This window comes from Echiichthys vipera (genome assembly GCF_963691815.1).
Source record: "Echiichthys vipera genome assembly, chromosome: 2".
Taxonomy (NCBI): Eukaryota; Metazoa; Chordata; class Actinopteri; order Perciformes; family Trachinidae; genus Echiichthys; species Echiichthys vipera.
In genome coordinates this window covers 5,392,835-5,537,013 of record NC_139827.1, presented here as the reverse complement: position 1 = coordinate 5,537,013, position 144,179 = coordinate 5,392,835, and the positions used below count along the sequence as shown (strand labels likewise).

At 43.2% G+C, this 144,179-nt stretch overlaps 6 protein-coding genes across 6 annotated transcripts; 5 read left to right on the top strand and 1 right to left on the bottom strand.

Annotated features, from left to right (window-relative positions):
• Nucleotides 1–9,205: 9,205 nt before the first annotated feature.
• Nucleotides 9,206–15,409, top strand: LOC310962682 (dynein axonemal light chain 4). Its single transcript, XM_083935200.1, has 4 exons — nt 9,206–9,266; nt 11,616–11,695; nt 12,748–12,831; nt 14,388–15,409. The coding sequence occupies exons 2-4, from the start codon at nt 11,624–11,626 to the stop codon at nt 14,550–14,552; spliced, it is 321 nt and encodes a 106-aa protein (XP_083791326.1). The 5' UTR covers nt 9,206–9,266; nt 11,616–11,623; the 3' UTR covers nt 14,553–15,409.
• A 12,870-nt stretch (nt 15,410–28,279) lies between these two features.
• On the top strand, nt 28,280–62,997 carry LOC310963621 (extracellular serine/threonine protein kinase FAM20C-like; the record flags this gene model as incomplete). The annotated part of the gene is made up of 10 exons (XM_083936508.1): nt 28,280–28,794; nt 30,714–30,889; nt 34,390–34,468; nt 34,842–34,934; nt 35,057–35,172; nt 35,329–35,509; nt 36,021–36,130; nt 62,091–62,172; nt 62,416–62,475; nt 62,724–62,997. The coding sequence occupies 10 exons, from the start codon at nt 28,280–28,282 to the stop codon at nt 62,995–62,997; spliced, it is 1,686 nt and encodes a 561-aa protein (XP_083792634.1).
• On the top strand, nt 39,476–61,549 carry dnhd1 (dynein heavy chain domain 1; the record flags this gene model as incomplete). Its single annotated transcript, XM_083935905.1, has 43 exons — nt 39,476–39,849; nt 40,189–40,383; nt 40,526–40,729; nt 40,806–40,916; nt 41,267–41,423; nt 41,615–41,839; nt 42,153–42,296; nt 42,668–42,779; nt 42,927–43,159; nt 43,237–43,480; nt 43,692–43,849; nt 44,737–44,862; nt 45,009–45,285; nt 45,471–45,598; nt 45,816–46,014; nt 46,101–46,192; nt 46,350–46,578; nt 46,729–46,854; nt 46,950–47,047; nt 47,182–50,332; nt 50,422–50,539; nt 50,681–50,840; nt 50,941–51,226; nt 51,335–52,796; nt 53,090–53,195; nt 53,308–53,422; nt 53,537–53,723; nt 54,071–54,173; nt 54,534–54,662; nt 54,908–55,099; nt 55,221–55,640; nt 55,751–56,162; nt 56,325–56,423; nt 56,505–56,681; nt 56,986–57,164; nt 57,574–58,608; nt 58,696–58,870; nt 58,984–59,058; nt 59,436–59,661; nt 59,836–59,927; nt 60,004–60,153; nt 60,411–61,036; nt 61,130–61,549. The coding sequence occupies 43 exons, from the start codon at nt 39,476–39,478 to the stop codon at nt 61,547–61,549; spliced, it is 13,527 nt and encodes a 4,508-aa protein (XP_083792031.1).
• Nucleotides 62,998–64,945: 1,948 nt separating the features above from the next.
• Nucleotides 64,946–73,654, top strand: baiap2l2b (BAR/IMD domain containing adaptor protein 2 like 2b; the record flags this gene model as incomplete). Its single annotated transcript, XM_083924734.1, has 14 exons — nt 64,946–64,999; nt 65,381–65,456; nt 65,768–65,854; nt 67,300–67,361; nt 68,542–68,613; nt 69,066–69,155; nt 69,337–69,468; nt 69,665–69,769; nt 70,221–70,323; nt 70,702–70,909; nt 71,670–71,735; nt 72,087–72,432; nt 72,525–72,568; nt 73,579–73,654. 14 exons carry the CDS (start codon nt 64,946–64,948, stop codon nt 73,652–73,654), a joined length of 1,521 nt encoding a protein of 506 aa, XP_083780860.1.
• A 1,361-nt stretch (nt 73,655–75,015) lies between these two features.
• Nucleotides 75,016–111,081, bottom strand: pvalb7 (parvalbumin 7). The gene is made up of 5 exons (XM_083930658.1): nt 111,036–111,081; nt 76,239–76,307; nt 75,890–76,019; nt 75,675–75,784; nt 75,016–75,069 (listed from the first exon to the last, which is right to left on the bottom strand). The coding sequence occupies exons 2-5, from the start codon at nt 76,297–76,299 to the stop codon at nt 75,044–75,046; spliced, it is 327 nt and encodes a 108-aa protein (XP_083786784.1). The 5' UTR covers nt 76,300–76,307; nt 111,036–111,081; the 3' UTR covers nt 75,016–75,043.
• On the top strand, nt 85,772–121,470 carry ncf4 (neutrophil cytosolic factor 4). The gene is made up of 10 exons (XM_083930623.1): nt 85,772–85,867; nt 86,695–86,779; nt 86,893–87,052; nt 97,781–97,851; nt 98,579–98,706; nt 101,875–101,923; nt 111,195–111,293; nt 115,274–115,425; nt 116,458–116,523; nt 121,128–121,470. The coding sequence occupies exons 1-10, from the start codon at nt 85,836–85,838 to the stop codon at nt 121,327–121,329; spliced, it is 1,044 nt and encodes a 347-aa protein (XP_083786749.1). The 5' UTR covers nt 85,772–85,835; the 3' UTR covers nt 121,330–121,470.
• Nucleotides 121,471–144,179: the final 22,709 nt, after the last annotated feature.

Below are 144,179 nucleotides of genomic sequence, written 5' to 3'. Positions count from 1 at the left end.
AACACACCACCCTCAGTTTTATGGTCTGTTGGGCCAGCTAACCATAATTGGTTGTTCTGGCACAGGGCTTTGATGGGTTTGAGTGCAGCCATGGAATAAACCTTTGGTGATGCCATATCTATTTCCTCATTTTACAACAAAGCGACAAAAAGTGCTCATCTTTCGTCCAGTTTGTTGTGTTTAATGCTCAAACTGAATTCTGAGATGCTATCGTGGCTAGTTTTATTTCAACGAGTTCTGTTCATTTTAAACTGTGTATGATCCTGTTGAGTAACGTCTGTGTATTGTTACGTTTTCTACATTGCATACCATGATCTGGTAAAACCGTGGTCTTATAAAAGTATATTGTGTAATGTATCTCTGCTAATGTTGCTCTGTGCCAGTCTGATCTTTGCTAACGTTGCTCTGTGCCCGTCTGTCCCCCCCTGCCGTAGCCTCTCACACACCTCACAGCCCTGCAAAGTTAAGTTGCAGCATTTTTTTCGTTTGTGCGACTTCGACCTCTGAAAGAAACACTTGATCTCTACTCGAGCACCGATAAGACAATGAAACTGTGACAAAACCTAAGTGAGTTTGGTTAAACTGTGTTGTACCCTTGAATGTAAACCAGAGTGTATTTGCATGAGCAAAGTCACATTTCCTGTCACCAACGAAACTAACTTAAAATGTGTAAATTACAGCGTCGGTGTCCCCAAACCTCTCCCACACTCTGAAGCACACAGGTGTCTCTTAAATAAATAAGTAAATCATATCCTTGCAGAATGACAGGGAGGAATAAGATAAGATACAATAAGATAACCCTTTATTAGTCCCACAGTGAGAAGATACTCATATACAGTATGTTGTCTAGATATTTAATCTGTGGTGGCCATTTTGTACTTAGACTCTGTGTAGAGCAGGGGTGCCCAATCCTGCTCCTGCAGAGCCACTGTCCTGCATGTTTCAGGTTTCTCTCTGCTCCAACACACCTGACTCTAATGATTTGCTCGTTATCAAGCAGCTGAAGCTCGTCACAGGTTTGGAAATCGTTAGACTCAAGTGTGTTAGAGCAGGAGAAACCTAAAACATGCAGGACAGTGGCCCTCCAGGAGCAGGATTGGGCAGCCCTGGTGTAGAGTATGAAAAAGTATGAAAAACTAAAAAACAAAAAACAAGATAGCATGAGCATTTATTCGTCTTTGTCATGATATTTCCTGTTTTAAACATATACGTGGCCACAACTGCCAATTATACCTTTTTAAGCCTTTTCTTTAAAATACCTAAAGCTATGTTGACGTCAAGTGATACAGAAGATACTAAAGGAATATAATTCCACTTGCAAGCTTGTTTATCAAATGAAGTGTAATTGTGCACTCTGGACGAAAGTAGAATTGGTAATACGATGGTAGAATAGCGAGTATGATCAGATAGCATAACATTACTGGCAGTTACCTTGAAAGGTAAACGTCCTCTGATGTGAGTCATCCTTGTTACCTTGAGTTAAAGTCAGTTACATTGGACCTTTGAAATAATATCTAGTCATAGCCACCACTTGTCTGTAAATGTAAACTGTGCACCTCAAAGCAGCAGGTGCTAGCTAGGAAAAACATTACAAAGTGAGACAGCTCATAAACACAAGACGTCCATTGAAAGTAATTAAAAAAGATGTCTGGCTGCCTGATGAAGGCCGACTGCACGACAGTCAAATCTATGGCTGTGGCGGTTTTTATTTATAAAGCACATTTAATTACAGGTAAACTCAAAGCTCTTGACATTGAAAGTCAAAGCCAACGATCACAGCGAGACGTTTAACCACGCGCCAGCATACAAGTTGGCTACTGCATAATAAAATACATTAAACTGAGCTGTTGTGCAGGAATCTGAGATCAGGTTCTTTGGTCTTCAGCCTGAAAATGTTGAATTATATTTTTACTGATCAAGAAAGTTTGAATGTGCTTAATCTATTGCCAGTTCAAAATGGACTTCATAGGAATAATGCTAAGAGAAGGCGGAGGGACGAGGGTTTGATTCCCACGTTACACTTTACATGTATCCAGTCAACACTGTGCAGTCAAATTCACTTATTACCTCAAGACATCTGCCCCACATGCAACTGTGTCACCCAGCTGTAAAGTGCCTGCCTGGGCTGTCATGCCCCAAATAATAGTGAAATGTTTTCATGTTTTCTTCTTCTTCATGTCTCTCTCTCTCTCTCCCTCTCTCTCTCTCTCTCTCTCTCTTTCTCTCTCTCTCCCTCTCTCTCTCTCTCTCTCTGTGTCTTGCTTTTGGTTGTTGAAGGCTGTAACAGTGTTGCGCTTGTCCTTATTTGCTTCTTCATGGATCTTCTACGATATTGTGAAATAGGTGGATAGAAAAAATAAAAATTAAATGGTTATGACAACACGACTCGACTCATAGCTCCGAAAATGACACTGTGTCAGCTCATCTGGATCATACCTCAACTAACTAAGCCACTGCATGAGTACTGTAAACCTAACACACACACATTCTCGCACATCTGACTTTATGAGGACACTAATCGACATGATGCATTCCCTAGCCCCTTACCATCAAAACTCAGGGCGCACTCACACTGTCCGTCCGTACCGTGCCCCGGGCTTTAGGGTACTTGCCCCCCCCCCACCCCCCACCCCACCCTCTCGCCCCGCGGCCCAGGCCCGTTTGTGCTCACACTACCTGGGCCTCTGCGAATGCTTCTTGCCTGTCCATACGTCATCACGCCGTAACACGTCACACGCATTGATTGACGTCATCGCAAGCGTGGCTTTGTTTACAAATCTTTCCATAGACCTCAGAGTTTTTGTGCGTCTTGTCGACTGTTTTTGAATCTTTTCATCGACCAAATCTGCAGTAAACACTCCACATCCGCATCACACCAACGTGAACCTTTCACCGCCATTGTTTTAAATGTCCGCGCATGGTCCCTCCTTCTTTTTTTCTATGTCCATACAGGTTCACATAAAATGACGTCAGAACTGCTGTAGGCCTCGTGCTCGTGCTCGTGCTCGTACACGTGCGCACGCTCGTGCTCTTACATGTGCAAACGTGGTTTACAAAAGCCCACCTCTCCCAAACGGTCCGTGGCCGGCAACCGTACCGTTCTGCTCTCACACTGGTCAAACGAACTAGACTTTAGCCATGAAACCTGTTTGGGCACGGTACGGATGGACAGTGTGAGTGCGCCCTAAATGTCTAACCCCGACCCTTATACTAACCCTAACCTTAACCTAAACCTAATATGGACCTGAACCTTAAAGCCGATCCCTACAATGTCCTTACTTTCCAAAAATGTCGTTTCTATTGGTCCTTGTAAAGATATCTCCACAAATACACACACACACACACACACACACACACACAGTTGTAGTCAGATTCAATTAGCTGCATCTTGTCTGTCAGATGAATTTGTCTTTGACGTGTGTGTTCACAGCTCATGGAGAGGCGAGTGTTCAGAAGCGGCAGAACGTCTGATCTGTGATGTAGACATATCAGATTACTCAGTTTTAACTAAGACTGTGCTGAGTCGTGTCTGCCGATCTGCCCACACACATGCTTGTTCCTTGGCTTTCGGCTCAGCTGAACTGTGATCCGATGTGTAACTTCCCACTGCCAACATTTCATAATATTAGTTCTCTCACTTGTGCTCGATCTCCTGTCTTTTCATAAGGACACATAACCTTTTTTTTTACAACCAAAATATGATTAAGGTTCTAGTATTTGTATCACTACAGCTCCTCGTAAAGATCATTACTAATGCTGTGGCTAATAAATAATACTCAAAGCAGTGCCATGGGAGTAAGTCCAATATTTATTCTGCTCGTAAAAATGCAATTTAATCCTGCATTCATTGATCCAAAAGGAAAATGAAAATGAATCATTAATTAGGGCGGCACGTCGGTGTGGTGGTTAGCACCACAGCAAGAGGGTCCGGGCTGGGGCCCTTCTGTGTGGAGTTTGCACGTTCTCCCCGGTTCTGCATGGGTCTCTCCGGCTTCCTCCCACAGTCCAAAGACATGCAGGTGTTAGGTTAATTGATGACTCTAAAATTGCCCGTAGGTGTGAATGGTTGTCTGTCCCTGTTTGTCTCTATGTGTCCTGTGATAGACTGGCGTCCTGTCCAGGGTGGACCCCGCCTCACGCCCGATGTCAGCTGGGATTGGATCCACCCCAGTGACCCCGATAGGGACAAGCGGTTGAAGATGGATGGATCATTAATTAACCTTTATTTTTATTATTATTATTTTATTATTGGATATGGATATTATTAGCTTTAGTAAATTAATAAAAAGCCGCCTCATTTCTCATTTCTCCTTGTGTCATTTGCTTCACTCCTGGTCAGAAACAGATCTTCATCATGGTGGGATGATGTTCCCACCTGTGCATCAGATCACGTTCTTTACTCACGGAGTGTAAGGGCATGGACGGGGTGATTCTGACCATGAGATAACTTAGATTTTAAGTTATATTGTAGAGCCTGCGTTTGCATCTTTAGTTAAACTCTTGGATCCTGCATTATGGCCTGATTTACCTGGATGCCACTGGCCTGTGGCACTAAAAAGTTTCCCATGTGCCCCAGCTGTCCTTTGTGTTTAGCATGGTCAAATTCTTAACTAAGACGGAGAGTATGGGGCGACTGTGGCTCAGAGGAAGAGTCTGTGGTCCTCCATCTGAGATATCGGCCTTTCAATCCCCACCTCCCCTGGTCCACATGTCGAAGTGTCCATCGGCAAGACACTGAACCCTGAATTGCCCCTCGTGCTGCACATGGGTGTGTGAATGTGGTGTGGATTAGATTAGATGGTCTGTAGATGTCCACTGCCATCAGTGTGAACGTCTGTGTGAGTGGGTGAATGTGACAAACACTGTGAAAGCGCCTTGAGTAGTCAGAAGACTAGAAAGGCGCCGTACAAGTCCATTTACCATATACCATAGCATCACCATGTTATAATTGTCACTGTGAGGATGTAGTCTTGGTAATCACTGGTGAAGCTCCCCAGGACTCCGCAAACATCTTTTACTTATGTGTTTGTTTGACAATGGCTTCTTTAAAAAAAACAAAAAAACTCATTAATAGCTATCATGAAAACATAAATCGTGATGCAATAAAATCGGCAAATGCGTAAAAAACTTCATGGAAGGTGATAAATTCACCACGCACAATTCCAACATCATTCGCCTTTAGCCATTGATCAGTCACAAAATCAATGAACCCATACGTTGGTGAATGAGTTAGTGAGTCAGTGAGTGCGGGAGTCATCAACCACTCAGTCAATTAGATAATCAGCCCGTCGGTGAGTCAGCCAGTCAGCGAGTCACCCAGGCAGTGAATCCATCTCTAAGCGGTTATTTCTCGATTCTCTCTGTTGATCTGTGTCACAGCTTGTTAGCGGAGTCACATGGGGTCTCCCTCCCTCCCCGACTCCGTCTGCTGTTGAATTATAGATACACCCTAATTACCTCTCTCTGATGCAGGCAGATGTTTTGGAAATCCTTATGTGACCCGGCACCACATTCTCCGTCACACACACACAGACGTGAAAACACACCGACTCAAATATTCATTTTCACAGCAAATTTTCATTCCTTTCATAATCTTTCTCATCTTTTTTTTTCTCATCCCCACCGCTGCAACGTGTCAGCTTCCCTCGTGACACAGACACAGATTTTTTTTTTTTAATTTTCAAAGCAGCATCGCTTCGTGGTTGCAAGAAGAATTACTTTATTTAAATTGAATTTTTCAGTCTTAGTATATACACACACACACACACACACACACACGTTAGAGCGAGGGGGCTGCCAGTGGCCGGCGCCCCGAGCAGTTGGGGGTTCGGTGCCTTGTTCAACAGCACCTCAGCAGTGCCCAGGAGATGAACTGGCACCTCTCCAGCCACCAGTTCACGCTCCATACAGGGAATTGAACCAGCGACCCTACAGTTCCCAGCCAAGTCACCTATTGACTGAGCTACTGCCGCAAACTCTCCAGTCAAGCAGTTCTCACAAAGCCTTTATATCTACATGCTGCGATTCCACTGTCGATCGGCCCTTTTACCAGAAACTCCTTCACTCTCCAAACTTGCTGTCCAACCTTGATTTTCTTCATCACTTTTTTCGCCCATGACCCCGGGACACCTCATATTTTTCCACAGGATTGATTCCCCTCACGCTGAATTACTCTCCTCAAGGTCTCGCCACCTCCCGCTCTCTTTTATCCACCTCTCGTCACCAGTTTGCTTTTCACTGCACTTTTCTTATCAAGAGCAGCTCGCTCTCCTTCCCTCCAACCCTCCGCTTTGTTTTGACGTGCTTATTTCAGCTCATGCCTTCGAGCCCTCTGGCGCTTTTCTTTGGGAGTCTCTCACCTGGGTATTCAACGCTTCCGCTCTCTCTCTGAGTATTTTCAGACGTTTACACTTGATCTAAGATGAGAGCGCACACCCACATGCATAAGTTGTTAGAATCATTGTCATTTACCTTGTTTAATCTATATTAACAAAACAAAACCAGAAGCTCAAATAGATGAAGACACTTGTTGAGAATAGGGACATATTTACAGTACATGTGCCATTATGAATCCCTGTTATACTTTAAAAATAATGTTCTTTTTATTATGATTTGTGCCTGAAAAACAACATTCTTTGCACAAACATCTAAAGTAATAAAAAGTGTTCATGTATATTTGATTTGATTTGATTTTTATTAAGAATTTAAAAGCACAACAGCTCGGATGAGTAGCCTATTATGACACAATCATTTCAGAGAATAGCACTTTAAAGCATTACCAAAAAACACTTATTTCTAAAGTGGTCCTCAATGGGAATAAACAAAATACGTGGAAACGAACAAAGAAATCAGAATGAATTACAGAATAAAGTCCCCCTTTGCAATTGCATGCACAGGGTTCAAACTCCTTCTTTAAGGTGAAATAACCATCAATGACGCTTTGCTACAAGCAGAATCTGCTAGAGTTACTTACAAATGTCCCAAGCTCCTCCTCTTGCAGGAAATCCTTGGTGGCAGGATGGTCTGAGCGGTGCCGAGTACCAGCTGGGAGCCATCCTTCCTTGATGTTTCGCTCCTTTAATTCCAGAACACCTCCGGATGGCGGGGCCCGCGGTCAGGGACGTCTCCCTGACGCTCCCTGCAGCTGGACTCGGGACTATGCATGGCAGGGGCGTCACCCCCTGAGCCAGGTCTTGACCTGGAGTCATACCCTCTGCATCTTCTCTGGGAGCCACCAGTGGAGTCAAGATTCGCCTGCTCCAGGGCTCCAACTGCGGGCTCTTGTCAGCCATATCATATTAAAAGTGAACCATCAGCTCTCCCCACGGAGACGGTTGTTTGGGGCAGATTGTTCCAGAGAGAGATCCCAGTTTTGGAAAAAGAGCTCTTCTCTCTTAGAGCTATTTTACCTCTAACACCAGGGTGTTGCACGACATAATGCTTGCTCTTGTGTTGTAATCATGTGGCTTCCAACCATGCCAATGTGACATTTTACATATTCAGGGGCCCTTTTTTGAAGTATATCAAACATACAGTTAAGTTTGAGATGTTTAACTCGATCTTTAATGAATTAATAATAATAATAATCTTGCTTCGTTTCTACAGGTCTGTGTCCTAATAGGATCATTTTGTGTGACCTACATAGTGTTTTTAAGCTTTTGGGAAGATCCATGCAACACACTGCACATGCATGGTTAAAGCGTCACTGTAATGTAAATGTAAAGAGGCAACAAACAGTTTCTTAAACCTTTATTTTTTTAAAATGAATGTTACTAAAATAAAACATAAAAATGCAGTTTTCGATAAGTTTTGTAGCTGCATATTTTCCCCAGAGACAGGCTGTTTTAGAGAGGCTTAAATGTGTTTGACAGACAGGTTTTGGAGTCAATATTTTCGTATATTTTTTTTGTATTTAGTGCCAAATAAAAATATTTCTGGAAGAGGACAGAAGAGATGGGAGAGAGAGAGACGGAGAGAAAGATTATTATGTGATCTGTTTGTCTGCGTTCCCATGATTGAGACTGTAACCCACAGGAGAGTCATTGTTTCAGAAACCAAATGAATCCGTGTGTTATGTCAGCAGGCGTGCGAGGCCAAATGCACAACTCAGGTTATCAGACGCAACTCTCACACAGAGAATCACTTTCAGAGCTTTGTGGATTATTGTGTGTGTATGTGGGTGTGTGTGTGTGTGTGTGTGTGTGTGTGTGTGTGTGTGTGTGTGTGTGTACCTGGGGATTCCACCCAGATGTTTCCAGCTGAATGTGGGTCAGATGCAGTAAGAGGGCTGATTACAAAGAACAGTAAAAGGTTTTACTCACAGAGCTCGATGGACTGTGGTGTAACTGTAGAGCAGACAGACAGAGGGGGGAAGTGACTGAGTGCATTCAAAATATTGTACAATCATGAGGTATTTTCAGGTTAGATAGATAGATAGATAGATAGATAGATAGATAGATAGATAGATAGATAGATAGATAGATAGATAGATAGATAGATAGATAGATAGATAGATAGATGGATAGATAGATAGATAGATAGATAGATAGATAGATAGATAGATAGATAGACAGATAGATAGATTGATAGATAGATAGATAGATAGATAGATAGATAGATAGATAGATAGACAGATAGATAGATAGATAGATAAATAGATAGATAGATAGATAGATAGATAGATAGATAGATAGATAGATAGATAGATAGATAGATAGATGGATAGATAGACAGATAGATAGATAGATAGATAGATAGATAGATAGATAGATAGATAGATAGATAGATAGATATAGATAGAAAGAAAGATAGATAGATAGATAGATAGATAGACAGATAGATAGATAGATAGATAGATAGACAGATAGATAGATGGATAGATAGATAGATAGATAGATAGATAGAAAGATAGATAGATAGATAGATAGATAGATAGATAGATAGATAGATAGATAGAAAGATAGATAGATAGATAGATAGATAGATAGATAGATAGATAGATAGATAGATAGATAGATAGATAGATAGATATAAAGAAAGAAAGGAAGAAAGGAAGAAAGAAAGAAAGATAGAAAGACAGAAAGAAAGAAAGTTAGTGAGTGACAGTGTTGAGTCCTTCAGTTGAATGACAGACTCTGAACCAATAGGAACGAAGCTACGCTGTGGTGGGCGGGGCTTCCTCTGTACGGACATCCGGTGTTTAAAATGTCTCCTTAACAACCGAACTGGGAGTCAAACAGCAGAAGTTTTCGGTGGAGAAACGCCTCGTAAGTAACTAACATCTCCTTCGGTGTTAACGTCTGTATTTATTGAGTACCGACAACACACCCTAAGTCGTAACATCACAACGGTTGGTTTTTAAAAAAGTCGTTTTTGAGGGTAGAAAACATCTACCGGTAGCTGTTTGCTATCAAACAAGCTAAGCTAATTAGCTAGCTGGTAAAACCTACTTCGTTGGTAACGGTTGCTAAGTAGAGTGGGCATCGTCATGTTCGCAAACAAACCGTTATCTGCAGATGTCGTCCCGAGGATAAATCATCTACTCCGGAGTAAAATACGATGACATACTTGTTGTAGCTAGCTAGCGATGGTCCCACAGCTGGGTCATGTTACAGTGTTGTTAGCTACAGATGTGAGTTTGCTCTTATGGCATTTAATAGATAAACATTTACTGGAATCACGCTCCTATCTGTGTTCATTTTAGATATCAATAACATTATTTCCCCGGGTGAAAGTTCAATTCTCACTATAGCCACAAGGATAATTTCAGATACACACAGTTGTCCCTATCTACAATTTTCATTTCAGGTATCCACAGTACAGGTGTTGTGTCGTATTCAGCACCCCTGCCGTGAAATGCACCCCCTCGCATTATAGGTGATATTTATAGGTGATATTCTGGATCAAAAGGCTGTTGTTTCCACCTATAGGAGTAGTTTATATACAGGTATATATATACATTTATACAGCTAACCCACAACGGTCACAACATTGGTTACTTACAGTCTTTAAACTATTTTAAAGAGTTTAAAATCACAAACTCTGATAATAGCGAACACAAAACAATACATTTTTGTATGTACTGTGGAAATAAACTGCAGCCATAATTACAAAATGAGTTAAATGGATCTTTTGAACAAGTTGAATGTATTTGACTCAGTGTTTCCTGAATATAATCCCAGCTTTTCTTGCAATTCATAGGTTCAAAAGTGTGTGCTGTTAATGTGGTTACCTGTATATAAACTACTCCTATAGGTGGAAACAACAGCCTTCTCATGCAGACTATCACCTATAATGTGAGGGGGTGCATTTCACGACAGGGGTGCTGAATACGGCACAACACTGGTGCTTGCAAATGTTTGAATTTTAATGTTTTGATTTCAAGGTTTGAAAAGGGGCTTGAGTTTTGGATACAGCGCTTGAAAATGCTTGAAGTTGTAGCCGCATTTGTTTAACAACAACTGGTGTTACAAAACAAAATGTTAGTTGTCTAGAATGTAATTCTGTGTCTTGTAATGTGATTTTTTTTTTTTTTTTAAATATATGTATTTATAGAAATATGTAATTGACCACACCTGTTAGGTGCTTGAAAGGCTTGAAAATGGACCAGGAAAGTGCTTGAATTTGACCTTTGAAAAGTTATAGGAATCCTGACAACGTTATTCTAGTACAATGACACCACTATCTAGATATTCACCATTGAATTTAATATTATGCATATGTGTAACGCAGTACTTACTAGTAAAATTGCAGCTTTGTGTATCCGTAATGACCCTATTACTAGTCTACGACTAGATTTTGGATACTCAAAATTACTTTATGGATATCTGAAATGTTTTTTTTTATAAATTTCTCTTTATTGATCCCTTTGGGATGACGCCTGCAAGGAAATTGAATTTTAAGAAGGTATAAAAGAAATACAGTTTAAGACAATAAACTCTTAGCTAAATAAATATAGAAAGTAAAACAATAGACAGTAAACAATAAACTCTTAGCTAAATAAATATAGAAAGTAAAACAATAGACAGTAAACAATAAACTCAATAAAACTCAATAAAGTTAAATATATAAAGTAGAGATAAAAAACAAGTAAAATGAAATCAGAGAAATGTATAAGATAAAATATATATGTCTGTATATGACAGAAATGAGCAGTAAGATTACATTACTGCACTTAAGTGGTGAATAAAGTTATTGCACGAAGAAAAGAAGACAAGTGTCCAGGTATGTGAGAGTAGATTATTAATTGCACATTGAGTGGCTCCCACTCCTTCCTTTCTGTCCTCTTTATTTCCTCCTCCCCCCGAGTGAGGACGTCATCCTCTACAACACAGTGTGATGTCCTGAGAGACAAAGGAGTTCTTGAGCCTGTTGGTCCTACACTTGGGCAGGAGCAGCCTTCCACTGAACAGGCTCCTCTGGGTGCTGATGACGGTGTGCAGGGGGTGGCTGGCATTGTCCATAATGTCCAGTGCCCTCCTCTCTGCCACCGTCACCAGTGAGCCCAGTTTCATGCCGACTACAGAGCCGGCCCGCCTGATCACTTATCCAGTCTGGAGGTGTGCTTCTTTTCTTTTTTCTAACATGTAGAAAATGTCCTTTTTTGTCTTCTGCAGGAGTCGGAATGGCTGGGACTGGCGAGGGAAAGAAAGAGGAGGCCGACTACAAGAGGCTGCACAGCTTCCCTCTGATCAGGGTAGGGGAGAAACAGGACAGTGCCTCTGGGTACAGGACGAGAACATCCTACTTGGTCGGGAGCAGTCCATTCTGCAATGACAACATGAGAACTACATTTTGATTGTATACTTTTTGCTTTGTCGGCTGGGGTTTAGTTGGTCATAGTCGTGGTGTATCAGCAGGTTGCGGATGAACTGTTTGTGTATTGTGCTCGTGTAAGTGTCATTAAGTAACTGTCGGGCTTTTGGAGCTGTAAGAAAATGTCAATTCACAAGCAAATGCAACCCTGAGTGATCTGCAGCTATAATTCATGAGAGCATGTTTACTCCACAGACTCATAGTTAACACAAACCAGAGCTGTTGGTCACAGACAGACACACTCTTCCTCTTCCTACTGTTAGGAAACAAGAGGACACATACTGAATTTCACAAGATTTAGTGTGGAATTTACACCTGTGTCTCCTATACATACAACAGATAACACACAGCACGCAAACAGAGAGAAGTGGAGGAAAGTATCTGGCTCAAATGGATCTAACATTAGGCGACGTTGCTGAAATGTGTGACTACACGAGAGTCGCGTTACTCTCTGACAGACCTAGTTCGAAAGCGTTTATAGTTGTTCCAAAGAAGGTGGTTTACCATCATAGAGAGTAAATGAGATGCAGTATCGTCTAAATGTGGGGATGACGGTGCACATTTTCTGACAGTCTCCCCTGGAAAGCATTCATGGTGTTACACCCAGTTGTGTGATAGTTGTGCCAAGAATGAGAAGAGAGCTGGCCAGACATGGAGGCTACTGTATCCTGTCAGTAGGATGGGTTCAGCGTGTACTCCAGGTATCAGGTTCTGCACCATGGCTCGTGTGTGTGTTACACTGTACACTCGCTTTGCTTTTACTCTGTTCTTTTAGAAAAACAAATCCTAGTCTATAATTCATTAACGTTTTTAAGTATAAGTCAGACTGTTTCTTTCTTGTTTGTTTGTGGTTCACCCACATACTCGTTTGTAATAGCGCGGACAGACTCTGAGAGGAAAGTGTCAGCCCTTACCATTTGTGTTCGTCCTCAGCATACGGACATGCCGGAGGAAATGAGGGTCGAGACCATGGAGCTTTGTGTGACAGCCTGTGAAAAGTTTGCCACCAACAATGAGGTAAGTGTGCATTGTGTCGTCTGTCTTTGATGTTTCTGTCGGTGGCTTGAGAGAAATGTGTTTTGACCGTGCTGTTTCTGTAGTTCATGGCGTTTGAAAGGTAATTAAACCACAATCTTAACAGTGTAGTGTCAGTATTTGTTTAGTTAAGTGGAAGGTAGGGCCGTACTGAATAGTAAAAAATGTGTTTCTATCCAAAAAAAATTCTGCTTTAGTCCATTTGAATAAATTCCAAGCTTCATTCAAAAGCCTCAATAGAAGCTTTGAATGTCAAAAAATGACATTTGGTACAGCAAGAGTGTAAAATGTAGTTCCCTGTAATAAAGAAACCATTTGCCCTTAAAATGATCAGTTGCTCACCCCGTGTTATGTTGAATTCTTGCAGTAAAATGTGTGAATCAGTGAATAGAGTATTGAGAGTCATAGTTATATAACTTCATGTCATTTTGGATTCTTTGTTTGCTGTGGAGGCATGCAGGTAACACGCTTTTGTCTTCAATAATTCAAGGTAACATAAGGGTACAGTTGTCAAATGATAAATTCTACATTACCGTGTGTTTCAAAACAATACGATATCATTACGATACATTTGAGAGTATCGAAAGTATTAAAGCTCTAAAAAGCACGTCCACAGTCAGATTTTGGCAGGGGAGAAAATCAACTGTGTCCTTTTCTGTAACAGCACTGTGTGCAGCAGGTTATTATTAGGGCGCACTCACACCGTCCTTCCGCACCGGGCCAAAACAGGTTTTACGGGTCAAGCCTAGTTCGTTTGACCAGTGTGAGTGCAACCGCTCCGCGCCTAGCTGCGGCCAGCTTGCCGTCCACGGGCCGTTTGAGAGAGGTGGGCTTTTGTAAAGCACGTTTGCACATGCACGAGCGTGCGTATGTGTACGAGCACAAGTGTGCGCACGTGCACGAGCACGAGGCCTACGGCGGCTCAGGCGTCATTTTATGTGCGCCTGTTGGGACATAGAAAATAGAAGGACGGACCATGCGCGGACATTTAACAACAACAACAATGGCGGTGAAAGGTTCACGTTGGTGTGATGCGGAGGTGGAGTGTTTACTGCAGATTTGGTCGATGAAAATATTCAAAAACTCCGAGGTCTATGGAAAGATTTGTAAACAAAGTGACGCATCGCGATGACGTCATCAATGCGTGTGACGTGTTACGGCGTGATGACGTATGGACAGCAAGAAGCATTCGCCGAGGCCCAGGTAGTGTGAGTACAAACGGGCCTGGGGCGCGGGGGGAGAGGGAGGGGGACACAAGTACCCTAAAGCCCGGGGCGCGGTGAGGACGGACAGTGTGAGTGCGCCCTTAAAAAAAAGAAAGAAAATATCCTATTTTGTGTGCCAAGGATTTTAAGTATGGGGTTTTTTTTTTTTTAAATGAGTGTTGTATCAGAGTTTAAAATGCTGGTATCGTGACAACCTTTACGCCGGGTTACTCATTAATATACGAATAATCCTGTTTAGCACAAGGTAATCTTTTAAATTCATGTTCTTCATTGGTTGATGTTCATTCTTCTGTCTTCTATCGTCTTTCCCAGAGTGCAGCGAAGATGATCAAAGAGTCCATGGACAAGAAATTCGGCAGCTCGTGGCACGTTGTGATCGGCGAAGGCTTCGGCTTCGAGGTCACGCACGAGGTGAAGAACCTGCTCTACATGTTCTTTGGAGGGAGTCTGGCGGTGTGCGTGTGGAAGTGCTCGTAGCATCTCCCCGCCTCCCCTCTGACGCGGTCACTGGGCTGGGAATGAACGCCAGCCACCCGCCGGACGCTGGTTACAGTTGTGTTGCGGCAGGTTAGTTCGTCCACGTCACCAGCCGCTGTGGCAGATAATAAAGCAACAGTTGGAGATGTTGTCCAGTTTAAAAATGTAGTTGGAAGGGAAAATAGTTGAAAGGGAATTTTGAGTGCGGCAGACACTTTAAAACGGAAGGCGCGGAAACAGCTCTCGGCCTCGTCCGCCACTTTTCTCTTTGTTTTCAACCCTCCGTCCGTCTCTGAAGCTGTATCCATGGTTCTAAACATTCGCGAGGGTGCTTGTGCAAGTAAGTTCAACTTCAACAAACAATTCAGCGAGCCGGGGTCCCCAGACTCCTTTTATCCTCATTCCTCTTCAGGGAGCGCGTGCGTGCGAGTGTGTCAGAGAGTTTATATGTTCGTGTGTGCTGGACACACACACTGTTTTTTGTAACATTTCATCGTCACCTTCCTCAGCAGTTTGTACAACAGTAAACCGTCCACACCAAACCCTTCTTTTTCTCTATCTCTTCCTCTCCGACCGCACTAGTCTTTCAATAAGATTTGTAATATTTTTTATGTGTACATATTTTGATGCGACTTGAAGGACTTGTTTTTAAAGAGCAGCGTCATCTTCTTACAAATGAAGGCTCCGAATCTTCCGAGCCAAACAACAACCAAACCCCGATCCACCTTTTCTCACTTCGAAGGTGTGTTTGTAATAATCCCTAATGACATCGCCCCGCGGGGTGATACTAACAATGTGATTGTTTTCATGTTGACGCCAGTTTGAATGATCCAGCGCAATGGACCATTTTGTGTGAATTGACCTGATTGTACAATAAACTCTGAAATGTGGTGAAACACAAACTTAAAATGTCGCCTTTGTTCTTCATAACATTTGCTAATGGCTGAAGGAAATGGCTGCAGAGCCAGAGAGAAGCAACTTTGGGTAGACGGAGAGCGATTTGTCTTTTCGGGAGAACAGTTAACGCAGTTATAGGAACATGAATGACTGCAGCAGCACCGGAGACGCTCAAAATGACACGTTTGTCTCATGCATCAATAGATTTTGAATTTGAACGCCTGGTTTTGAAATATGACGAGTGAAACGTTGGGAAATAAAGACAAATATACGCTTCACACAGAGGAATAACACGCCAGCAGCTGCTTTTTAAAGGCTTTTCATAAATAAGGTGTAAACACAGGAGGAGAACAACAGAGATACTTCCAATAACACCTGACAAGGGTGTATCTTCTCAAGGAAGGAGAGAAAAGGTGAACAGTGGAGTGTGGACGACTTGTCAGTGAATGATAAAGAACGTTTTCCCCAAGAAACTGGAGGAAGTTGAGTTAAAAAGATGCTTTACAATCTCAATGTTATTTCTCTTTTTAAAGGACGTTTTGTGGAAAAGTTTCTCAAACTCGCATTTTTTCTTTTTCTTAAACGTCTTTGTAGAGTTCCTTATTGAAACCAACGGGTACGATTGCACTCTGTGGTTTCAGTGAGGGCTGCTCCAGTTCCTGCAGTCTATTTTTACTGCTGTACTGATGCATTTCAAACACTTTTCTGCAGAGAGGAGAACAAATGATGAGCCAAAGCTACAAATTACCTCCGGCACACTTTCTCAGTCGTTCCATGATGTTTCAAATCAAAGATTAGCGTCATGTACGGCAGAGATCAGAATGAATAAAGGGAACATACAGTAAGTAAGTGACTCATCAGTTACTGCACAGTGACGTAGGAGTTTTCAAGGGAATATTCAGCAGGTTGGGTAAATGTGTTCATGTGAGACTCGAATGGATAAAACACTAAATTACCAAGTGAACTGACTCATTTCTAATTGATTTGTTCAAACTGTAACAAAAAGACAAGTATATCATTACAACTCGACTATTTGTTACATTTATACATTTTCATTCATTCATCTTCAACCTCTTGTCCCTGTCGAGGTCGCGGGGGGCTGGAGCTGATCCCAGCTGACATCAGGCGTGAGGCGGGGTACACCCTGGACAGAACACCAGTTTATCACAGGACACATAGAGACAAACAGACAGACAACCATTCACACCTACGGGTGATTTAGAGTCATCAATGAACCGAACACCAGCACGTCTTTGGACTGTGGGAGGAAACCGGAGAACCCGGAGAAAACCCACGCAGACACGGGGAGAACATGCACACTCTACACAGAAGCATTCGAACAGGAACCCTCTTGTTGTGAGGCGACAGTGCTGACTACCACGCCACCATGTCCAGTAGATATATATATATATATATGTACTTTGTGTACGTGTCCCTAACCCTGACATTAATCCTATTAATGTCAGGGTTAGGGACACATATGCAAACAAACCGTATTTCTAATGTAAAACTCCTCTTTAGACCTTTTCAGTGGAATTCCATTGCTAGGCAACAGCCTTGGCCCTTGTTAACTTCCTGTCAGTTGATGTCATTCACATGAACTGCAACAGGAAGGAAACTAGGGCACATTCAGGAGGTTTATGTTTACTTTGAAAAGGTTTATCAGTTAATTTAAACACTTGTTAAGTCTCTGGCCAAATGTGTGACCGATGTATCAGATGTTTAGAACATGGGATCCAATTTCACCAGAGTTACAATTGAAGACTTCTCCCAGTTCCTCAGTAAAAGTTGGTCTCAGCAGCTCTCTGAACAGGTTTTAGAAGACTTAATTAAGAACATTTAGTGCATTTTAGGAGCCCTCCTAGTAGTTAGATGAAATATTTTGGGACTTCGGGCCCAGATGAATAGAAAATATGCACTCCATTTTAAGCACGTGTGCAGAAACAGTAGTTGTCCACAGTCCACAGCTCAGTTCTGCATATTAGTGATGCAGACAATGCAGAAAGATGTGAGTCTTGTGATGTAATGAAGTGTCCCTGTTGCACCGGGACAGTGCAGAGGGCATTGTGACCCAGCAGTGAAGGGAGGGAGGTCGTCATAAGTGACACATTAGCTGAATCTGGCAGCTTCTACCTCAGCACTCGTGTAAACAAACACCGTGACCCTGAATCAGGTCGCACTGTGACACAAAATCAGACGACTCTCTCCAACCCTCCTCCAAAGCATTTACCTTCTGTTTCACGCTCTTGTCTCACCTCGCACCTCTAATTTGGCACAAAACCCTCCTCTTGTGCAGAAATGAGGTAAAATAAGATCACCCTTTACGAGTCCCACAGTGGGGACATTTGCAGACACCGACCCTCACCCATGCTGCATGTCAGGAATTTACATTTAAAGTCATTGCTGTGAGAGAAACCTGGTTGAAGGACATGCAAGTCGGCAGCGTACAGACAAACGGCTACAACACGTTTTATGTTAACAGGGCGTGGTGGTTAGCACTGTCACCTCACAGCAAGAAGGTTCCAGGTTTGAATCCCGGCTGGGGCCCTTCTGTGTGGAGTTTGCATGTTCTCCCCGTGTCTGCGTGGGTTTTCTCCGGGTTCTCCGGTTTCCTCCCACAGTCCAAAGACGTGCAGGTGTTCGGTTCATTGATGACTCTAAATCACCCGTAGGTGTGAATGGTTGTCTGTCTCTGTTCGTCTCTATGTGTCCTGTGATAGACTGGCGTCCTGTCCAGGGTGGACCCCGCCTCACGCCCGATGTCAGCTGGGATCGGCTCCAGCCCCCCGCGACCCCGACAGGGATAAGAGGTTGAAGATGAGTGAGTGAGGATGGGGAAAGGTGGAGGGGGCGTTGCCCTCTGTGCCTGACTTGATGGAAGCATCAACTATAGAAATCATTGATGATATGGGAAAAAATATGTTAGAGAGAAAGTAGTTACACATTAGGAGGAACTGAAGTCTTCCTGAAACCAGAGTTCAGAATCAGACCAAAGGAAAGATGCATCTCAACTCTTTAAGGACAGACACTTTAAGAAGAGCAACAGCACTTTATTGGAGATTTGCACACTACATTTTAACACATTGCTTTTTGTACATATGTATTGAATGTTTGTCGCCATGTTTGTTGTCCTTTGCTGGGTCTTGGGGTTTGCTGTGTGGGCCGCACAGCTCAACCTGGAGCAGAGGGACATGGGGTTAAATGTGCAGATGACATGTGTTAGTTACTTATTTGAGAAGCTAAGAATGGGTATTGTGTTGCTCCATAAGTGTGTGGGGAATAAATCAAGAGTGTTGTGTACTCACCAGTTGTGTTCAGGGTGTGCAGGCAAAAGGCTTCCCCAGGAAACGGACGCCGCCTATATAGATCCGGGAGGAGCCAAGTGTAAGTTGGTGTGGGGACGGTAAATGTGTGCATTGTATTTTAATGGAGGTAATATGAAGTGTATTGGTGTATTTTCTGTTAGTGGACGGAGCGTAGGATGTATATAGGTTACAGATAATGTGGTGTGTGTATATACAGAAATAAAAACAATGGTGGCTTAAACATGTTTTAGGCAGGGGATCCCGGGGAATGGATTCTTCCAAAGGTAATTGGTTGACACCCTATAAATAGGCGCCATGTTGGCAACCTGAGGTTCTTCTTTGTTGGTGCCACTGATGTGCATTTACTGTTTGCCAAGAGCGATGACTAAAAGAACCGCCTTGGTGACCCACCTCGAACCTTGCCTGTGGATTATTTTTTTACTGTATCATCCAGCTGCAATTGTGGTCATTCTCACAGGTTCTTTGGCATTTCTCCATCCCATAAACATTTATCTTCAGTGATTACATTGGATTTGACAGGGATACATCTGGATTTCTGTGGTCACAATAATCCACTGTTCACTTTCACCTGGAGTCTCCTGGTCGGTCTATTTTGCGTGGAGGAACCTGCACATTCTGCCGTTATTTCAACAACCCTCAGATTAATCCAGTGGGTCTTGTGTCAGTAAACACGACTCCACCCTGTGATGCATCGCATTCATTATTCAGCTCAGACACTCTTTATATATCTCCTCCCTCTCTCTGTGTCTCCTCGACTTGGTTAAATATTCATACAAAGAGCCACGCAGTCACACTAAAGGCTCTTGCTCGGTTTCAACACTAAAATGCTCTCCCCGGGGCGCGACAGGAAGCTCATTTTCAAGAGGCTTTGCACAAACTTTCAGTAAAGTTAGAGACGAGGAAAATAATGCATGTCATGAACACATCTCCCTAATCTCACACGGGCAACCTGCATGTGACTGGATTTGATGTTAAGAGATTATTGGGAGCTACTTCTACAAGCAACCCCTAAACATAAGCCCCTTTCACACACTTTCACACTGCCTGTGTAAAATCATAACGAAGAATTCACACGTAAATTTCATTCATTTTCAAACGCTTATCCCTGTCAAGGTCGCGGGGGGCTGGAGCCAATCCCAGCTGGCATCGGGCGTGAGGCAGGGTCCACCCTGGACAGGACGCCAGTCTATCACAGGGTACACATAGAGACAAACAGAGACAGACAACCATTCACACCTACGGGCAATTAAGAGTCATCAATGAACCTAACACGGGCATGTCTTTGGGAGGAAACTGGAGAACCCGTAGGACACCCACGCAGACACGGGGAGAACATGCAAACTCCCCAAAGAAAGGCCCTACCTGGGACCTTCTCGTTGTGAGGCGACAGTGCTAACCACTACACCACCGTGTAGCCCACACGTGAATTTATAACAACTAATTTCATTGGTTCTTATAAAAGCTTGAAAGAAATATTTGGATGAACCTCGAGTCCAGCAGGTTTCCACCTGCGGAAATATATGTTTAACCAATCAATCAAGCAATCAACCAACAAATAAATAGGAGGTGTTCCAGGCACGTCCAGCTGGGAGGAGGCCTCGGGGAAGACCCAGGACCAGGTGGAGAGATTAGATCTCCACACTGGCCTGGGAACACCTCAGGATCCCCCAGTTAAAGCTGGTTAATGTGGCCCAGGAAAGGGAAGTTTGGGGTCCCCTAGAGCTGCCGCCCCTGTATAAGCGGTTGAAGATGAGTGAGTGAGTGTGATCAGGTACAAAAGGCAGATTACCTAGAGTGGGCAGCTCTAGACACCAGGCTGGAGAGTGGAGAGTGAAGAGAAAACAGAAGCAAATAGACTAGTGGTTGCTGTTCAGAGACTAATAATTAATCAGTTACAATCGTGTGCATGCGTCTGGGAGAGCTAACCACACATGCCCATGTTTACTGTCACTAAAGCTCAGTCAAGCTTTGAAGGGAGAGAAGTCATCTGCGTCTGTGCTTCACAGACTGGAGCGCAGTGTGAAATCAGAATCAGCCAGGCAGGACTTTTTCTTTTTCTTTTTTTATAAAGTCCTTTATTCTAGCCTCACTAACAACATAAATGATTGTTCTACAGTGTGGAGCTGAGCTGGCTGAACCCGTTTCAGGTTACCAAACAGTTATATTGATTTTGAGCAATGAGACTGCAGCTCAGCCGTGGATACAGCCAGGGAACACTGCCTGAAGGCGAGGGTGTCTTGGATGCGGATGACCTCAGTAGACCCTCACTTTATTTTTCCTGTGTGAAGAAAATGGAACAGGGCAACGTGCACCTGGCCCGGTGTGCGTAGTTAAAGTCTGCATGAGAATGTTACACATTTTCTGCATTGCATTTTTGCATTAACGCATTTATGCATTTACACCACCTTTTCCTGTGACTGCCCCAAAAAACGGCATCTTCCATTGCGGCGTTTTTTGCGGAACCTCCGTGTGAAAAGCGTAAACATTGATTACTGCAGCTTTAAGTTATTCTTCACCACTAATTCTGTTTAGGGCATATAACGCTGCTGCTAGGGGCATAGCCTCAGCTGCTATTTAAAGCCCAAAAGTCATGTCCTCTATTACTTTCTGTGAATTTTGGGACCTGAAGTGCCGTTTACATTTTAGGATTTACGTACAGTTGGTTTGAAGTTATAGTACACATGATGAATTCCCAAGGGCAGAACCGATTTTTTTCCAGACCCAGTTGCCATTAAAACTGATTTTTTTGACACTCCCCAAAATGAAGAAATACATAACAAATAACTGAAATCATTTCCCTATATTCCTAAACCAAAATGCAATTGCTGGCAGTGTGGCGACGTAGGGAAATGTTTGAGACATATAAACGGTGGTGTAGCCTAGTGGAGGGTATAGAAGAAGAAGAATTACTTTATTTATCCCGCAACAGGGAAATTTAATTTTTTTCACTCATATTATTAATCATGTTACACACACAGGCCTGAAATACACACACATGCACAGACAGGACCTATATACATGCAATTAAGGAGAGATGTTAGAGCGAGGACCCCGGCTGTTGGGGGTTCGGTGCCTTGCTCAACTGCACCTCTCCAGCCACCAGTCAACACTCCATACGTGGTCCACACAGGAACCAGCAACCCTACGGTTCCCAGCCAAGTCACCTATGGACTGAGCTACTGCCGCCCCTATACCTCTCAGCCAAAAAGCATTTGCCTATATAGGAGCGTATACCCACCTAGTACACTTACCTCGTTAGCTACCACGACACCACTGCATACAACTGTTTTCAAATGAGAGGAAATACAAAAAAAATATAAAAGGACAGTGGAATAATTAATAAATCTACTGTTAGGACAGCATTTGTCAGAGCTTTCACATCGTGTGTGACAGCAGCAGAAGGTAAGTAGAAAAATAGACGTTTATTGATGTGGAAAAACCATTGATTAGTACTTTAACATTTAATGTTGAACTTCAAACAGTGTTGCCCCGTCACACTGTGCCTTTATCCGAAGAATGTCTGTGTTGGAAAAGCTCAGTGCTGTATCTTAGCAACCTCTCTACCACCTGCAATGATGGATGGGAGGTTAAAGCCTTTGTGTGTGTGTGTGTGTGTGTGTGTGTGTACGTGTGCGTGTGCGTGTGCGCGCATGCGTGTGTGTGTGTGTGTGTGTCTTTAGGGCATCTTTAGGGGGTAGAATACGTCGTGACTGACAGCTCACAGAATTCAGTAGCTGGTACTGAAAAAAAAAGAGAGTTTCTGCAGAGAAAGTGTGTTTTTGAGGGTTAAGAGATTTAAATTTCTCCGATTTCAACAGTTGTTCAAGGACACAGAGAGCTAGAGGAGCAGAGTGGGAGAAGAGTGTGTTTGGCAGCCAGCTGTTAGAGACGGAGGGTGACGGAGCAAAAGAGGAACGGATGCATTTTTCATCTGCACATCTCTTGTGGGCTTTTTTTTTTTCATTGAGAAATGAGAAACAATCCAATATTAATATGAGTGTGTTTGTGCGTCTTTCTGCAAGTGTGTGTGTGTGTGTGTGTGTGTGTGTGTGTGTGTGTGTGTGTGTGTGTGTGTGTGTGTGTGTGTGTGTGTGTGTGTGTGCATGGCAGCTCCCATTTCGACCATCATCAGTAGCTGTGTTTCATTAGCTCACATTTAGACTGAGATAAAAGGCAGCCTGAGCTTGGGGGAGATGGAGGAGATGGAGGAGATGGAGGAGGGAGGTGAAATGAAGTGAGAGTAAAGAGGCAGAGGGGATAAAAGAGTAGCGTATGATGTTTGGATCAAGCTTGAGACAGCTTGTTTATAATAAATCAGTGAGAGACAGAGACAGAAAGAGGGCATTAGACAAAAAGAGAGACAGTTAGAGAAAAACCCAGAGGCCCAGAGAGCCGGTTGGTGAGCTGAGGTAAGAAAAACAAGTCAAAACATGTATGTGGAGACGTGGAGGTGATGGTTTCCCTCATCGATTCGCCAAAGGCTGAAGATGTCATTGAGAACTTTTTGCTTCACCTGTAAAATTGGTTGTTTTAAAAAAGAATAAAACACTAATTGCACCTAAAAACAAACAAAAAAATGCTCAGAGGGTCACAGAAGTGTGTGCCCTTTAATTATAAATGGTGCAGACAACCTTGAAAATCCTATAAAATATAAATTATGTTTGCAAGTCACTTTTTTCTGACCACAGTTAAATCAGCAGGGGTGCCGCCGAGTTCAAGCACACACTCATTTTAAAGTCTTCCACGCTCAGCATAATGCAAACTTAGCCCCAATAATCATAGTGACAAAGCTTTTCTGCACCAAGAGAATATAATTGGATGTACCTTTTGTTTTCTTTATTTATTCACAGTGTCCTTGGATTGTTGTGAAAGGCACCTCAAATTGGATTTTCATTATTGCAGATTTGTGGTTTGTTGTCACTGGAAGCTCCGACCCTGAAGGCGGACAAAAGGCGCCGAGTTACAGGAACGAAATGCAAAAATAACTGTGAAACATAATGAATCCAGATTCCCTCCAGCCCACAAGGACTCACTGAATAGTTAACAAGTATGAGAGTTATGTGAATTATACAAAATAAACAACAAATATGTTGATGTTGATGAGCCCTTCTGCCGAATGGGGCCATTTGCTGCAACTGTTCAAAATGAAACTTTTATAATGATTTTTTAATGACAAACATTTCAGCTGAACAACAGGAATAAAAGTGAAGAGGGTTTTTCTTAACAGAGAATTAACGAATGCATCAATGATGCATAGTAATAACAATTATGATCCATAATGAAAAATAATCGCATTTAAGCACCTTCTAGTAGTTTACTTAAACTAACTTTTAAAATAAAACACATCTTCATTCATCTTCAACCACTTGTCCCTGTCGGGGTCGTGTAGGGGCTGGAGCCGATCCCAGCAGACATCGGGCGTGAGGCGGGGTCCACCCTGGACAGGACGCCAGTCTATCACAGGACACATAGAGACAAACAGAGACAGACAACCATTCACACCTACGGGTGATTTAGAGTCATCAATGAACCGAACACCTGCACGTCTTTGGACTGTGGGAGGAAACCGGAGAACCCGGAGAACCAGGAACCTTCTTGCAGTGAGGCAACAGTGCTAACCACTACCCCACCGTGTCGCCTGATTTAATGAGATATAACAGAAGTGCTAAGGAGCAGGATATCACTGCAGCTTTCACTACTGTGGCTGCTCAGGGCAGCCATGTTGGATTAGATGTCGGGTTTCTCCCAATTTTGCAAGACGGATGCCTGACTTCAAGGGCGCACAATGACTATATTATGCTAACGTCAATCAAGCTGCTGCATCAGGAGTTCAGCCACTCTAGCCGTTAGCGCGGCTGTAGACTTTGTCTTGTTTGTTTCACGTCACCAGTGTGTAATTCACATTACATGGCTATAGCCCAGTTGTTAATCCCCCTCCCTACCTACTGACCAACATCATGGGGCCCCTATATTAAAGTAGTGTTCATTTAAAACGCACTTTATCTTCTCAGTGACTGACATCCACTGAGATTTATCCTAATCATCATCCGGGCAGCTACAAGTAACCAGAACCCACATAGCCTACTGTATCTTTGCTCTGAGATTTTTGTAAAGTGATAATCATTAATAGAGACTCATGCTTTTGGATAATAACACCGCACACATACAGAATATCATCTTCCTCCTGTAGCTTTTAGGGCCACTGTGGTTTTCGCTGGCTTCATTTGCATGTTGCTCATGCTGTAATCCGAAACATGCATGTTTGATGAGCTGATGAATAATAAATCGACATGACCACCTGCGTGAGTATAGGAACAAGCCTCGCACTAAATCTGTTCAATGCACTCTCTTAACTTCATAGTGATGAGTCAGCCTGACATTTGTAAGGTAGGTGATCTTTTGATCTGCACAGGTAGTGTGGGTCGTACAGACTGTCACAGGGGTGTGATACATGCATTTTGATTAAACTCTCAGATCTTTCACACAGATTGCGTCGCGTGTCTTAACACTCGTAAACAACATGTAGAGACACGAACACATGCAGACTTTAAAGAGACATACTTCACAAACTGTGTTTGCGGGACTCTCCATGAGGTCTGAGGTGCCTGAAGTCAAACACACACACACACACACACACACACACACACACACACACACACACACACACACACACACACACACACACACACACACACACACACACACACACACACACACACACACACACACACACACACACACACAGAATATAAAACATCTGTCTCACCCACTAGTTGTGAAGTCTTACTTTGTCGAAGCCTCTACAGACTGCAGATAAATGGCTGTTTATGTACATGAAGTACATTTTCACATACATCTTCCGATAACACACTGACTTATGCTTCGTCTCTGTTGTTCTTGCTGTAGTGTTATCTACAGCTGATTTTGTTCTGCATAATGATGCTGCTATAGTCTGAGTCTGCCGGGGGATAATACTTTTCCTGACACTCTGAGCTTCTCTCCTCTCTGTCTGTATCACTCATGTTTCGTCAACGCATGTTAATAATTCAACTTCATCCCCGGAGTTGTTTGTGCGTTGTCGTCTCGCAGGTCTCTGCTGATCATGGTGGTGCCTGCTGCCGTGGTCCTGCATGACGCTTCCTGCTGCTCTTATAATCTATCACCTTAGCTGTGCTTGTTTATACTATTCTGCTGTATTAACCACCATAACATATAAGTCATATTCACATTACTATAGATGTTATTATAGTTACTGGAAGTGTGTCTGTCTCTGTCTTTGTCTCTCTCTCTGTCCATCTGTCCTTTTCTCTCTCTCTCTCTCCTTCTCTTCCTCCCCAACCAGTGCAGACAGATGTGCGTCCTCCACAGAGCTGGGTCTGTCTGACGTTCCTGTCTGTTATAGTGAAGGTTTTCGTTGCCACCGTACTCTACAGGGGAATTGTTGGGTCTATGTAAATCATAAATAAGTCATAGAGTGTGGTCTATACCTAGTTTATTTTATTTTTTAGTGTCCTGGGATAACCTTTGTTAGGATTTAGCACTATGAATAAAATTGAATTGAATTACAGGAAACGCTGTCACAGCTTACATGGGTTAGAGCATTTACCTGACAAAACCAGAACTTTGAATCAGCCTGTTTGAGGAAATCAGTCGTCCTGACATTTGAGGTTTTTTTTCTAAGCAATTCAAATGAATATGCTAAAACAAAATGGCAATTCAATCTGATTATGAGGCTTTGAGCAAATACAATTAACTCTACATTTGAATGAAAAAGGATAATGGGACTTTGTTCCCAACAACTAATAGTTTGTTTGCCGATAAAGGTCAGAGGTTACTTGTAGCCTCTGTCTTGTGAATTGTTGCGTTAATTCAGATATGACAGGCGGTTATAGTGTGAGTTAGTGTGTGTCTGGGATAAACCTACTGATTCTCCATCTTTGTCTGCTGTCAGAAGTGCAGCAGAAGGGAAAGGTATCTAACCTGACCCCTCCAGATGGATTGATTCTCATTTGCTCTGCATATCCATCTGGGAACTCTCGTTTGGAGATCTTTTGGGAAGGGGCAAAAATACTGGTTGCTGATTGGATAAAACATCTGTTTGACACAAATTTACGGATAAAAGGCACAATTTCAGGTCGCCGGTCCATATTCCAACAGAAGAATCCAAGAGAAATAAGCGTTAGCGAGTGGCTAACAGAATTAGATCTACGGCTATCTGAAAATGTCATGCAAATCATTTCTGATCTGCATGTGTTGCGTCACACTCAAACCCGCCTGTGTGTGTATGTGTGTGTGTGTGTGTGTGTGTGTGTGTGTGTGTGCGCGTGTGTGTGTGTGTGTGTGTGTTTGACTAGCCACAGCACGCAGGGTGTGAGGGTTAGACTTTATAAAAAAAAATATCGACAAGGTGCCACATTGTTAGCATGCATTCAAGAGGAAGCTACATAGATGGCAGACACTGTGCCGAAATGCAAATATAGTGATGCAAAATACAAAACAGAGAAAGTTCATTCCAAAACAAAAAAAATTGGGAGTTGGCTTCACCTGCTGGCGTGCGCCCAAACCCTGGTTGAGTTAGGGCGGAGGGCCAACTTTGAAATGCTGTGTTTTTAAACCACAACGAATCCTTTAATACAGAAGTCATTGAATATAACAACAGAAGTAATCATTTCCACATCAAAGAAGTGCTGTCTTGATTTGCCCTTCATGGTCCCTTTACAATCATGTTTAAAATGTCTAACATCAGCGTAGTAGACAGTGCAAATCATCCTGCAATGTTCAGGTTGTGTGTGATGTGTGTGTACTAAAGTAGCTCCTTACTGCTCTGATCGACACACATCCTGGCTGTCTTTTGAAATAATCAGGCAGATTACCATCCCAATCTTCTTAGTCTTTTTTTTCTGAAGTGACCTCCAGGGATCAGACATACTGTACAAATTAAGTTGCACCCTAAAGCAGAATGTTGACAGGTCAAATACAGGGACAAAGGGACACACTTTGAAAGAGAGAGTAAACACATTGATCCGTGTCCAGATCGCTTTAACCTGGCACCCTCCCTACCTGAGCCTGGTAACAGCGAAACGTACAAACAACCGGGTAAAGGCTGACTGGATACGAGATAGAGTCCTGCCTTAGTCCACTGAGAAACAACAACAACAGCAGCAGCGGGGCGACAGAAAACACATTTAAAGGAAGCAAGCTGTATGTAAGTTGTATTTTTCTTCTCTCACATGACAGAGGATTTTTTGCAGTGACTTCAGTGAGGTCATATGATAATGGTAGCTGATTGCAGTACACTGACATTCACTTTTTTAATTACAGTGTTTAAAAGCTTCCTTAATGGCTTTATCAAAGCTGTGTTCTTCATTAAGTCTGTTTTGATGCTTGCTTGATGCTACTTTAATATGTTTTAAATGCTCTACACCATATGGCTTTTGTCAGTCTCCTTTTACGCCACATTTTCTTTCTCCCTTCTTCCCCTCATATCTTCCTTCTCTCAAGAGGATGATGTCGCGTATGCGTTGCCGCTCCAGGACAATCTGTCTGTCCTTGGCCTTCATCAGCATTTTCCTCCACCTCCTCCTGGCGCTTGTGTCGCTTCCCATTTACCACCAGCCCTGTGACCCCCCATTGCCACCGAGGACACACATCGTGAGAGACCTGGCACACACCGACTACACCTCTTTGGGGATCGGTGGTCCAGCTGAGTCACCGACCCGTAATGCACGGAGAGATTCTTCAGATAAACACGCTAATAAGGATGCAAAAGTTCATATGCAAACACATTCTGATGTGGGCTTATCAGTGAAAGAAGGTAAATATGCCAAAGTGGACATGCCAGTCAAAGCGGGTCGCTTTGACATCAACCAGGCTGAACTTGTGGAGTCCAGTCTGTCAAAGCTGGAGGCGCTGTTTGACCACCCTCTTTACAATATGCCCACTCTTCCAATCTCTGAGGATGACTGGCTGTTGAAAGTGAAGCCAAAGGTCAAGGCTAGTGAGAAGAGCTCTCAGATGTGGTGAGTGATTTCATTCTCACATTCAAGGAATACAGTCCCAAAACCATTTCACTTAACCACACATACTTGTATTCACAACTTATTTCAGCGTCTTTTCACGCAATTCAATACAAACAACACTGTATAGGCAACTCTGGGTGGTAATAACTGGTAATATGACACTTGATTTCTTTGCGTTTTTATCTAAAAATACATGCAAATGCAAGATTTTCACCAGATGGGTCAGACTGCAGGGAGCAGACATGATCTCCTGTTGTCAAGGCTGCTTTGTACTCTTCACAGTGCTGCTGCTATAGGTTTCTGGGGTGTCTCTGCAGGAATGCATGGGCTTCTGTATACTGTCGGTTAATGTATGTCTTCAAAAGCAAGAATGATAAACAAAACGAATCAAATCGGGGGGACAGACTTTGCAGACACAACAAGAGCTATGAGCGATCTCCTTGGAACACTTTGTATTTTTTCGTGGCATTTTTCCAGCAGCAATTTCTCCTCAACATGATACTTGCTGCAGTCTCTACAGTTTCTACTACAGCTGCAGCTAACAATTACTTTGTCAATGAATCAGCAATGAATTTATCGAAACAATTAACAAATGTTTCAATTAATTTATTATTGTTTCATTTGTAAAACAAATTAAGTACAGGTTCAAAACATATTAAATTTTAAAAAATGCGCAGCTTTCTGGAGAACTGCTCATCCAAACAACTGAAGATAATGCTCTACTAATAAATATCTCCCATACAGTAGATCTTAAGAGCTCACACTTGACATTCCACTTCCTCTGGACCTTGGGACGTCAGCAGTACACCTGCCAAGTGAGAAGTCAATCGGATGAATGATTGTCGAGAAAAATCGAAGGTCAAACAGACAGAGACACCATCTATTCTAGTTAGATATCAGAAAAAAAGTAAAACATTCCCATCACAAGTGTCAAGAACCTAAGATGTCAACTCCACAACAGTCCAGAACCCAAAGAGATCCAGTTTTTAATGATATAAAAAGCAAAACCCGTCATTGGAAACATACCTGGCAGGTGATTCGATGAACCAACTGTCTATTAAACTCTCGCCGAAGTAAGTCAGGAGGAGAGAAAACTTTTCAATCGAAAAAGCCTTCAGTGCCATTTTCTTCTCTCCATTTCTAATAAAACTGATGCTTTTGCAGCATCTTAACTAACCTCTTAAGGAGCTGCCATTGTTCTTTTGAACGACCCTCTTGTGTCGTCACTCCCTGCTCCCGCCTTCCCCCCTCCTCCCTCAACTGCCGGTAGATCCTTACAGGATGCTGATTGGTCGGATGACTTCTGTTAGGCACACAAAGACATTACTTTGAACCTAACAAGATTTTTGTGTGACACTGACCCGCCCTTCTCACGTAATCTCGTGATATCGTTCAGCTGCTGTGCAATTTGTTAGTTGGCTAAGTTCATTCATTCATCTTCAACCGCTTATCCCTGTCTGGCGTGAGGCAGGGTCCACCCTGGACAGGACGCCAGTCTGTCGCAGGGCACATAGAGACGAACAGAGACAGACAACCATTCACACCTACGGGCAATTTTAGAGTCATCAATGAACCGAACACGTGCACGTCTTTGGACTGTGGGAGGAAACCGGAGAACCCTGAGAAAACCCACGCAGACACGGGGAGAACATGCAAACTCCACACAGAAGGGCCCCAGCCAGGATTCGAATCAGAAACCCTCTTGCTGTGAGGTGATAGTTCTAACCACCACTCCACCGTGTCGCCCTCTAGTTGGCCAAGTGCTTGTTTTATTTATGTTTTTTTAATACTGTTGGACCGTTCAGTTCTTTGTCTAGCAAAGGCCATTTCAAGTGCAGGTCTCTGAGAGGGAAACTAAGCTGACCCACTTTTCTTTGCCTCCCACATCATCGCTCTCTCATCCCTTGCTCTCTCTCCAGGGTGAGTGCTAGCCAGGAAGGCTACGAGGACATCCACTGGAACAGCAGCAGTGACAGCCATCCTCCTTGGCTGCGCTTCCACCTGGGCATCTCCCGCTGGCAGCTGTACTCCCATCGTGACCCCAACATAGAGCCGCTGACCCAGCAGCTCGCCACGCACCGCATCGTCAGCGCAGGTGTGACACAAGACTTCTGAGCTGTGTTTTAAGCTGGATGGTATATGTCTGTGCATTTTTTGGGAGGGGGCTCAATTGTCTTCTTGATTAGATAATTGTGGGACTTTTGTAGGACTGCAGCACAAGAACAGCATGGTGTCCTAAAAAGAAGTAGATCTATCATTATTACATGAACTAACTTTACCCCCACACCCAAACGTGTTGTGTGTGAGCGTCAGGGAGGGAGAGTGAAAATAAAGGGGAGGGTTGTTGTGGTTGTGGGTCACCTGAGGTTTAGGGTTAGACTTTCAAATGGAGATTGTCTTTGAAGCTCCCCAGAAATGAAAGCTACAGTGAAGCTTTGAAGAGCCTTGGAAGCTCAGCAGAGTTGGATTGGGGATATATGAGCCACAGGCCGTGAAGCAAACACCTCAGTGTCAATTAATCATGCATGGTTCTCCACTTTCTCACCTTTTCACGCTGAGTGGGGTGTCTTGTTTAGTTAAACTTGTGAGCACCGACCTCTGAGAGTCCAGTCTGGTTATAAGGCAGTTTTGGTTTGGGAACACCACAGAATGCAGTGAATGGACATCAAACTGTTTGCCGGGCTCATTTGACTAAAGGCCTTTCTCCACCGCCTACGAATATCCGTACCTGTGACGTGCTCAGCCTGCCAGCTCGGCTCAATAGTTATACAGTCTATGGCTTTTATTCGCCTGTGAATATTCTCATTTGTCCAGGTCATCGTATCCCTAAAGAAATTTCAGTCAAAAGCAACTGGACTTGGTTGTTTGTCTAGGACAGGGGTGGGCAATTCCTGTCCTGGAGATCCACTGTCCTGCATGTTTTAGGTTTCTCTCTGCTCTAACACACTTGATTCTAATGATTTGCTCGTTATCAAGCAGCCGATGCTTGTCACAGTTTGATTGTTGTTCGACTCAGGTGTGTTGGGGTAGGGAGAAACCTAAAACACGCAGGACAGTGGCTCTCCAGGACCGGACTTGCCTACCCCTGGTCTAGGAAGACGTTTCACCTCTCATCCAAGAGGCTTCATCAGTTCATGTACACATCTGACCAGGCTGGGACTGGTCCAACTAACTGGTGTGGAGATCCAGGTATTTAACCTGAAACCAACTAACGAAGTCGAAACCAACTTCCCACCAATGACGGTGGTTGGCACTTGGGACACAAAGGGTTCCAGTTACATCATCGGCCTTTTGAACGCCCTCACTAGAGGTTAAATACCTGGATCGCCACACCAGACATTTGGACCAGTCCCAGCCTGGTCCTGGTCCTGGTCCTGGTCCAGTCCCAGCCTGGTCCTGTTGCGTACATGAACTGATGAAGCCTCTTGGATGAGAGGTGAAACGCCTTCCTAGACAAATAACCAAGTCCAGTTGCTTTTGACTTAAATTTCTTTGGGGATATGGCTTTTATTGTGAAAGGTAAGAAAGGAACGAGTGGATCTAGGAATGAGATGCTTGTGTCAAGATTGAAAGAAGTAAAGTTTGCCATCTTGAACGGGACTTCCAACTTCAGTTGTTGTATAATCCTCATGCTTGTATTTTGGAGTACGAAATCTCCGAAATCCATCTTATTTCGGGGGAAAAAATGTTGCTTTATTGCCACGTAATATTCACGTACTGTGTGAAAGTACATGAGAAAAAGAACAGTTCAAAGTGCATGAAAAATGACGATTGTTGTAAGTTGTTATGGTAACAACACCAGTGGGGCTGTAAAATGTGTCACAGTAGTTTGAGAAATCCATTTTGAACTTGATGACTTACCAAAGAAATATGAAGCAACTAAATTCATTGATCCTCTCTAGCAGCAAGGCAACATATGATGCACAAAAGACGCCTCTCCATGCCTTGCAGTACTGAACTCCTTATGTGTTGCGAAACCTCAGTGAGTCCTCGACTTGCCGCAAGTCCCCTTGTACAGAAATGTATCCTGAAGTTAGCACAATACAATGGTCATAGTTCTTTATAATGGCAACAGCAGAGACAAAAATGGCTGCCGTGTTGAATGCTATTTGAATGGGAATGTCGGTTCTCCTGGAACTCATGATAGGCGTTAAAGGTTTACTTCTTTCAGTGAAACTATGCAACTTTTTTCTGAATAACAGCCACTGTGGCCACAAGTTACTTCATAATAAATCATGTTAAAGCAGAGTGAGAGTACCACGCAGATAATAATAGTCACAGAGGCAGAGAACTGACTTAATAATGCCAGTTTGACAGCATATCTGTCCTTTAGCCTTTGTTGCAATAGAACAATTATAAATTGAAAACCCTGAGTCAATTAAACCGAGCGTGTTTTCTTGTTTGTAAACTAAATTTTGAATTATCAGGGGGAGGAAGAATGTGTGATTTCATCTTTTAAAAGACACACGGCCTTGCTTTAATAAGCACAAATATGCGTAGGGATGGCAGGTTTTTTGTTAGCTTATGTTGAGTGGCATGTGGTTGAACCTCCGCGCAACTTTGACCAACTGTAATTTGAAAGCACAAGACCTGTGGAAATGATTTGCATATTCCAATTTCACATCCAAAACAGTGGAATTGTAAAGATCTACTGAAGTTTTTTTTTTTTTTAAACCATATTTGTGCCTTTGAAAATTTGGTGCCCAGTGCGTCGGGGACTATACAGTCAAAAGAGTTCAAAGTTACCATGTGCACATAAACGTAGCGCTTGTTAAGACATTAAAGATCGAGCTAAATATGTTTCTTGACTCCTCATCGCATCTCATCTCATCTTCAGCCTCTTATTCGGGGTCGGGTCTCGGGGGCAGCAGCTTTAGCAGGGGACCCCAAACTTCCCTTTCCCGGGCCACATTAACCAGCTCTAACTGGGGGATCCTGAGGCGTTCCCAGGCCAGTGTGGAGATCTAATCTCTCCACCTGGTCCTGGGTCTTCCCCGAGGCCTCCTCCCAGCTGGACGTGCCTGGATCACCTCCCTAGGGAGGCGCCCAGGGTTCATCCTTACTAGATGCCCGAACCACCTCAACTGGCTCCTTTCAACGCTAAGGAGCAGCGGCTCTACTCCGAGTTCCTCACGGATGCTGAACTTCTGCGATATAAAAATATAGGAATTCCAAATAAAGAAGGTAAAACACTGAAGTTATGTGATGAAAATGACATAAATGCGTATCATATTATATCGTGAAGGCTGTGTAGCACTCACGGGAACAAATGCCAGTTACACATGTCCCACTAAATATAGCAAAACCCATGTGTGTGTATACGTGTGTCAGAGCGATGACACATGGTTCGCAAACTGATTAAACCTTCTTATATCTTGGTGATGACGCATGTTTTCCCTGTTACACTGTGAGTGTGTGGCCCCATTAATGGTCAATGTGTTTGGTCGAAGCATGGTGTGTTGTGTTTCCGGTGTGTGTGTGTGTGTGTGTGTGTGTGTGTGTGTGTGTGTGTGTGTGTGTGTGTGTGTGTGTCGTGTGTGTGTGTTCACTGTGTGCTTTCGTTGCCATGGAAACATTCTCTGTATTGTCTTTCAGTGCAGAAGTCTGGGGGGACGCAACTGAAGCTGGTGATGTCATTTCCCAACTATGGGCAAGCCATGGTGAAGCCCATGAAGTGAGTCCAACGCATCGCTCATATTACAGAGTGTGTATAAAATCTAAATAATGAAAAAAAAAGATTCAATCCTTCCAGTTGTCTTGAGATGAATCCAATAAATCATGAAGGGAAACTGAAGACAATGCAAAGAGAGGAATTTCCAAGCCTTCAGACAGCTGATAAATGTACTGTTTTAGTGTATATTAGAAAGGATGATGTGTAATGTTTGATAAATGTTGAATACTCAAGAGTTGTTGATAGATTTTATAGTGAACAGAAACTTCTACAGCCCGTGTGCGCTTGTTCAAAGCGAGAGAGCCAATTAAAATGGGCTTTATTTGTACTATGTATGTATTACTTGCTGTAGTTTGACTTTGCCTCTCCCTGGCAGGCAGGAGAGAGATGACGAAACCAATTACAACCTCTATTACTTCTCAGACTTTGAGAGACACAATGCGGAAATTGCAGCTTTTCACCTGGACAGGTACCAAAGACTATACTGCGAAAATGTTCACAATGAGCGGAAAACAGTTCTTCTCTGATCCCTTGCTTCTTTGGTTTTCTTTTTTTGTCTTCATCTCATACTTTCTTCCACTGTCCCTGCAGGGTTCTGGGTTACAGGAGAGTCCCACCAGTGGTAGGGAGGCTGGTGGACGTGGTCAAGGAGATCAAAGACGTTACTACCGACCGCAAGCTGGCACGGACCTTTTTTACCTCCCCTGGTACGACTCAAACAGTCCTCCAATATTCATTTTAACTGCTCAAACTCCCCCCAATCAAGTCATTATAATGCTCTCTGGTCACCCAAAACCTCTTTTATCCCATTTTCTCGTCCCTCCCCTCTCCTGTCCTCTCTGTGCACCTCTGGCTCCCCCCAGTGGGTAGTACATGTTTCTATGGCCAGTGCTCCTACTACTGTTCAACAGAGCACGCTGTGTGCGGCCGCCCCAGGGACCTGGAGGCTTCCTTGGCCGTAATGCTGCCTGATCTCAAACTGGCGTCCCGCAGATCTTGGAGGTCCCCCTGGAGACGCTCCTACAGCCGCAGCAAACTGGCAAAGTTAGTGGGTCTTTAAGCAGGAGCCGGTGTGCTGGGTCTGGATATGAGATCATAATAACAAAGTCTCTTAAATGATTAATTTTTTTAAATGTAGCTTTTCACAGGTTATTATTTAAACACGTTTCCATTTAGGCCACAGCTACAGTTGTGTTGCATTTAAATATTAATTCATCATCATGAATTAGTATCACACCGCATGGGTTTTAAGATACTTGCAGAGTTGCTGTATGGAGACAACTTAGATCAATGTTGCAGCTGCTATCTGATATATGTGTGGATCAGATTTTGCAGAAACAAATGCTGCATGAATGGAAGGTAAAATGAAACAGAAGACACTTTGATTAAAGAGGCAAAGGTCTTTTTGTGTGCAAGAAACGAAGGGAAATACTGCAAGTGTACACTCTCAATTTGAGAAACAGTGACAGATACAGACTGATGCTCATATCAACCACAGGTGCTTTAGTTTGAGGTAATTGTGCCAAAGAGTGAATGATGTCTGTGTGTTTTTCAGGTGGGAGTCAGAACCAGATTACTGTTCGACGGTGACAAAGACAGAGCCATACGACAAAGGCACGCGCCTGGTGGACTTCATGGACATGGTCGTACTGGACTTCCTGATGAGTAGGTTTATACTGTGTAGGCTACATTGAATCTTAAGAGGTCAAAATTAAATTGAATAGGTCATGGAGGTGTTAATGACATTGTTGTTGGTGGTGGTGGTAACCTGGACACACAGCAGGAGAGTTTGGCACAGGTTTGCCTTTTTTACACAAACTTTTATGATGTTTTTAGTGGTAACAGATTCATGTGTCATAGCAGGAAAGGCACCAGGTGCAATTAATAACATTAATTATGGCTGCTTCAATGGAGGGTTTGCAACTCCAGGTGTAAGTTCAAGGTCAAAAAGTGAAAGTCAGCTTTATTGTCAATGTCTGCAATATGTGCCAGGCACACAGAGGAATCGAATAAATAAATAAGTTCCTCTCCGACCCACGGTGCAATGAGTACTGAAGTAATATATACAATAAATGCATTATAAACAGTGCAAAAGAAATAGAAAACAAAAAACAAAAAGTGCAAAAGAAATGGAAAACAACAGAGATTCAAATGTGCAACGTAAATGACTCAAAGTCCGATATGTGCAACAGATAGGAAACTAAATTAATACATTAAAAATGTACAATTAAAGGACATAACAGACTAAATTTAATTAATAAAGTCTGCTGTAAAAACGTCTATAAAGCTATAAATCAGATATAATTGAAAATGTAATTCAAGATTCAAGATGGTTTATTTGTCATGTGCACAATAATTACAGCAGCAGCCGTCGTCTCAGGCTTCAACAACGCAATATAAAGAGAAAATGAGAATAATAATAATAAAAAGGACCTCTTTTTTTTAAAATTCTATTTCTGACACTGTTAAATATATATCTTTGTTTCATTTTTACTTTCTTTGTGACCAGGGAGATGTGCAAAGTAAGGATTTCATTGTGCAGTATGACGTCCGTCCTAACTTTTGTCATAATTATTAACATTTTCATGTTCTGTCACCTTGGATGTGCGTGCTCCTGCTGTTCTGCTGTGTAGACCGCCATAACACGTGGGTCATGTTCACATTACTATAGATGTTGTTATAGTTACTGTTACTCGCTGGCTGCTTGCATCTCTGGAAGTGTGTCAGTCTCTCTGTCTTTTGTCTGTCTTTGTGTTCCTCTCTTTCTCTCTCCTTTTCTTCCTCTCCCCGGTGCAGACAGATGTGCGTCCTCCACAGAGCTGGGTCTGTCTGACGTTCCTGTCTGTTATAGTGAAGGTTTTCAACGCCACCGTACTCTACGGGGGAATTGTTGGGTCTCTGTAAATCATAAATAAGTCATAGAGTGTGGTCTTTACCTACTCTGTAAAGTGTCCTGAGATCACTTTTGTTATGATTTGGCACTATAAATAAAACTGAATTGAATTAACTGAACATATGACAATAAACATCTTGAATCTTGAATCTAATTAAACCCAGAGATAGGGCAAAGACACGGTGCAGTGAAGAGAAAGGTGTAACATGTGGATATAAAGTAAAATGTAGAATCAAATAAAATCTAAACAAAATAGAAAACTGCACTGGAAATTATTAAAATAAATTAAAAAATACAATAATAATTGTAAATTAAATAGAATACAGTAAATGGTATGTAAAAAATGTGAAATATTTGAATATTTATAGGCCTACAAAATATGTGCAGGCCTACCAAAGGTTTAGGTTAATTTAAACACACAAGGGCCTAAAACATAAACACATTTAAAGTTAAAAAATTATCAATTTCCTGTGTTGAAGCAGCTAAATCTCCACTTTTAATACTTATTTACACCTCTACTCTCTTGTAGACCTACACAGGCACAAGAGGAAGTGATTTTGAGGGATCTAATATCGGACTTTCTGCACTGAGTTGCTGTGATTTCTTATTAACTAGTGTTTTCTGTAGTCTTGACGAGCTTTATGGGATAAAAAACGCCATAAAGTCAAAGTTTATAGGAACACTTGACCTTCAGCAGCTCCGCACTCCTGGAGTTACATTGCGTTACCGTGGCAACGCGCCGTCACCGTGGCAACGAGCCGTCGCCGTGGTTGCGCTGACAACTTTTTCTCTGACTCAGCCAGGTAAGAAAGTTACTTTTGTCCCTATCGTTGTTAGCTAGCTAGTTTGTTTTAAAACATGTATTTAACGTGAGAAAGCGTCGTTATCTGTTCTTTAATTCCCCCGGTACCTGAACTTTAACAGGTGTTAACACTTTAACAAGCTCATGTAACGTCTTTGCTTTACTAAAGTTAGTTACGGAGTTTAATGTAACGTTAGCTGGTAAAAGTTAGCATAACTAGCTACTATGGCCGGCGGTTTCAACCTTTAATAGCTAGACTGGATGTGTATTGTAGATATCTGTAATTCACATCAAATGGGCCGGCAGTAGCTCAGTCCATAGGTTTCTTGGCTGGAGGGTCGCTGGTTCGAGTCCCTGTGTGGACAATGTATGGGGCGTGGACTGGTGGCTAGAGAGGTGCCAGTTCATCTCCTGGGCACTGCCGAGGTGCTGGTCACTGGCAGCCCCCTTACTCTAACATTTCTCCATTAATTGCATGTATATAGGTCCTGTGTGTGTGTGTGTGTGTGTGTGTGTGTGTGTGTGTGTGTGTGTGTGTGTGTGTGTGTGTGTAATGAAAAATAATAATAAAGTGAAAATTGAATTTCCCCATTGTGGGAAGAATAAAGGAATCCACAATGACAGTCTTACTAGTACAAATTATGTCAGTTTCGACATTATTGTGTTTTGGATATGTATGAATGAACATTAGGCATAACCGTAATGTCATTATTACGAGGAAGGACGGATATCTACGACCAGTGGCGGTTTACGGTGGTCAGGGGCCCCTAGGCTACTGTTTTGTTTGTGGCCCCCCACATTGTTATAATGATCACGCTTTATCAGAAAAAAAAAACGCTAGAACTGAAGAAGAGTCCGCAACCTTGAAAAATCCTGTCGTTTTTTATATTTATACGCAATATGTGCAGATGTTATAGCCTTCCAAAGGATTAGGTTCATCTAAACACATAAACGCCTAAAACATGGGCCTGTGAAACTTTTTTCAATAGGCTGTTTAAATGCCATTAAACTGATTCTGATTGAATACTCATGATTATGAGATCACTGTCTAAATGATTTATTGCTTATAGTAAGGAACATGATCTTACTAGAGATCTTGCTAATTTCATGTAAATCTCAATGTAAAAAGGATATTGTGTCAAGTATGTGGAAGAATGCAGGGTAGGTATAGCATGATATGTTGGTGAATTGTGCAATATGTAACCTTTTTGTTTTTATCTTCCAGAAATCCCAGAGTAACGTCCTAATGTAGATTGACAAGACTAAGTTTTTGGTACCTACACCTGCTGATGGTATTCACAGCGAGATCAGCAGCATGTTCGCTGCCAGTTCAGAGAAAAGATCCAACAATGGAGCATCTCAGACCTGCAGTAAAGACATTACTAAGCCTGGATCCAAGGTTAAGAAGAAGGCCCACTCTCCTGAGGTGACTTTACCCTCTCTGTGCCCGGAGCCACCTTCTCACTCCGCAGCCTTTGGGGCCAGGCCTCTGTTCGGTCGTACCTCAGTCCTCAGAAATGTCCCCTCTGAAAGACCTTTATCTGTGGCAGAACTCCCTCATCTTATAGCCCAAGTAGGACCCGTGAGAGCCATAGGAGACACAAAGTGGACAGAGGGACCTCGATTAATGGCCTCAGCATTAGGGACTCACATCCCTATCAGAACTGCTGATGAGTCGACACTCGACAGGTACATAAAATAATGACAGATATTTAATGACCCATTCGTTCTGATGTCATTTTAAAAGTTCGGGGTATGAGAGTCAGTCCAAATATGTGAAATGTGCTCATTTATGACGTGGACACAATATTTTCATCACACCACTTCAGAAAAAAATTAGCATGATGAAATATACGTTTAATGATGATAATATATAATAGGACTAGGTGTGTTTTTAGTAGGCCTTTGACACAATGTCGGCTGTAAATAAATATTTTCCAGACTGATAGTTTAATCTCAAGCATATTGTAGGAACTCTTTTTCCACTTACCTGACTGTTGTTTACACTTTTTCATTTTACTGTTTCAGTCTTACAGAGAAAGATGAATCCATAAAAGTCACAACATCTAAGGATAAAAAGATAACTGTGAAAAATGGGAAAGTGACCACGCCATATGAAGTTCCTCTCACTGGCACAGAGGTAGTTCACATCTTAGCCAGGAAAAGAGACCTCGGAGAATTGGAACTTTATTACCTGAAAGAAGTGGATGGGGACTTTTACAGGTATACTGTAATACGGTTATCTACCCCCCCCCCCCCCTTTAATTTCCGACTCTCATAGATGTTCCTATGTAGTCCTTTAATTCTCCTGGGATGAACACAATTAAACTATGAATGCACAGTGATATGTCATCTTTCTTTCTAGACCCTATGACCTGCAAGTGGTCCATTCCAGTGAAGCTGGTTCTGAGCACTACATCTTTTCCCCGAATACTGTACTGCATGTGACACAAAGGGGTTTTGGTGGACTTGTCAGTCTGGCGGAGTGGTACAGAGAGTCTGTGTCATGGAAAGCTTTGCAGGAAATTTCATTTTTCAGGGGGTTTAAACTGCAGAAATCTTTCACCTGGTGAGTGCATACAGGCTGTGCTTTTGTCTCCTTTTTTCAATCTTGGGCTCTGACTGATATGTGTTTTTTCTGCCAGGTGGCATAGAAATGTGCGCAAGAGATCTTTTCATCGCAGGCGTAAGGATCTTCAGGATATGCTGGTTATAGCTGTACCTCAGTTCAGAAATGCTCTTTTTCAGTTCACCAGGTGAGTCACATTATTGTGCAAATCATTAAATATCAGAGGAATATTATCTCATCTCATCTCATCTTCAGCCTCTTATCCGGGGTCGGGTCGCGGGGGCAGCAGCTTTAGCAGGGGACCCCAAACTTCCCTTTCCCGGGCCACATTAACCAGCTCTAACTGGGGGATCCCAATGCGTTCCCAGGCCAGTGTGGAGATCTAATCTCTTCACCTAGTCCTGGGTCTTCCCCGAGGCCCCCTCCCTAAATTATTTTAGGCGTAATTACTGAATTTTGGATCTGTTAGATGGGACAGATGTTAAACTTTAACATTGGTTGTTCAGATGACCTGGTAATGAACCATATCTTTTACAGAATCATTGAAGAGCTGAAAGGTGCACACCGGCTCCCCCAGGAGGAGTTTAAAACCTACACATTGCTGGAATTCAAGAATGTACTGATAAGCATGAATCAAGAGTTTCTGCAGATATTGGAGAAGTTGACACAGTACCGGGCTGTCATCCTGAACGCGGTATCTATATTTTTTCTTATGTAAAACAAAACAATAACCAACTCAAATATGTGTTGAGGTGTGAAGCATGCCTTTAATGATAGAGCCTTCTATAGCATTAGATATTATCATGCAGTTTAATCGAAAAAAGGAGCATTTCTATTCTATTCTAAATGTTTCCACTGTAGAACTTGATATTTTTTTATCCTCAGGTGAAAGAGGACAACTTCAAGATGCACCAGGATCTGCAGATGCACTTGGAATATGCTAAAAAGCCAAATCAGTGCTACGAACCCATTCACCTCAATCTGGCTCACCAGCAGAAGCTGAAGAAAGAGTTGGCCCGGTCTGAAAGAACCTTGCAGAAATTGGGCAACTTCGCAGCTCTCGTCGATCAGATGATTGTGCAGAGTCTCGTCACGATCGTCCGAGAAGATGTCAGTTCTTTTGTCAACAATGTTATGAAGGTGACGGGAGAGGTTTCCTTAACTTCACATATGCAGCAGTGTCCAACTACAAGCACACTAACCTTCCTGCTCGAAAAAAAATGTTGATTAAAACATTTTTTTAACAAACAGTGTATTCATGTAAAGTGCAGCTGTAACCTTGAGCTATAACTGGGCGAGAGATGCAGACACATTTTTGTTATTACTATGAAATCATGGAGGAAGCATCAGATCAAGTAAAGTGACGATTAATTAAATTAACATTCAATTGAACGAATGCAACTGATGTATTTCTGTTTGCTAGAGGAAGAAATCTCAGGAGTGCTGCCTCTTCACCACTGAGCTGTGTGTAAGTGCCAACAGTCAGCTGAATGTGGACCCACCATTAAACCTGTTCCAAGAAGCTGTGAGTGAATCACTCCTGACTATTGGCGACTCTATAATTCAGGTAATTTACACACTAGCATAGTTGGTAATACAGCTACTTCTACAGCACAGTATATTATTTAGTTGTGGGCCCTGTATATTATTAATTTTACTGTAAATGTGACTCGTGTGACAGTTGGTAAAAGAACATAATATTTCACTTGGATTACTAAAAGACACTGAAATATGATAGTATGATAGTAACGGTTACCTCGCACAGATGCAAAGCCTTGGATATACAAGTGCTAAATTATGTTGTCTTTACGGCATCAATAAGAACTTCATTGTCAATAAGACCAACACATTCAATATGTTATGTTGAAAACATCTGTTCATTTCAGTAGTCTTCCAGTAATTTTGAGCAAGTCCATTTACACCTTTCTTCTCTGGTAGATGTGTGACACTTGCGGGTTCTTCCTGGAGATCAGCAACAGTGTCTTCACTCCGGATTTTGCTCAGGATTTAAACTATGACCTCAGTTGTATTGAACATCCTACTATTACAGGTATGGCTATTTTGCATCGAAGTTGTTGCTGGTCTTTAGATTACACCGTTGAGCTTCTGCTGACCCAAACCTGCATTATTTGTTTTATAACACAGCTGCAATTTGCAAGACAGAGTATTTTTAGTGTGTATGTGTTGTTATTCTCAGGGGAGAATAAGAACAAAGATGAAATGGCTGATCACAGAAAGTTTTGCTGCTGGCGAATGCTCAGAGAAATGTCAGCTCGCTGGCTGGTGCCGCCTAAACAGACCTTGCTGATGGTGCAGGGTAAGAGGTTGCATGGCTGCTACTATCCCCTCTCCAAGGGGCAGCTGGAGTGGCAGATCAGCATCAATGATGTTACAAAACAAGCTGAGAAAGAGCAGACCAAGATCATGCAGGCAAGACTGTTACTTTCACATCACCTGCATCACACCTGCTCATGTGTTTATACTAATTCTAACTGTTCTCTGGATAGGAAGCTGAACTAGAAATCCAGCAGCTGTATGAGAGCTACTCGTGGTTGTTGGACATCCATTTGTTCATCAGCCACCAGAGTCGAGCCTTTTTGGAATCCATGAAGGGTCAGCCTGCTTTACTGTACGAGGAGCACATTAAGAAGTTACGCGGCTGGGCCGAAAGACTCTACGCTGTTCCCTCATCAATCTTTACCTCCAACCAGCTGTTCAACATCCAGTGCACCAGCATGAAGGAAAGTCTAGGTATGTCTTCTCCAAAGGGATTAAATCTCCCCTCCAATGTTATATGAAAACTCTAATATACAGATTTCTTTGCTAGAACCTTCTGAACATACAGAGCAGCCGTTCCCTGGCTTTGTAAAATAGCGAGCTGCGTAGTCAGTTAATGGGTTAAGAGATTACTTTCTTGACTTTATGCTGAATTTTCTAAAACTCTTTGCCTTTGTTTTTCAAGGGCAGCAGCTGAGGTGTAATGAGGAGAAAGTGCTGGAGCAGCTACTTGAACAGACAAAGCTGCATTCAGAAAGCCTCATATCAGACTTGGAGAGGGCTACTGCTGAACTCAAGACAGAGCCACAAGACTTACATGACCTCTCCAAATACGCTTTTATGGTAAAGAAACTCTTTAAAGATTAAATAAAAGTATAAAAGAAGAAAAACAATATAAAGAGACCTAGATCGCCTCGTAGGCAAACAAGATACAATCACCCAAAGGGTAAGAAAAATATCTCATAAAAAGACAATACCCTAGTTTTCACAGTTTTATCTTTACAAGGTTGGTAGATGAAAGATTCAGATTATGTGAGGCTCCTCTTTTGGCCGCGTTCATTTCACCTTAATTATTCATCCAAAGGGTTTTGTCTTGTCAGGGTGTTCTGAATTTAGATTCCATTATCTACGAATGATCAGGTTATGCAAAGTGCATTAAGGTCTTCAAAGCTGTTATTTGAAGGAACACTAGTGCATACTTCCATAACTTGCAGGAGTATTCAGTGAACTTTTGTGAAGTTGAGTTGTTAAAAAATGCATTTTCAAGTCAGAGCAAAATCCGGTTTGGTTGTATTCCACCTAACAATCACTAGTAGGCACACAACTTTTTTCTTTTAGAAATCAAATATTTGTCAATGAATGTTTAATACTCAAGACCTGCAGCAAAATATGATTTTACCCATTTGATATCAGATATTTTGATGATTTTTCTCTTTAAAACTTAAACATACTACTGTATATATCACTGAGGGCTGATAGACACTGTTTTTGCAAGAAGCACCTTTCAGTGAGAAAAGAAAAAGTTGTGTCTTTCACGTAACATTAATTAGGGTTCTAGGAGACCTGAAACCAGCACTGTAACTACTTTTCTTTTTCATCTTCAAATTGAAGTTAAAAACTACATGATCTTAGGGCCAGGAGATACATCATACGTCACAGATTTGACAAAGTGAAAGCCACGTTACACACACGCAATTCATAAAAATGCCAAGTCTGTTTTATGATTTCAGATGAGGGAATCTGTGAAAATGTTGGCTGGCACGCAGGAACGTTTGGAGTACATTCACTCCCTCCAGGACACTGTCTGCATGAACTATAGGAAGATGACTGAACAGGAGGTGACTTTGGAAGAAAAGGTCTGCAGGCATAATGATGCCATTGTGCAACTTCCAGTTCCATTCATTATTTTGGAACATTGCAGCTGTTTTGACTGATTTTCAGCCTTTTAAATGTTTTTTTTTTTTTATTTTAATTCTCACTTGTGTTTGTGTTCTATATTAAGATGCTGGCCACGTGGCGTTGCTTCATTCCCCTCTTAAAGCAAGCAGATAGCATTGTGTGCTACCATCTTCCTTCAATGGCTAACGCATTGGACACAATGTTCTCATTTTTGGCCTGTGACCTTAAAAATATGGTCTCCAAAGCTACATCTGGGCCCTTCGTTGACCCAGCCCAGAATGTAAAAGAGATGGTCTCCAAACTGAACCACATGTACTCACATGTGCAGAATCTCTATGCAAAGCTGGAGGAACTTAGTAGAAACAGTGAAAACCTAGAAGGTGAGATGGTATTAATGATGGATATAAATGATTTCAAAACCTTACAAGTATGTTTAACAAGAAGAAAAAAGGATAACAAAAGAACAGGTCTAATAACAACCATGGGAAAAAAATGTTGTCATGTTATGTATTTACAAAAATCCTTATCTTATGAAATTGTTGGTTGTTGTATTGTCTTCCATTAGAACATCCAATGGATTTGACCATTTTGACAGCAGATGTTCAGAAGGTCAAAGCCCGTAAAGAGTTGTGGGAGCTGATCGCTGTGTACACAACATGGATGGAAGAATGGAAACAGCAGCTTTTCAGTGAGGTAACATGTCAAATGAACCTTTTCTATGTGTCAAGTTGATAAAATATGTTTGGTAAGGATTTATATGCATTCATGGTGATAACAAATGTATATCCAATTTGTTCAAAATGTACTTGAACTCGAATTTGCTCTCTTTTTCATTTATTGCTTAATTTTTCTCTGGAGAAATGTGAATTAAACCAGCGACAACATCCTCCAAAATATTTTTTTCTGTCAGATTGTGCTATCACAAGCTCAAGGGAACATCGCCAAGTGGAAGGACCAGGCTCTGTCTCTAACAAGTGTCATACCTACCCATGATGCAGTGCTGCAGGAGACTTTAGGAGTCCTGGAAAGCTTAAGCCATCAGGTTACAGTCATGGCCAAGCTGCAGAGCCCCACACTCAAACATAGACACTTGGAAGCCATTTTTGAAGGTCAGTTACTTTGCCCATATTGTACCACACGCATGAATGCAACCACCAGCTTATCTAAAATGATCAAAATACATTCAATCTGACAGGAATGGGCCTACTGTATGTCCCAGAGAAGGAGGTGACTGTTGCTGAACTGATGTCTCAACAACTCGAAGCTGACCAGAAACTAATTACCAAAGTAAGCATGAGCGATGATACACATTTGGCTGTTATGGCAGTGCTACTCAGATCAGGAAGTGAAATAATATGTGCTGGTGAATGCATGATCAATAAACAACAAACTATCCTTATATGCCACAAACACGTTCATGTTGCTTATGGTATCTTTTACTCAGATATGCAGGGATGCACAAGCAGAGTGTGACTTGGAGCAGACCTTCCAAAAGCTTCAACAGGGATGGAAAGCTAGACTCTTCCAGCTGGAAAAATTCACTCTGCCTGTTTGGCAGCATAATGAGCCACAACATGGATTAAGAGAGACAGAGAAGCCCACAGAGAGCTTAGTTTCAAATCTCCAAACCGCCAGTCAACCCTCCTGTGATGATGCAAGGTTTACCGTAATCGGTGAGACTGAATGACAAGCTAGCAAATGATTAATACAGATGTAGTTGATGCAGATGAGTTACTTCTTTGGCTTTGTTGCTAGGGGGGGGTGTGTATAATCCATATTCTGCTTACACATTATTGGAATTTGCCATTTGTTTCCTCACTCAGGTCTGGAAATACACTTTGCTGAGATAGAGAATGATTTGATGGCTCTGTCCACTATGTTGAAGTCTGCACACAGTGTTGACTTCAGGCTGCAGATGGACAATTGGGTGAAATCATTACAAGATCTCGGTAAGGTTAATATTCAGAAAAAATCTAAAATTTGCCACCAAGGGTAAAAACAGTATAAACATGATATTGTCTTTTGCATTTACTTTCAACATTAGGAGAATTACTTGGTGTATTTGAAAGATACCAACATGTGTGGGCCTTCCTGACCAAGATGTTCCATGATACAACCTTTAGTGTCCAGAGAGTCAACCTGGTATGTTCCTTTGTCATCATAAGTAAATAAATCTATAAATCTTTTTGCAGTGCTATAAAAATGGTACATTATAGAGCTTTTTTTCAAGTTTACATGCCAGATAATATTTTTGTTTCTTTCTATTTGTTTCATAGCTGGAGCAATTCCAACCAGTTGATGAGACATTTAAGGAAATGATGCACTTGATCTCAAGTAACCCTCATGTGTTGAACTTTGTTCATTCCAAGAAGGAAAATGACAGATTCCACGGCAATAGCCTTTACAACATTCTCATTGATGGTCTTTCTACAATGGAGGCCATTTCCAACCAGATGGTGGATGTCCTGGAAACCCTTTGTAAACAGTTTCCAAGACTCTGGTTCTTGACGGATAGGGAAGTCATACAACTACTCTCCTTTCATCCAACGCCTTTCGCACTGCAGCCCTTTGTGCGCAAATTGTTTAAAGGGATACGTCGGCTTGAAGTGGATTGTGAAATACCATCTAATACAAGAGTTGTAACGAGCTGTGAGGCTACATCTCAAAGTCACCAACAGATGAATGTGCTGGGGTTTTTTGGCAGCATCCAGGAGCACATTACCTTTTTGTCACCTTTGGAACCAAATCCCAATGCTCTGGTTTGGCTTTGTTTCTTTGAGAAACAATTAAAGTTGACCATGGTTCAGCTCATGAAACAATGTGCCATTGTGCGAAACCAGCTTGAACCATCCAATCAAGATCTGGCATGTGATAAGGACGTTGGTGACATTGTGTTCCACATTGCTGAAAGGAGGAACATTGCAGTACCTGTGCTGGATCTACTGTCTGAATATCCTCTTCAGTGTTTGCTGGTGACTGAGGAGGCAATTTGGTGCCAGACTGTTCTACAAACTCTCAGAGAATCCAGCCCATTGAAGTTGAGCAACATAAAGGCATACAACTCTGCAAAACTGAAAAACCTTGGCCGTTTCATAAGGGATGGAGTCACAGGGGCTAAAAGTGAATCACTGGTTTCTAAGTACATGATGATGTGCCTGCGTGCTTTGGTGCAACTTACAATGAAGCATGCACAGCAGCTTTCTCGACTCATGGAGGTCCAATGTGTGGCGGAGTCATCTTTTGAGTGGCTAAGTTTGATGAAGTATCATATAAACTCAGACAATTGGAGTCTGAAAGGCAGTGATGATACAACATGTTACGTGGATGTGTTGGGCCATCGACTCCAATATGATTATGAGTATTTTGGTCCAGAAGATTTGGTGATGGTGCATACTCCATCCACAGATCGGGCGATACTGGGGATTCTCCTTGCTCTTACAAGCTACAGATGTGGGTTTGTGAGTGGACCTTGCATGTCTGGGAAGAAAACAACCGTGGTCCAGTTAGGAAAAGCACTGGGCCGACAGGTTGTCAATATACAGTGCTGTCCAAGCATGAGGCCTAGTGTTGTTCGGCGGATGCTGTTGGGTGCCCTCCAGACTGGCGCATGGCTTCTGCTGGACTCTGTGGACTTCCTAACACAAGGGGTCCTGTCAATGCTGGGGCAGCATCTAGTAGACATCCACCAATCCTTCTCTGAGTTAACAAGAAAGAAGAATCAATGCGTGAATGAGGAGCCAAAAGACATGACTGCTGAAGGGCTCACAGGCTGCAAAAACATTGTTGATTCAGAATGCCATATGGTACTGGCAGGGAAAAGCATTTCTGCCAGCCGAAGCTATGGATGTGTTCTCATCTCATCCAAGGGCTATACATCTGATGTTCCAGAGAGTCTGCGATGTGCAACCAGACCCATTGTGTTAACCCATCCAGATTACAGGATAATTGCTGAAATAATGCTGACTTCTATTGGTTTCTCAGAGGCCATGTCGTTAAGTCGACGTCTAGTGGCCCTCATCAGCCTGGCCAGGGATTCACTCTGTCTGCCTGATTTCATCACTGGCGACCAGAGCTGCTATCTTGTTGTCTTGCAAAAGATCATCTCTGCCTCTGAAATACACTTAAAACAAAGTGTAACACAGCGGGAAACCTCAGATCAGGCTAAAGGAGTGACTGCGGAACAAACTAATCTTGTGCCTTCACAAGATGTGACTGCCAAGGATAAAAAAGAAACTGAAAAGTCTTTGAGGCTGCGAAGTTCACATTTGTCAATTATACAGGGGTTAATGGAGGAGACAGCCATTGTCAGAGCTATTCTTTCTGTCCTGTTACCTGCTCTTTATGAGCAAAAGAAAGCCTCCCAGTTCTACATAATTTTCAAAGACACATTCCCCATAGCCTGCCAATTTCCTCTTTTACAAGAAAACATTGAGGAAAACGAAAAGAACCAACTAAAAGAAACACTCACAGAAGAATTACATTGGAAATGTTTTCACTCTAACACAGAGATTGTTAGCAGTGCTCTTACACTCTACCAAACCATGAAATGCTCTCAGGCAGTCATGCTTATAGGCCCCTCAGGTAGTGGAAAGACAACCTGTTACTCTGCTCTAGCTGGAGCACTCTGTCGTCTCGCTGCCAAAGCAGTGGGACATGTGTCTGAAAGTGACAATGTGACTGAAGGAGATGCCCAACAGGCACAGCCACAGTCCTCTGCTACAACCTGGAACTCTGTTAACACTGTGGTTATATTTCCTAATGCGATGTCCCATGAAGAGGTGTTTGGCTGCTTCTGTGAGAAGAGAGGATGGCGAGAAGGAGCTGTTATAAAGGTGCTGAGAGATTTAGAGCGATGTAAACCGACGAGTTCTAAAATCTGCAACAATAAGAAGAAAAGTGATCAGACACCAGAGAAATGGCTAGTAATGGATGGAAATCCTGTGGGGCAGCCTGGCTGGTTAGATTACTTAACTACACTGTGCAGTCCTGAGGACCCATATCTGTGCCTGTCATCAGGTGAAACAGTGCCATCCCAGTCACACCTTAAGCTACTAATGGAGGTCACTGACCTACGTGATGCAAGTCCCTCTGCAGTGACTTGTTGCAGCCTTGTTTATTTCACAGGTACTGATCTGTGGAAGGCCGTGTGGAACAGTGAAATGGACGCTCTTGCTTTTAAACACAAATTGGATCAAAGAACCTTGAAAATGTGGAATCGTCTGGCCGAAGACCTTTTTCCCAGCACTCTTAGTTGGCTTTGGAAAAACACTTTAACCTCTGCAGTGCATAATGAAGGAGAGTCTCCTAAAAGCGTCACGTATGGAGTGCAAGAAATCATGTCGTTCGTTCGAATCCTACGTGCCCTCCTGCAGCATTTTGGAAAGGATGCGGAAAAAGCTGAGGCAGAAACACAAATAGACCAAAGAGGTATAAACATTACCCATGAACACATAACCTTGTAAACATACAGACTACTTAAGATAGTGACTTTACTGTGTCACTTATTCTCCTGACAGATAATCCTCTACACAGCGCTGGTACAACAGGCTCAGACCCCCACAGACAAAATCTGCTGACCAGGAATCTTTTTCTTGTGGCTTATATTTGGGGATTTAGTGGAAATCTGCCTCCTCGGTGAGATAATCTTCATAGAACTTGTTTTGTAGTCACATTTATTTACGCAAATTATTTCGTATTTATGTTATTGCTAGAAACATATCTAAACACTTTTTTACATCACCAATTTTCTTCATATATTTCATGTTTATACTTCAGCCACTGGCCACAGTTTGACTTAATAGCCCATCAAGTGCTGTTTACTTGCCGGTACAAAATTGTGATTCCTGATGACGAAAGTGTTTTTGAACACTTTTTTAACATCGACGACAAGATGAGCCCCAAAAACACACTGCTGATGAATTCCATCCCTCCCCAGGTTTGTCCTGAATATTCTGTCCAGTGTAGTGAAAGTACATAAATGTAGTCGTCACTGTGTTTAAACCTTTTAACTAACTGTCTTAAACCTATTTATGTAGTACGGGAAATATGCCTATCTTGTGAACCTGATGTTGGAGGCAAACCAGCCAGTGTTGCTTGCAGGAGAGCCCGCTTCTGGAAAAACCACTCTGTGCAAAACTCTCTTGCTGAGTTATGACAAGCCACACATAAGCCTGCCAGCCAGTCCACTCCTGAGCTCCAGAGACCTGCGCACGATACTGAACAACATCAGCTACAAGAAGAACTGTAAAGAGACAACGGGCTCCATGAGAAAACAGCCAGGACTGCTTCTCTTTGTGGATGACTTGCATGAAGCCCCTTGTGGTGAGTTATAAAATTGACCTTAGGATTACTAATATGATTACAATTAATTTGAATCTGATTTTGCGCTATATGAAGATTAATACGGTTAACGTTTTTTCCTGTTGATAGATGTCTTTGGGAAGACGTCAACGGCTCTAGAGACACTACGACAGAGTATTTCAGTGGGACAGATTCTAACGTTTGATGCCTATGCCTTCAACTTATTGAGTGCTGGAACCGTCAGCTACATGGCTACCTGCTGTGTCTTTGGATTGGGCAATCACCACAGTAATGTGATATCCTCCAGGCTCTCACGCCTCTTCTCCATCTTTGTGCTCCCCAGCCTATCTATGGACGTTATATTGTCTATCCATTCTCCTCGGCTAAAGATCTGGCTCACAGAAATGCCACTTAAGCAGAGTGATGAGGAGATGGCGTGTTGTATCATCGCTGCAACTCAAAATCTGTATCATGCAGTATGTGGACAATTCCAGTCTACCGTGCAGAGGCCCCATTATATATTTTCCCAACGTGACCTTCAGAAGGTGTTTAGGGGGATGTATCTGTGGCAGCCTAACATCCCAAACACAGGGGCATTGCAGGAAAAGGAATATTCACTACCAGGCTTTCCTCCATTCCTGCCAGGGCCGACATCAGTCCTTAACATAGCACATCTCTGGATGCACGAGTGCATGCGTACATTCAGTGATAGGTTGTGCTCAGAGGATGAAAGCAAAGCTCTTGCATCTCTCATAGCTAGGACAGCAGCAACACACTATGGAAATAGACTGGTTGATGAAACCCAGCTTAGATTCAGTTTAGATGACCCACCCGGTGTCAGTCTAGACACACAAGCTGGTCAGTCAGATCTGAAGAAAGCCCACACATTGACTGAAACTTCCCTTTTGTCTGGAAACATTAGCTCAGACAAAACTCACCCTTTGCAACCTCACATTCTTCAGCATATGGAGGACATAATGGCTGAGCTTGCATATGGTCCTGAGCTCTCCGAGGCCCCGAAGCCAATGAATCAGCAGCACTACAATTTTAAATGTAGCTCTTCTTATCAGCAAAGAGACCTTGGTGTTCTACAGCAGGAGCTATGTGCACTCATCGACAGAAAAGAGCGAGACAAAGAACAGAAAATTGATAATGACTACAACATTGCAAACAGATACATTGTCCACAGACAGAGGGTGAGTCAGCTGTTACGTATCCTCAGGGCGTTGCTCATACCTGGAGGTCACGGAGTGCTGTTCGGCTCAGACAGCGGCACAGGACGTAAAACCACCGTGCGTTTAGCTGCCTGTGTAACTGGCTACCAGTTGATGGAGGTGCACCCTGGTAATGAGAAGGAGTTGCATGACATTCTAAGAGAAGCTGGGAATCAAACTAAAGTGGATGGTGTTAATGTCATCGTACTGGTCCATGAAGAAATTAGCCAGTCTGTCAGGGAGGAACTGTTGGTGGCGATGGCTCACAAAACCTACCCAATGCTCTACACTGATGAGGAGCTGAGGAATCTGGTTTCCAGAGTGACTGCTGGGAAAAACTCAAGACGATACCTTATGGACAGTTGGATGTTTGAGAAGTAAGAAGGAAATATCCAATTTATCTGTTTTTCTTCATGCCAGTTTACCACATAGTTAAGGCCTAACTTAGAGACAACTGGCAAATTGTGTATCTAAACATTAAGCCCAGAAAAATCTGAATGTGTGCAGTATGTAATGCTATCGTATCACTTCATTCATTTGACCATGGTGATGTAACATAATTTACAAGAATGGGCTTTAATGTATATTGTCTGACAACTTATAGTAAATATTTAAAAAAAAATGTATGAATACATATTAAACCACATTTGTTCTGTTTCTTTTTACAAAGGTACTTGAACCAAATCCACAGAAATGTACATGTGCTCCTGTTGCTTCCCTTCACCGTGTCAGACAACAGTGAGATACCTGCCAACAACAGAACCCATGGATGGAATGTAAATCAGTATTTTCTTTGAGTTACTATACCTAACTACTACGACTGCTACTACTACGTGTAATTTTAATTAGTATACCTAAATGGATGACCTTTTATCCTTTGTGATAAAGACACAACTGACCAGGGCCCTGAGCTTCAGTTGCTGTGTGGAGGTGTACCAGCCTTGGTCTAAACAGTCTTTAGTGGAAGTTGCTGCTCAGTGCCTCAAAAGTAGTTCCCACGAAGGTGAGTAACACCACCGAAGTTAGACTTTAATTTAATTTTTTACTTCTCTCTACTGGCAGTTTTATTTCTGGTCTGTACTAAGACATGTACTTTTTAATTTTTCTTTTTCTTTAGCGGTGGACGACGGCTCAGATGCCGGCCTGTCTGTGGCTATGGCAGAAATCCATCAATCTGCATGTCGCTATGCTTCTGTCCTTCTAAGAGCTCAGCCTTTCAGCCCTCAGACTTACATGGAGTTCATTGCCAACTTTGGTTATCTATGCAACCATCTGCACAAGCAACTGCAGAGCCAAGCCAACAGGTACTTGTTCTTGAACTGGTAGTTATGTAGAAATGTTTCCTCCTTTTTCTCCCTATGTCTCCTATATTTGACATGCCGCTGTGCATATACCAATACATTTATCATTATACTACAGCTTTATCCCTATACTGGGTCCAATGATACTGCAATCCATCACAGCCGCACCACAAACTACATCCACAACAATACCTCACACAGTTGCAGCAAAATTAAACATAGTAACCTTCACCAAGGGGAAAACTTTTTAATTGTATTGCAGTAGACTGTACACATCTAAATTATATTTTTGTAATTAGATAAAATAGAACTACACACGCTGGTGTCCAATAACTATTGTATTTTTTCAGAGTTGCTACTGTTCTGTCTCATTTGGATGTCATGAACAACACAGTTTTGCAGTACAAACAGCACGTAATAAGACTGCAGGAGAAGGTTGCTGAGACACGGCAGGTAATATAGAGCAATTCAGCATATGCAGTTCCAGTGGGATCAATATTCTGTTTAAGGTTTCAGCATTATTGACTGTACCACAAGAGGTTATTTTTCACCAAAGTCAAACACGATTTAAACAACCTTGTAAAGCAATACATTTAGCGCACGCACACGAAGGCTGAAGAACATACTGCACTGTTTATACTGTATCTTTGCATCTCACTATAAAGACTATGGATTATGTTAAAGTGCCCTACGTACCTCAATTAACATTATAATTTGAGTTTCCAGTAATAGTTACCTCATAACACAGCATCTTTTGTTAAAATGACAAATTTACATATCTGCGTCAATGATCCCTTCCTCTCCATCCTGCAGCGTGAGAAGGAGCTCCTCAGGGCTCTGGATTATCAGAGGAGCCTGCTCGAGGAAGCCCAGGATACATGTGTAGTAGAGGAGAACAAGCTGTATCACCTGGAAGAGCAGATTAATCAAGTTCAGAAACGGGTAAACGTATTTCCTGATTTATTAACATCTAGATCCTAATTTGTACAGTATATATTAAAAAGATGCCAAACAAGACGCCCAAGTTTGACAACAGATGACACTGTAAAAATCCCATAATTTGCTTTTTCATCATACCATCCTAGTTTGTTTATTTGTGTGTATTTGTCACATCCTTTAGAACAATTTAGATGATTTAGCAAAGGTTTCACAGAAAATGAATTAAATGTGTTAAATCTTTTATCCAGGTGGAACCTGTGTTCCTTGCAGGACTTAAGATTCTTAATTGTTTGAATCCATCTGACCTGGAGGAGGTGCGCCACTACAGAGATCCACCTGATGGAGTGGTGAAAATCATGGACGCCATTTGTTTGCTCTTTAATCGTCCACCAGGCTGGGAGAATGCTAAACAGCTGCTTGGACAATCCAACTTCTTCCAGGTGTGTGGTAAAGAAAATACTATTGGCAAATTCCTATTTAAATAAGCGGTGTGTTCTGCATACAGTGGCATAAGATGCTGTTTTGAGATTGCTCTCTTGCTAATGTATTGTATCTTCCTAGGAGTTGGAATTTTTTGACCGCTACAGTCTGACAAACGAACAGCTGCAGCAGCTCAGCGAGATCGTTCACTGTCCCCAGTTTGCGCCAGAGACTGTGCTTGAGGTGAGCAAAGCCTGTGAGTCCCTGTGTCGATGGGTCCAGGCTGTGTATGAGTGCTGCTGTATGCAACACCAACTGTTGATCAAGCAGCAATTGGAGGTGCTGGCCAAAGAGGCAAAAGGTCAACTTAACCTGGCCAAGCAGCACATGGAGGACGTTAACCATTGTCATGAGGATTTCAAGCGTCAGCTGCAGTTGTTACGAAAACAACTGGAGGAAGAACTGCTGGAGCTGCACACAGCTGAAAGCTCAGAACAAGAAGCCACTACGGCTGCAGGACAGCTGGAGACACATGTCAGAGACTGGAGGGCTGCTGCTCAGGTAACACAGTTTGCAAATATACCGTGCACGTTGCTTCATTTCCTACTTTGGTTTTATGTTTTATTAATTTTTTATGTAAATGATTATGATTTTCTCTATTTTCCCCTCAGGAGGCAGAGTTAAATAATCAAACCTTACAAGGAGATGGCCTAATCCTGGCTGCAATCATCTCTTATTTAGGGCCCTTTGGACCTGATATACGCACAGAACTGCTGAGCAAGTGGAGGGAGCTGTGTCAGACAGGAAGCATCAACGTAAACCCCAAGGATCCCAGAACCTCACTGTTCACACACTTTGACACCGCACCTTCTTACAACCTTCTCGGTTTCCCCATCCCTGTGTCTGAGAGACTGCAGCTGCCTCTGGGTCGGACGTTAGATATACCCCAGGACACTCCATCTGCCAGAATGGTTGTAAAGCTGCTGCTGTGGGGCTGCAGGAGTGCCTTGGTTCAACGCTGGCCTCTACTGGCAGACACCAAGCAACATGTAGATGTAAGCTCTCAAAGCTTGCACATCACAGGTGGGCCCTAAGAAACACAAAAATAAACTCCCCAGAGCAGAAATATTGTCAGAAATTAATTTTGTTTCTCTAAATGAAAATAATATATCACGTTTTTTTATGTATAGGAAATTGCTTCAAAGCCTCTGTGTGACTTGACACCAGTGCGTTTCTGTTCTGCAGGAGAGAATGCCAGGCTGGAGCAGGAGACAGAGTGTGGGATGGTGGTTTGTGCTGATGATCCGGAGCTGCTGGAAAAGTTGGACCAGGCTGCACAGAAAGGTGGATTAAGGGATGGAAAATAATATAATAGTTACAGTGTGCTTTTTGAGGGGTAACTCATTTAAACCTTTCATTTTACAGGTTTGAGAGTCCTGGTAACTGACATGGAACGTTCAGTTGCCAGTCCGCAGTTTCTGGCCAGATTGGCACGCCCTGCTGGATGTCGCCTTACAGGGTTAAAACAACATGTTAAGCCGACCCACCCTGAGTTCCGCCTCTTCCTTAGCAGCCATCTGCCCGTCCAACTACTTAACAGTGGTACAAACGATTCGTCAATACAAGTCTGTTAAAGTTGCTTACTTGGCATATTTCTTGCAACAGAAGTGCAGGACTTTCAGATACATTCATCATCCCTGTATAATAAATGTACAGGAGTTTCAGCTTAAGTTGCAATGGATACTAAGAACTTTTCACAGATCATAATGACACTCAGTGTACAGGCAGCACACTGCTCTATGTACTGTCATTTGTATTACTTTGCACATAGAGGCATTAAATGGACTTTCTTTTAACTCATCTGGAAAATAGTGGATCACTCTGTATTCTTGCTTTTGCTCTGTAGGGATCCATCCGTCCATTTTGGCTCGGGTATGCGTGGTTGACCTCTCTCTGAGCTCACAAGAGATCCAGGAGCTGATGCTGACACAGCTGCTGCAGTCTGAGTGTAAAAAACTGCTCACTCAGCACTTGCAGTTCCAGAATGACAAGCGGTTGCTGCAGACGAAACTGGTCTCAGAAGAGGTGATGAGACCACCATTTACTTTATTTAGCGTCATATGAATCATTGGAGTGGAATGAAATCAGTGTGGCACGTTTGGGGCTTATTATTTCTTTACCAAAACAGCAGGGTTTGAAAAGTGTTCAAGCCAAAGCTGCAACTGGCTTATGGACTAATTTCTGTGTCTGAGTTTGCATGTCTCAAAATGTTTGTTTACTTATTTTGGCATAGATAACATCAGTTAACATTTGCTTGAAATCTACATCATACACTGGCGCACTGGGCTTTGGAGAATGGTTTATGAATTTCTTAAGCAATGATATTTTCTACCTTTAAGGCAAACTAACGCAGAATGCAGTAATTTTGGTCGATAATGTAATTATCTGCTGTTGTTTGTACCACATGAGTTGACTGTAAACAATATTGTCTTAGGATGCCCTGATGGACTACATCCTGGATTCTCACACCTCACTGCTGGAGGACCCTGCTTTTCTCCCTCGCGTGGCTTCTTGTCAAGATACAATGAAGAAACTGCAGTCGGAGATCCAGTGGCTCAGTGAGGAGCTAGAGTACCACGAGTCCCTGCTGGCTGCGCCCCGACAATTAATAAGGCTGGCTGCTGCCCTTTACCAGGCTCTGCAGGAGGTGTCACGTCTTTCCCCCGCCTATTACTTTTCCCTACGCGGCTTCATCACAGTTATGCAAGAGGCCTTCACTGTGAAGGACAGGCCATTAGTGTCATGTACTATTAGGAAAGTGTCAGGAGGCATTATTCAAGAGGTCACAAACCGGATGGTAGCCCAGCTGCTGATTAAATACAGGCCTTGTCTCTTCAAGAGCCATGTCGCTGTTCTGGAGCTGCTACTGTCTGTGGCTCTGCTCCAACACAACCAGCTCTGCTCAGAGGCTGAGAGAGTAGCTTTCCTCAGGGGCCTTCAAGACATACCACATCCTGTCACTAAATTGAAACCCTGTTCCCTTCCTCCCATTGACTCACAGTCCACTAGTGCTCTGCCCAGCTGGGTACCCCCTCAGATTCACCCAGAGCTCCTCTGCTTGGAGAGAATCCCGGTCTTCAGAGGGTTGATAGCCTCTCTCTCCACTTGCCCCATTCAGTGGCAGGAGTACCTGCACTTCCCTTCCTCCACTGTAGCCGGGGCTGTTCCCTGTCGCTCTCACTCCCATCTATCCCTGCTACAGCGGGCGCTCCTCTGGAAGATCATGCTTCCGAACTGCCTGGAGGGGCTAGCTCAGGCTTTGGCCGCACACCACCTCTGCCTGCCTGGACCAACAGCCGGGACTGAGGTCCCTCACACTGGGAACCCAGAAGCCCTCTCACGGTATCTTGTCAAACATATTGGACCCATCATCCTTACGTTGCCAAGTCAAAGAGAAGATAAGTGGACCAGCATTCAACCTCTCCACTTAATATACACATTGGCCCACTGTGTAGCAGAAACAAAGGTGGTAACCGGCATTTTGTTTCAAGTTAATAGCTGTAACCAATGCACACCTATTCAGTGCTTGATGTTTTTCTTGATGAATATATTTTAGGTTAAGGTGAACGTCGTTTCTTTTGGGGCTCTGTGTGACAGAGAGGTCGTTCTCTCAATGCTGGACAAAGCTGTTAGCGAAGGCCACTGGTTGGTTTTTAACAACTGTCACCTGTTGGAACAATGGGATGATAAAGTAGTGATTCACCTCAGTCAGTTGATCTCCCCCTTCACGGGTAAGTTGTCCATCACGAATCAATTTAAATTGCGTTTGTATCAATTGTCTTTATTTACATATATATTCATAAACCTATCCGTCTTCTTGCCTGCCTACCTACCTAATGCGCAGAGGAGCGATGCCTGATTCACCCGTGTTTCCGACTGTGGTTCATAACTCAAGAAGATGCATCACACTCCATACCAGGTAGATCTATTATAATGCCATTACTGCTCTACCTGAGTCATCCTTTCAAGGTCAGTTACCGTAGCTTCAGACCAAGGGATGAATATTTTTCCACCACCACATGGTACTGACTTATAAATATTGTGCAATAAAGAGAGTCGATCTAATCATGATCTTCCACAAACAGAATACACTCAGTACTTTGGTGTGAATTTACAGCATAACATACAGTATATCCATTTGTATCACTTAAAGCTTTCTCTTTAGTTTTCTCTCTCAATAATTCAACTTAATGATTGTTCCTCTGTGATCTAATGCATTGCCTCCAGTAAAACAGCAACCTCTTTAAGTCTTTGTTTTCCTCTGGATGTAGAAATGATTTTTGTTTTGTTTAACAGCTGCAGTCAGAATGTTTGCCCTGCCTCTGGTCTGTGACTCTCCCTGGGATCTGAAGGAGGAGCTGAGCTGCTCCTTGCAACAGGTGGCATCCGTCATACAGTGCCAGTCGTTGTCAGGGATCACAGAAGACGACATGGAGCTCCTCCTGCACTGTGCCATCTTCCATTCCGTGTTACTGCAAAGACAGACCTATAAATACTTAGGCCAAGGGGGAATCTACAATTGGTGAGGCCTAATGGGCCAACATACTGTGTACTGTAGTTAATTTGCCTTAGATGTGTGCAAAACATTTGAATGTTTGCCAGTTGTATCACTTTAGAGTAAAACCAAATATGACCTGGATTTATGTGCTGGATCAAGAGTTCATGCTTGTGCCTATGGATTGTTTCTGTTTTGAAGGAGTCAGGAAGACCTCCAGGCTTTGATGGATGCACACATTTGCATTTCTAGTCTCTGCCATGACAAGGCTGAGGCTTTGCAGTATATAGCAGGTGAGGTGAGGTGATAAAACTGTCCCTCAAGTTCAGTAACTGTATTCTTTAACCTTGTTGTACTTTTCATTCATAGTCAATCTAGTGCATGGCGGCCATGTACTAGACTCTGCAGACTCAGAGGTGGTGGACAGCGTTGCAAAGACTTGCTTCAGCGGAGTGTCATCTCTGAGGGGCAGAGGACCACACATGCTCTCCAATATTACCAACAATCCTGGCAACTTTGGTAACCAAGCAACTTCTCATAGTGCTGCATTTTGCATTGTATACACCGTAAAAGCTCTTACATTTAAACTTTAGCTGGAGCCTTTATGTAGAGCAAGTTATAAGTTTACAGAATAAAAAAGAGGATACATGTCAAAATCAACATTACAAACGTATGGTGTAGCAAGTAGCAAGGGTGTACAAGCATTAGCCACAGTTGGTGTTTGTGTTGCTCTTAAAGTGAAATGTACTCAGTGTGGCTATGTTTCATGTCCTTAGATTTATCAGAACTACTGCAGAATTTGGAGCAGCAACTTCAGGATTCAGCAAACATCAAAGACTCCCTAATGCTTGGCTTCACTGGAGATTTGGCAGCGGAGATGACCAAGATCAATAGCCACAATTTAAACATACTACTGCAGGTCTCCCAGACTCCTCTGGGTGTTCCCAGGAGTTTCTGCACACAGCTAAACCACCCTATCACACTGACAGCCTACAGCCAGGCTAGAAAAAGACTTCAGGCTCTGAAGAGTTACCTCACACACAAGACTGACAGCACAGTTACAAACGCAGGAGTGGTTTCTCACAGCCACCTATGTGACTTCCTCCAGGCGGAGTGGAACGATCTCGTTGATTTGGTGTCCTCGCTCCTCTCACAGCTCCAGCAGCCTGTTCGATACAGCGCACCAACCTTTGCTTCCCTCTTTAAACTCCCTGACTTGTCTCACTTGGAGAGGAGGGCAGAGTTACTCAGTTCTTATCTCTGGCAACACAACACCTCAGATCCTCCTGGGGCATACAGATTGTCAGCTTTCAAAAATGCCAGAGGCCTTTTGGTGGCAGTGATGAGGGAGGCTGCTCAAGTAAATCGCAAATATATCAGTGATATAGACTTGCATTTTCAGGTAAAGCATACAAATCATGAAATCATACTAAAATGATGTTTATTGCTCTTAGTTTTTGCAGGTTGAACACTCATGTTGTTCTCTTCCCTCCAGGTTCTTAGTGATAGTGCTTACCCAGCCTCACTTCCCCTGGATGCTGTGTATTTATGTGGCCTGGAGCTGAGAGGTGCATCCTGGGACACACAGCTAGGAGCCCTACAGGACACAGTCTCTCTGCAGCCGTGCTCAATGCCTCTTGTTTGTGTCAAGGCTCAAGTCAGAAGCACAAATACTGCCCGGGATACCTTCCCTTGTGAAAGTTCACATTTAAACGACGCCAGCGACGTCCAGGCGGCACATGATGCTGCCCCACAGTTACCACTCTACCACTGCCCGCTCTATCTCGACGCAGAGTTGGAGATTGAAAACCGGGGACTGGCGGATGTTAATATTATCACTAAGTTCCCCCTTCATGCCAAGCTAAATCCTGTGTTGTGTAGTTTGAGACGGGTGAGGCTAGTGAGTATGCTCTGACTAAAACAACCTGCTTTTACCTGCTATGATGCACCAGACTGACGCTCAGATCCAGTCAGACAGACTTAGTCCTTACTCATACATGAGAGATCTTATGAATGTATTGTCATTAACACTGCTGTTCACAATAATCCATGTGGCTTTCTCTTACTGTATAACGCTTCTGCATACACTACTCTTTGTAATGTTTTTAATGCTTTTGTAAGGGCTTTTATTAAAGATTTTACACAATATCATAATGTCGATTTATAGCATTTTGTATGATACGGCTGATCCACCCGACATTACTTACAGAGGTGAAGGTCTGTGCCTCTGTAACCACATTCAACAGTGATCAGCTGGTTTTCAGTTCTCTGGAAAACTGTTCAAATGTGTGTGTGTGTGTGTACATGTGATTTTTCTGGGGTGTAAACAGCCATAGTAGACATTTTTATTGCTTAAGTACTAAATTGTATGGTTTAAATTTGCCATGAAAAAACTGTTTCAAGAAATACGTGTTGTTGTTTATCGAAAGTGTGCACTTTGTCATCCCATCTTCTAGGTAACATGGACAGACACCATTATGAAACCTTTGAGAAGTTTGGCAACAATACGTTCCTTGTTCACCTTGACAACGGGAGAGCGTGAGTATCTCTGGTGTGTGTGTGTGTGTGTGTGTGTGTGTGTGTGTGTGTGTGTGTGTGTGTGTGTGTGTGTGTGTGTGTGTGTGTGTGTGTGTGTGTGTGTGTGTGTGTGTGTGTGTGTGTGTGTGTGTGTGTGTGTGTGTGTGTGTGTGTGTGTGTGTCTATGTTAATATACTCTTTCTTGGTGGTTGCTTTTGTTATCGTGCTGTTGCTTGACTGACTATGGCTTTGTTCTAATTGCAGATTTGGACGTCACTCCAAAGATGAGCCCTCTATCCTAGTTCCTCTAGAACAGTGTTGCAGGTACAAACAAGAATGTGATGAAATGTGGTGAAATCTTTGCATAATTGTCCTTGTTTACTCTGCAGTTATTTACTTTCTTGTTTTCAGTTGAATTCGGTTAGTCGGAATAGTATTTAATTTAGCACTGGTATGCAATTTTCGCTGTGCTCCACCATTTTCTAACTATTGTCTTCTCTTCTTTATTGTTATCACCCCATCTTGTTCTCCTTTCTCTCCAATGCCTCTCCTTTATTTTGCTGTTCCTCTAGAATCCGTCGCTCCACGTGGCTACGTCTGCGTCTGCTTTCTCTGCCAAAGTACCGTCTCAGTGATGTCATGAGGGCCTCGCTCTCCCACGATCCCCTTCACAGTGTGGCTCCACTGCTGTCAGAGCCCCACCTCGCTGCTCTCGATCGCCGCTTGAAAACTGTGCTGCAGACTGTAAGTCGTTGCCAAAAGAGACGGAGTGAAGATGGTGGGGGTGAGGAGGTCATCTATGACGACATTACCCACCTGAAAGACATGGTCACACCCGCTCCGTAGGGCAGTCTATACCTGCTGTTCATTATGATATCTGTGTATATGATTACATGTCGCACAACATGCAAGATGGTGTCTGCAGTTACATTAATGTTAAAGTCACACAAGGATTTTATTGGTGTCTTGACTTATTCTTACAGGTTGTATAAACCAGATAAAACATGAGGAAGCACCAATAAATTTACATTGTGTCCTAGGAAAAGGGAAGATTGATAACATCCATGTTACCAATTCAAGAGTTATGGTTATACGTACGTATATTGGGAAACAATGGTAGAAAGGATGGTTGGTCAAATATTAAATACAGGCTAGTTTGACCTGACTTCATTCTGTGATGATTATCCTCAGCACTAACACAGTGCTTTGACTGCCAGGACCTGGACTGATGTGTTTAAATGGGAGATTTTTCACTAAAATCCACATTTTGCCAATCGTGTTATTTAGTTTTATTGTCTCCAATGCAACAGTACTACATACAGTAAACAGCATACGTTTGTATTGTCCTTTCATGTTCCCTTGGTCTTTTGTTTTTTTTTAAATACTTCACCATTTGAAGTGTAAAGTTGTGATTAATTCATCACAACACACTCAGATAAAGTCAAAATGAAAATGGGTAACACTGCGAGTCAATGTGGTTTGTCGGCAATAAAACAAGAACAATTCAATATATGAATTTATGGAGGGCGACATGGCGGTGTGGTGGTTAGCACTGTTGCCTCACAGCGAGAGGGTTCCTGGTTTGAATCCCGGCTGGGGCCCGTCTGTTCTCCGGTTTCCTCCCACAGTCCAAAGATGTGTATGAAAGTTTGTCTGTCTCTGTTTATGTGTGCCCTGTGATAGGCGACTGCCGTCCTGTCCAGGGTGTACCCCGCCTCGCACCCGTTGTCAGCTGGGATCGGCTCCAGCCCCCTGTGACCCCGACAGGGACAAGCGGTTGAAGATGAATGAATTAATCATTTATGGATGTAGAGGCTGTGGATTCTGGCACCATTAGCATAGTTATTGAAATTATTATTATCCGTTAGGATCCCTGCAGTGTAAAGCATAATGAAAAGAATTGTAGTGGAGTGGACACAGTTTGGTTCAAGTGCAGTATATACTGTACACTGCAGTTGAACCAAACCATGTGATAGTGCAAAAAAGTGCAAAACATCAGAAGCAGCCTCTAAATTTTGAATTCTTCTGATTCTTTAATGTGAATTGTTTCAAGTTCTTCTGACTGAAGACTGAAAACTAGAGTTAGAGATTGTAGCTTTTTTCTGCTTTCACCATGTTGGTGTGTTGAGGGACAGAGAAAGGGATGCTCACATAACGAGTATGTGAGGTACAATAAGCAGATGTACCTGTCATGTGACTGACTTTGAGATGTTCTCTAATAACATTTGAAGCATTTGTGGATTAGTGTCTTCATATCTAACTGTACTACGAGTCCTTACGAGTATCTTCTTAAAGCAGTATTTAGTTTCACCAGAGTTGAGGTCCTCGCTAAGGTGTGAGTCTACGTCACAGCTAATTGGGCAGCTGGCTGTCCTCTGTCTCCTTTCCTTTCAGGGCTTCGATCAATAATTTACCTGGCCCGGTCATATCGATGGCACCTGCTACCTTTTCTCTTGCCCTCGCCTGCTTGCCCGTTCTTTCCACAAAATCTGTCACTGACGAGAGGTTAAAAGAGCTCGTTAACGGATGACAGGAAAAAGGGCGAGAGGGAGAAAAGCACGATCATTCTATCAGGCAGGTGTTATCAGTCTTTGGAGCAACAGCAGGGACAGTGGGACTGCAGCGAAGGTGACTTTCACTGCCAGAAGACACTGATACACGAAGGACAGGGGACATCTGAGGAAACTTCTTCAGAAGTTTGAATGGAAATACAGACTCTTTCTCTCAGAAAATAGTTCTGCCTCTGAGGCCTTCTCTCTTTGTGAAGCTCATATTGTCTTTGAAATTGGTCACTATGTCTGGAGCCACCAGTGACCAGCTGCACAGATCAACTTTAGCTGTCTATCTGGTGAGTTCATATTGTTTCCTTGTACCTGTACCTTTGGTTTCTGTTCACGGCGTGGACACATGGGCTGTAATGTGGTATCTGAAATGGGAAGAAGAGCTATGATGTGTATTTAAACATGGCCTGGCCAGAGTGACTAGGGTGAGTATCTGTCCAATTTCAAATTCCAGTGTTTTTAATGGTCGCTGAAGTAACAACTGTTGGTTTTGGTGGTGCTTATTTGCATGTATCTTTCTTTGTGTGTGTGTGTGTGTGTGTGTGTGTGTGTGTGTGTGTGTGTGTGTGTGTGTGTGTGTGTGTGTGTGTGTGTGTGTGTGTGTGTGTGTGTGTGTGTGTGTGTGTGTGTGTGTGTGTGTGTGTGTGTGTGCGCGCGCGCTACTGTAGAACCTGATGGAGCACTTCAATCCTGGCCTTCAAAAGCTTGTTGCTTTAGGAAACAGTTATGTCAAAGCTTTCCAAGGTGAGTGACTTTGTGAGCAACTGGTGGGTAAATGTGTGGGTCATTGAATGAATGTGTGTGTGTGTGTGTGTGTGTAATTTCACTTTTAATCATCAATTCACACATATGAATCTTATTTGAAAGCATATAAAAGTACATATAATGTAACCCAAATGTTTTTCTTTGTGTGTGTGTGTGTGTGTGTGTGTGTGTGTGTGTGTGTGTGTGTGTGTGTGTGTGTCTGTGTGTGTGTGTGTGTGTGTGTGTGTGTGTGTGTGTGTGTGTGTGTGTGTGTGTGTGTGTGTGTGTGTGTGTGTGTGTGTACTCTACAGCCTTAGCTGTTAGCAGTGAGGCCTACTTCAGCGCTGTGGCTAAGATGGGTGACCAGGCCCTTCACACACTTTCATCTCGCTCCCTTGGTAAGTAAGTAAGTGTGTGTGTGTGTGTGTGTGTGCGCGTGTGTGTGTGTGTATGTTGATTTATTACTCAGTCTTTCCATTACAGGTTCACCCTAATGTATTGCTTTCATTAGAGACAGATAATTGTCCTCTATGGCTGAATGCTTTATAAATATCAAGCCCAAAGATACTTACGCATCTCAGATGGTTAAATACCACACACACAGTAACCTCAATAATTCTAAACGAATTTGTTTCGTATCGTGATAAAAGTTGCATATCGAGATATTGTTATATACAATTAAGTCGGCTAAATTGATCATAACAAACACATACTGACTCAATTTTCTCAGAAAATTTTGAGGGAATATCATTTAAAGATTGCAGTTTTGTTTTGCGTTACATTGTTTATGTGCATGCATGTAAACATAGTCGATATATGGCCTGAAAAAAACTCTACAACTCTATAATTTCATTTAAACTATTATGTTAATTATTGTCTAATACTTTTCATTTGTCAAGAATTTAATTTACACAGTAGTATACTGACATAGTCAGCGTGTCATTTTGAGAGAGTGAAGCACAAACTGGATATATTATGAATACACTGACATACAAGTGTTATATGATGAGCTCAAAATGTTTAATACGTCCTCCGTGCAGACACAACAAATGCTAGTTCACTTATTTAGATTGTGTGTGTGTGTGTGTGTGTGTGTGTGTGTGTGTGTGTGTGTGTGTGTGTGTGTGTGTGTGTGTGTGTGTGTGTGTGTGTGTGTGTGTGTGTGTGTGTGTGTGTGTGTGTGTGTGTGTGTGTGTGTGTGTGTGTGTGTGTGTGTGCGCGCGTGCGTGTGTGAGTGCGTGAATATTTTCCACAGGTTTCACTTTCACTCTGATGGATGTGTGATAGCATTGTTAGCGGTAATTAGCGTCATGCTAACGCATCCCCATTAAGAGTGTGTGGGCTCATACATCCATGCTAGCACAGCGTCACACACACACAGTTCTGCTAGGTTGGCTAACTGAGAAGGTCAGGGAGCCACGGCGTGACAGTGGGCCCTATTGAGTGACGGCCTCTAAATGAATAATAGATGGGGACAGTCTTTCAGCTGCACTCAATTCATTAGCTCGACCACAATCCATGACAATAGACAACACCAGAGGCACCGATAATACAAAGGGCTTGCTAACTTTCCACCATTTTAGCATGATGACTTGAGCAGTGTTGAATTGTGTTGAAGTCATGTATCATGTTACCGACATTCCTGCTAAAGTATTGTGCCCTTCTTGGTAATGGATATAAATTCACACAAAATGAGAGACAGCATTAAATAAATGGATCTCTTGTATTCAGAGATCGATGGCAATTTTGTACAAAGACAAAATATATTGTATTATAACAGACAATTTAATGTGGTGTTGGTCAGGCAAGTCTCTGAGTTACAGAAGTGTTTTGCTTTAAACAGGGGATGTCCTGATCCAGATATCGGAAACTCAGAGGAGACTCACTGCAGAGATGGAGGGAGTGGTCAGTACATGTCTTCTGTCAATATATTGGTGGTGATCAGCTCATATTTAAATAAGCAATAACCTCAATAACCAAAGTCCCTGTCGTGATTGGTTCTTGACAGTTTCTCTCTCCTTTTTAATTGTTGTTTTTGTCGCCCTCTGTCGGTGTTTTTCTGTATGTGCTTTCTTTCTTTGTTAATACCGTCAAAAAAAAACAAAAAAAAAAACCTGAGGGTCTGCTGGGTCCATGTATGGCCGGATCATTCTGTCATGTGTGATGACGGAGAATACGCGGAGAATACTCAGGAGACGGTATTAACAAATTTAATAAAACTTATTTACAAAAGGTGGACTTAACACAAAGGAAAAACACGAAGAGAACTGATACAAACTGACACGATGAATGGACACAAGAGGACAGGGGGACATAAGGGTATGTTGAGGGTATGATCCGGCACTGAGTGAGACTCAGTACCGGGTTAATATACTGAATTGCAGGTGATCAATGTTAACAAGGATCACCTGCCAGGGAAACAAACTCAAACCAGAAAACAGAAAGAAAGCACACACAGAAAAACACCGACAGAGGGAGACAAAAACAACGATTAAAAAGGAGAGGCAGAGACTGTCCAGAACTAATCACGACAGTCCCAGGTCACATCGTGCTAAAAAAAAGTTATTTGTTAGTTGTTAATCAACCGCAATTAACTTTGAATTGCAAAGTTGTGAACAAAAGAATGTAATTCAAAAGAAAACTGCGACAAACTGGGAATTTATTGGGATTCTCTCCTCTTATCTAACTTTGGGAGAGACAACAAAAATCATATTTCCCAAAATGTTTGACTCCTTTGTTAATGAAGACATTTGTGAAAGATGCTGAGAGAATAACTTTTGACTCGTTAGAAACTGCTGCAACAGCGCTGAGCTTTGCAGAAAGTTTTAAGGAAATGAGTTCCTGCTTGTGTTTCGCTGCTTGTTTAAAATTCATAGAGCCGCTCGAACCCTTTGCGCTTGATTGCAGTGGCTTTCAGTGATGTGCATAAGCAAAACATGCTCTCTGATTAAAAAGTTGGCCTGAGGACGGAGCACATTTACATATAGATTCAGTCACACAAAACGATCCGCTGTTTGTTGAACAAGGTGAGTTTCCATAATGACTTGGCTGCATCACGGGGGCATTGTTGTTCTTCCCGCTACAGTTTCGATGGTTCCAGATAGAGGTCTTACAAGCCATGGAGAAGAATGTCAAGTTGGATGAGGAGTACATTGAGGTGAGTTTACAAAGGGGAAAAGCTTAATGTTTTATATCTACCCTTCTGGGGACTGGGTTGAGTTGAGGTGAATAACAGGTACGGATGGACAGAGTGCGCCCTTACTCGGCTAGGAATCTGGTTTATGATAACACGTAGGCAGCTATTCTGTTATATGCACTCAGTGGAAGAAGTTAGCATAAATACAGTATTGCAATCGTGTGTATTCCTCCTTCTCTAAATGCATAATGTAAAGTTATTGGCTGAATAGAAAGACATTTATATGAGAGGCAGTAAGATATTCATCAGTCTATTTTTTGGAAATAAACCTACAGAAAATCTATAAATCCACAGATTTGAAAACTTTCTGAGAATATCCAACGACCAATCTGAGTCTCAACTCTTCTGTTGGTCGAGACCAGAATCAGTTAGTTAGTCTGAGGAAAACTTTCCACCTGTTTCCTGCGCTCCAGGGTAGTCGCAGGGTCTACGAGCTGGAGGTGAGGAACCAGGCGGAGAATTTGGAGAAACAGCTCAGACGAGGAGCTTACAGAGACTCTCTGGTAGTTACACAAACACACACATAAACACTGTGCAGGTTCACTCAGTCTCTGATATACTGTACGATCCACAATGTACACACACACACACAGTCCAGTAGCGATACTTGTGCACCATTGTATCTGTGTTATTTCTCATATGCATACTGTATATGTGCATGTTGCCTTGTGTGCGTGCCTTCAGGAGAACAGTGAGTACATGCTGTACCTGAGACAGAGTCAGCAGGAGATCCAGAGGGAGGAGGAGAGGAGGTATCGCTTCTTGGCAGAGAAACACTGTGGCCTAACTCAGTCGCTGCTCTTCCTTATCAACAAGGTAGAAACACACACACACACACGCATGCACATACACACACACTAGACATTTTTATTCTACCCATGGGATAGCGCGTTAATTGCTTCATGATGTGAAAATCACGTCTCAGCAGCCATTTGCTCATTCACTGAAGGGCTTCTGTTCATTTTGTTGTTGCCTGAGATTTAATGAGGTGTTCACTTCCATCTATTCCCAGACGGGTGCATCTCTCCAGCAGAAGGCTGATGGATGGAAGGAGAAAGTGAATGAGACCAGAGGGTCCAGACCTCGAACTCCCACGCATTTGGATCAAGATGCGCAGGTACTTCAAGCCCTGTGCTGTTTTAAGATTACCATACATTATCAAATAAGATCCAGGGCCTTTTTTTGATACATGATATATTTAAGCACAATCATTTATATAGATCTCGCTTGTTTTATCAGCATATTACTTGATTATATTTTAGCATTCCTTGTTTTTAAGATGCTCAGGCACTGGTCCAGTGCTCAAGGGTCCTAATTTGTTCACTGCATCGAATGGATTTTACTGCATAATCACTGGCACATTTATACAAAATGCAACGTATTGTGCTGAGCTGTTGTATTGGATTGCATTGTATTTTACAGGTGTCCCTTTAGAATGGATCATAATTATTCACTCAGTGACTGGGACAAGTTTTTCTGTTTTTGTAAACATTAAGACAGCAAGTCAATGTGGCTCTGCATAAATGCTCCCATTGACTTTATCGACCTGTGTATGTTGTTTTGTTCAGTTGCGAGGTTCTGTGAGCTCTCTGCTCCAGACGGTAGCCAGAGATGAAGATATGTCCTGGGCCAGGAGGGAGCAGCAGGCCCTGGGACGAGTGCCCTCTAGAGGTGGGAGGAAGACTGTACTTTGTGGAAACTATGATTTCAGTTATTAGATGTGGTTACTCTGACAACATTTGAAGCCAAACAAGATCAGTCGTCTCTGCAGCATTAGACTGATAACACGACCAGTAGATATGTTCTGTACATTGGCATTGAGTAAATTAATGTTTTAGTTATTGCATTATTGTCTGATTACATTTGTAGTCCTTTGATTTCTGTCTATGGATACACATTCATTTATTAATACCCCAAACAGTCCGTCCTCCCCCTTTTCCCACATTCGTCTTCTCTGCAGGAGGCAGAAAGGTTTTTCGCTGACTGTTTTATGTCCAACTCTCTCTCTCTCTCCATCTTTGACGCTCTCTGTCGTCCTCCGACCTCCAGCGCCGTCTCCCCTCCCCAGCCGCTCTCGCTCCAGCTCAGTGGGGGAATCTCTGGGTCTGGGTGGAGGGAGAGCCATGAGAGCACTGGTGTCTCACCCCTCCTCATCCAACCCAAAGCTCCTACCTTTCAACAGGGGAGAGACCGTCACCGTACTGGTCCAGGAGCCACGCAACGGCTGGCTGTACGGACGCACTGACAGCAGCCTGCGGTGGGTAGCTGAGACAGAACATCTATGTGTATGCATGCGGATGCAGGAGCCACAGATTTGTGATTTTTAAGTGTTTTTACATGGAAATGGATATCCCAATGTCGTGCTTTTGATTTTGATCATCGAAAAAAAACAACCTGCATTGTTTACCAAATGTTTAAATCGAACCGAATCATGACTTTAATACAGAAAGTTGAATCGTGGACAGATCTGTGACTATTCATGACTTTCAGCCATCAGAGGGAACTGCACCTGTTAAAGCTCCGGCACAACTGTTGCCACCTAGCTCTCTCCCTCCTCCTAGCGAGTTATTCAAAGGAAAATTGAATAGAAATGTTAACAATACTGTTACTTGTTTATGAGAACAATATATATTATGTAATATTCAGTCACTTGTGTGGGCAGTAGGTGGATGGCCTTCAAAACAGAGAGAATAGAGTGTTTTAAAAAGAGAAATCTCAGCACCTGAGATTTCTCTTTTTGAAGAACAACTGTTTTATTTATTACGTTGTTTTTTTTTTCATTTGACCTGAGCACAAAAGGGTGTTGTGCAAGAAATACTAGTTTAATAATCAAGCAGAAAAGTTGTGTAACAGCTGACGTAAACGTTCACACACTATTATATTAATTTCAAGTCTGAAAAACACAGTATGTATTGTTTGATAGAGGGTTTTACAGTATATACTCCTGGTACATTGGAAGAGGATTTACAGTATGGAGTTTGCTGTTTCCTTATCTGTTTCTGTCTTGTGTCCTCCAGTCAGGGTTGGTTCCCTGCTGCTTATGTGGCCCCTGTGGAGGATTTCGCCAACACTTTAGCAACAAGGTATTGGAATTACTGTCGGTCTGCGCTGCAGCTCTCAGCAGAGAATTTTAGATGTTGTAAACAATTCCCCTCCTGGCGTATAGCGGCCAATTATTCTGCCCCAGACAGGAGCGTGACAGGCTGACCTTGTATTTAGAGACACTCACCTGGAAAAAAACTCCCACTCCCAGATGTTGACCAGCCTACGACCTGCTGATGTATCTTTGCAGATCCCAAACTTTGGCCCGACTCTGAACACCAATAGAAAGATTGCTGTCTTACGGGGATCACGCTTCAGAATGACTGTACTGATACCTGTCCTGTTATGAGTTATCACTAACATTTCCTGTCTGTGCACCTTTGACCCCTCAGTGGCGGTGCTCTAAGAAGCCACAGCATGAACAATCTGCTGGACCCCACTGACACCCACACCGACCAATCAGAGAGCAAGAACTACGGAGACGTCCCGCCACCAGCCACACCGAACCGCAGAGCCTCCGTAGACTTCCGGCCGGTCTCCCCTCTCCCCGAGAAGAAGCTGGAGCCAGCCTCGGAGACAAAGCTAAGTCAGACGAAGAGCTACAATGACCAACCACCTCCACCACCTCCCCCACCGCCTCCTCTTCCCCCGAGTCAGAGTCTCAGAAGGTCTTCTACAGATTTTCGACCAATCTCTCCCCTCCCTGAGAGGAAGGGTGACTCAGCATCGGATTTCCAGGTAACAGAGGTTTTTATTTTGAAAAGAATTTACTCTCAAAGTGTGACAAAACTTTCTCTTACCTTCACATTGGTAATGCTCTCTTTTCTTAGACGTTATCACCCCACGGGCCACCTGACAACCCACTGTTTCCCAGGTAATTTTCAGTGTGTATGGGTGACAGAAAATAATGTTGGCTTTCCCTGGAATTAGTGTCGGAATTCAAGTACTTTTTTTGGACATTTTATTATGGATTATTTATTTCCGAGTCAGTATTTGTATTGATTCTGGAAATCTGTCTGAAATTATCCTAATTCAACACAATTACGTGATTTCATTCAAGAATGCGTGACCATGTATCAAGAATATGGAGGGTAGGGGATTTGTGCTCATAGTAGCTGTCTGTCTTTCAAAGGACACCTAAAGTATTTATGTGCTGTTTCAGAGGATTCTGGGAAAGTGTTTTTGGGTTGAAAATGATCAAATGCATAGATCATAGATTAACACAAATGCATTAGTGACTGTGGTTGAAGTACAGGTGTATTTATGTGTACATTAGTTTTGTGGTTCCCTATGCATTCGTGTGTTTGAATTTTACTATGTGGTCTAGATCATGGGTGTCAAACTGATCCAGTAAAGGGCCGTGTGGCTGCAGGTTTTCATCCAAACCAAGCAAGAACACACCTGACTCGACTTACTCAATCACCTGAACTGTCTTCACACAGTTGATTTGTTGGACCAGGTGTGTTTTTGGATTGGTTGGAATGAAAACCTGCAGCCACACGGCCCTTTGCTGGATCACTTTGACACCCATGGTCTAGATTATTTTGTGAATATTCTCACCCAACTTTCATCTGAGTTTAGCAACATGTTGCACGACAGACTGAGGCTTTAATCCCAAAATGATCAACAGTATCAGCCTTCAAAAACAGACCTAGTGTAAAACCTTAATTCCAACCACATTTCTGTGGGCTGTTCTTGCAAACCCATACACCAAAGTCGAATTTGAGTTTTAGAATGAAGGACCTGGTATCCACAGTCTAAATGTTTCATCTTCTGTCCGGGGTTTGGTGTAAGTGTGTGTGTTTGTGGTTTATTTATGTTGGTAGAAAGCAGTCGATCGCGTGAAGATATTACATAACGTTGTTCATCATCCTCTTGTTTCAGAGGCACAAACCCGTTCGCCACTGTAAAGCTTCGCCCCACAACCACCAATGACAGATCTTCTCCTCAGATCCACTGATCCGTCAGCGCTCATGCCGGCAGGGTTTGTAACCGAGGGCTGCCAGATCAGGTTGTGGAGGCAGGAAATGTATTTTTGTTTCAGGAGAATGTAATGACATAGAGCCAGAGCCAGAGAGGCAGAGGAAGGTTTGGTGAGTTTTTGTACAGCGTACAGCGTTGGATCAGATTTTTCTCGCACCAAAAGCAAAAGTGATACTGTAGTACATCTAAATAGTTTAATATCACAACCACACACCATTTGAAGTAGTTGTTACATCAACCTCTTTGTACAGTATTTACGTTTTTATATAGATAGGTCTGTTTGTCTGTTATAGTAAAAATATTAAAGGAAGAGCCAGGCTTGCTGTTCCTATGTATCCAGTCCTTATGCTAAGGTGCGCTACCTTGCTGCTGGCTCCAGCAACACATTTAGCTTGCAGACATGTGAGTGGTATTGATCTTCTCTTCTATCGAATAACCGCATTTCCCAAAATGTTGAAACTATTCCTTTAAGCTGATATCACAGGTATATTGGTATTTTTTTGTGTCTTGCTCTAATGCTATGCTCAATTTATAAGAAAATGTGTCTGAACATAAACATGCAATTTTTATATTTGATCCTTAATTCAGTACGATGCATATCCGCTCCCTCATGTGGCGGTAATAGTTTTCCTTGGAGGTTAAACGTAGACAACAGCTTCCCACCTAGAGTTTGTAAATTTGCCATCCTCTTCACCCTCCTGTGATTGACATGTAATTGCAATTTTCTGTGCGTTATGTTTTGTGAGTTTAAAGTTTTGTGTCTTCTGTGCGTGACAATAAGTAAAGAGACGGTTATTACTCAAGTTCTTTTTAATTATCATTTCATACTTGGATCTTTTCTCTCTTCACAGCCCTCCTTATATATCATTTTATTTACTACATCATCTGATCGGAGGCAGGGAGTGTGGAGGAGGAGGAGGAGGAGGAGATAGAGGAGGTGAGGTGAAGGAAGGTGGATGAGGAAGAGGAGTGGGAGGAAAGTGCACTGAGATGTGAACATCTAGAAGTAAAAGCAATCGGACAAAATACACAACCTGAAATACACAGAGAAGAAATTAAGATTTAAGAAGTCTTCATAACATCTACACCACCCACAGCTCTAGTACCACCTTTTTTGAGACCACAAACGACCTTCATCTAAATATAAATGGAAAAGAATGACACTGGTGCCTGTAATGCCTTTATATTTCTCCTCACAGTAACTCCCTGTGGGCCTGCTTCTGTAGTGGTTTGTAGGGAGCAGGCCTTGTCTGAATCCGGGTTGGGGTCCCAACAAAGGTGGGAGGAGTTTGAAGGTGGCAGTTACAAAATATGAATGCAGGGACGAGGAGGATGAGGAAGAGGAAGGGGGGTGTTCAGCTGTCCCCTACTCATGCACCATGGCCTCAAACTCTGAAACAAGAAAAATGAAAAGACCGACTGTAACGACTTACAGTTTACATGTTAAGTAATATTCTATATTCCCATGTTGTCAGCAAATCCAGTGATAAGACCAACAATGAACAACAAGTGTCGTCTGTGTAACAAAAGCCTGATACATCTTATTCATCTGTGCCATACAGCTTCAGTATTCCCCCAAAACAAATCAGTGAGTCATACGTTACACTTGTGTTTCTTCATTACAACAAACACATTCCTGCTTCCATAGATACTCATGAAAATGCCAAATGTCTGTTAATACGTCTTAAAGCCCCTGGACACAGGTGTTTTTAGTTAACCCGGTTGATTGGACCCTTTCTCAGGACGGTGTGGGTGTGTCTACTGTGATTGATTGACATCTTCCTGAGTCCCCTGTTAGCTTTGTTTCACAAACTACACACACTTCATACCTTCCCATCCAATCCTCACCAAGCAGAGGTCTGATCAGCCAGAGTAACTGAAAACACCTGTGTGGGTGTTCAGGGGCTTTAAAGTAGTCCCCAACAGATGCTCTTTCTCCTCTTCTACTGTAACAACACATTTTATCATACTTTGCAGCGTTCCTCCAATTCTCTCACCGTCAATTCCGATCTTTCCGTCTCCATCCTTGTCTGCGGCTTTGAGGAATGCTGATGTCTCGGAGTCAGTCAGATCTCTACCCTCCTGGGAAAAGCCCTTCAGTACAAACCTGATAAAGACACAGGACGTAGCAGAAAAGGATCACGGTTAATGAACAGACGACAGTGTGCACGACATAGACTTCATACAGGACGTGTGTCTGTGACTTCCTCACTTGAGCTCCTCCTCCTCTATGAAGCCGCTACCGTCCACGTCCAGAACCTTAAAGACCTTCTTGACATTTTCAGCTGACATGGCCCTCATTCCCACCATTTCAAAGAATTTTTTGTGGTCGAATGTTTCTCCTGCAAACCAGGAAGAGAGAAGGTACCGTCAAACAGGTCTCTACACAACTAGTTTGCAATGTTTTGCACACATACAGAGCAGGATACTTTTCCACACACTGGTTTGGAAAGATACAAATGTGTGGAGTTTTGCTGTGTCAGTATTCAAAGCTAACTTCTGGTACTTTGTAGGCCCGTCCCTGCTGAGAATACCATGTTGAGTCCACAAAAGCTACATACCTGCAAAGGCTTCAAGAGCTTTCTTGATCTCCTCAGCTTTCAACAAGTCTGTCATCGACATTTTGTCAACTGGAGTGAGGGACAGAGAGAGAGACACAGACAGAGAGACACAGAGTGCATAAAAGGTGAGAAATACAATATTTCAAAGAGTTGAGTGCAGACAAAACCTGGCATGGGATCATAGGAGTGGAGCTACAAAAGCTAAGTTAGAAAATGAACTAAAGTTACGAGACTAGGTGATTCATACATGCATACAAACAGACAAATAGGATTTTGACCCTGGTGAACCTGGTCCAATTACATTCAGGCATTCAGAAGACAGCCTCAGTCAAACGTGACACAACAGGGGAGTTGATTGAAGGCCATGACTTAGAATGTAAGACCATGGCATAAGTACAGTCTTATATAGTGTATTTACAACTATGTACGTGCACTAATCTGCAATAATCTTCTGAAACAATATTTTTAATCATGTATTTGAACCCAGTGGACAGGTACTTTCTTCATACAGTAACACAAGATGCTAGCCCTTGCCTCTTTCCAGTTCCCAAACAGGAAAATGCTGTGTTTTGGAAACACAGTGAACAGTTGAACACAAACTGCAACATGAAAACACGGAATATTTGTGACAAGAACAACATGTAAAGCATAAGTTCACTTAGATATGTGCAGACAAAGAAATATTAGCAATAGGCAAACTGAGGCAAAGTTGTGCCTCCTGAGTATGTGGACACCATTTATCCGGGTAACCAAGTAACAGCAAGTACAGTCAAGTCATGAGCATTTATTCATTCATTCATTCATCTTCAACCGCTTATCCCGGGGTCGGGGTCACGATGGGGCGGGGTGCTGGAGCCGATCCCAGCTGACATCGGGTGTGAGGCGGGGTACACCCTGGACAGGACGCCAGTCTATCACAGGGCACATTGAGACGAACAGAGACAGACAACCATTCACACCTAACGTGCATGTCTTTGGACTGTGGGAGGAAACCGGAGAACCCGGAGAAAACCCACGCAGACACGGGGAGAACATGCAAACTCCACACAGAAGGGCCCAGCCGGGATTCAAACCTGGAACTTTCTAGCTGTGAGTGTGTTACAAATGAATCATACAAGATGTCAAGACATTTAACGCCTCATCTTTCCAGTGAAACCTTCAGTGTTCACAGTGAGAGTCTGGTCTCCGCATGAAGTATGAATATAAATCTGGATGTTGCTGTAAAAGAATGTAAAGGATCTGCTGTTTCCCCAAAGGTTGAAAACACTACAGTGCACTGCAGTGCCGTCGATGCCAGCAGGTGTCAGACCTGAGCTGAAGAGCACACCTGATCTCCTCCTCAGGTCTCCTCTCTTTCCCTGCATGACCCATGTGTCTTCTCACTGCCACAGTTGCCACTATTTTAAAAAAAAAGGGGTTTTAAGAGGGTTTAGGAAAAGGAGGACATATTGAAATTTCTGTCTGACAGCACGGTGCTGTTGTTACAGTCTTGTTCTAGGACTTTTTCTTCTCAGCTAATAACTTCAAAGTACAGCGAATTAAAATATGTGCGGTAAGAATTTTAATTTTATTTCTCTTTCAGTTCTATCACTAGAGTTTCACATAAATATGCAAACACACACATATACATAAAAAACCGCCTCTACAGGAGACGGGGGAAGCTTACAACTTGCAGAGAGACCTCTCCTCCTAAAGCTCACGAAATAAACTAAATTAAGTCTGAATAAAAGGAGCCAGTTGAGGTGGTTCAGGATCATCTGGTAAGGATGAACCCTGGGCGCCTCCCTAGGGAGGTGTTCCAGGCACGTCCAGCTGGGAGGAGGCCTCGGGGAAGACCCTGGACCAGGTGGAGAGATTATATCTCCACACTGGCCTGGGAACGCCTCAGGATCCCCCAGTTAGAGCTGGTTAATGTGGCCCGGGAAAGGGAAGTTTGGGGTCCCCTGCTAGAGCTGCTGCCCCCACGACCCGACCCCGGATAAGAGGCTGAAGATGAGATGAGATGAGATAATTAAAGATGTTAAGGAAATGTGAAAATGACGATGATGTCTCATTTAAGCCGTCAACTTTGGAATCAATCATTATAATTAATCATTTTACATGAACAACGGATGAAATGTGTCACAAAAAGCTTTGCAGTTCTTCTCGGTGGAGTGTTTTAGTGTGTTTCAGCTCATTGCTTTGGTTTAACAGCGAACGTACGGTACGGGTATAAAGCCTGACATCACACATCATATCTGTTTTGCAAGGGCCCCGCCGCTTTAATTTTAAATAATATATGGGAATAATTAATATTGGTTTAAAGAAATACAAACATCCCTGAGCGTTGTTTCCCCTTATACCAGAATGTTATCTCATGCAGCCAGACCAGACAGGACTCCGTTGCTGACACAGCGGCTGTGGAGGCAGGTCTGTCAATGCAAGACTATCTCTACACTTCACTTCTTTTCTCCTAATATCTCATCTTTCATCTCTTTTGCTCAAAGTCCATCCGTTACTCTCCTAATCGCTCCTTCATATCTCCTCTCCCTCCACTTTGCTCTCTCCATATCAAACAAGTTCGCTCCTCTTTCTCTGCATCTGTATCTTCTTATCGCTCATCAATCTCTATTCTGCCCGGATCCTGACAGCTCTCTCTCTCTCTCTCTCTCTCTCTCCCTCTCTCTCTCTCTCTCTCTCTCTCTCTCTCTCTCTCTCTCTCTCTCTCCCTCTCTCTCTCTCTCTCTCTCTCTCTTTCTCTCTCTCTCTCTCATTTGCTTATCTGTTGTTGAGTGATGTAGCAGACCATCTCCTTCCTTTACACTTGTCAAGAGAGAGGAATTAATCACGGTAGGTGTGCGTGTGAGCGATAGAGAGAAAGAGAGAACAACGTGAGCTGTCACAAAGCTTCCGCCAGTTACACAAAAAGTATTTTTTTACCCTAAAGTAGACATATTCTTTTTCATATACATGTTAACTACATTTCAAACTGTTCAAAGTTTGTGTCCCTATCACACAGTCTTGGAGCTGTGTTGGTCAACTGTCTTATGCATAAAAAAGTACTTGTCTGACTTGTTTTTTGCCTTCTGTTCATGTCCTGCGCTGACCTTCTGTTCTCTCAGTGTGCTGTCCTGAGACTCTCCGCTCTCTATTGAATTACCCCTCATCAGCACTTTCAAGCTTATAGAAGGACAAAGGAGGGCGGGGGGTGAGGACAACACACTGGACAAACTTGTAGTCAAGTTAGTTTTGTTTCTATATTTCCAGATCACAATCTCAAGACCCTTTTCATTCAATATGGAGCCGGTCCAGACCACAATCTATCATTTTCATAGACCCAACACAGTGTGGTGGGGAGACAGGGTCAGGGAGGTGAAGTGAGAGACGCAGAGATGCGTAAGGGCGAGTGAATGTAAATGAGGTAATAAATGAGGAGAGGCAGGCCGAGGGTTTGTCAAGGACAAGACGGGCAGAGGAACGATGGGGCTAATGAAGGGCTAACCATGTTGTTGAACCCCGGGGAACAGAATAAACAAAGTGTAGGGTGGAGGAGATAGAGAGAATCTGAAAAGCTTTTATTATGTCGTGTTTTCATGTCGGTTCGTTTGTGAGCGGGATTACAGAAGAACGTGCTTCATCTTCGTGAAACTTTTAGTCGAAGGATGTTCAGTAGCGTGGGCCAAGGAAGAATCCATTTCATTTAGGAGCAGATCCCAATCATGAGAGTGGATACACTTATTATTTTACACTCTCATTAACATTGTGAGATAAGGCACAGCTTTGGCTTAAGGCTGCGCTCTCCAAGACCCCGTCTAGTCATTTATGTAGCCTGGTCAGATGCGTACATGAACTGATGAAGCCTTTTTTGGGCGGCAGTAGCTCAGTCCATAGGTGACTTGGCTGGAACTGGAGGGTTGCTGGTTCAACTCTCTGTGTGGACCATGAATAGAGTGTGGACTGGTGGCTGGAGGTGCCAGTTCATCTCCTGGGCACTGCTATGGTGCCGATGACCAAGGCGCTGAACTCCCAACTGCTCAGGGCGCCGGTCACTGGCAGCCCCCTCGCTCTAACATCTCTCTATTAGTTGCATGTACAGTATATAGGTCCTGTCTGTGCATGTGTGTGTATTTTGGGCCTGTGTGTGTAACCTGAAAAAATAGAGTGAAAATTGAATTTCCCCATTGCGGGATGAATAAAGGAATTCTTCTTCTTCTCTTCTTCTTCTTCTTCTCTTGGATGAGAGGTGAAACGTCTTCCTAGACAAATAACCAAATCCTGTTGCTTTTGACTGAAATTGCTTTGAGAGTAACGATGACCTGGACAAGTGAGAATATTCACAGGCTCATGGTTGTAAGCAGTCTTGAAAAAGTATTGAATAACCAAACAACTGCTAACTCTTAAATGGAAAAAGAGACAATGGAAAATTGGACAGATAGATGCAAATTGAAAATGAAGAGAAAAGACAGTGACGGACAGAGGAAGAGAGGAACTGAATGTGTTTTTACTGATGAACTTACAGGTGGTGCACTCCGTCATACGAGCCACAGCTGTGTGCTAATACGTGTGTGTGTGTGTGTGTTTGTGTGTGAGGTGCTGATATCACTGGTGTATCTCTTGTCTTCTTACCCATCACATTAGCAGATAGTGGCCCTTAAACAATAAACATGGGGGACCCCGGTCACTGTGCAGACAGGAGGCCCCTGTGGTGCATTACAGTATTGGATGTGTGCTTGTACAGTGAGGACGCCGACGGTCCTCAGTTTGGCCCCATGAGTTTAGTCCAACATGTTCAGAAGAGCGGGAGAAGGAAGCCCCTCTCTTTGGCAAACGTGCATGACTGCACTGCAGGCACTGGTTACAGTGGCATATGTAGTGCTAATATAACGGCTGATGTGTGTGGGCGTGCGTGGGAGACGGTGAGTTTTTACAGGAATGCACCAAGTTGTTGGGAATTTGGCTTGTTACACAGCCCAAACTGTTAAGTAATGAGACATCAGATCTACATTTCTCTGGTATATTCCAGTCAGTCATGCTGAATGTTGTGCATGCACTATGTTCACGGACAGCGGGTGAGTAGCATGATCTTTACAGTGAGAAAATTAGAGCGCAACGTGTCTCGATTAATAATAATGTTCCTTAGCTCGTAGGTCAGTTATACAATTGTGCAGAACACCGCGGGAGTCGAAGAACAAACATTAAGTCGACTGATTTTCTTCTTAATATACACACATCGCCTTAGGTCACCATCAGCATTACATAAGCATGAAGTGTCAGTATTAAGAGCATTCCACTTCCTCTTTCTACTTCTCTTATTGTGTCTCTATGGTAACCAGCTGTCAACGTGGTAAACACAAGCTGTGTTTCTGTAAAGACCTTCTGTCTGTCCTGTTTCTATGCGTGTATATGCGTATGTTTTGATACCTGTGTGTCTGTCAACGTAATGGCTTATTATATGTCATCAGCAGACTTCAGAGCTATATTCTGAGATGAGCACACAAGTAATTATATGCAAACGCAGTTACAGTACACTCAACACACACACACAGACCTTCCACATGTACTGTATACACATTCACACATAAACACACACACAAGCACGACAGAGCTGCCGGCCCGACCTTGAAGATAAATACACCCTTGAAAAAACATTTCTGCAATTCACGGCTGGTATCAACGGTGTGTTATACGAGCAGGGTTTCAGAGGATCAATCTCAGGCTGCATGAAAATAGATATGGAGTCAATATGTGCTACACACACACGTTCATACGCTCCTCTATGCACCATCAATCTGTTTCAGGTTTTTTTCATACACACACAATCGTTTATACTCAGACGCTAAACACCACAGAAAAGTATTCACACAGTTTTTCCTCATGAACTCATCAACTAATGTCTCTTTTCTAGTATTTGACTCTGCTTTCACTGTTTGCAGACAAATTACAATTATGCAAACGTGGCTCTCAGTGACAGAAACCGGTACGGATCACAGTGAAACACCACAGTGCACACCCTGTTTGGTTTACTCAAGCATGCAACTGCTTCAATCTGTGTGTGTAGCCACTGATGCAGAGATCCAGGTGCTGTAATTACAAAGCAAACAACGGGTCATGGTGCAGCACAGAAGCTTAAAGTAGATGTGCATTTTCTGTCTTTATGTGGGAATTTCAACTATAAGCAAAGTCTTGTTTAACTGAGATATTAAATCAGAATCAGGTTTATTGGCAAGTAGGTTTTACACGTTTGCCTGGGTGTTTTGTCGCAAAAGATAATGGGAGTCAAAGTACTGCAAAGGCAATAAACATAAATATAGAACAAAATGCCGGCCGAAATGTGTTTTCTCAGGAGGGGGGCTGGAGTCTCCCTTAGAGAGAGGGGGAGAAGTTCAGCATCCGTGAGGAACTCGGAGTAGAGCCGCTGCTCCTTTGCGTTGAAAGGAGCCAGTTGAGGTGGTTCAGGATCATCTAGTAAGGATGAACCCTGGGCGCCTCCCTAGGGAGGTGTTCCAGGCACGTCCAGCTGGGAGGAGGCCTCGGGGAAGACCCAGGACCAGGTGGAGAGATTAGATCTCCACACTGGCCTGGGAACGCCTCGGGATCCCCCAGTTAGAGCTGGTTAATGTGGCCCGGGAAAGGGAAGTTTGGGGTCCCCTGCTAAAGCTGCTGCCCCCGCGACCCGACCCCGGATAAGAGGTTGAAGATGAGATGAGATGAAATGAGATATAGAACAAAAATATGAAAAACACTATTAAAACTATGTGCAACATTTCTGTTTTTTAAAATGAAGAGCATGTGATGTGTTTACATACAGTATAAATGAATAATCTCCTGTTGTTGCAAGAGTCAGAAGCAGAGCCACCGTCGCAAAGATCAGATCGATTAAGATTGATTAGGAATCATAACCACACTCTGTAACCTACGTCTCATCTTCAGCATTAAGAAACAGTTTAGATGAGACGAGAAACCACAGTTGCTCTCTCTCCCCTCACACACAAACACACAACATTGCTGACATCTAGTGTTATAAACTTCCATCACCTCAGATTTTATTCCTTTTCTCCCCATCAGATGGATTCAACTATCACCAGCCCTCGTCTGTATTTACTCATACTTGTCAACTACAAAAGCAGGGTGAGAGTTCAACACTGTGCTGTGACGTGTTTGTGTAAGGGGTGTGTGTGTGTGTGTGTGTTTAGCCTCAGTGATTTGGAGAATGTGTCTTTTCTGCTTCAGGTGAGATAAGGAGTGAGAGAAGAAAGAACGAGTGTCAGCACACGCTGTAAGAAAAGAGTCGGCGTTGACTGAGGCAGATTTACTGCTGAACACAGCTTAAAGGATAATACACATCACAACGTCGATCCCTCCGATATATTTCCCAGTCAGAAGCTTGATAGCACGCTCTGTATGATGGTAATTTTTTGACACTGCAGTGAGCTTGTGTTTCTGTTTGTGTGACCATAAATTAACAGTCCTCCATTGTGTGACACAGCGTGGGAGGCTAGGATGGGCAATATTTACACTAATCAGTCAAATTGAATGTGGGAGTGATTCGTTGATGTTTAAGATGGTGCGTGTGGGCAACTGACTCTGGAGGAGACAGCTCCTGGAGGTGCGACTGAACTCTGGGATAAAACCGAAGCTCTGTCAGAATAATCAGTGAGAGGCCACTTCCTGAGAAGTGCTCAGAGAGTCCCAGGGCCTCATGTGACCCAAAGGTTTCTATTTTTAAATCTGCTTTTCAAAACTCATTTTACAGTCGCTGGTTTTGGTACAGTGGCCTCTGCAAGTACCTGTGCAAACCCAACACATGCACCAGAAAGAGGTCGGGTGTAACCATCTTTATTTAATGCCTTATATGTTGACACACCTGTGGCCAAACCCCAGAGAGAGACAGGGTGCTTTCAGAACAGAAACTGGCATATTACCAGATTACACAAGCACAAGCAGCTGCACTCTGCCCAGTAGAGTGTGATAGCGCCCCTAGTGGATGGATCTGGCTAAATCACCTGCTCTGTCATGCAGACTTAGGCTAAATATGTGACAAGTTGACAAAAAGCCCAGCAATGTAAATAAAAGAGAGCAGTAAACACATCGTATTCTGCATAAATTAGAATCAGAATCAGAAATACTTTAATGATCCCAGGGGGAAATTATTTTTCTTACGAAACTCCACATATACAAACAACAAATATTAGAAAAAACAAGAATATAAATATATATAACTGTATATATATAAGAAATAATAATTGCAATTTACAGAAACTAATATTTACAATAGTGAAATATATACAAGTTCAAAATACCAGACTAATGTGCAAAAGAACAGATTGTTTATGATTGAGTCTGTGTTACAGAGAGGGGCTGACGGACTCTCCAAAGGTGCATTTTATAGTTTAATGACCACAGGGAGGGATGATTTCCTGTGGTTCATCTGGGTGCGAGGAGTCTTCTGCTGAAGGTGCTCCTCTGCTGGGCCAGTGTGTCGTAGAGAGGGTGTGATACATTGTCCAGGATAGACCGGAGCCTGGACAGCATCGTCCTCTCTGCCACGGTCGTCAGGGTGTCCAGCTCCTCCCCCACGACATCACCGGCCCTCCAGATCAGTTTGTTTCAGTCTGTTGGTGTCTGCGACCTTCAGTCCCATCAGTTGTTGATGTAATTCTGAATGATAGTTGTATAGGTTGTGTTCACCAACACAGACAGAAAGTCCAATCAGATCACCCAGATGCAAACACACTGTAGCAATATGTGTGTGAAGTATCCAAATATCGGCCCTGAATTAATGATTTTCTGCTTTTAAATTTCCAAATCTGTGTGTGCAAATCATATACCTGATTATTTCCACTCGCCATTAGACAGAACTGTTACCGGTTGTGCCACTCTACCCATGGCTGGATTATGGACCGGGCCAGTGGGGCCAGTACCCCAGTAGAGGCCCCCCCTCTAGGCTTCAGACGTGTGTGTGGCCAAAGACGGAAGGAAGCTGAACGCCAGGGGTCTAGGAGTCCACCTCACATGCTGACCACAAGCTGCTGTTTACAACATGAGCTAACCATGAGGGCCCCTCGGATTATTCAGTGCTTACAATGCGAGGGCCCCCAGACCCTTTGGTGTTAGTGTTCAATGCAGGAAACGCTGTAGTGGCGCCGCACCAGCCACTAGAAACGACGGGTTACAGAGTGCAGTGGTGCCGTCGTCCCATTGAGTCTGAACGTGCCGTTAGACTGAATCAAAAATGAGCTGCGGTCAGAGCTCAGAGAGAAGCCAGAGACATGTGGACTTTGACATCCGGTAGATGATTTTGTGAAGGGGAAGGTAAAACACATCGATAAGTGGTGGGGCCTCCAAAAGACATGAGCCCAGGGGCCTCACGGGGCTATGATCCGGCCCTGCTGCTGTTTGATCATTGCTCGCACCCCGTTCAAATGAAAGCACCATCCTGTGGTGTAGTTTAGGGAACTTTCGCTTCCTCTTGCCTGTTTCCGCATAGTTACCGCCCGCTGACAGTTGCGGACGCAGTCAGCGAGCGCAGCCTGCAGAGTGTGAGAGGAGGACGCGCTCCTGTCCGCACACAAGCGAAACTTCCTCCGTGTTTGTCCTTTTGTCCCTGTGCGCAACATCATGTCGCTGCCGCAGCAGTTACGAGACGAAAGGTGAGAGTCGCACTTTTATACCAATAACTAAATGAGCAATTAAACGTCCTACACGGTGTAATAAAAGCATTCAGTTGTTATCAGGGTTCCCTGTGATTCAGTCTGACAGAACGACGCAAATGAAAGTTCAGGCTGTTGCTGTTTGTTTGCAGAAGTCGTGCGTTTGATTTTGTTCCTCTTTCTCCGCAGAAATGTTATAAATAAACGTATTAATCATTCATATTTCATGTAACAGCAGATGCAAATGTTAAGATAGTGTCATAATTAGCTCATATGTAGTTTTAGATGGACTGTATTCACATCTTTTGATCATCATCACTCTGTTTAAACGTTTGCAAACATTTCACAAGACATATTTAACATTATTTCAGACTTTACAATCAGCACTGCTCCCAATAGACTACTGACCTCATCCTGTACCCTGCACTGTGCAACATGCCTGTACCAAGGTCACTTCTGCTTTTTGCACTATTTGGTCTTATTTAATCATATTTATTCACTACAAATTACATTATTACCAACAAACCAAACAAGAACAACTGCACTATATCATGTCAATATGTATATTTGTCTATTTTCCATTTCTTCCCTTTTTAAATTTAACTTTATTGTTTATTTTTGCTATTTTTTATCTTATTTTGTCATATTCTGTTGCTGCTGTAACAAAAGAATTTCCCCGTCTGCTGGACATTAAAGGTTTTCTGATTCTGATTCTGATTATTTACCAATGTTTCAACTTGAATACATTTAATATAATTGAATAAAAATGTGCTTTCCAGCTGCAACCTCCATGAATTAACAACCTCCTGATTATTTCTTATCCTCAGTGACTTTGATCAGCTGCCTCATAACATTCCTGTCAGCGGCACCATTGCTGACACAGAGGAGAAGAAAGGCTTCATCGACTACTTTGTGAGTCTAAAAACATTAACCACTAACTTTTAACTCATCCTAGATAAGCATCAATGATGAGCGGTGCTAAAATCAGTGCCCGTCTCTCATTCACGTCCCTCTTTCTCTCCCAGTTGTTTGTGATTGAGGTGAAGACTAAAGGAGGGAGTAAGTACTTCATCTATCGGAGGTACAGAGAGTTTTTCGACCTCCACCAGATCCTCGAGTCCAAATACTCCCCGGAAACCCCGGAGAAACCTGGTCCCAACACCTGCACCCTGCCCACTCTTCCAGGTGAGGGTTCACAGCACCGATAGCTCCAGCTGCGTGTTTCACATTGCTCAAATACATGTCTGTCAGCGGCTGTCACTGATACGTTATTATGCTCCTCCAATATTGTAAAATTGCGTTCCTGGCGAGGTGGATTGCGTTTCGGGCTGCCATGCCAGACTGTGTCCACTTAAAACACATTAGTAAGTTAGGGTGCACTCACACTGTCCTTCTGCACCGCGCCCCGGGCTTTAGGGTACTTGTCCCCCCCCCCCTCCGCTGTCTAGCCCGTTTGTACTCACACTACCTGGGCCTCGCGCAAATGCTTCTTGCCTGTCTATCACGTGACACTGTCCAACACGTCACACGCATTGATCAACGTCATCGCGATGCGTCGCTTTGTTTACAAATCTTTCCATAGACCTCAGAGTTTTTGTGCGTCTTGTCGACTGTTTTTGAATCTTTTCATCGACCAAATCTGCAGAAAACTCTCCACCTCCGCATCACACCAACGTGAACCTTTCGCCGCCATTGTTGTTGTTGTTAAATGTCCGCGCATGGTCCGTCCTTCTATTTTGTATTTCCGAACAGGCGCACATAAAATGACGTCAGAACCACCGTAGGCCTCGTGCTCGTACACGTGCTCGTGCTCGTACATGTGCAAACGCGCTTTACAAAAGCCCACCTCTCTCAGACAAGCCGTGGATGGCCAGCTGGCCGCAGCTAGGCGCGGAGCGGGTGCACTCACACTGGTCAAAGGAACTAGGCTTTACCCGCAAAACCTGTTTTGGCCTGGTGCGGAAGGACAGTGTGAGTGCGCCCTTAAAGAACAAGAGCTGCTGATACGTTTCTGGGATACATGTGTAAATGTCCGGCCAACATGCGACAAAGGACCAAAATACATCGACGTGGTCTTGATTTGAACTTACTGCAGGTTAAGCCTCAGGTTTTTCACAAGGACAGTTGGTGTTAGGCAACAAGTCAACATAAAAAGTGCAAACCAGTAAGTGTCTTCATCCTGATATACGTCACTTTGAATATTAGTCTGGCCTCCTGGATGTACCGGACGTCATGCCCCTTCCACTATCCCTGCTGTCTGTGTTTGTGATTGATTTAAAGATACAAACAGCCCAGAGTGTTTTTTCCACTATACCAGAATGTTAACTCCAGCATCCAGACCAAGTTAATTTACTGTATACAGGCAAGTCCCCATAAAGGTTTTTTCTTACAGACAGCAGCTACTGATGCATTTCAGTGAGAAACCTGAGTCCTAGTGGAGTGGTTTGGCAAATGAGTTGTACCTGGCTCACATTCTGCTGCAACACAGCGGCACGTCATCTATCAATGCACTGCGTTGGTCAATCAATTACATGCAAGAGCACCTTCCAGCTCGGTCATTCTGTACTGTGAGTGGTGTGATATTAGACCACCGTGCAGTGTTGTGGTGTGTGACACGCTTTCAAACTCATGGTTGTATTTATCAAAATGGACTTCCTGCTCTTATTTCATTTATTTTTGTTTATTTTGCTACCTGAACAGCTGCTAATGACGTTCAACCAACTGTGGTTTTAATGATTCCTTACTGTATAATGGGATCAGCACACGTGCTAACACTGCAGAATACTCCTGTGAAGCTACTTGTGTTTGAGGTATAGCTGCATCAGGTGTTGTGGTTAGTACAGAAGTCATTTTAAGCTGCTGTTTGACAACTTTTAAACTTTTAAATCAGTTGACTGGCAGTTAGAAACCTGTCAATGCCATGATGACACTACCACTACCAATTCAATTTTAAAACAAATTATTTCGATCGATATTATAGCAATGATGCAGGTTTCATCATTTATGAATACACAAATTTAAAACTATTAACGGAGAAATCCCGGAGAGTCGCTAACAGCTGGACGTGGCTAACAGTGATTAGCTCGGGGCAGCACGGTGAAGGCATTCAAACGTCTTTTTTAAACACTAGTATGGCTCAAAATAACAGCAAACCTCTGTAGTGGCATGAGAAGAGTTCCTGCACACTTCCTTTTGGATTAACTTAATAATAATCCACTTGAATGGACTTTACTATGAGAGGAGCTGGTACAGGAGCCTGTAAGTAAGACTTTAAAACACTCTTTTAATAAACTCCGGGTTCACTAACTACGTTGTTGGTGCTTTGTTTTGTGTGTAGGGACTCTTCTCATGCTACTGCAGAGGTTTGGTGTTATTTTCAGCAGCATTAGTGGTTAAAAAAGTATTAGTGGTTTTTATGCCTTCACCGTGCTGCCCCGAGCTAATCAGTGTTAGCCACGTCCGGCTGACTCTCCCGGATTTCTCTGTAAGTCGTTCATACACAAAATAATCTGTCTCGATGGCTTGTTTGATGTATGTAAGTGCTGAAAAAGACCACTCTACATCACCGCATGGTCAGTCATTCCTTTCTTGTTTGGGGAGAAGAGTTTGAACTGTAGCTTCACAGTGATGATAGTGAGTTTGATGTGTCGAAGCTTTGCTGCTGACTGAATGCACAGGGGACCCTGTTTTCTTTTTTGTTTCTTTACGGCATCATTTCTGCCTTGTCACTGTAACCTTCACCTACACACGCACACTCATTCTGCTCGGCTTCATGCATATGGAGAAGAACAGACTGTGTTCATGGCGACAGCTGGATGAAGTTTCCCCCTGTGGCCGCAGGAACCGAAACCCATCTGAACTGCTACATTTGTCGAAAACAGATACGACATATCAGATATCATAACCTCCTGTTCTGTCCGTATGCGTTCAGATCAGATCGAGGCACGTTAGCTGCGTGTTAAATTAAGTAAGAATAGCGAAGAATAATTGCCGCGGCCCTTTAGAGATTTAAATACAATTAAGCCTCGGTTTTGTGTGAACTTATTTTTCTGTAAATCCAGTTCTATTGAAGTCACAGGGGTATAGGGGCAGCATATTTTAGGCACATGTTGCTGCAGAATAATGTGACGTTGCACTGAAAATGCTGCGTTACATCTCTAGTGCCCCAGTGAGACAACTGCTGTGTGAAGGGTCACTCCGTCTCTCAAAACGCTTATTCAGCAGAATTTAAATCGGCCTTTGATATTGAGTATTTGAGTCCAATCCAATACACATATTCACTTTAATGATCATTAAATATGTACCTGACCCAATGACACTACATTTAAAGTAGGCACGCCTTATTTCCATGACGCTAAATACTAAAAGTGTCACGGGAGGTGACGGGGAATACACGGAGGATTGGACCCAAATGCAGATTAACAGATTAAATCAACTTACTTAACAGAAAGGTGCACCGAAAACAAAAGGGACAACACGGAGAGAACTGAGACAAACTGAAGTTTGGGTCCCAAAATTTCCCCTTTTGGTCTCAAGCTGAAAAAGTTCGGGAACCCCTGAGTTCACCCACTGTCATTTCTCCCTCCCAAAGGTCGTGAAAGCATTTGTAATAAAACGAAGCTATCACTGTAGCAAAGTGTCACGTTACCATCAGACCTCATCATACAGTAATGACATGAGGAGAGTCCTTAAAACCTTACACCAGATGACTGAAATAATGAAGTACAATCCAGTGAGTGACGTCCAGTATAGGCAGAAAAGAGCAGACGGTAGAAGGACATGCCGCAGGGGAAATAGCCATGTTGAAGGTCGAGAGTTTTGATCAAAGAGATGAAATGAAAGAGACGGATTCATCCATCTGTCTGCTTTCAAAAGGCTAATCCTGGTTAGGTACGTGATGGCAACAGAATGAGACGAAATCTTTTCTACTTTCTCTAATTTCATCATCTCATCTTCATCCGCTTATCCGGGGTTGGGTCGAGGGGGCAGCAGCTTTAACAGGGGACCCCAAACTTCCCTTTCCCGGGCCACATTAACCAGCTCTAACTGGGGGATCCCGAGGCGTTCCCAGGCCAGTGTGGAGATCTAATCTCTCCACCTGGTCCTGGGTCTTCCCCGAGGCCTCCTCCCAGCTGGACGTGCCTGAAACACCTCCCTAGGGAGGCGCCCAGGGTTCATCCTTACTAGATGATCCTGAACCACCTCAACTGGCTCCTTTCAACGCAAAGGAGCAGCGGCTCTACTCCGAGTTCCTCACGGATGCTGAACTTCTCCCCCTCTCTCTAAGGGAGACTCCAGACCCCCTCCTGAGAAAACCCATTTCGGCCGCTTGTACCCGCGACCTCGTTCTTTGGGTCGTGACCCAGCTTTCATGACCATAGGTGAGGGTAGGAACCAAGACTGACCGGTAGATCAAGAGCTTTGCCTTTCTCAGCTCTCTTTTCTCTAATTTGTTGCAGCTTAGATATATTTGCATTTGGAGTTCACTCAGGTAGAAAAACACCAATCACCCTGCAGAACAAAACGTATAATTCACCGGTTATCGTTCCTCAAGCACCTGCTTAACTCAAACGACAGGTCATGAGACATTTGGGTGGTGGCTACGATGGTGAGGCTTTATCCTGGAAGGAGATTACACATCCTAGTGTCCATGGGAATATCTGGAAGTTAAGTTGTTTTTGGACAGGGACACTATGAAGTCGACGTCGTTTATGAAGGATCTTACAGGCGAGGGTTTTTAACACCAGAGCAGCTGTCCAACATACGGGGTGTAGCTCCGGTGTGACTGATTTGTAACACCTCTTGTTCACGGTCATAAATTTTGACTTGATTCACGTCTCGATGATGTAATGACTCTGCTTTTCACGGCCTCTGTTGAGCTACAGGCACGCCTAAAGATTTAAGGAGTGGGCCATTTGTTGGAGGAGGCGCAGCTCTGCATACCTATAACGTTGTAAGATGACAAGCGGTTTTAAGAACAAGAAGGAAAGAGAGAAGGAAATCACCCAGCGAGGTTTATCTGGACATTAAATCATGTCAGTTGACGCAAAGTAGGGCTGGGTATCGGTGCTATCTTTTTACCGTACCGACCAAAATGACCCAGTAGCAAGTAGTATTGAAACTTCTTCAGTCAAACAATACCTGCATGATCATTTTTGTACCCATATATGAGTTTTGCTCACAGCCAATCATGCAAACGTTCTTTGATTGAATGTGACATGTGATCGGACCACTACCGCAGAAGCCACAACGATGTGGTGAAGCTGAGTGCTGTGTATTTTAAGATGTTAGCAGTTCAGCATGCATCTACGATTTGAAAGTATGACTATACACACACGCCTGAGGTGTCTGATAAAAATAAATGCATAAAGTGCGGAAGGATTATTTCAAATGAAGCACTCTAATGGTATCTGTATCAGTTTAAGGGTACAGTAATTGGTACTGCTATTGCACTTTTTGAAATGATACCCAGCTTTAATGGGAAGTCATTGGCCCATGCAAGCGAACTGTTGTTAAAGAAGATTAAGTGCTGGCAGGAAGCACTTAGACCGGCCACGATCAAACAGAAACCTTTAAATTAGCAAGAGTCAGCCGGTGCAATAACGACTCACAGAGTGAAGAGTGCTGTTTAAAGCTCAGAGTCAGGCTGAGCAGACAGAGGCCTGCGAATACGAGACCTGAATCTGGTCTCGGACTTAATTAATATACTCAATACACTAATTATACAACAGTTTAGATGCCTGCTTGTATCATAACAGTTTTACCTTGACCACAATGCCACTCTAAATGTTTTTATTGGGTTTTTTGAAGTCTGCAAAGCATGTAAGATTAAATATAAGTCATTTGGACCTCACAACGTCTACTCAGTCAGTCAGCGGCTGTGGCGCAGCATGTCTGTGTTTGTCCTCTTGTCCTCATCTGCTCTGTCGCTCCAGTTTTATTCTGCAGCTCATTGTTTTTCCCACAAGTCCGTCTGGGAGCCGTCTTCAGTGTCCGTATTGATTATCGGAGGCTGGAAACCAACATCTGCACCAATAAAAGTCTGAGGGCTTTGAATTGGGTGCTCGGACCATCGATTTAGGAGAGATGAGGACAGAGTGAGGCGCTTGCATGCGTGCAGATTAATAGATGACGTATGGACGGTGAATCAGCTTGAGCTGCTTTGCACTGCAGACACATTTCGGTTCGAACACAAATTCTATTGACTTGTGAACACGCAGATGAGAGATTGTCTTTGGTCCAATATGCGATATGATGTCGTCTTCTGACGTGGTCATTTTATGTTGAATGTTTGTGTTTCTGGGACCTATCTCGATGTCTTAATGCTCGTCTCCTCTCGTCTCTTTTGTCTTTTCTGCGATGCTGTAAACGGAGCTGCTGCGATGCAAAACAAATGTCAGACATGTTCGTATCGTATCACATCTCCTGCCTTAACAATCGTATTACAGATACAAAAAACTAAAAATAGAATATCGATTTTATTTTGAGATACTCCGTTCACTCGGTAGCGCTCGTCGGGTTACATTAACCCCACATTGGGAACCGTCGGACAAACTGATGGACTGTATTCTAGAGTTACACCTCAAAGTAACCTCATCTGTTTAATGTCCATGGTGCGCCTGCAGTGTTTTCTTACGGCTGGAGCTCTGCCACAACTGCATCCAATCCAAACCATTAAAAAAAGGCTGTTCTGCTGTGTTCTCAGCTCCTCTCTGTCCTCCCCTAAGTGCCTCTTCCTTCCCTTGATGTTTACTGCTTATATCGTGTGCCAAACAGGGGGTAAAGGTACGGATGCTTTTTATTTTTGGCACTTTTTTTAACCTGCATAGAGGAGCAGATGAGTGAGGTTTGCCACATAGTGTGTGTGTGCCAGACAGTTTCATCAGTCGTACAAATGCATTGCAAAGTCAAGGTCAAGATGAAAGGACTTTCTAAATAATAGACTTTCACAACCTATATAGCGATTGCTTTTCAGAGTTGCATGGGTTCTTGTCACACAGGCTATATACGAACCACCTGCCGTGCAGTGTAGAGACTGCAAGGACGACCTGCACACACTACTTAAGGCTGGAAAACTACCATACTACTATACTTTACCACCTCTGTGTGTGTTTTTGGGTGTGAAAACATGTTAATATTCTCCTTTAAATCCTCAAAGCAATTTTAGTCAAAAGCAACTGGACTGGTTATTTGTCTAGGAAGACGTTTCACCTCTCATCCAAGAGGCTTCATCAGGTCATGTACGCATCTGACAAGGCTGGGACTGGACCAACTAACTGGTGTGAGATCCAGGTATTTAACCTCTCACAAGGCCGATGATGTCACTGAAACCTTTTGTGCTCCAAGTGCCAACGCCCGTCGTTGCATTACATTGGAGAAGCAGAACTACCACTGCATGGGCGCATGGCCCAACACAGGAGAGCTAGCTCCTCGGGCCTGGACTCCGCTGTCCACTTGCACCTCAAGGAGAGGGCCCACTCCTTTGATGACGGCGATGTCCGGGTCTTGGACAGAGAGGACAGTTGGTTTGGAAGAGGAGTAAAAGAAGCCATTTATGTAAAAGTGGAGAAACCATCGCTAAACAGAGGAGGGGGTCTGAGACACCACTTATCTCCAATTTACAATGCTGCCCTTTCATCCCTTCATTCAACAATCGAACCTCAACGAACAACTGTTCACAAAAGGCCTCCTGTGACCCCAACGACTATCGTTAAGACTCAATAGAGCACTAACAAAGTCGAAACCAACTTCCCACCAACGACTGTCACTCTAAAGACGGTCGTTGGCACTTGGAGCACAAAGGGTTTCAGTGACATCATCGACCTTGTGAGAGGTTAAATACCTGGATCTCACACCAGTTAGTTGGACCAGTCCCAGCCTGGTCCTGGTCGTGGTCCAGTCCCAGCCTGGTCCTGGTCGTGGTCCTGGTCCAATCCCAGCCTGGTCCTGGTCCTGGTCCTGGTCCTGGTCCTGGTCCAGTCCCAGCCTGGTCAGATGCGTACATGAACTGATGAAGCCTCTTGGGTGAGAGGTGAAACGTCTTCCTAGACAAACAACCAAGTCCAGTTGCTTTTGACTGAAATGGCTTTGAGGATAACGACGACCTGGACGAATGAGAGCATTCACAGGCTCATTCTCCTTTAAAAGACTTAAATTGCTCATCAGTCGAGGAGAAGGCAGATAAGCTCGTCTCTTTATATCAAATGTGATTTTAATGCGCGGCTGCTGTGCAGTATGTTTTATTGTGTATGATGTGACCTTTTATAGGATTCCAGTCACATGTTTTCTGTGACAGCACCAGTAATTAACCCAGACCCAAGCACCAGAGTTGTTACATAAATTCTTTATAGTCTTTAAGGGCGGTGTCTCTCAATGTCACTTTCTATATTGGGAAAGTTCTACTTTTCGACAAACTCTGATTTAGCGTCTGCCACTGAGGAGTCTGCTGGATAATATTAGATGTGATGGGTTTAATTGCAGTGCCAGATCTCATCAGGATGGAAAGGGAATAAGAGAGACACGGGGGAGAGAGAGGAGGGAGAGGGGGGGATGGGTTGGATGGGAAAAAACAGGAAATGGCACACAGGTGTGTTTTCAAATTAAAACTCCTGTGATTAGTGGAAATGAATTACTGAAAAATATCTTAATGCCGGACTGTTTTGTTCCTCCTCTCTCTCTCTCTCTCTTGCTGTTTTTAATTAGTTTTCTCCCATTTCCGTTCTTTTATTCAATCATTTGAGTCTCTTTCCATCATATTAATCTAAATGTATCAGCCGCTATCTTGAAGTCAAACAAATTCTCCTCCCGTTATTTTGTTTTTAATGCAGCACAGATATTAATTAATTCATTCATCTTCAACTGCTTGTCCCTGTCGGGGTCTTGGGGGGGCTGGAGCCGATCCCAGCTGACATCGGGCGTGAAGCGGGGTACACCCTGGACAGGACGCCAGTCTATCGCAGGGCACATAGAGACGAACAGAGACAGACAACCATTCACACCTACGGGCAATTTATAGTCATCAATGAACCGAACACCTGCACGTCTTTGGACTGTGGGAGGAAACCGGAGAACCCGGAGGAAACCCACGCAGACACGGGGAGAACGCGCAAACTCCACACAGAAAGAATGTGAACCTGGAACCTTCTTGCTGTGAGGCGACACTGCTGCAGCACAGATATGATAGAAATAAAAACTATTGAATAATAGATTTGCGGTGAGCAGAGCCTTTTATTGAGTGAAGCCTCAGCAGGTGGTGAGAGGTGAGAGGATGAGCGAACGATCCACCAGAGTTAGTAAATGAGTGAGTTTCAGTCTGTGAGTGATGGAGTGCGTTATCGCTCTCCAGAGGGAACGAGACGAGATAAATCGAGAGAGGAGAGGGAGGGCTGAGTATTGTGGCTGAGGGTCATTAAGACTGTGCTAAATTTGATTTAACAGCAGAGTTAGATGGCTTCGGATGAATTGTTGAGCCGCCTGATTTAGCACCATTAGGGGTCCTCATCATTTTTGACTGGACTTGGTGCGATATAAGGGATGATGGGTCATATGTCGACACTCTCGAGCAGGACTCTAGTCGACGATTTGTGTAGCCGGAAGAAATTGCAAATGACAGTTGTGGCTCAGCCAAACTGCAGGGTGTTTGTGTGGTACACTCAAAAATATGTGCCAACTTTTGTGGGGTAAAGTGTTTACTCAGGCTTTTACTGAAATCAGTAGCAAAGATAAAGTACTATTTCATTGAATCCCACCGGTGAGGTCCTCTAACTAGCCTAGCATGCTGGTTCATACCATGGTCTGTATAAAAGATGGACACAGCATAGCCGTCAGGGTCTGTTCTCTCAACTTGATCCAATTGTCCTCTGCTACATTGTTGTTTTTCCATGTTTTTGTAGCCTCGTTAGCGCAGCCGGCAGCGCGTCAGTCTCATAATCTGAAGGTCGTGAGTTCAACCCTCACACGGGGCAGGAATTTTGGGCCGGCAGTAGCTCAGTCTGTAGGGGACTCGGCTGTGAACTGTACGGTCGTCAGTCTCTCTCCATTAATTGCATGTATATAGGTCCTGTTTGTGCATGTGTGTATATTTTGGGCCTGTGTGTGTGTGTAACATGAATAGTAACAGAGTGAAAAAATTGAATTTCCCCTTGGGGTATTAATAAAGTAATAGTTTTTCTACTGCGGGATTCACCATCTTGTCAGACTTTGACTCCGCCTCATTTCCTTTTACCAAAAAAAGGGCATGTATGTGACGTTGGGGGGAGGGTGATACGTCCATCTGGCTGACGTTTACCTCCGAGGAGAAGTGAGGACCAGAGGCTAGCTGTCACTCAAGAGGCCGTGCCCCTAAATATTCATGAACTTTAGCCTCCAATAAAATAAAAACTAGCCTGGTACAAAAAAATTCCCCACCCTCAGTGTTGTCATGGAGATATGACCTAAACACACAGACTATAATGTTCTTTTGTCCTTAAACAGGTTTAATGATGCTGTGAAAACGGCCTTTTAACATGGGGATCAATGAGAAACTGCTCTATGATGAAACCTGCCCCTAGTGGCCACTCTGAGAACTGCACTGCACTGTGGTGGGAGCTTGGTTATTACAAGCTGATCTACCACTTATACCACCTATAGTGTCAATAATTCACCACCACAGACTGTTATACAGTGGAATCTATATCACATCGTCAGCGTCCGTCCATTTTTTCCATTTCTACCTGCACACTGCGCTCTCTCTAGAAAAACGTATGTTGGCTCTGAAGCATAGTATGCGTGAGGTGTGCACATTCTGCACATTCTCCTTCCAGAAATACCAGTTTACAGTACCTGTGTGAAATAATGTCGGCCTTGACTTTACATCTGACCCGTGGTTATTTCATTCCTGCACCTTTCTTCATTGTGAACCTGTGTCTCTTTTAGGAAAAGTCTTCATTGGCAACAAGAAGGAGATCGCAGAGAGCAGAATCCCTGAACTCAACACTTACATGAAGGTAATCACGCTTCATTTCACGCACGGTGCAGTATTTTATTTTGTAGGGAGAAAAGAGTTGTTGGCATGCTCCGTATCTCCTGCAGCGTGCGGCGCAGAAGCCTACAACTTAGTGGGCTGAACGATGCTGTAGGTGGAAAAGCACTGACTCGGATATTTCAGCGGTAGTTTTGCAGATGGAGCTCAACATGTAGGCGTTGCTGCTCTCTTCTCTTTGCTCTGCCCTGTGCCCACATCACGTCTGACTGACTGTAGTTGTGGGACTTTTGACATGTTGCAGTGTTGCTCCATCGCTAAAAACACGATCAGGTTCTCGTTCTCCCACTCACTCACTTCTCTTTTCTGCTTTACTCGTTTTTTTTCCCCCGCAACCTACGTGGTGCACTCTCTCGCCTTCACTCGCCTTGCACTTGTAATCTTTCTCGCTTCATCTCCTCTCTTTTTCATCCGCTCCTTTCACCCTTCTCACTCAAATATCCCACCACCCTACTTCTTCTTCTCTTCCATCAAACTCCCACTCTCCTAAAGCCCCTTTTGTCCCTGCTGACCTCTTTAACCATCAACCCCGATTTCCCTCTCTTTCCATCTCTCCTCCATCGTCCACCTCAAACACTGCCTCACTATCTGTCTTTCAAACCTTTCTTTACTCTATCCTGTCTTTCCTTTCTTGGTATTCAACTCCTTTTCATCTCTCTTGCCTCATTCTCCCTCTCTCTCCTCTCTTCCAGAGGTTGCTGGGTCTGCCAACATGGTTGTTGCTCGACGAGGCCGTCAGGATGTTTTTCTACCAGACGGAGCAGGACAGCCAGCACCAACCGCGAGCCCTCAGGCGTCTCCGCCCACCTACCCGCAAAGTGTAAGCCCTGCTGCACACAATGCTAGCATTGGGGGGGGTGTCACTGGTAGTTATGCCAAAATGCCAAACAGCTAGCTTAACCCTCTGACCACAAGGCGAGATGTGACTATATATGCTATAAATACCACTTTGCTCCTGATGCATTTGCAGGGAAAAACATCAATTCTTTCATTGTTTATGTTTATTTTTATAAACTAGAGCAGGGATGTCAAAGTCAAATACATCAGAGGGCCGGACTGGTTCAATGTTTATTAAAACATATTAAAATGATTGCATATAACCTATTGAACCAAGACCTAACACAGTGTACCGTATTATATATAGTCATTAAATGAATAATCCAATATTTTTGTACAGCTCCATCAGTAATTTCAGGTGAAAACATTTTCCAACAGGCTCTAAGACATAAACAAACTTGTCCTGTACATTAAATGAATAAAGCTAGATTTTCTTATGACTTTAGTTATTTCAAGGAAAACATTTTCAACAGGTAAACAGCAAAAAATAAAGAATATGTTCCTTTATATCAAGATAAAGACACACAGCTTTGTGAACATGTGCTTGAAACACCCTGTTCTCATCGTCCACCTCCCCTTTAGCCATTATTGGGGGGGGGGGGGGGGGGGGGTGCTGAACGTTGACATCTGCCCTGAAAGCTTAAGAATATTGAAGACGGGGCGGCCCACTTGCGGCGCTACAGTGAGTTTGCGGGCTACCGTTGGATTGTGCGTAATGTAGTTTTTTTGCGTGAAAAACACCAGCTGCTGTGGCGTGCGGGCCGGTTCTAATACTAATCAAATATCATCCCAGGGGTCAAGATAATTCATTGACGGGCCAAATCTGGCCCGCGGGTCTTGACTTTGACACCCATGCCCTAGAACATTCGGACACAGAATCCGTAAACTGTGCACAATGACCAAAGGATGCCATCCGAGCCTCTAACTGTTGTTTTTCATGTGAGACCCTTTGAGAATGTTTTTTTTTCCGAGCTTCAGGAGATACTGCAATCATGCAAAGTGTTTGAGGGTCCAAAGGTGTTAGCCTTGGTGAATTAGGTTTAAAACTGAAGCACCTGCAATTAAAGATGAAAAGGGTTATTTGTTACTTGAGGGCTTGTTTGTTCCCTAAAATGATTTCCATACATTTATTTCCTTTAGGCTCTCAGTCAAAGCGAGTGAAACCCTCAAAATGTGACCATGTGTCCATGAAATACCAGAAGCTTTATGATCACCGAGATGGGAAACTGTCTCCTTCATCTTTTTAAAGTTACCATAATTAGTACCGAACTCGTATCATGAGGCTTTGTAGGAGCAGTTTTCATCCGTTTGAAATAATGAAGAAAAATGAAATATTTAAACACCGTTTTGAAATCAAAGTATTACAGATGGGGTTCAGGTCTCAGTTTAATGACGAGGAGAAGTGAGAAAGGCTCCTTAAAAGAGTAAAGTGATAAAGGACTTTATTCCAAATGCTGAGATTTTCGGATTTATATTGATAATTAAACCGGTAACGCGAACGTGTCGGCATTTTGATGTTTTTTCCAGCTAAGATGTGCAGACACAGGCGGACGATTAACAAAAATATAATCTAAACTTGTAATGATGATGATGATCACTGACTTATTTGGTAGAACTTGCTGTAACGTAATGAAACTAATAGTACTTGGAAATAGGATTTAACTCCTTTCTGTAAATATGCATGTGGGTGTACAGGTAGCAGAGCTGTCGATCAGACCTCGAGAAGTTGACTTTGAGACTCTTTATGAATGCAAAGAGACAAAAGGGAAAACTTTGGCAGACTGACATCCGTGCAATTTTCATTACAGAGCTTTCCATCTAGATGAGTGCTATTAGGTCTGCGTATCGATTAACGGAGGTCATTTAGACTGAAAATGCAGCAACACAGAAGAAACTGAATGAAGGAGAAGACGAGGTTACCTGTGTGTGTGCGTGTGTGTGCATTTGTGTGTGTGTGTGTGTGTGTGTGTGCGTGTGTGCGCTTATGCAAGCATTTACTTCCTCCAGAACTCGTTATTACACATTTAGCCAATATGCCAATATCAAAAGTTAATTAGAGTGAATGAGCGCTGGAAGTCTTCGTCTTATTGAAAAGTCTTTTTACAGGAAACACGGCTTATGAGGGACACATTAGCTGTTCGATTGAACGCATGATTGTCTGGTTATTGGGCTTCATCTTGAGGGCGATATTAAGACTCTACTGGCAGAACCAAATCCCCCAAATCCCCTCTTATGATTATTGCCAAATACCAAAAGCTCATAAGGAGAAAGTTGGGGGGTGGAGGCAGCTGCTGCAACAAACTGTGTTGCCAAGCAAGCTTCGGCTGTGCATCAGTCACAAGTGTGTGTGCTGATGTTGTAAATACATGCCTGTATGATTAACCAGTGTGCAACATTCAGTATTGATTTTTTAACAGTTTGATTTTTGAGTTTAGAGATGCAGCATCTACTTACAGTACAACAAGTCATTAATATTTCATGTCAAATCAAAAGATGAGGCTGTCGTCACGTGCGATGCACCATTTGACTAATAAGTGCGGCCTTGATTCCTCACATTGTATCCCTGAATCTCTGTCTTGCATCATAAATGGATGCAGTTAAGCGGTGGAGCCAAGGATACATACATTTGGGGGGAAAGCATTGAGAAAACTCCACCACCTCGTATTTCCCTTTTTACTTCCTCATTCATAACGGCCACACGGGCTTCTCATTGCACACATCCTTATGGTTGGATTACACCAGCAGGAGATGTGGCAAAGGGGGACTCTCTTAACAGGAAATGATGCAAAGGTAGACTCACATTACTTCCTCTGCTCTCGCATCTGACCTACCTTTATCTACAGTGCATGGACATGTATGCGTGTTAGAACATTACAAAGGAACTGTGACATTTCCTCTTTCCACTGTTGCGACATATTTGATTTTTCCTCGTTGTCCTCATCCGTATTTTATGCACCAAATTATGGAGAATATAGATAAGCAGCATCGGGATCGATAAAATCCTGATGATACCCATCCCTACTCTCAGCACCCCCACCTCTGACTGACTTCCAACACCGCTGCATTCAGGGGTGACGCGTCCTGTGGTTGATACACCTGCACTGTTTCTCAGATCTGTTCACTCATACGTCGTCTTATCTTTGTCCCTCAGGAAGACAGTCAAACCAAAGATGGACCTCTTCTCCTCCCCCAGGGCCGAGGTATGTGTACAGCAGTCGAATGTTTGTAGTTGTTGCTGTGGTTACTATCTCCATGGCCACCCACAGAGCAGCACAACTTTTTAGTCAAACGACCACGCAGAATGCACGGCATCGCCTTTAGAAGTGCCATGTGATCTTAACAGCACCCTTAGCGTGGATGCATCTCATGACACAAACACACACACACACACACACACACACACACACTGTCCTGCCCATGGTACTGCATTACTTTTGAGACCCAAGATGCATTGAACCAAATAGATCCGTATAAAACAACATGAACAAACAAATCGACTAATGTTTCAAATCGATAAGGATGACTTCATTCATTTGTCACTTTTTCTCCTGAGACACCGCTGACCTCATCGAGAGTTCCCGCTACACTTCCTTTTTATACTTTCTGCATCCATTTCTCCTCTCGTGTTAGCCTCCCCCTCCCTCCCCGCTGCATCTCCTCCTCCCTATTCCCACATCTCCCCTTTAAACAACCCTTAAGTGTGTCCTTGTTTCCTTTTCCTCTCCTCTCCCGCTGACTCTTTTCAAGGTTGCAACCGTCTCTCCCCGTCTTTATCTTCTTCTTCACATCCACTCATTTTTATTCCGTGCACGCCCTCTCCTCTGACGCCTTAAATAAGGGCAAAGAAGCAGTGTTTATATTCTGTGGTTGTTTTACCCTAAGAGGAGGGGAAGGGGGTGCTTGTGAGATTGTGCAGCGGATGTGGTTCAGGTGTGTTGGAAGGGAATGCAGTCGGGTCTGAGGTGAAACTGGTAATGACCTGCCAATTAAATCCTCCGAGGAGGCAAAAAAATGGATTTTATTCTTTGTACGGTCAGCGCAATCCCAAACTGACCTTTCCACACACACATTTGCACTTCTATACCTTTGTAGCCTTACAGACAATGCATTCCCTAACCCCCAAAAGGGCATTAATGCTCAGCGTTAGATGCTCTGACTTAATTTTGTCCATATTTGAGCATGTTTACTGAAAGTTTATGGGTACGGAGGAAATGTAGCAGTACCATTGGAATAATGGGGACAATGTAGTCTGTGTAGCCAATAGTTCAAACGAGATATGACCATAGGACACAAAGACATTTAAAAAATGGCAGAACCTTTTGAGAAGAAGCTAGGCTAGTTAGTCAGGTTAGTTAAACATCTATATTATGTGACTTTGCCCAGGTACACACTGCAGCAGTTACTAGAGAACAGCTGGGAGGGGATTGGCTGATTGGCTGGGAAGTTGGGAGTTGGATGGTAGCAAAGGAAAAGTCGAAGTCCTGTCCTGTAGTGGATGTACTGCACAACATGGCAGCTTAAACGATGCATGGCAGTATGTGGGCGGTGATGGTTACATCATTTGAAGCCGACCTGAAGCATAAATGTGCTTTAAAGAGGTATTTTGCTGATTTAAATCCAGGTCTGTGTCATGGCAACGTGGGTACGGTGTAATATGTATCTCCTGATCCTGACGTCATGGACAGCCCAGAAACTCTGCAACTTCAATTTTATTTATTATAGTTTTTAACTTGAATTTGAAGATGAGAAAGCTATGAAGTTATAGACCCTTAAATAAAGGGAAATAAAGTGAAGTAACAGACAGAGGCCCGCGGAGAGTGGGCCCAGATCTGCTGGATGACCCAAAACGTGTTGTTTCATGTCAGAACCATCTGGCAAAATCTGCCAAATGACGCGTTTTGCGGATCAGCGTTCATCTTGAAATTGGTCCTCACTAAGATAGATCTATGAAAGCACACACATGCATACGCTACTAGGGATTTAATTTTAAAATAAACCAGTAGAGCCTCGCTGTAAGTGTGTGTAATACTGTTTGTGTGGGAGAGGATACAGTTGATAGTACAGTCAGACCGATGGATGACAGCCATTACTTTGGACCTTGGAAACTAAGACGGACGTTTTTCACTCTTGTCTGATGTTTAATAAAACAAACACTTAATTGACTCTTCATGAAAATATCTGCAGATTATTTTTAGGAAGAGATTTTACAATTCAGTCATGCACAGAAGATTTTCTTGCAGTCTGCACCGTATACAGCCTTTAATGTTAGAACAGTTTTGCAGGTGAAGTGTGTGTGCTTCTGCAGCTCTTGATCTACGTGCACTTTATTCCCTTGTAAAAGCATTAACTTTTCCTAACCACACAGAAAAAAGTGTCTCTACCTCTCAAACACACACACACACACACACACACACAAACACACCTATATACACACGCTCTGTATCTCTTTTCACGCTCCAGCGGTGTTTCATTGCCAAACTAAGAGCAACAACTCAGTTTCTCTCTCTCTCTCTCTCTCTCTCTCTCTCTCTCTCTCTTTCTCTCTCTCTTTCTCTCTCTCTCTCTCTCTCTCTCTCTCTCTCCCTCTCTCTCTCTCTCTCTCTCTCTCTCTCTCTCTCTCTCTCTCTCTCTCCCTGCCTCCCCTCCCTCCCACACTGAAGTAAAACATTGGTGTGCTCTACTCACGAAGCAGCCAGCCTACTCAACATTTATTTTAGCTCTCCCCCTCTTTCTTTCTGAGGAAAATGAGCGCTCCTCTCTGTCTTTGTGTGTGTCCTTTTATTTTCAACGCGGGGAAGTGGCTGTTAAACTCTGTCCAAACAATGATCAATGGCTGGTCTGAACCTGATGGATAAGAGGAGAGCGCGTGCATTTGTCACAGTAGAGCCGGTGCGAGCTTTGGCGTTTACGCTACAACACTTCATTCCACTCCACTTAGTATTAGCTCAGGCTCAACCCCAAACAGTGATGAGTAATTGTTGTTGGCTGTGGCGCTACGAGCATCAAACAAGGTCAAGCATGATTTTAATGATGCACAAGCTGGAGGGCCGGTTTGTAACAGGGAGAATATGTTCAAGTGTGCAAAGTGTGCAAAAATGCAAGAAAGAAACTCATAAAACAGAGAAAAGTCTTCATCAAGCGGGTCCTTATCGACCGAGACTCAGCCTTTCTTCTTTTGCAGAGAGGCATTAGAGCAGAAATTAGATCCTATTTGAGGGTTAAGACCTACACGAGCAAAAAAAGCTGATATGCAAATACGCTTAGTACTTGAAATATGACCATAAACCTCAAATGTTCGCTCTCACCTGTATTATGAGCTGAGTATTGTGCAGTAGAATGTGGATGTGACTCATTCTGATGAATATCTTTTTACCAGTTTACCTCGGTCACTTTGTTTATATACATATAGTTTAGCAGCGAGGTTAAGATGATACACTGATGTGTCAGCAGGCTAAGTGAGCCTTTGAGTGTGTTTCTGGGGAGTCGAAAGGAGGAAACTGCTGAGAATTATACCTAACGCTGCAGCTCTACTCGGGTGTTTTAGTCTGTCGGAGGTCACTGTTTTAGTCTCATGGCGCATTAACTGTTTGATGCACTCTCACCTCTCCCATTATCCTCGTATCCAGCAGCAGCAGCAGGAAGCTGTCTTCAGCAGAATAGAGATAGATAAACCCAGTGCACCCTGCCTGCCGTGCTCTACACAGCACAAAGACAAAGATAGCAACTAGCTGCAGAACATGGTGGACCATTTAGGGCGCACTCACACTGTCCTTCCGCACCGGGCCAAAACCTTTTTTTCAGCTAAACCCTAGTGCGTTTGAGCAGTGTGAGTGCACCCGCTCCGCGCATAACTGCGGACAGTGGGCCGTCAACAGCCCGTCTGAGAGAGGTGGGCTTTTGTAGAGTGCGTTTGCACAAGTACGAGCACGAGGCCTACAGCGGTTCTGACGTCCTTTATGTGCGCCTGTTCGAACATAGAAAATAGAAGGACGGACCATGCGCGGACATTTAACAACAACAACAATGGCGGTGAAAGGTTCACATTGGTGTGGTGCGGAGGTGGAGTGTTTACTGCAGATTTGGTCGATGAAAAGATTCAAAAACAATCGACAAGACGCACAAAAACTCTGAAGTCTATGGAAAGATTTGTAAACAAAGCGACGCATCGCGATGACGTCAATCAATGCGTGTGACGTGTGACGTGTTACGGCATGATGACGTATAGGCAGCAAGAAGCATTTGCGCGAGGCCCAGGCAGTGTGAGTACAAACGGGCCGGAGAGGGAGGGGGGACAAGTACCCTAAAGCCCGGGGCGCGGTGCGGAAGGACAGTGTGAGTGCGCCCTTAGAAGCTTAGGAGTAAATGTTGGACTAGTTTGCTGAATGTCTCATTGAATACAAAATACTTTTGATTAATGCAACTTACAAATGTCCAAATGCATACTGTAGTTTCTCTGTGACAGTTGAGAAACACAAGTTACCCACACATATATTCAAACGACCTCTGCAACCTTATACCTCCTGTGATCCTTCACTCCAGGCCTTCTAGGAAGTGGGCCATCTACTTAAAGAAAATACACTTTCATTACACGTCAGGGAGAGGAAAAATACCCTCAATTCTCATCTTCACCTCCCTATTGCCAGACTAACGAGATGAGGGTTTAACAAGCTCATTAAGGCGGGGTCGGCGCGACTCTAATTGTACGCCAGTCTAATTGTAGCGAATGATTGCTCCTGGGGGCTGGCTGAACCCAAGGGTTGCGTGGCTACATTTAGAGGCCTGGCCCTTTGCCGGTCACTTGAGGTACAGCAACACAAAGCACCTGCTCCGGATAAACTACAATATAAACATAATGAGAGGGAATGGAACATGAAATTACAAAATATGTCATTAAGGGAGCCTTTGTATTTCCCACATCCCTGAAGAGGGATCTGTAAGGACGCAGGCTGCATCGCGTTCTGATCTATTGACGCTGCTGTGGATAGAGAGACCTGAGCCTCTGCTCCTGCGATGATAGATCTCATCCTGCGTGACTGTTGAGTAACAACGGTGAATCATAGTCGAGCTCTTTCTCTTTCATTCAGAAGGTATTGCCTTCGCCTAAGAATTGTTTTTCTGTCGAACACTTGGAGCAACAGATCTTGACGTTATAATAACCTGGTTCCATACATCTGAACTCCAAGTTTTTAAGGCTTTGTCTGAATAAACCTCTTCTTATGTCTTTATGTGTGTGAACCGACTGTCGGATTGACATCTGCCTGGGCCAGTATTCACAAAACGTTTTATCTTACCACTAGGAAGACTCCGTAATAGCACTAAAAGTTCACAACTAAGCGTTTCCTGTTAAAAAATATTCACAAAGTTGTTGAAACTTTTAGTAAGGAGCTTGGACTTGAACTGTTTTGTGTCTCTGCCGGTGAATTCTTGATATTCATACTGTAGGAGGTATGTGGCCATATCCAAATCAATATTTTAAAATCAAAACGAGGGCTCAGTGTCAGTGATTCAACATGAAACAAAGAGTAATATCGGCTAATGACTAGTCAAGTACGTGCAGCCTGCTATTTAAATTACATACATTCATCTTCTGTATTGCTCTTAGAGTTGTTCTACTTAAGGAGTAAGACAGCGTGGACAATGAGAACAAATGATGTGAGAAAAAGACAGAAATAGAGAATAAGGGAAAACGACGAGTAAAAGTAAAGTGATGAAGAGGTGGAACAATGATAGTGAGGGGAGATGAAAGGAGGTACAGCGAGATGGGGAATTGCTTTGTCACATCATATTTGGTGTTTGTGCGTTGGAGATTTTATCGCCTCCAACACGTTTTCACATCATCTATAAATTACTGCCAGTGGCGGGTCAAGACTATAATAAAGCAGCAGCTGGAATAATGCATCAGAAATAGCAGCACCAAATTAAAAAAGTGTGTGTGTGCGTGTGCGCGCCTGTGCGTGTGTGCATGCGTGCGTGCGTGTCCTCAGGGTCAGGGTAATCTCAATGGATTGTTAATCCTGCCAGCTCCCTCACTCCCCAGCTTCATTAATCTGCCACCAGCCTCCGTCTCATTTCGTGTGGCTGCACACACACACACACACACACACACACACACACACACACACACACTTGAACTTGCACTTGCACTTTAAGGCTGTGATCCTTTAGATTTCAATTTTAAAGCTCTACCTTTAATAATTGTCTCTTGATATACAGTCGTAGTTTAAATTCTTAATGGCTGAATCCGCCTTCCCCATGCAGGATTCAGTTTGCGTACCCACGCACAAAGAAAAAGGATGTATTCATGTACTGCAGCTGTTGTCCACTGTCTTTGTTACGACGGTGTGACGTGATGAGTCCTCTCAGCCCGTGCTTTGTTTGATGTGTTGTAAAAGAATATCTGAGTTGCGCTTCCTTTGTTGCATCGTTGGCATTTCTGAGTAGCGGTTCAAAGTTTGTTTGCTGCCCCCAGTGGTTGATAGGTGCCTGCATTATTCAAGCACACGAAGGACAGCGAGGATGATACATTGTTTAAAGCGCGACAACGTCCTGACTGATTTAATGATACAGCCATTTAGAGGAAGGCTATCTGCTGTCAGACGGTCTTATCACAGAAGACGTGTGGCTCTGATGAGGTTAACAGGCTGTGATTCAAGACCACCCCTTCGAGGTTGACCAGAGAGCTGTTCTGGCATTTATACCGACCCAACTGAGCCGCACCAAGGGAGTAAACGCTCCAGGATTCGGTTCAACCAGGTGTGAACGCGCCCTGAATGTAACCACTACAGACCAAATCAAACAGGACTCAAATCTAAAACCGCAACAAGCCGCAAACACAGCATAAAGACGTTTTCATGATATAAAAGTCCATTTTTTATATCCAACATGTCAGCAAACAGTTGCCTATTTACACATCCAGCAGTCGTGCTTGTTTTTGCATCAGCTGGTGAATGCAAGTCCAATATTCACTCTGCTTTCAACTCTGTTTGTGTTTACACCAACTCCTGAGGGTCGAGCTGCCAAATACTCCTCTGTGTTCACCAGTTAGTTATCAACTTTGTCTTTCTTAATTTAATGGTGGTGAGCGGGTAAAGTGTGTGTGTCAGAGCTTTTTAACGCTGAAAACTGCTGTGCTGCCTGCTGATTGTAAACAATGTGAGAGAGTCCATGATTTTCTGTGGGTTAGTCACCACAAGCCACACTTTTAACATTACACATGGTTATTTTAACCTTTAGTTAAAGGAAAAACATCGATTTGTTAAGTTTAAGGATTAACCTAAATTTTTATCTCAATGTATTTTCATCAACAATGGTCCGACTATTGTTAAGACACCTGTTGAGACACCAATCACCAAGTTTTGAAAAAAGGCCATGGTTTGGCTTTTGTACATCCCAGACATGAACACTTCATATCCCCCCGTCCTGTGTTTTGGGACCCATTCCCCACCTCGACCATCCGCCTTAGCCATACTCACTCACTCACTCACTCGCTCACTCGCTCACTCACTCGCTCACTCGCTCACTCACTCACTCGCTCACTCAGTCACTCACTCGCTCACTCAGTCACTCACTCACTCACTCCCTCACGCTCACTCACTCGCTAACTCACTCACTCACTCACTCGCTCACTCACTCACTCACTCACTCACTCAATCACTTACTCACTCACTCACTCACTCACTCAATCACTCAATCACTTACTCATTCACTCACTCTCACTCGCTCACTCACTCACTTGCTCACTCACTCGCTCTCACTCACTCGCTCACTCGCTCACTCACTAACTCACTCGCTCACTCACTCATTGTCCTGTGGGGGTTCTCACAGTGATCTATCAGCCCTCTGCAGCCCTGCACCTCTGTTTATCTTTCTCTTCTCTTATCTCGTGCTCCTCTTCTTCCTCCTCTTCTTCCTCCTCTTCTTCACCTCCCTCCCACTGCTTTAACCGTTACTCGTTCTTTTTTTGGTCTCGCTGTACCTCTGTAGTTTCTGCAGCATCTTTTAGTTTCACCATCTCTCGTGATTCTTGTAACTTGTGTCTGTGCAAATCGGTACTAATACTTGTGTGTTTGCGTGGATGAATAACGGCAAGAGTGTGCACAGTACAAGTGTTTTTACAACAAAGAGATTATTGTAGCTTTTGTGTGTGTGTATGGTTGTGCATTTGTGAAAACGTGTGTGTGTGTGTGTGTGTGTGTGTGTGTATTAGGCTACTTTATCATCTGGTTGTTCAAGGGGTGCAAAAGGACAGGAACAGGTTTAAAGCATTAGTAATGACTCTACTGAGTTCTACTTTAAATGCAAATCCAACTGGGGCAGACTAACCCTGAACAGTCGAGCATCCAGCACCCCTCAAATCCTGCACACACACACACACACACACACACACACACACACACACACACACACACACACACACACACACACACACACACACACCTTTGCAGCGCAGCATGGTGTCTCCTCGGCTGTATCACCTTTACAAACCCCTCGTAAATGCTTTTTACTACTTCATGTCCCACAGACACGCTCACACATCTTCACACTTGCACAGATGCACAAATCCTAAAGTTACTACTACAGTATCTTTTGTACATAGACAGAAATCCGCATGCATGAATGTAGTGCTGAAATGGTTTGTCGGTCAATCAATTAGTCATTGATCGATCACTTAAGTCATTTAAAGCAAACACGTGTATCTGGTTACAGTATCTCAAATGTGAGGGTTGTAAATGAGCAGTTATTGTAAATATGAAGAGCAAAAGAGATATTTAAGGACATCACCGTGGGTAACTGCGAGTTTCACTGTCTGTCAAAATGTCCTATAATAATCTGCATGTTAATTGATAGTGGAAATAATCCTCAATTGTCATCAACAATTTCACTTACAACAGATTTCACATTGCTATTAAAATCACATGCTGCTTACAAATACAGTTTCTGCTCCACACGAACACAGAAAGAACAGCTGAGCACATGGGATTATCCTCTCTCTCCCTCACACACATCTCGTGGCTTCAGTCGTTGTCGTATCTATTCTCTCTTCCTCCGTACTTCTTCAAATGGATGAATCCATCCTTGTCTTCTCTTGCATCCCTTTACTCTCTCTCAATAACACACACATGGAAACACACGGGTCCCCTCACGCTCCAAACTTCAATCCTCTTTGCATCAATTCTCAAATTCTGTGACAAATGTAAACTTTATCAAACTGAAAGAAAATAAATCATCTCTTCTGCCGGTCTGCCTCTCCCTCTTGCTTCCTCTCACTTTCACAAACTCGCACAATATTCTCCAGCAAAAGGTGTGTTTTACCTGTCCGCTCTCACCGTCTCTTCTCTCTGTGTTGAATGTGTCCGTCTCTCTCCTCTCTTGTTCCTCTCCCCTCTCACTGACTTTGTGTGTGTGTGTGTGTGTGTGTGTGTGCGCCTGCGTGTGTGTGGTGTTGTGTGTGTGTGTGTGCACGCGTCCCAGGCGATGTTTGACTTTCGCGGCAACGGCAAGGCGGAGTTGAACCTGAAGAAGGGAGAGGTGATCTTCCTGCTGCAACGAGTCAATGCAGACTGGCTGGAGGTAAGAACGGAGAGAGAGAGAGAGAGAGAGAGAGAGAGAGAGTGGGAGAGAGTGGGAGAGGGAGGGGGAGGAGGGAGAGAAAGAGAGTGAGAGAGAAAAGTAGAGGAGAGACAGAGGGAGGGAAAGAGTGGGAGAGTGGAAGGCATTGAAAGATGGATGAGAGGGATGGGTAGGATATAGAAGAGGTGAAAGAGGAGAAAAGACATAAGGCAAAGAGAGAGAGAAATGAAAGGATGCATGAGGAGAAAGAACATAAGAGTAATAATGGAGGATGAGACACGGTAATAGCAAAGGATGGAGCAAATGATAAGGGTAGGGATGGAGGGAGAAAAAGAGGGAAAGGGGGAGAAAGGGAAGGATTCTACAACAGGTAGAGAGGGAAAGAAACAAGGGAAATAAGGGGGGAAAGTGAGGGGATGAAGTAATAAACTGAATGAAAAGAGAAATAAAAGGTAAAAGGAGAATTGGAGGAGATATATTTTTTAGGAGTGGATGTACGGTCACCTCCTCTCCAGCTTTTCCAAAAGATGGCCGAAAGTAAATGGACAGAGACGCATCTGACACTCACTGTAGTAGAAACAGGAAGGTTATGGGGTTATAGAGGAATGATCTACCCAGTGTGGTAAAGGGGAAATTCAGTCTCTGTCTGACGAATTAGCCTCTTGGGTTAACGGCTAATATCTGGTGTAGCCAGCAGATATCAGGAGCTTGAGCAGAAGAATGGAGTTGGATTTGAGAGACGGCGCCTCTATCCACAGATATCTGCATATGAATGCAAATAAATAATAATGTAAAGCTAATCAAAAGCTAAATCTTCAACAGATGATAACGGGTGGTTTCTGTGATTGCGTGACAGCTGATACGTTCTGCCTCGGTTGCTCTCCACATGGATTTACCTGCTTGCAACCAAAGCAGGCTCAGGCGTGATTTGTAAATACCACTCGGACTCCAAGACAGAGTCTGCTGCCCAAATCTTCCCATTGCCTACAGAGTCTACGTCCCTATGCAGAATCTGTTTATAGAGATTAGGAAGAACTTGTAATACTTGGATTATTTTCATTTTGTTGTTCGGACTAATGTATGTTTGAAATTCTTTTTTAACAACAGATAAGTGCAGGGAAAAAGTTTTTACCTCGCCGACATGTTTCATCTGCAGCTGAAACACGCAAATCACATGAACTGGCACCTCTCCAGCCACCAGTCCACGCTCCATACATGGTCTACATTGGGACTTGAACCAGCAACCCTACGGTTCTCAGCCAAGTCACCTATGGACTGAGCTACTGCCACCCCAGGATGACTCACTAGATCAATTAAAGGCACAGCAGAGGAAGAAACTGCAAAATGAGCCATCACGGACCACTGCAAAAGGCATAACCGCATCATGAACTGGAACGATGGAAGGGTCATCACATTGGAAGAAAACTAATTCAAAGGGTGGCTAAAGGAGGCCATCGAAATCAGGAAGCGTGACACCATCAACCGGGACGAAGGGGCCTGCATCCTGTCACACACCTGGGACTCCATCCTCCAGAGACCACCGGCCGGCAGGGTGGGGTGTGAACTGTCAGATTCTGTCAGGCCGGACACCTGATAAAGAGCGACACGTCATCACACGTCAGATGACGCTTTGAGGAAGGCTGTAGATGCAGTCGGAACATGTCAGCAAGGTAAAAACGTTTTCCCTGCAATTATCTGTCGTTTAAAAAAAAGAACATAGGAAGAACTTGACTAATCTGCACAGAGATCTGACCTTCACCCAGTTCAATGCCCGCAGGATGAACTGGAACATCACTTGTGAGCCAGGCTTGATCAGTGCTCAACCTCACATGTGCTCAACCTCACATGTGCTCTTGTGCTGTTGTGCTCTGAATGTGAGCAAATGCTTGCCCCAGATCTCGTAGGAAGCCTTCCTACGAGAAGAGTGGAGGCTGAGATGGTGATTTATTTTTAGCCTCCGAGGCTATATTTCCATTTTGCTTCATTTAGTTATTACATGTTTCTCTTTGGTTTGCTTTTTAAGGAGTATTTTAACCAAATGTTATATGGAAATGCACAAAAACAGTCCCTTCACAAGCTGCAGCCGTCACAGAGTTAATTACAGAATATAATAAAGCTTTAAAAAAGGAAGATTAAAAATAACGTCATCCCCACGTCGCAGCGGTTGAGCACAGTGACCACAAAGTATCTCCACAGATGTGACTGGAGGCGCCCTGCTCCAGTTTCCTTTCAGAGGAACAATTACTTAATGAACAAAATGTCCTGATTACGCGCAGCAAGTGTTACGCGTAAAGTCGTCGCCGTCCAAAAACGGGGTGTGGGACATTTTAATTAGCTGCGCAAAATACAAATGTAACACTGGAACACTGGTGCCAGCAAGTAAAAGAAAGGTCAGGAAACGTGTTTGATAAAATGTGTAAGGTGTTGGGATAGAGTGTGAGAGAGAAGCCGGCGGTGGGTGAGTGGGAGAGAGAGAGAGAGAGGGAGGGGGTGGAAGATAATACGGTGGGAGAGAGAGAGAGAGTGGGAGGACGATGCACTAACGTAACGGAAAACACTGATCATCTATTAATCCTCATACAACACAGCAAAACGCTATCTTTGTTCTCTTTTGGCAACTCTGCGTCCGTGTTATCAGTAAGGTTTTTGGGTTTTCGGGTGGGTGAGGTTAATGTAGCACTTACGACTTGTGAGAAGTTGACTGAGTGCCTTTGATTGAGTCAGTGGACAGAGCGACTGTGGGTGGGAAACGTGACAAATCCAACTGGCAGACTGGTGCGTCAAGGTGAGAGAAACCTGAACACTTTCCATGTTCTCAGAGAAAACTGGGAATACTTTCTGTTGGATAAGCAAAAAAAGACTTAAAGGCATAATTCGGAACTCAAACGTGATGAAAATGATCAACTTTGTCACGTCTGCGTCTACTTACATCTCAGTAAAGATTGGAAATCCTTGTTATTTAACGGTACAATGAGATGGAAAACGATCACTGAGGACTCTCTAGAAGTGGATAATGTTGTCTGTATTATCTTAATTTGCTGTGTTCGGGAAGTTTCTGGGCGTCAACTTGCGCGCATCCAAGAGGAAACTGCAGAAACGTCGGACACAGCGCAGAAAAGAAGCTTATATGGCAGGTCCAAAATGCCTGAGTCTGGTGTTGGCTTTCACCATAACCCTCATTCAGCCGTGTGGGAGGGGCCAACTTGAATGATGTGTTTACAACCTGACAAATCCTACTAATTCTGCCTTTCAAATTATGATATCAGGTTATAAATGATTGTATTATAATACATGGTGGTGTGGTGGTCAGCACTGTCGCCTCACAGCAAGAAGGTTACAGGTTTGCATCCCGGCTGGGGCCCTTCTGTGTGGAGTTTGCATGTTCTCCCCGTGTCTGCGTGGGTTTTCTCCGGGTTCTCCGGTTTCCTCCCACAGTCCAAAGACGTGCAGGTGTTCGGTTCATTGATGACTCTAAATCGCCCTTAGGTGTGAATGGTTGTCTGTCTCTGTTCGTCTCTATGTGCCCTGTGATAGACTGGCGTCCTGTCCAGGGTGTACCCCGCCTCACGCCCGATGTCAGCTGGGATCGGCTCCAGCCCCCCCCCCCCCCCCCCCCCCCGACAGGGACAAACAGATGAAGATGAATGAACATGTTTTTTTTTGCCTGATGAAAAATGTCCTCACTCTGACATTGGTCCTCACAAAGATAGCTGTAGAAGCACACACACACTCAAACACCCCGGGTCTAATAAAACGGCTGTATTGTTGCGTGGAGTGCTTGTAACATCAGCAGCATATTATGAACAGGCTAATTATTGCAGGTGCCTGCTGCTTTGATGTATTTCTCTCCTTTAAATCATCCCCCCATCTCATCATCATCAGTCCCTTATCACTCCATCCTCTGGGTCTCTGCTCACTTGCATCTTCTTCTACTCTTCCCCTCTCTTCTCTCATCTTCTGTCTTTCTGTCTTCTCCTCAGGGCACAGTGAACAATCAAACAGGTATTTTCCCACAATCCTTTGTGAAGATCATTAAGCCCCTCCCAGAGAGTGACTCAGAAGGGGACGGGGGAGGCCCCACCTACAGCTGTCTGCGCTGCTTTCTGCTCACCCCCTCCGGAGTCCACACCAGGTCTGTGTAGAAGGGTGACCGTGCATGTGTATGAGTTATTGACATCTGCCATAAAGCTTTGAGGAGGTGACAAGTCAAATATTTCAGACAGAGGAAGTGTTTGATAGGTTTCGGATCACCACACTTAGAGTGACCCCACCTGACCTTTCTACTGTGTGGACGTTGTAAGTAACAGGAGCGATTGGGAGGAAATGGAGGCACACGCAGCTATGATATGATCTATTTTACAGTTTTATCTAAACTCGCACTAAAAGGCCCCTAAAAGTTTAGATTGTAACTTGCAAAAATATTTTTTCCAACTAAAGTCAAGTCATCTAAATAAATCCATACAAGGAGGTATTCATAATAAGGCTGTAAGTACCACTTACCACTTGAAAAAGCAACATACTGTCAGACCCAGGCAGGAAGGGTCTGAGGACTCAGATGCGGACGTTCGCGGATCAACACTGAATTTATTAACCTGACGACGACGACAGGGACGTGGCACAGGGAAAAAGTCACAAACAAAAAAATCACTCCGTACAGGAGGAACAAGACAAAAGTCGTCAGTAATAAAACAAAATACAAAATAAAGACGTTCCGTATGGGAGGAAAAGAACAAAGTCACAAGAGAATTCAAAACCCGAAAACTTCCTTGGACCAAAACAAGGAATACAAAAACATGAACGTGGAAACAATGAACTCGATGGCATGAACAAGACTGTGGGACAAAACGCCGGATACATTTGACACAAGGTACAAAATAATCTGGCACGGGACAGGGGGGAAGACACTGACTTTATACACATGAGGGAAGGGGAGTTATAGGTGGAAACAATCAGGGATCAGGGAAGGACGTCAGACTGGTGACACAAGAGGAAGGAGAGTTATCTTTCAAAATAAAACAGGAAATTCGCAAGATAAAAACCCCAAGACATGACAGACCTCACCGCGACGTGACACATTCTTTACAATGTATGGTTTCATATGTGGGAATTATACCTGAGGAGTGAATGGGCCTTTATGAAGATGATTGTGTGTTCCTTCTTACAGAGACGTGTGCGTACAAGAGGACCTCACCATCCAGCCGACGTACAAAGACCTCCTGTCCCGTATGAGGTAGGTGTATACCACAATCTGGACCTTTCTATAACTTGCTTTCACTTTCTTTTTTAGTAGCACTGGGGCGATGGTAGGGCGAAACAAAAGGTACAAAAGATATTTTTATTTCATTTACATCCATGTGGGAAACAGTGATTGAGAGAAATGTTACTGGTGCAAAGACACAAATGTTGTTTAGCTGCGGAGGGGAAATGATTGTGTGCAACCTTCCAAAAAATGTGACAATTGAACATAAAACAATGCGACGAAAGCTTGAGGTTGTGGCAGAAAAGCAGGTGACAGTTACCCTCTTTTTGCATGAAAACATTCAGAGATTCACGTCATAATCACATTAACAACCATAGCCTTTCCCCAGCTACACCTCTACTTTCTTACTGGGCGACTGGGGCTCAGTTGGTAGAGCGAGTCGGCCAATGTCCGAATGGCCCTACTTGTGTCATGGTCGTTGTGACCTTGGGCAAGACACTTCACCCACCTGGCCTCGTGTGAATTTGTATGACTGCTGTATGGTTGAGGAGGTGGTCGGAGGTGGTCGGAGGGGCCGTAGGCGCTGATTGGCTGCCACGCTGCCGTCAGTCTGCCCCAGGGCAGCTGTGGCTACTCCGTAGTTTACCACCACCATGTACGTCTGTGTGAATAGTGGAAACTGTAAAGCGCCTTGAGCACTGAGAAAGGCGCTACATAAATCAAAGCCATAATACTAGAATCAAACCAATGAAAACGTACCAATTGTTGACTTGTAATCTTTCACCTCACGTCTATAAAGCATCTGTGAAGTGTTCGACATGTTTTATCGAAGCCATTTAACCTTAAAAGACGGAGATTTAAATCACAAATGAATGTGTTTTGTTCTTAAACAATAATCAGAGTTCCATATCTTATGTGTTTCTCCGGGAGTTGTGCTGATGAACCTGCGTGATTGCTGACCTTAGCGACCACATTTTCAGCATTTCTCTTCCTCGGTATATTTTGTGTGTTAATCCCAGAACAAACAAGGATGAGTAAAAGTCCGTAAACTCACCTGCCTGCCCCGAGGGCCAGCATTTTTAACTGTTCTGCACTGCAAACCTGAAAATTGCCAGTTCCCCATCATCACCGCAAATTAGCTCCTGCGGGACCTCCGACTGCCCCCCCTTCTCCTCCCACAGCACCGCCATCACAGGATGCATCTGCTCATTACACGACCATATCTGTTCTTCACTGCCTTCTTCTCTTTCATTCTCCCTCTCCCTCTGTCTTTCATTATCTGCTCATTTAGATAGGTGAGCGCTGTGACGAATAGCGCTCCCCATTCATAATCAGTTAATTTCTTCCGCTTATCTGCTCATTATTGTTTTTCTGTGTTCAGACCTATTGTGCCCCGGAGAAGGATGGATCAGACCCCGCTCTTGAGTTTTTATATTGCTTAGCACTGATAGAAGAGAGGGGGTGGAGGTAAGGAGAGATAGGAGGAGAAGAGAGGGTTTTGTTGTGTTACACGAGAAGAGGGAGAGTTTGAAGGAGTGAAGCGACTGAAATTGTTGCTAAACTTTTAGAAAATTAAATCAATGACAATATATCCGCTTGCCTCAAGTATCAAATTAGTCTAAAACTGAATCAAACCAGCAAACTGTATCTTGGGATAATTACTGACGTTTCTCGTCTCATCTCATCTTCATCCGCTTATCCGGGGTCGGGTCTCAGGGGCAGCAGCTTTAGCAGGGGACCCCAAACTTCCCTTTCCCGGGCCACATTAACCAGCTCTAACTGGGGGATCCCGAGGCGTTCCCAGGCCAGTGTGGAGATCTAATCTCTCCACCTGGTCCTGGGTCTTCCCTGAGGCCTCCTCCCAGCTGGACGTGCCTGGAACACCTCCCTAGAGAGGCGCCCAGGGTTCATCTTTACCAGATGATCCTGAACCCCCTCAACTGGCTCCTTTCAACACAAAGGAGCAGCGGCTCTACTCCGAGTTCCTCACGGATGCTGAACTTCTCCCCCTCTCCCTAAGGGAGACTCCAGCCCCCCTCCTGAGGAAACACATTTTGGCTGCTTGTACCCGCGACCTGGTTCTTTCTGTCCTGACCCTGCTTTCATGACCACAGGTGAGGGTAGGAACGAAGATTGACCGGTAGATCGAGAGCTTTGCCTTCCTCAGCTCTCTTTTCGTCACAACGGTGCGGTAAAGCGACTGCAACACCGCCCCCGCTGCTCCGATTCTCCGGCCAAACTCAGGCTCCATCGTCCCCTCACTCGCGAACATGATCCCGAGGTACTTGAACTCCTTCACTTGGGGTAAGGACTCATTCCCTACCTTTAGTAAGCAATCCAACGGTTTCCTGCTGTTTCTCCTGTGATTTTAAATTTGCAAGATTATCATCAACTTGTTTTAACACATTTAATCACACTCACTCTATCGCTGCCGTATCCTCTGATACAAGCAGAGAGAGAGACTTCAGCAGGCGGCTGATGGTGACACGGCTCTTATGTTTGACTTTGTATACTTTATAATTGAATGCACTGTGACTATCCTGCTACTAAAAGAAAGATATCTGTATGGAAATGCACGTCCTCTAAAGAGATAATGCCACTTGTCCTTGCCATTGCTGGTGGCAGGAAGCAGCTTTGAAGAATATCTCTTTGCGTGTCATCAGATGTGACTAATACTCTCATGTTGTGCCTCCAGGATTTCTGTAAAAAAAAACCTCATAAACTGCGACTGTGTCTCTCTCTCTCTTTCTCTTTTCTTTGCCTCTCTCTTCCAGGATGTGTTTTCTTGGTGATTATTCCTGCAGCAAGATATTCATTAAACTGTTATAGGTCGAAAAAAAGGGACGGTAGGGGTCATTTCCTTCACTGGAAGAATGGTGCAGGGTTTTCTCAGAATGTCTTCGGTCAATATCCGTATTGTTTTTCAACATTTAAGGGATTGTTCTCGACATTCAGAACTTAAATCAGCAGAAAATAACTGTTAGCTGTGTAATGATATAGCTGAAAAACGGCGACAGTGGAGACAAGTCCGTCCTTGGCCATGAAAAAAACGTCATTATTTTACGTATTGGGTGAGAGACAGTTTTGCTGTTCCTAAGGTGAGAACAGAAATGGGGAAGGAAGCTTTTAGTACGCGGAACATTTTGCAGTCAGAGCTTAAACTCCAAAGTCTGGGACCTCTGAATGTATTCAAGTCCAAGATCAACTCCGTCACATCCAGGCTTCAGGGGTGCAAATGTTTTATTCGAGTGCAAATTTTTCAATTAATCTTGTAAGACAGGGGTGTCAAACTCAGGCCCATGGGCCAAATCTGGCCCCGCGGTGTAATTATATTTGGCCCTCAAGATCATAAGGTAAAGAGCTGTTTGTCTTGTCTGCAGAGCCACCGTGGCTGTAACAAAACAATATAAAAGGACATGCACTGAAAAGGTTCAACATTACACATCTGGAGAGAAGGAAAACATGCACATTTGCAGTCTTTTTTTATTTTTATTTTTTTTTAGTAAATATTGAGTTTGGCTGCAACTTTGTCCCAGTCTTTACATTTGGCCCACTGTGAATTTGAGTTTGACACCCCTGTTGTAAATCCTTTAACTAATTTTTTTGCAAATTCAATGGTTATTTTGTTTTAATTGTTGTTATTATTTTTGTCTTTGATTAATGTGTCATTGTGTTGAAACTTCATGTGCTGTCATTCTTGGCCCGGCCTCCCGATCTTGATCTCAATGGGACAAACCTGGTTAAATAAAGGTTATATATATATATATATATAGAGAGAGAGAGAGAGAGAGAGAGAGAGAGAGAGAGAGAGAGAGAGAGAGAGAGAGAGAGAGAGAGAGAGAGAGAGAGAGAGAGAGAGAGAGAGAGAGAGAGAGAGAGAGAGAGAGAGAGCCGTGTAGAGGCAATCACATCCCACTTCTTTTCAGTATTTGGAGTAGAGCACTTAACCCTATAAAACCAATTAAAACATATTTATTCTCATACAAATGCAAAAATAAACCCCCAACAAAATAATGATTCACTAATAATGATCATTAAATACAAATCCTAATAAAAAATAAGACAAAAAATAGACACCTCTCTGTGTGCTCGGGGTCTCATATCTTTCATTGTCCTCAGAATAATCTTCTGACTACATACCGTATGATTAACGTTGGTATCTGAAGTGATTCTGATGAAGTTTCCATAAACAAATGCTAGTGTAACATTTGCTAACCTCCATTTCAAATGAGCATGGTGTGGTATGGTATTCAAATACTGAGAGGTTGTTGCTGCCCGTCCTGTCTTCATTTTGTCCGTAAAGTTGTTTGTTTGTTATTTGTCAAAAGCTACAATCCGATTGGTCTTTCCTGCTTTTCTGTATCTCGCATAACAAGAAGCTTAAAAATTGTTCTAATTAATTTTAAATACGTGATGATTGTTGATTACGACATATGACGGTTGTTTATTGAAGTTACGACGTTAAACAATGCATTTTAACCTCCTTTTATTCCCTTTTTAGTGATATTTGGGGAATTCTTCTGATTTAAACACGAGTCTGACAGTTGTGACGTATTACACTGAAACACGTGTGGGTTTTCAAATATCTCAACAGAGTCTGAAGGTATTTCCTCCCTGCTCTTGTCTCTCTTCAGGAACGTCTTCAAGGTGGACGACATCGCCGTGAACTACCGCGACCCAGAGGGCGACCTCATCCGTATCCTCGACGACGAGGACGTCCTGCTGATGATCAGGGAGAGCAGAGGTCAGCAAGTTCAGAGACCTGTCAATCAGTTTCCGTGGGAACTGTATGTGACCTTGGCCTCTGACCTTTCAGTTTACAGCGCTGAGGCCTGAGAGAGAGGAAATGAAGGGAAGATATTAAGTATGCTCATGTCCGACCTGTGAACTTGACCAAGTGAATATCGTTGCTGATGTGGTTTTCTGTTCCAGTTATTCACAGCCTCATTCATGTTTCAAACGTCCCTCCTGTTTCACTTCACGGCCGATACATTTGACTTTGTAATAAACTAATTTAATAACATTTTGCATGCTTTAGTTTTTTATCAATCGAGCCGGGACAGCCGTGGACAGAGGGGGGGTCGGGTTGTCATTATTGCTCTTCTTGTGAACGTGATACCTCAGGAGCCCCTGGAGGGATTTTCTTCACATTTGGCACATAAGTTCCCCTTGACTCAAGTCGTCACGAACGGTACAGAGATAACACACAAAAGAGAGGACCCAGTGCAGACACAGACACGGGATAAAAGCACAAACAAATATTTAATACAATTACAAACACAACGCAAAACACTACAGGGAAAACCAGGCAAAGCTAAGAACGAGACGGTCGAGGGAAAAACAGGAACGAGGAGACGACGGAGAATCAGGGAGACGGACGAGGAAGCAGGAACACGGGAAACTACGGAGAAACAGAAAAACAAACAACGGTTAAATATGCTCAACGACGGGAAGGGAATGCCAATCCGGGGGGAATAGTTTTACCAATGAAGGAGTACAACGGTCCGGCGCCGCATGTCTGTCAGCTCAAGGTATAAGTAGTTGTCCAGGTGATCGGCGTAACAGGCTGCAGCTTGGGGGAAACGCCTACCGGGCCTAGACGACAGAAAACAGAGGGAAACACGGACAGAGGGAGACTGCTGGCTGGAGAGGTGACAGTTCATCTCCTGGGCACTGCAGAGGTGCTGTTGAGCAAGACACCGAACCCCCCGATCACTGGCAGCCCCCTCGCTCTAACATCTCTCCATTAGTTGCATGTATATAGGTCCTGTCTGTGTGTATTTCGGGCCTGTGTGTGTAAAATGAAAAAGATAAAGTGAAAATTTAATTTCCCCATTGTGGGACGAATAAAGGAATTCTTCTTCTTCTAGTTGAGGCTTATGAAAATCTGAGTTTTGAGAAAATCACCATTGACATAAACCTTGTCAACCAACTTCAGATATTTGGTGTTGATTTGTTGCTTCAGGGGGACAATCACAACTTACAAATTGGAACTCTAAGCGTCATGAAAAAGTGTTTTCATATTTGTTTATTTGTGTTTAAAAGCGCAACTGTGTCCTCGACCCCACTCACCTTGCATTCACATTTTATCCATGTGTCTGTGTTTCATTCACACCCGCCTCAGGAAATTCAGATACAATATTGCAATTGCTGGCAGGACAGTTTTTCCTCATCTTTAATGCAAAGTTATTCCCCTCATATCCTTTTTAACAACCTCTCCCAGGCACTGTGGAGAAGTTATGCATCTTTAAAAGTTGCTTATGGCACCAGAGGCGACTGAAACTCGCTCATACTTAAGTGTAAACACCAGAAAGCATAATTGGAAAAAATAACAAATCCAGAAGGTAAATATGCAGGTTGATGCTGTGATGGATTGGAGTTGGCAACAAATCTACATTTTTTTTTTTTTTTTTTACCACAAATCCAACTTATTTTAGACCAGTGTTTAAAACAACAGTTATTTTGGAACTGCTACAAAACGATTAATTAGCTATCCTAAAATACAGCTGGGACTCTTGGACGCACGTCGGTGTAAATGGTGTTTTTTCAGGTGTTAATGGGTTTGTAGTTGATGGCGTCCTCACGTGAATGCACATCACTATAATGCACTTTCACACCAATGTTAACATACACATAAAAATACACTCACACACACTTTGACCTGAGTGTAAATCAAAGTACAGCCAGAGGGAATTAAATAGATAAAGAGGACATGTCCTTCATAAAACTGTTCTCAATTTTTGTGACAACTTTATGTACACGTGATTGTTTCCGACAAGAGAGAGTGAGATTCTCTTATTTCCACTGATTGACAAGGACGGTGACATTGGTTTCACCTTGGCAGAGCTGGAGAAAGGAAATACTATGATGTGCTGTTTTATGCTGAATGCTTTTTGCCACATGAGGATTTGTGACACACCACCACCACCACCGTGGAGGTAAACCTGCCGTCACGTTTTCCACTTACATTTAGCTGATGCTTTCATCCGGAGCAACTCAACACCGAGTGAGCGTGCAAGGCTTCGGGTCCTGTTCAAGGACGCGGCTTACTCTTGTTACGGGCTCTCTCTGCAGTCACAAATAATCTCCTTGTTTAGATTAAGCTTTTAAGATGGAATTTCCCTAATGTTGTTTATGAAAACATCATTACTATAACCATTTTTTAGTCATTTTAAGTGGAGCTGTGATTTGAAAATGCTTGTGGATGTTGGCAATGTGATGTCACATCATAAGAAAATAACATTTGCAAAGTAAACGGCTGCTCACTTTCACTACATCTCAACAATGAAAGGAAGAATTACTTTATTTATCCTGCAAATGAACTTTGTCACTCTTATTATTAATCATGTTACACACATAGGCCTGAATAAACACACACAGGACCTATACATGCAATTAAGGAGAGATGTTAGAGCGAGGTGGCTGCCAGTGAGGGGTTCGGTGCCTTGCTCAACAGCACCTCAGTAGTGCCCGAGAGATGAACTGGCACCTCTCCAGCCACCAGTCCACGCTCCATACATAGTCCACACAGGGACTTGAACCAGCGACCCTACGGTATCCAACCAAGTCACTTATGGACAGAGCTATTGCTGCCCCAAGATGCCAAACTTCTTAGTTGTCTGATTGGTGTAACATACAAAAATTGTACAACAATTTGGGAAATATGCTTATTTACATTGTAGGGTTCACTAAACATGTGTAAAAACATTAATTGTTGATTTTACTGGGTTTATATCATCTTAGTGATGGTAAAATATGCAGATTCTCCTTTTATATTGCTTCCAGAAAACAGTAGAGTAGGACTTCACTTCCCAGAATCCTTTGCGTTTCCCGTTTTTGCAATAGTGACGTTTAAATGAATACTACTCATATATTAACTCTGAAATTAATGTATTATATTGTTTATAAATATTCTATGGTCTTTAAAAATGATAAATATTATTTTTTTCCCCCTGTTTAATAAAAACTTTTGTATTTCCGCGGGAGGGAAGATCCCAGAGTTCCCCGGGACAGTGAAGCGATGGCTGCCTCTTTCCCTCGGCGGAGAAAAATACATCAATGTTGGATACTCGGACTTGTTGGCCCAGATATTGCACTTCCCAGAGGGACTTAATCGGTCAGACTACTCTTGTCACGTATCTCGGTAGAGTGTGTGTAGTTAATACGACGGAGGAGTTTTTTCCCGAGCCGCCACAGCCTGGCTTTCATCACTAGCTCCGACATTAGCCGTTAGCCGTTATGTGAGTTAGCCGTTAGCTCAGTGGCCGTTAACCGTTAGGTGAGTTAGCCGTTAGCCATTAGCCGTTAGCTCGGTGACAGAGAACCAGACTGCTTCACAACACACACGGGAAGTCTCTACACGACGGCGGACGAGGTGACAGCAGAGTACGGGGAGGTGTCGCAGGTAGCCGGTGCTACGGGAGTCGTCGCGGGGCTGTGGACATCGCTCTACGGCCTAGCTGACTACAGCGCCATCTTGCATTTTACAACAAGAGGTTGCGTGAGTACTTGACATTGGAGCTGAACCGAGTGGAGAATAGAGGCACAGGACTGATGGAGCCTTCACGTCCTATTGGAAATTGGTAAATCGCAACAACCCACGTGAAAATTGCACATGAACACCCCCTGTGTGGTCATAACCTTTGACCTTTTCAACATGTCAGAGCGCAAAGCAAGAGTCTACTTTATTGCAACAATACTGTTTTTGAGCTGGTAGGGAAGATTATGTGCTTCAAATAACCGTAGATCAAGCTTATATAGCTAAAACAGTAATATTAGCTATCGCTTTTGTCCTTTAAAAAATATTCTATTCATGATCTATAAAAAATACAGTTTATTAACTTCTGTTTGTGTTTTGATAAAACCTCTTTATGCTGTAGCAGATGAATTGGGCAGTTTAAAATGGTTTTCCCCAAAGTAACAGATAAGGATTTGAGGGTAAGCCATGACAACAAATGCATTTGAACACAATGCACTGGTAATTTCCAGTTTACAGGTGGTAAAAAACATATTTTCCAAAGCACGTGAAGGCAGCATGTTTTTCAAAGTTATCTTCTTCTAACTGGGTTTAATTTTATGTGCACCAGTGCTACGAATGGGCCCATTTACAGTAATGTTATTAATGTGCACTGTCCCTGTTTTCAAATAAACTAAACTTTGAAACTTCGATATATTTATAAATTGCATTCATACACATTAACAAAGGTGATATCTCCACTTGTCTTAAGAAAAAAAGCTTGGAGTGATGCGTTTATATGCTTTAGCGGTGTGTTCTTGCGTTAACATACACTGATGCGTCTGATTAAAATTAAATCAAATTTGAAACTTTGAAAACACGTCTACATGAACACTGGTCAGGCTTTGGTGAAACTTGAACAATGATTAATCTTATTACTGAGGCTGAACATATTCATGCATGTCTATATATTTCTGTCTGTCAGTCTGACCCAGTCTCTCTGTTTGACATTATGTCACTTTCACGCTCTGTATCTCTGTCTGTCATCCTCAGTCCCTCTATGCCTCATAACCTCATCAGTAAAAAGGCCAGACTATCTAGAAGTAGCATGTTCTCCAGTCGACCTTTGCCCAGAAATTAATTATCAACATTCCTCTTTGCTGCCACGGCCTGTTGTACATCTAATTGTGCTCATAATGAATGTCATTAGGGCCAAATTCATGTAACTAGCTTGCGAACTAGCCGTGTACTCTGAACCGCACAATGAAACGTGGGGCAAATGCTTAAGTAGTAGAAAGTTAGAAATAGAGGATTGCAATTCCATTTTGTAATTTGAATCAGTTTCTGTAGGTAAACAAATGCAATCCAAGAAGGTTACAGTTTATTTAAAGTCTGAATGAAGTGCTGTAAAGTAGATGGGTGGATATTGGCTGTTCTGGCACATTAGGACGTAGCGTGTCTTAGTCAAAGTTAACCCTATGACAAGCTGAAATGCTCTGTATGATGTCTGACTGGTTCACTGAAGGCTTGTTTACCTGAGCAGCTCGATGATAGTGGATCGAAGAAACTCAGGAAACTGTAACACCGGGGCTTTCGACTGCAGAGGTTAGGAGGACACAGGCAAGAGGTGGGTGAAACAGATGAGATGCTACCCACAGGAGGTGCGTATAAAAAGACATACGGTAAAGAGGTAGCTTACAGAGTGTGAAAGAAGAAACCAAGGTTGCGAGGGCACCAGCTGGAGTGTGGTGAGAGCTTCAATCATGTCCTGTTGATCCCAACTCACAAAGCAGCCTTGAGTGTCTGTGTGAGACACGGGGCTTTCAACCGTAATCTCATCCGTGCCGTTATGAGACACTCAAAGCATTTGCTCCAGGAGTGACAAAGTGAGCAATATAGTCCATGTCAGGAGGAGGTCGGGGTGGTGAGTGGGTCAAACAAACAGGACTTTCACCCAGGATATTTAGTTTAGTTACAAAAGTACGTATTTTAACCCCATACATGATCTTTTCCTAACTCTAACCAAGTAGTAATATTGCAACGTATCACAACGTTAACCCACGTGTTTTAAACAGCAAGTGTAGTGGAGCGTCACAGTTTGACACACAGGGCTACTCGTGCATGGACGAGTGACACCAAGGGGCTCCTGGAAAAGCGGCTGTATGTGCCGAGTTGGAATGAGAACGGGTTGGCTGAGTCCACTTGGCCTTGTTGTGCAGTCAAAGTCCGGAGAAAGTGACAATGGATTTTGTTGGTGGATGGTGTTCATTTCCCCACAGCCCGGTTCCTGTGTGCATCCTGGCTCCTTCACTCCCCTGACCTTCCTTTCACCTTCTCTTCTTCCCTCTCACTTATTCCTCCCATTTGGCAACTCCAGAAAGATAAATCTTCACTTAGTGGAATAACAGTTTTCCATTTACAGTTTGTAGCCGCTCCGCATTGCACAAGGTGTCGTTAAATCACATCCTCATGGGTTATTGGGCTGCTCTGGTGTTTTTTTCTGCAGTTGTTTTGGGTGATTGCCTTTTCTCAAAATCACATTATTCTCAGTCCACATTGCTTTTGGAAGAGCTTTTAAGTGAATAGGATATCCGTTCCTGATAAGATAAACCTCGCCATAAATCTAAGTTTTGCAGCTTTTTGAAATAGATTTTAGACCTTTTCATAGAAGGTGGGCTAACCATTTGTTGCTTTGTGCCACATGAATTCTGTACTGCTGATTATTTTAAGCATGTTTCAGGTATAACTGAAAAAAGAGCAAAATTAAAATGCCAACATGCTTGGGGAATCGCTGTCATGTGAGTGCAGGGAAGATTATCCATACTGTATCTAGGGTGGTGGAATGATGGTAAAGAAACCAGAGGGATTTTCTATTTGTAAAGGTTCAAAACTGTCACTTCTGAACAACGCAGATGAGATTTACTCTATAGTGAGTAGGCAATTGAGATTCCAGACACTTATGAATCATCATTTCATGTCAATCACTAACAGTGGTTGAGTGGACTGGGGGATTGTTAGCAGACATAACTACATCGTTTTGCTCCTTTTGTAGGAATTTGAGGTCACTATGTAGTGAATAGTAAGCATCCTGAAGTCCCACAGGACCATTGGATCAGCGCCCTTATTTTCCCACTGTGTTGCTGGAGCAGAGTCTCCTGTGACTGTAAAGTCCCACGCAAGAATGGCAGTCCTTCTCTCACTGTATGCAGGTGTAGGGGGCTGTTAGGTGGACGTCTTTGCTCAGGACAGAATATCCCCACATTGTCTTCCCAATAGACGCAGAGTATTCGGCGTCTGCATACAAATAAATCTCCCTAAATAGACTGTGATTTCAGACACAGCCACAGTTTGATTAATGTTAAGGGTCCATTTGCACATCAATTGCTGTTGGTGCCCTGTGAACAAGGTGCATGCTGGCATTATACTGTATATGTAGCTGTTCCTAATTCTAATGGATTTGATCAGATTTTACTTTGCCACTTTATGTCAAGATGCAAGCAGCCTGCAAACATGATAAAGCACTTACAGGGGCACCACACCACTTTGACCACATTAGTCATCATGATGAGTATTTCTGAACCTGTGAATACGATCGAATGAGGTCTTCTGCTGTTCTGGAGGAGTGGGAGATGTGTTAGAGGGGTTCAAGGATTCTGAATCTTGACATTAAGCATTCATTGAAACTGTATATCTAAAGTTTAAAAGATGGAGGTATTACCAGTCTGCAAGGGTTTAACAAAAGACGCTATTGAGTTGCATAACCCACATTACGGACTAAATGTCAGCCTCTTCCAGAATGATGTTTTCCCTTCTTTCCTTAATCTGCAACTCATACAGTAGATTCCTCAACTTTATTTAAGTGCGATACTAAACTGCTGTACTGTAGTACCCTTTTAAAGTCTGAGTAGGCTGCAAAAGAACTAGGTTGTACAACATTTTATCCAACACATCTGAGGCAGGGACACACCAAAGCTGACGGTCGCCTTACTTTTTGTGGTACGTCCTGCACCGTTGACCCTTTAGCTTATTGTGCCTTGCATCGGCAGATTCAGCACGGTACATCAAATACAGGCAAATTCAGACAGCGACCGCCTGCTGGTTATTTCCTCTCAGACAGGCACAGAATGTACGTGCTAATTAGCCATCAGCTGTAGTCTTTGTAATGTGTATAACTGCTACTTTTTGAGCAAGACACAGACGATGTTGTAGTTCTTTTGTGTCAGCTTGCTCTGTTTTATACCTGTTGTGAATGGCACCTTTCAAAGACAGAGGATAATTAATGGCGTTCACCTTAGGACAGTCTGTCCTCAGAAACATTTCACAGTGTTGACTCGGTTGTACACGTGAATGGTGATGGAAGTAGTTGGGTGAAGAAATAAAGAAAGACAGCTTGACAGAGAGGTTCTCATCCTGCCTTGGGCCTCTGTAAACCTGCTACGAGGGGTCTGCTTATCAGACTGTGTTTCAAAGAGTAACAAAATTTGTAATAAGAGCTTAAGGAGTTGTTGGGCAATTGTTTGAAGCATACTGAGGCTGGTATATGTGTGTTTTATCCCTGCTGATGTGTGTTACAAATTACATAAAAGAACCCAAAGAGCACAACTCCCAGTGTTGGACTCAGCACATTACCTTTATCTCTTATATGATAAGTAGGAGTCTCCTCTGCATCGATCCTCTCACTGGTCAGCCGTAGCGCTGTGAAGTGCTGCCACTCATTGGACTTTATCGGGTACTGCAGAGTCGGCCTACGGCACAGAGTGTAATTGTTGCTGTTAATTGCTGCTGTAAGCTTTTCCTGATTCAAAGTTAACGGGAGTGGATGTTGGTGAGATTTCACAGATTACAGGAAAGCAGCACAGTGCCGTGCAATAGTTCTGCTGATGGAAGACAGTGATGAATTACTGTTAAAGGTGACACGGAGCCAGACAAAGATTAATAAGCAGCTTTTGGTTATATATGTTTTCTCCCAGCCTCTGAATTTGGAACACACACACACACACACACACACACACACACACACACACACACACACACGCCGGCTAGTGAGAGATTGATCTGTCCGTCTGCTCCTGGTTTTCGGCGATGAGTTCAATCCATCTTTATCTCATTCTATTCCAGCCGGCAGACATTCACCCTCCTCATCCACATTTATGATCATGTAGAACTCTGTCAGAGAGAGCGCACACACACACACACGCACACACACACACACACACACACACACACACACACACACACACACACACACACACACACACAGGGAATCGGTAACCTGCGGCAGTAATAAGAGATCCAGATAAAACATTCAGAATCATAAATACTTTATTAATCCCAGGGGGAAATAGTTTTTGTTTCAAACTCCAGCTATACAAACAACATTTTTAACAACAATATTTTACTGTATAAAGTATATTAATCCTATCTTAAAAGACTTTACTGACACTTTATTTTTAGTTCTTCCCTCCTGTCTCACTAATATTGGGTTGATGATATAAACAATCATCAAATCATTACCACACCTTGATTCTGTGGCTTGAACTGCTGTTTTCTTTCTATGACACAAGGGCACATTATTAAACTGCTTTGGGTGGTGTGAAAAATGTCCTGCATCATCTATTTTGATGAGTAAATCATTTTAAAAAAATGATAGTTATTTCTTACCTTATATCCATATCTGAGAAGAACTTTTACGGTTAAAAAGATTTTATAGTTGACAACATTCTGTCAGATTTTATACTTGGTTGCTATGATTAAATTGACAGATATTTATTATTTAATTCATATTTAATCTTCCTACTCACCATATTCCACATCCACCATCTATTCTTCACAAAACAAAGCGATCACGATAATGAATGTGAATTTTCTGTCATTGTCTCATCTTTATTTTTACTTGTTTGATTTCTGTTTGGCTGCTTTTCGTCTTATTTTAAAGACTAAACAAAAAGAAATAAAACAGGTGCTGCACTTGATAAAAGACTTCCTGGTAGGATACGCCAGTGTTCCTCGCTCTCCGCTCCTCCAGAACCATCCTCTCTCCTTGATGTGCATTTCAGGTATCGGAACATCCTTCATGATGGCGAAGAGGGAACGATTTTGTTGGTCACAGAGGAGAGAGGACGCAAGGAATCATAAATTTAACGTAAAGAAATGAGTGTTCCCTGCTTCTACTCTGATCTGCTGTGACCAGGGATCATCTCCGCCCCGCTAAGTAAAGTAAACCTGAGCTACTGAAGTGACCTGATTGGACACTAGAGCTGAACAAATCTCAGTTGTATGATCTGAAACTGCCTTTAAATCAATATTCAACAACTTTCATTTATTTTAGTGTGTGTACTGGATGATGATTTATCAAAAGGAAAATGTAGGATACACACTGAAATTGCTTTGAGGATAACGATGACCTGGACAAATGAGAATATTCACAGGCCTAGGATACATTGTGTGACCTATAATCCTGCAGTAAGGACCATTTCGCAGCATCATTTTCTCTTTCCAGTCCTCGCCACAAAGGGGCGCTGTTAATCCATTCTCTGCAGCCTTCAGATGACTGTATGCTGCAGAGGCCCAGTACATGTTTATCAACACAATCATCATCAAGGTCGTCAGCATCAGGACCATTATCATCATCAACATAAGCAGCTTCCTGCAGATTAGATTCTAAGGAAAGGAAACAAAATTACCCTTTACCGCCCTGCTCACTGCTTTATTTGTGTTTCCTGGAAGTTTGGTAGAAGAAATACAGTCAGGACATCACAGCACTACAGCACTTACACCTATTTTCTTCATGACTGTTCATGTCATAAAGAAACTAAAGCTACTTCTACCTATAGGCTATTTTGATCTCTCAGTTTTTCGATACAAGCCCTTTTTTCATGCCAAAATGAAAGACATAAATGATTGACACCATATTGCAGTCAGAGAGAAGCATGACTCGATAAAACTGCATAACACTGCAGTGAATTTTCCATCAGAGGAGAGAGGAGAAAGTGGTCGATACTGTCATCTCCATTTAGGCCCGCGGTGTTTGAAGGGATAGGCAGACAAGGGAGGAGAAAGAGAGGGCAAAGAGAATACGTCGAGACGGACCAGTGAGCAGCACTCACAGTGAAAATGTTCAAACGGGGCGACTGGAGTCACACAGATGGCCAGACACACACAGAAGGTCAATTATGAAGCTGTGGAGGAGGCCGAGACTGCTGGGAGTCTGTTGTCAAGAACTTGGCCTGAGATGTTGGTGTGAGGATAGTGCGTGTAAATGTGTGTCGGTGTCAGGGGGTGTGTTTTTGTCTCTGCATGAATCTTAAATCTGTCTCACTCTAAGTTATGAAAGGGGGAAAGGCAAGTCGGCGAGGGATCGAGACACATGGGTGAGAGGTCGAGGAGGGAGGGAGGGTTAAAAAAGCAACCGAGACACTTTTGATATACAGGACAACAATAAAAGGAGGCCAGGAGATTTACAGTAACAAATCTGTGTTCCTGGATTACAGTAAGCCACGCGAATGGTTTATTGTGTGCGCGGGTTTGTGCACGAGTGATGGGGTCGGTGAGGATTTTCAGAAAAAGATCAACTTCTGACGAGAAATTTAACAACAAAAAGAGGCAGAATTGAAGTCTAAAACCCAGGCAAAGGACTTGGTTGGAAAAAGATCTCCTATTGATGCTCGTGAGGAGATATTACTAGATTCTGGCTGAGCTATAGCATGTAAAATACAGTTACACTCAATTATTTAGCTCAATGTCTTGGCTTGTATTATGAAATGTGTGTGAAATCCCTCTGTATATTCAAATACACTGTCAATATCGAGTTTATTGAATAAATACTTGGGTAGAAAGTGTTGTGTTTTGTCTTATTCATGTCTAAATATATTCATAAGCTCATTTTAGGATGGGAGCGTTGGTCAATACACAACAACGGGACAAAAATTCCTCATTCTCTTAAACATTGAACGTCCATTTTTGGATACAAAACTGAGACAACTTTGGGGGAAAAGTACAAAGGTAGAAGCGGATATTATGTGGGAGAAACGTACACACCTACAGAAACACACAGACTTTTCTCCAAACACACTCAAGCACACACGCACACACACATCCTCACCTCCACAGGATCTGCAGTGTAAACTGTCCTATCTACTGACAAACAGGAACAGACACACACACACATGGAAATAAACTGTTATCATCATCACATACCATCACTTTCATCTGAATAACCTGTCCAAAAATATCCAACACACACACACTCCACGCACATTCTGGACAGCGCTCAGACGTGTGTGTGGGTGTGTCCGTCTCCTGTCCACTGTACCACAGAATAGACCATTGTTAACTTTAACTGACAGAGAAAGGAAAACAATCAGGAAAAGTTCCTCAGAAATACACACACACACACACACACTGTATGACTAATATAGTCTGCTAAAGTGGAAACTGGGAACATTTCTCATGAAGTTTGGGAATTATCTTTGTGTGTTTAATTGTTTTGATCTGCTTCATCTTTTAGCACTGCATCCGCACCCATACTTAATTGCGTTTCTGCCGGTCTTGTGTGTGTGCGTGCGTGCGTGCGTTTCTGTCTACTTCCATCATTCTTATCATGTTTCCATTTTTTGTTCATTCTTGTCAGTCTCCTTGTCTCGCTCTGCCTTTTTCGTCTCCACTATTGTCTCTGTCATTTCTCTTTCTGTGCCGGCGTTTTTCCAAATCCCGTTATCTTTGCGCTGCTTCCCCTTCGGTCCTCCGCTACTTCTGCTGTGCTGGCATCTGAAACAAAGAAAAAAATGAAAGCCTTTGTACTTCAGTGACTTTGTATTTGATGTCAGAGCGGAAGCTTTTTCATGTCTGTCCAAACTGTAATTAGGGTTTTCCCATACAAAGGGCGGCTGCCCTTGATGGGCTTTGTGTGGATAAACTTCTGAGAGAGTCACACCTCCTGTTGGTGTTTGGGGGGCGGTTGAGTATCTGCAACCCCCTGACTGAGATGTGTTTGAGATGGTTTCTGTGGTTTACCTCACAGTGACACAGCTGAATCCACAACTTCTTTTATGAGGCTACGATGGAGCTCTTTGGTGTGTAAACTGCTCCATACTAATTACGTAATAAAGTAAACCTGACTGATGCCGCCTCCTTCTGCAAAGTGATTTCCAAAGACGTGCACGTGTTCGGTTCATTGATGACTCTAAGAATTCCCAGTAGGTGTGAATGGTTGTCTGTCTCTGTTTGTCTCTATGTGTCCTGTGATAGACTGGCGTCCTGTCCAGGGTGTACCCCGCCTCACGCCCGATGTCAGCTGGGATCGGCTCCAGCCTCCCCGCGACCCCGGCCGCGGGATAAGCATTGAAGATGAATGAATGAATGAAAAAAAAGCAAAACATCAGACACCAAGCCTGTGAATGCTCTCTTTCGTCCAGGTCATCGTTATCCTCAAAGCAATTTCATTCAAAAGCAACTGGACTTGGTTATTTGTCTAGGAAGACGTTTCTCCTCTCATCCAAGAGGCTTCATCAGTTCATGTACGCATCTGACCCGGCTAGGACTGGTCCAGGACCAGGACCAGGCTGGGACTGGACCAGGACCAGGCTGGGACTGGTCCAACTAACTGGTGTGAGATCCAGGTATTTAACCTCTCACAGGGCCGATGATGTCACTGAAACCCTTTGTGCTCCAAGTGCCAACGACCGTTGTTAGAGTGGCAGTTGTTGGTGGGAAGTTGGTTTCGGCTTGGTTAGTGCTCCATTGAGTCTTAACGATAACGACTTGTCTGAGGATCAGACACCAAGTGCTGCATATGAATAAAACAATCTGAAAAAATAAGAGGAGCAAAAAAACAATCAACAAATACGTTCACAAACTTGGACAGAAGAAAAGACTAGTATTAGAATAATATGTCAAGACTATCTACGCTGTGTTACACTAAACAATGAATTGTAATCCATATATTGACCATTTAGTAACCAGAAGTTTTTATATGTTGACCCTGTTTCACTTTAGTCAGGTTGCATAACCATTGCAGCCTGCTCACGTCAAGCAGCAGTTCAAGTAGCACATCCTGCCTCCAGCCACTCACCTCCCCAGCAGGCCCTGGAGGGTCACTCTCTCCACATGGGTCCCTCACAGCCAGAGAACCACCAGCACACTGACAAACATCTATCACAGCTAATAAGCTAAGTGTGCCATCTCATCGATTCATGCTTGTAGCTGATTCAGGCTGTTAGTTTCTAGGCGCATGTCCAAACTGTTACATTGTTATGATATAATTGGCGTCCCCTGTTAATGGGGAAACAACTACCGTAAATGCTCTAATAGCGCCGGACCTGTCTTCAGTTACTAAGACAATCAGACTTTTGATTGAAGCAGGCTGCATTCTGTTTCATTTGCGTTCAGGCTATTTGCTCACATCTAGCACACATATGTTCTCAATCTCTGCTGTTTGCTTTAGAAAAATTCAAGTGCACAGCATGATGTGTGTATATGTTACACTTCCTGTATCATTTCCAGGCCATGAAGAGATTATTTTGTCACTTTCAGAGAGAGATTCATACATCTAAGTTCTTCATTTCATCTGAGATGCAGTCGATGTGTAATTGTCATGTTTCTTGCGTTGCTAGTGTCAGCAAGTTAAATACGCAAAGCATTATTAAAGGTAAAGTATCAATATAAGGGGCTATCATCTATCTGGATCAATGTTTGGTTCAATGATCGATCTAATATCATTATGTTTCACCATTTTCATCCAAGTGCACCTGTTCAAACAGCGCTGGTGGATTAGAGTCAGGCAGATACAGAGCAGCCGAGAAAGGTTTTCATCCCAATATCTGCAAGAGCTCAGTTAAATCATCAAAGCCTCTTAATGAGCGGTGCTTTTCTGACTCAGTTTGAGTTTCCGGGGGGCATGTCGGCCAGCAGGTCTGGGTCAGGCTTCTGGTCTCGCTCTTACACAAGATTCAGTATGTCATCCACGCCATTTGAGATTTACCTGATTTACACTGTAGCTCCTACAGTCGTGTCTTTAGCATCTGAAGGGGGCGTACCTAGGTTCTCCAGGTCCTATGTTCCCCGCTTTGTATGTGACCGGGGAACAAAGGACCCTTTTTTAAGAAAAGGGCCCGATGTTCACACTTTTCACAGAAATGGTCCTTTGTTACCAGGTCTGTTATTTATTTTTTTCCACAATCAGTGCCAAATTCCACGGAAAATGGGCCTATTTAGACCCTAGCACTACCCCCTGACCTTAATCCTAGCCCTCCATGGTGCCCATGTTGGGCACAGCGTTACACGCCACAGCTATCCATAACCCCTAACTCTATCAAAATGCTAAATTAAATCGGCGTACAATAAATATCTCATAGTGAAACATCCATTCCCGGCAAGCTGACCACCACGGAGCTCCGTCTCCTTTCCTGAAGCCTATTATGGCAATGATCTTTCTCCTGTACTCCGCTATCATCAAATCCAAATTTTTTAATAAGAGTAGGGAACATCGGACCCTTTTTCCCCAAAATGTTCCTCGGGGAACACAGGACCTTGGGAACATATAGGGATAACTCCCACCTGAACATGAAATACTTTTCAGCAACTTAGCTGCACAGATTCTCTGCACATATGCATATAACTGGTGGTGGTCTCAAGCTCACTTATAGCTTACCTGGCATTTCATTCACGTCAGACTGGTTAATATTCCTGCAGATTATTGCCAGCAGTATTTATTTTTATTTTATCGCACCAGTTTATCATGAGTCACCTTATTTCACCGGTCTATTGTGACCTCATTTATTGCATCATGGTCTAGTATGACCTCATGCAATCACAATTATACCATGTATTATTTGTCATGCATTTCTATGTCTATGTGAATTGCAATTCAGCAGAATGCTTTGCAAAGGTTTGCTTGAGAAACTTGTATAGAATCCCAGTTCCTCTGCAGTTGTTCAGTGGTTGTCAGCACAAGACAAACAAAAGAGTCTTTTTTCTGTCTTTTATCTTAAATCTAAAAAGTATTTTAGCTCTTTAAAAAACGCCAGCAACAGTTCAAAGAGGAGACTCTCGGCTGTCCGCTTTTTATGTTAAGTGTTTTGTGTTGTGTCTTCTCCTACAACTCTCAACATGCAGCTGTGCTTGTACCATATTAACATTTCCACTTAAAGAGGTGACAGATGCAGGTTAAGATGCCGGTGTGTTTGTGTGTGTGTTAAGTGTACGTGTACCCTCATACACATAAGAACAAAGACAGAAAAGGATCCACTTTCACTTTCAAAACATCCTGAAGAGGGAAATGGATACAATCGTTCTTCCGTGATACCCTCAGTGTGTGTAGCGGACAGAAGTTAGCCAAAGTGCATTCATCCCCTATCATCAACTTGACTTGATGGCAGAAGGATCCTCTTTCGCTCACAAACCACTTCCACTACCACCACAGCTTTCAACACTTTAAATAGGACACATTGACACGTAGGCCCTGCATATACATGGCTGACAAAACCAGTTTTGTTTTTCACCAGGACAGCGTCTTCTGTAAAAGACTGAGAGTAATAATTTTATTCTATAATGTAAATCTTATCATATACCTAATTCTTAGCTACCTGTTTTGTGGACTGCTTATGTATATTGCTGTGCATCTCCTTAACCTTAATTTGTACTCCGGTACACATTGAGACCTGCAGCTTGGAGATAAAACTACTTGGGTAACACAAGTCTATAAGTGAAACATGAAACAAAGAAGTTGCTGGTGAGTAAAGTCTTTGGTTTTTGGAGGAAACCAGCCTGAGATCTAGGAACCAAAGTCAGTCTGCCTTCAGCGCTCTGCGTCTGTGTTTCAGGCTGTCTGTCTTCGGGTCAGGTTTACAGCACAGCCAGATGAACTGTGTCAGCTTGTGCGCACATCAATCATGCTGTCATCCCAAACACAGTTTACTGCTTTCTTCCATGTTTGTCACTTTTTAGATAACAGATGACACAGGTGGGTGAAAAGGCTGCATCTAATTGGAGTTGTATCTCGGCTGTCAAATATGTAAGCTGCACTAGGTGTCTATGTGTTCAATTACCAAAATATGTCAGAATTTTCAGTCCTTTTTAAGTCGCAGTTTGTTTATTTGAACTTTGACCTCCTGTCTTCCCTGTCACTTGCAAACTATGATCCTGTTGTACTCCTGGCAAGTGAATCGACACTTGGGAAATAAATAGGATGCTGTACTCTACTAGCCTGACTCCGCAAGATGGATTGATTAGCACGATTCTCATTTGCTCAGTATATCCATCTGGGAACTCTTGTTTGGAGATCTTTTGGGAAGGGGCGAAAACACTGGTTGCTGATTGGATAAACCATCTGATTTGGCCCGTCTGTCACCACCTATGTTTGTGATAGATGGGCCAAATCAACCAATCGGGTCAACAAAGCGTTTGGAAAAGCTCAGAAATTAAACAACGGGTTGGTAAAGGCTATTTTCTGTTTGTGTAATGCAAATTTGAGGATAAAAGGCACAATTTCAGGTGTGTGGTCCATATTCCAAATGAAGGATCCAAGAGAAAAAAGCGTTAGCACGCGGCTAACAGAGTTAAAGCTACTGCTGTCTGAAAATGTGTCGGATTACAGACGAGAGGAGGAGTTTGTTGTTGTCACACTTAAACTCACCTCGAAACCAACGCTGATTGAACGTTCTCTTGGCAAACAGCTCCAAATTTTCTCCGTTGCACGTTACCAGACTGATCTGAAAGTAAAATACAATGGAACTTGCGAGATCAACATGGTCTCACAAGGCTAGTACTGTACAGACATCATGTGGGATGGTAAGTTAGTGTCCTCCTGGTTACTTCTCTGGCTTTTTTTTGGCTTTGTAAGGCACGCCCTGCAGCATGCAACATTGAGTGCATGCATAGAGGCTTAACCAATATTGCTTTGTTTGCCTTAAGGGTCCTGTATCCGTCTCACCAGCCATGTGCTCATGTCGGTTACAGTACGTGTGATTCCTTTTGCTTATGGAGCACAGGATACAAATGAAACAGGGACATGCTCATCTGCTCAACATGATGAGAGCCAAAGCACCAATAGTAGTCACAAACCCCGCCCCACTGCCTTTTAATGAAACAGTTGTGATTCTCAGTTAACACATGGAACTGAGGGAGATTTTCTCTTTTTAATGTTACAGGCCAGCCAACGTCTCCTGTACCATGGCCAACCATTCAGACCTACGTCACTCTGATCTGTCACAGCAGCCTCCAGCAGCAGTTACAGTATGTTATAGTGGGTGTTTGTGTCTCTGACATTATGACTGCAGTGAGGAAGAGGAGCTTCTTCACTGAGTTTAAAGCTTTTCCTTATGCTCCTAACAGAGAGTGTGTGTGTGTGTGTGTGTGTGTGTGTGTGTGTGTGTGTGTGTGTGTGTGTGTGTGTGTGTGTGTGTGTGTGTGTGTGTGTGTGTGTGTGTGTGTGTGTGTGTGTGTGTGTGTGTGTGTGTGTGTGTGTGTGTGTGTGTGTGTGTGTGTGTGTGTGTGTGTGTGTGTGTGTGTGTGTGTGTGTGTGTGTGTGTGTGTGTGTGTGTGTACGTGTACTTTCTTTGATGTACGTACAGTATAGGTCTGTGCATGTCGCTCTACCTCTCTATGTTCCTCCGTCTCTCTTTCTCCACTAACATCTGGACGAGCGAAAAACAGCTGTCTGCTGCAGTCCCCCTTGGGATTTATAGGCCATCTATATACACACACACACACACACACACATACAAATACTTCCTCATCCCTTATCTTTCCACAACATCCCACCTCACGCTACACCCTATCCTAACTCGTCCTCCACCTCACTCAACCTGTTTAAAGGAGAGAATTTGGATATTTTAAGTGTCCTCTGCACACCGCATCTTAACTTCATCATGTATGTAACTGCATCACTCATTTTCTGCCTGTTTATGGGAACATATGTGCAAGCACATGCATGTGGACATTCATAGTTTCATGTGTGTTTATTGCTTGTGCACTCCCATGGCGAACATTCCTCAGCCTCTGATCTTCCACTCTTCTCCTCCTTTCATCCCTCCCTCCTCCTCCTCCTCCTCCTCCTCCTCTCGTCCTCCTCAGGGCAGCCATTCATAATCAAGATCATTCTGGAGGTCTGTTGGGGTGGAAAAAAACACACTATTCTTTCATCTTTTGCCCTTTTCTCCTTCTGCCATTTGGATTAAAATGTTCTGCAGAAGGATTTATGGGATAAAACTGGCTCCATGTCTGAGTCATTACAGAAAAAGTGCAGATCTTAATGCAGTCAATGTTTCCATGTTTAAGAGTTACAGTAATATTTGTCTTAACCTTGATTATTTTCAAGTGCATCTTTGCCGTAACAGTGTGTTCACGAGTGACCAGTTTATGCACCTCCTTTGGCTTTTAGCAGAATTAATTTCCAGATTCAAAAATAATGCATTTCTGCAACTGCACAGTTTTGAACTCTTTCCACCTCATGCCATGCTGAGGTGGAAATGCTCAGTGGGGTTGAGATCCTGGCGCAGTAAAGATAACTGAAATAAAAGCAATAAAACACCAGTAAAAATATGCTGATGTTTTTGGAACCATTTAAATCTAAACATCCCTCGACTTGCTGCGTTATCAAGTCAAGTCAAGTCAGGTTTCCGTTTTATTTATATGGCTTATAATCGCCCGTTTTTCTCAAAGAGCTTTACAATCCGTGTTATGTGTGACACACCCTCGATGTTGCCATGAATGGATGAACATAGTGAAGATGTTCTTGAGTGGGTGTCAGATGTATGCCAGGAAAATAATCCTTAAACCATCCAACTGCCTGGACTTCTGTCACCAAACAGGGCCTTGCCATGCACTCATGTTGCTTGGACCAAAACCAAGTCCAAACAGACAATTTATTTTTGTTCCTCAGCAAAAATAAGTTATTGCTCCTGCGCCAACTAGAGACCAGTTTTTTGTACTTAGCTGAAAGTATCAGCTCCTGACATTAGTTGTAGTCCATTTAAAATGAGGCCTGTTAAACCTGACAATTATTAGAGCCTAGGCACAGGGTCATTGTCTAGTGATTAATCAGTTTTTATTAAGTTTTAAAGTAATAATCCGTAACTTCTATAACTTCTATTTTATTCTATTTTATTACTGTACTTCTATTTTATTCTATGTTATTGTTGTTCATATTTTGTATTTTATCTTATTTTAGTACTTCTGATTGCTCTGTACCGCTGCTACGATGACCTAATTTCCCCTCGGGGATAAATAAAGTTATCTATCTATCTATCTATCTAAAATTTGATACTGTATACTTTGTTTATAGCGGCCTCTTTGGCGGTAAGATGTAACTGCAGGCGAGCCGGTTCGTTCAGAGCCTCCATATTTTCAAGTTAACAGTCACTATGTACAATTTTTTTTTTTTTCTGTTTTGTCAACTTTATTGAAACACATTCATCTCTCTACTTCCTGTCCGTCCCCTATATGCTACTCTCTTAAATCCACACACACACACACACACACACACACACACACACATGTTCCTATTACACTTCTGCACTTACTACAAGGCTGACTCAGAAGTTGGAAGTTTCCAATTACAAGTGAACGCAACATAACCGTCAGTGATGAGCTCCACCGGCAGATCAACCGCTGCCAGCAGCGTCACTAACATGGCGTCATATTTACATCTAGAGAGGGAATGTCTCCACGTCACACAGATGAGAATACTCAGCAAAGAGGCAACAAGTGCTTTCATTAGTGGGTCACATGATCAGTCACCATTGTTTCAACTCACTCCTTGATAGATAGAAACTTAGCAGACAAATAACTAGATGGAAATGTTATGGATGATATATTTAAGTTTTTATTTTATGTTTTTGGTTGATTTATGTTGCTATGTTTAGCTGGTTGTTTAAATTTGTGGATTATATGACTTTTAGAATTGCCTACATTATTTATTGAGATGCGATTTCTACTATTGGCATCTATGACTTTTTTTGTGTGTTTTTGCTGCTTTGTTTTATTGTGCAAATAAATTGAATCAAGCTAGACGAATCAGCCCGATCAAAACAACTATTTCCACAAAAATACTTTAGGTCCACCTTGGTATGGGCTCAGTTGTAACACCCAAATCATAATGATTGGCCCAACCACTGTAATGTGTGTCCCCACCTGAAAGTGGTGTATTATTATGTCCTAAACACTAGTGTTAAATCTGAACATGTTTTGCCTGGTTCTGGCCAGACTGCCTGCATGAATCTCTGCATTCTCTTTTTGCCTCTTGTGTCAAATACCACCGTTTTGTCATGGCCCTCTGCGATACCGACACACACACAGGCACCCTTAAGTGTCCACAAAAGGGCTTTGAACTGCAAACCCATCCACAGCAATACAAGATACTAAGTAAGAGCGACAAACTCTGTGTAGGAAGGAGGTCAGGGTGGTGCACAGATCAAAACACAGGACTTTCACCCAGGAGACAGCGGTTCTTGGCACGTCCGTGTCCTGTGTATCCTGTGTCTCACTAGTTATGTAATAAACGTACGTATTTACCCCCTCCACCATGTTTTTCTTAACCTGACTAACTGATTTGGTTGCATTAATTTAAACACATAGTTTTGTTTAAATCATCAACGTTAACCACATGTTCCCCGTGTTTAAAACTGCAACCATAGAGGAGCAACATAGTTTGAAGTGTAAGGCTACGCAGAGCACTGACAAGTGACACAAGAATTCCTGACAAAGTGGCTGTAAGTGACGAGTTGGAATAAGAATGGGTTGATAGGTTAAAGTGAAATTCAGGCCTACAATCATTTAAATCATGCAAATACACTCATTAAATAAGCCATTGAGTCCATTTTTTTCATGTAACAACTATTAACGGAGAAATCCGGGAGAGTCGCTAACAGCCAAATGAGGCTAACACTGACTAGCTCGGGGCAGCATGCATGGTGACCGCATTAAAACAGCTTTTTTTAACCACTAATTCTGCTCAAGATAACAGCCAAAACTCTGTAGTAGCAAGATAAGAGTCCTTACACAGTAACTAAAAGAACCAACAACATAGTAAGTAAACACGGAGTTTATTAAAAGAGTGTTTTGAAAGACTACCAGCTCCTCTCATAGTAAAGTCCATTCAAGTCAATTACCCAATGCAATCCAAAAGGAAGGAGCCCATTGATGCTTCGTTTTGTGTGAAGGGACTCTTCTCATGCTACTGCAGAGGTTTGCTGTTATTTTGAGCAGTATTAGTGGTTAAAAAGGCGTTTAATGTCTTATTTGATGAGTGTATTAGCTGAGAAAAAAAATGCACGCCGGAATTCCACTTCAACATCACTTTTAGTCGTTTTGCTTTTCCCATAATTCTTGGCAAACCCTTGAAATGACACAAAAAGCCCAGGATAGCTGCTACGCTTAGCGCCGCCATCCTCTCCTCTTCAATGTCTCAAAGGTCACGTTTGGCTGTTCCAATTTTTAACTGAACACTATCTGACGCTTCTTATGCTCGCCTGACTTATACCACACACACGGTAATGTAATATATAACATGTTGGAATGCACATTTTGTGTGAAGGTAGGAGGTTTACCTGACAAACTGCTCGTGCTTGAGTGTATCCGCTTTTATAATGGACTTATCCGTATGTGTACTTAACATTTTTTATTTTATGATTTACATGAACACAGAGGCAGAAAGGGCAAGAGAGAGTAACTAGACTAATTGGAAACTGTGGTTATATGTGTGTGTCTGTGTGTGTCTGTGTGTGTGTGTGTGTGTGTGTGTGTGTGTGTGTGTGTGTGTGTGTGTGTGTGTGTGTGTGTGTGTGTGTGTGTGTGTGTGTGTGTGTGTGTGTGTGTGTGTGTGTGTGTGTGTGTGTGTGTGTGTGTGTGTGTGTGTGTGTGTGTGTGTGTGTGTGTGTGTGTGTGTGTGTGTGTGTGTGTGTGTGTGTGTGTGTGTGTGTGTGTGTGTGTGTGTGTGTGTGTGTGTGTGGTTAGCGCCTGATGGACTGCAGCTCCCGTTATAGCCCCAGAGCAGTGATTAGACTTGTCTGTGAGCTGATTAATATTCTCCAGAGACGCCGGGCGAGGTGAGGGAAACGATTATGGGATGGACAGATAATGGAAAGATAATGCCCCCATGGATCACACTGTCAGAACAGGGAGAGACGGAAAAGGGGAGTTTGGAGGGGTGGTGAGACGGGGGAGAGATGATGCAGGTACAGAGGGCAGGCCAAGTAGCAGAAACTTTATTTCAAAGAGTTTAAAGTGCTGGGTACAA

Bases quoted from the DNA above. Each gene is read 5' to 3' on its own strand.
- LOC310962682 (XM_083935200.1), top strand. From the start codon at position 11,624: ATGGCTGGGACTGGCGAGGGAAAGAAAGAGGAGGCCGACTACAAGAGG. The intron at 11,696-12,747 runs GTAGGGGAGAAA...GTTCGTCCTCAG, and splicing joins ACAGCTTCCCTCTGATCAGG to CATACGGACATGCCGGAGGA. The intron at 12,832-14,387 runs GTAAGTGTGCAT...CGTCTTTCCCAG, and splicing joins AGTTTGCCACCAACAATGAG to AGTGCAGCGAAGATGATCAA.
- pvalb7 (XM_083930658.1), bottom strand. From the start codon at position 76,299: ATGTCGATGACAGACTTGTTGAAAGCTGAGGAGATCAAGAAAGCTCTT. The intron at 76,020-76,238 runs GTATGTAGCTTT...CCTGGTTTGCAG, and splicing joins AGCTCTTGAAGCCTTTGCAG to GAGAAACATTCGACCACAAA. The intron at 75,070-75,674 runs GTGAGAGAATTG...TTCTTGTTTCAG, and splicing joins CGGAAAGATCGGAATTGACG to AGTTTGAGGCCATGGTGCAT.
- ncf4 (XM_083930623.1), top strand. From the start codon at position 85,836: ATGTCGCTGCCGCAGCAGTTACGAGACGAAAG. The intron at 85,868-86,694 runs GTGAGAGTCGCA...TCTTATCCTCAG, and splicing joins CAGCAGTTACGAGACGAAAG to TGACTTTGATCAGCTGCCTC. The intron at 87,053-97,780 runs GTGAGGGTTCAC...TGTCTCTTTTAG, and splicing joins CACCCTGCCCACTCTTCCAG to GAAAAGTCTTCATTGGCAAC.